This window comes from Capricornis sumatraensis, chromosome 9 (genome assembly GCF_032405125.1).
Source record: "Capricornis sumatraensis isolate serow.1 chromosome 9, serow.2, whole genome shotgun sequence".
Classification (NCBI taxonomy): domain Eukaryota; kingdom Metazoa; phylum Chordata; class Mammalia; order Artiodactyla; family Bovidae; genus Capricornis; species Capricornis sumatraensis.
Genome location: NC_091077.1, coordinates 87601504 through 87745682, shown reverse-complemented (window position 1 = coordinate 87745682; position 144179 = coordinate 87601504). Strand labels below are relative to the sequence as shown.

General features: G+C 38.5%; 1 protein-coding gene across 5 annotated transcripts; it reads left to right on the top strand.

The window, feature by feature from the left end:
• The first annotated feature begins 37131 nt into the window (after nt 1-37131).
• Nucleotides 37132-140826, top strand: MEF2C (myocyte enhancer factor 2C). 5 transcript variants are annotated; one of them, XM_068980801.1, is made up of 11 exons: nt 37132-37254; nt 39020-39212; nt 59414-59617; nt 95824-95883; nt 96027-96164; nt 106015-106201; nt 108307-108354; nt 126149-126321; nt 128741-128870; nt 129722-129857; nt 136180-140826. In XM_068980801.1, exons 2-11 carry the CDS (start codon nt 39159-39161, stop codon nt 136499-136501), a joined length of 1452 nt encoding a protein of 483 aa, XP_068836902.1. In that variant the 5' UTR covers nt 37132-37254; nt 39020-39158; the 3' UTR covers nt 136502-140826. The 5 variants fall into 5 exon arrangements, with proteins under 5 accessions (XP_068836902.1, XP_068836906.1, XP_068836904.1 ...); XM_068980805.1 differs by lacking the exon at nt 95824-95883 and having other exon boundaries at nt 136276-140826; XM_068980803.1 differs by lacking the exon at nt 95824-95883.
• The last annotated feature ends 3353 nt before the right edge of the window (nt 140827-144179 follow it).

The following is a 144179-nucleotide window of genomic DNA, read 5'->3' as shown; positions in this document are numbered from 1 at the left end:
AAAAGATAGGCTCTTTTAGGGACTTCCCTGGCAGTCCAGCAATTAAGCCTTCTTCACCTTGTCATGCAGGGGGAGTGGGCCAGGGAGCAGAGATCCCACATGCCTCCTGGCCAAAAATAAAGAGTTTAGAAATGGTTCACATTAAAAAAAAAAAAAAAAAGATAAGCTCTTTTATCTAATAATTCCTTACACAGAAACAATTAAAATTTTTCCCCAATTTTATTTTTAACAATTAAGGGAAGAATCATTTTGAAGCTTGAAATTCTCCTGGTTCTCTAGAATATAAACTATGGGACCAGTTTATCTCAAAAATACTTTTGGATTTTGCCAATTGCCTCAATTTCCGACATGAGTACCACCCTGCCTTGTGGTTGGGAGGTAATTCTTTCTTTGCATTTGCTTAGTCATAGGTCTTTTTGGAGCAAAGAAAGATTATTTTTGTAAAGCTGTCCCCAAAATATGTATTATTCATAGACAAGAAACCCATCAAAGAGTCTCACTGCACGGGTAATGATAGGTTGGACTGCAGTGACCAGAAGGGCTCTCCACCAGCTTTCTTTGGGGAATTTAAAGACAGTTGTAGCTTTTTTCCATCTGCATCAACATATGTTGACCAGTTGGTTTTCAGTTCTTGCTGGCTTGGTGGCTGGAAGTAAGACCGATCTTCTATAAATATAATTGATACTTTCAACTATGAGTTAGGAATTCCACTCTTAAGTACTTTTATTCAGCATCACTACTCAAGATGTCTCTAATAATTCCCAGTAACTTTTATGACATGTGTCAAAAGCATGTATTATTCATTTGAAAGTATTATTAATTACAGCTATTCCCACAGCTAACTTTCTTGAAGAGCTTACTGTATATTTGGGCACTGGTTTAAGAGCTTGAGCATTAACAAGCACTAACTCATTTTTTCCTCAAAATCAAACGATACAGGCACTGTTATTATCCCCATTTTATAGATGAAAAAACTGAGGTAGAAATAATGTAAACAACTTGCCTAACAGGGATCTACTTTGTTAATGGCAGAGCTAGGGCTTCAAACCGACAGTCTCGAGTCCACTCTCTTCCCCACTAAGTCAAAGTCTCACATACATTCTCTTAGCAATGAGATGAGAAAATGGAAATGACTCAATTATAGAAACTTAATTTTGTGTGGCATCATGGGGAAAAGTGTTCAGTAACCCCAGAATGACATGTTATACCCATGTTTGTGTGATATGTTGGTGTGGTGATATTTCTCTTTTTAAAGACAAATGAATTAATTCTTGGTCTATGATACAGTTCTATATTGTTACCCTGGAAAGGAAAATATATATATTAACTATTTGATAGAGTTTCTTTTCACAAGCAGCAACTTATTACTACCTGTGAAAATGGATTTTTCCAGTTAGAGTATTACCTTTAACTGAAATGTGACCAACTGGTTTTATGTCATCTCCATCTAGTGATGTACAGTTTGCCTCTCACTTTTTAAACTGCTTTAATTTTTAACCTTTTTTTAACCCTTAGTGGGTAAGGAATTGTAGGAATTTACAAAATTTTAATATGAGTGGAAGCTGTGTAACAGTTTATACATGGATATTAAATGTGTTTCGGTAGTTAATTTATCTCGTACAGGTGCATATTGTAGAGAATTTTTAATTCAGGCACACCTTGTAATATTCTCTTTGTAGTTAAAAAAGAGAAACAACAAAACATTAAAACCGGAAAGATTTGAAATACTGACAAGTTAGAACAATTTGCATTATATTTGAGAACTAGAAAATGTTACATCATTTATTCACCAAATGCATGGCTTTGTTTTTAATTGAATAGTTCTATATTCATTAAAAGGCCTTTTGAAAAAGAAAAGGATCACTTTTAGAATTTTACTATGAAAAATATAAAATTTCTTTCTTCTAATAAACAACTTTTCTTGTTTTTTCATAAAAGCATTACCACACTCTTGAAGTTGAAGAGAGAGACAGGTCAGAGGTCAGACAGGATTCAGATACTTCTGAATTACCAAATGTATACACTCTGGACTTCAAAATTAGTAACTGCCGTTATCTTTACGTCATGGATTCCTTGACAAATTTCCACAGTGAATTTTAGTAACAGCATTTGGTTCGCTTTATTTTGCTGTTAAAGAGAATCAAATGCGTATTTGGATTACCATGCAAACTCCAAAATAGTCTTTGTTCTCTGTATTTAACAATGTTTTATTAGAAATATGACTTGAAGATTTGGGAATTAGGTATGTAATTTGGAATTAATTGGCCACAGTGATAAATGGCCTCCATGTCACTTTGAGGTGCCCACTGGCAGGGGCAGTTTTGTGTGCTTTACACAATAGTAAGCGTACTGGTAACGCTATATGCATTCTTATCTTTCAAACAAAACAACTAGTCAGTATCCTTCCTAATGTGATTTTGACTGTAGTTGTTTGAATTCCCTTCTTGGAGCTTTCCAATTGTAGAGCACACTCTACGACTCCATAAAACACCAGATTTATATTGAATGTCCATACACAAGAACAACTATTCTAAATGCAGAGGAAGTAAGAATTCACTAAGCAGGCCTGGATTACTCAGACTGGGGAGGAATCATAGCTATTGGCTAATTCTATAAATGATAAATGATTACCAGTAATATTTCTGGAAGAGGATTATGATGTAGTTAATATTGCCTTTTGAAAGCCTTTTTTTAAAAGCTGTGATCATTGAAGGACTAAAATCAACTAACTGTTTCACACAGACTCCATACAAATTTGTGAGCTGTAATTGATCTTGGGTATATGTTAAGTGACAAGGTCAGAGGTATGAAACTTTGGTTGTCCTGCATACAGTTAGTTTAGAGCAGTAGTTCTCAATCGTGACTGTATGAGGGCTTTAAAAAACTGCTCATGCCCATCCACTTCCAGATTTGGATGAAATCAGCCTGCTCTTTTGGCATTGCTGTTTCTCAAAGCTGCCTGGGTGATTTTAATGTGAAGTCTGGGTGAGAACCACTATTTAGAAGAAACATGAGAATTTTGAACTTAGTCATACAACTCCATGCATTCTGAAATTTAAATGAACAAGCTTATAATTTGAAAACTGTCTTTGGTTCTGCCCGTAAAATGTCTACTGCTATTCCCTAACACTTCCTCTTGGACATCAACTCAGAATTTATTAATCAGTCAGCTCATTCACTAAGTGTTTAAAGGGAAATGGCTTGCAAGGTGTTAAGGATGAAAAAATGAAAGATGGAGTCTTCTCTGTCCCCGAGGAATTCAGTCTGGCAAGGGAGATGAACTTGCAGGTGCAATTGTGAATGTAATATGATCACCAGTGTCCTGCGGGTATGTTGAAGGTAAAATGGTTAATGTTCAACTTTTGCGGGAGATGACTGGTCAGGTCAGTCTTCAGTAGAAGAAAGGACACCTCAAGTGAGTGGTAAATGATGAGTCAAATCCTGGCAGTATTCTGGAAAAGGCAGTTCATCACCAAAAATGTCACAGACTTTTAGAAGTTTTCTTTTTTTTTTTTAATGGCCTGCCATGTTCTCAACCTTGCCGCCCTTCGGGAGAGGTTGCCCAGGCCTTGCCCAAGACTTTAGTCTCTTCTGAAATTGATAACATCTAATAAAGCTTCCCTGGTGGCTCAGAGGGTAAAGCATCTGTCTGCAATGCGGAAGACCCAGGTTCGATCCCTAGGTCTGGAAGATACCCTGGAGAAGGAAATGGCAACCCACTCCGGTACTCTTGCCTGGAAATTCCCATGGAAGGAGGAGCCTGGCAGGCTACAGTCCGAGGGGTCGCAAAGAGTTGGACATGACTAAGCGACTTCACTTTCACTTTCTTTCAGTGAAGCTGCGAGAATGGTGCTGGAAGTGGGAAGAGTCTAGCTAATCCCCAAGCCCCTTTCCATTCTCTGGTATGACAGAAAACCTCCCTGTTACAGACCTCGAGGTGACTTGGGGGTTCGCTCTTCCTCTCTTCCCACTCAGGCCCTGTTTCCTAGACACAGCTGAAAGGAAGGACAGCCTGATCCAAGTCCTCCTCTGCAATTCACTGTTTGGACAGGGATGTAGAACAGGGTATGAATGAGGGAGAAGAATACCAACAGTGAGATGCTACCAGGAATACTTCATATTGGAGACGCAGTTTTTATCTCCTACAAAAAATAATTTTAGAAAAAAACTTCACATGGTCTTTCTCTCTTTTTTTTCCCTTGTTCTAAAAAAAAACTTTTTTAAATAGATAAATAAAAGGACTTTAGGGATGTCATAACCTTATTTAAAAACATGATGTACTTTGGTGGTGGTGGTGGTGGTTTAGTCACTAAGTCATGTTCGACTCTTGCGACTCCCACAGACTGTAGCCTGCCAGGCTCCACGGTCCATGGGATTCTCCAGGCAAGAACACTGGAGTGGGTTGCCCTTTCCTTCTCCAGGGGATCTTCGTGACCCAGAGACAGAACCCAAGTCTCCTGCATTGCAGGCAGATTCTTAACCAACTGAGCCACCAGGGAAACCTATTGTATACTTTAAAATTACTGTATTAAGGGTCCTCTGAAAGAAGAGAATACACTTGTAAGACATTGCAAGCCATGACTTTATAAGATACATAGAATTCAAGAAACTGGACATGTTCTTTCTATATTGCCAAACAAACATACAACACACACACTCAGCTTCAGCAGACAGAAAAGGCAAGACATGCAGAGGAAATAAATGTATTGGTTCCACAAGTTCCATAGGAAAATGTTGTGTTTTTTCATAGAAAGCTTTACTGTAAAATGAGCCACATCCAATTTTATATAAGGGAGTTAGATGGTGGTCTTAATTATATAATGGAATAAACTTCCAAGTCTGTAAACAAACTTTTCATTTCAGCTCCTAGACCATGTTATTTCCACAAACCAGATCCTCTGTAAGTCCAGCTTCATATTGTGAGGAAAGAGGGGAAACTGAAATGCAGTATTTCATTAATCATATCCCAGTGACTAGAGAATTAAATTAGTTATGAAAGACCAGGTACTTTGATCTAATGGATTGATTTTTCTGGAAGTCATAAAATGAACTGAATTTGGTCTTAGATGGATAATGCATTAATACCACACATACAGTTAGAAAATTATCACTTTGAGTAAATTAAATACACAGCATTGAATTCAATTAGCATATTATTAGAGATTTACAAGTCAGTAAATATCATAAGGTGAGTTTATTTTTTTAGTGCAACTGGAAACTCTCCAAAAAATCAGTATGATCCAAATGAAAACAAGCGACTTTTAAGTCCTCGAAGCTCTTGATGCTGGTTTTCCAGAAGAGCGACATACTTATCAGTGCTGTTTTATCTCAGGAAGCCAGAGCTTTCTATGATTGCAACTTACAAATCTGTTGAGAGTCAGCGAGGTTATCCAGATGAGCTTTTTTTCTCACATCATTCAATAACTGAGAAGTGTTTTCATGGCAGTCAGCTCATAAATAGGCTAGTAAATTTTAGGAACATATATACCCAAACTAAATAATGCTACAACATACCTGTAATGAGATGCTATATTTCTAAGAGATTTTAATGGAATAGACTTCAGATCTGACTTTACATTCGAATTCTTGGAGAGCTTTTAAAAAATAACAGTGCTGTGGAATCAGCTCCAACAGTTCCAGTTTCATTGGTCTGGGATGGGTCTAGAGATCAGTCATTTTTGAAAGTATCTCAAGAAATTCAGATGTGCAGACAGGGTTAAGAACTACTGTCAACATTCAAAATCTTTAGAACTTTGATTCATCTGTAAACACTACGGTGAGCTAAGTAATAGGAATATTAGCATTACCTTCCTTCTAGCTATAAAATTGAGAAGAAAATAAATTGATTTCTGAAGTTATACAAAGGGAAATTATCCCTTCCGTAGAATCTTCCTTTTACCAGTTTGTAAGACCAGCTGCATCATTCCAGTTTGTAAATTATTGGCATTTCTAAAGATGAAGTAACAGGGGAAGTGATGAACTTTATAAATAGACTGCGTGAAATATTTGGCACGAGGGGTCAAGATGTAGGCGAAGCTGGAAAAAGACTTTAGTTCTCGTGTTAGCCAGAGGCCAACAGTTGTTAAATTCCCTAAATTTCCTTAAGAAAAGGAAGAGTAAGAATCCCTTTAAGAACATTTTTTTTTTTCTCTCTCCAATGTGTAGTCAGTAAAACCCAGAGGGGAGAAAAATGTACCTTTCGAGCCAAAATTAGGTCATGCCAACCACAGCGTATTGGAAGCTCTCCTTAAAATGTAGTCTTGCAGGATTGCTGTGGATCATCTTAATGTCACGCACGTGGTGGGGCTGATGCTTCCAGATCATGGCTGCGGGGCTCTGCCGGGCAGGGCAGCCCTGCAGACAGCGTCTGAGCGAACCCAGTGGCTGCTTTTGGCACACAGACATGACCTAAGATTATGTCTGAAAGGTAGGCTCTGGAATACGGCATTTGTTAAGGTGAAAAAATTTACAGTTTCAAAAAAAACCAACAAAGCAACAAAACTCAGTTCATTTTGTTTTATGATTCTAGAAGGGGAAAATGTTAAAGGCAACAGGGAATGGACAAACCCAACATTGTGGCCTGCAGGCACAGCTTCCTGGTAATTAGGAATAGCGTGCCAAAGAACTACCTTGCCATTAAAAAACAAAGAAAGAAACCTACAAAGTAATAGTTTCATTCATGTATTCACCTGTTCACAGAAGTGGCAGGATTGTTCTTTTTCCAGCCTTGAGGGACGTGGAAGAAAATTAGAAGGCACTTCATTCATTTCATTGGCACTTATCATTATTAGAATGTTGAATCTGCTGTAAAATGCAATATATTTCCATTATGTAAAAGAAACTGCTGCTTTTTTCCTACCTGCAGAACATAGCACTTCATGGGTGTTTCTATTCATTATTTGACTGTTGAACTGGCCATAAAAATATAGCTTATTTCCATTACATAAAGGAAATTTATACTCTTTCTTACTCAGAGCAAGTATTTAATAAAGTGATAAGGCCTTTAAGATTTAAAATTTTTTATTGTGGAATGCACTAGAGAACTTTATTGAGTTGTATAAGGAACATGTGAATGTCTGTTATAGTATCCCATGTGTCTGTTATGTTTTCAAAGAAAAAAACTAAGGTCTGCCTTTTGTTGAACACTAATGAATTCATCCCACTGCCCCCCCCCCCAAAAAAAAAAAACCTCAGGAGTTTTGGACTTGTTCCTAAATGAACAAGTATATTAGCAGCTGCGGTCTTTGCTGCCATTAGTTTTACATGTAAGTCATACCTACGAAAAAAAGTTTTTCTTTTCCAGAATAACTTCTCAATGTGTACAATTAGTTGTATCAGTCTAGTTCCCAAATTATTGACATCTCCTAGGATGAGCTAGCAGTGAATATTTAATATTCTATTATGAACTGGTTAATTGGTGGCACAGTGGTAAAGAATCCACCGGCCAATGCAGGAGACACAAGAGATGCGGGTTCAGGAAGATCTGGGCTCTCTGGGCTGGGAAGATCTTCTTGGAGGAGGGCATGGCCACCAACTCCGGTATTCTTGCCTGGAAAATTCCATGGACAGAGGAGGCTGGCAGTCCATGGAGCAGCAAAGAGACAGACACAACTGAGCATGCACGTGGATGTGCGCGCACGCACACACACACAGAGTTACAAACTGGGATGTTATCCAGGAGATTGAAAAAGGAAATATTCCTCTAATCTAGAATTCTTGCATTCTTGAATTAATGTAGGAACTTTCATGTGTGAAACTACATTCCCTTTGATTTTTCTGGCCTGCTGGTTCTACTGTCTGATAACGCAGGGAATAAAAGGCCCAATGGGTATTGTATGAGGAAGCTAGAAATATTTCACAGAGGAGAAAACTCTTGAATTTGATCTTAAAGGAAGATCTTGAAAGCATCTTGTCACTGTATGCTTGCCTTTTGAGTGTAGACTCTAGTGTGCTACTATGCACCCAATGATACAGTCAAATCTCCCCCACTTATGAATACTTTAGTCCCCCAATATTTTTTATAATTGGAAACAGATAATTTATTTTTCCTAGAAACAGTCTTTACATGGTTAACTTCTCACACGAGCCCACAGAAACCCATTGTATACTTACAGAAAATTTTTTAAACGCCGTACAGGTGTTGTAATACAAATAGCTGAATTGGACTGTGCAAACTTTCCTTCACCAGTAATGCTTAGCCAAAGCAGTCTCTGATGTTGTTGTTTAGTCACTCAGTCATGTCTGACTCCTTGTGACCCCATGGACTGCAGCTCACCAAGCTTCCCTGTCTTCCACTATCTCGCGGAGTTTGCTCAAATTCATGTGCATTGAGTCGGTGAGGCTGTCTAACAATCTCATCCTCTGCCACTCTGTTCTTTTGCCTTCAGTCTTTCCCTGATGAGGCAGATGGAATTTTTGTGAAAATAATGAAAATAATTTCTACGTTTCACAATGCAGTCTAGTACATACAGACCTCAGAATCGTATACAATGTTCCTTTAAAGTGCAGAATTCCCACCACCACCCTCCTCGGGAGACCTTTACAAGTATTCGTAGTATATAATAGCTTTTTAGAATAGCTTTTTCTGTTCAGATATGTAATAAGCATCACTCTCAAATGTTTATTAGTTATCTTTAGCTAACAATGTGGAATATACAAGTAAGAGAATTTCCCAAGAGGTAGCTGAACAAGAGGAAGACTGAAGGCAAGTAGCAAGCATATGCACCTGGACGAGCGTGTCAAGAAGGATTTGACTAGCCTAACATTAGGACATTGGCGTTTAGGCTCCAGTGTGTGAAAAGCGAACATTGCTCAGTTGTGTCTGACTCTTTGCGACCCCATGGACTATAGCCCACCAGGCTTGCCTGTCCATGGGATTCTCCAGGCAAGAATACTGGAGTGGGTTGCCATTCTCTTCTTCAGGGAATCTTCTCAACACAGGGATCAAACCCAGGTCTGTTGCATTGCAGGCAGATTCCTTACCCTCTGAGCTACCAGCGACTCTGTACCTTATCAGCTGTACTCTGCTGCCTTCCATAATCCCTGATAAACTTACTGGATTGCTTCCTCCAGGAATGTCCAAGGCCAGATTTGAGTTTTATTGCCCATGTGCCCCAAATCTAGACCCTGCCAAGCATCTGGTTAATAAATACTTATTAAATGAGCAAATGAATTCTTCCACTCACTTCCTTCTGAATAATAATGTTTGTGGAGTCTTGTTCATTTGGGCTCCCCTGATATGACTGAGAAGGTTCCGCAAACATATTGTAGATGGGTAGTCTGCGTGAATTGACTTAAATTGAGGAAAAATTTGGTGGGACTTGAATTTAGACTCTCTTCTAAGTCCTGGTCATGAGGTGATTTGCACCTGCAGCAAAGTGGAGATTATGCATTTGGTTAATTTGAATTAGACATTTTGCAGAATGGATTTCATGATCAGAAAATGCCTAAATTTGTTAACTCAATAGAGAGTACCTTGCTGCATAATTTTATGAGTCTAAAAACAGTACTCCATATATTTAACTCAAAAGTTTTTGTTAGTGGTGTTTATTAACTTCATGGCTTTTAAAATCCTTTCAGATTTTTCTCTGAACCGTCTAGAGTTGGACCATAATTTGTGCATAATTCAAATTGCAGGAATATGAAGGAAGAGAAAATTCTTGCAACACGAAGTACATTATTTTATTCACTACCTTTTAAATTACTCTGCTTATCAATTCAACTAGATATTTTATTCTTCTGAACTGGGAAAAAAACTGTGAAAAATAAAGGAAGAGTATCCACAATTATTAAAAAGAAAAGTATCATCCTATTACTTTATGTAGTACTGTCCTGAAAAATTCAATGATTCTTTTCTAAAAAGTAAAGTAGTTTGGGGAGATAAAAATATTTTCAGATTATTTAAGAAAATAAGCTTGAATGTGAGAGATATTTTTAAAAGTTTCTTGACATATTCTCTGTAGCATTTATCAAGACTCTTTCAGTCTCAGAGAGTCTCAAAAGTTAATAATGGTGATTAAAAAATATATAATACTGAGAAAGAATTCCAAAGCTCTTTTATAAATTTGTGTCAGTTCTTCAGGTTTGTTGCCTCCCTGGTGGCTCAGACTGTAGAGAATCTGCCTGCAGTGCAGGAGATGTGAGTTCAGAGCCTGGGTCAGGAAGATCCCCTGGAGGAAGGAATAGCTACCCACTCCAGTGTTCTTGCCTGGAGAATTGCGTGGACAGAGGAGCCTGATGGGCTGCAGTCCATGGGGTTGCAAAGAGTCGGACAGGACTGCGTGACTAACAACAGACTTTCAGGCTTGTTAGCAAGGATAGCACTGGGGCTGACACCCTTCCAGCTTGCCTCCCAGTCTGCTGCTTATCTTCCTTCCTGGAGCCACTTAGAGAGTAAACCACGCTACAGTGGGTCACTCCACTCACATAGCTGGTTCTCTTTGGAGTTTACGTTTTATCCAATTGATTCATGTAAGTTGGAATTTTTTTGTTTTGTGATATACATCTGCCTAGGTTGATCTCTTATTCCATAAATATATGAAGAGCCAAGTACTTTGGAAAGGGTTTTGTATTTTTTGTAAACGCATTAAGTCAACACTTAATAAAAGCTGATTCAAACATTTTACTTATTTCACTGTTAGTTACTTAGCATCACTATATGAAGGGAATAAAAACAAAATGATTGTCGAATCACGAAGTTTTACTCTTCTTCAGCAATCTCATGATACATTTGTTTCAGTGATTTTTTATCCAGAAGTGATATTTTGCATGGTTTTCATCTATTCAGACAATTTCTAATTGCCTGTATTCATTTAAGTATAGAGACTAACCATTGTTTTAAGTTTATTGAATGTCTAAGCATTGTGTGGCTACAGAACATTTCTTCTCAGTTGTCCTAATGGAAGGTATTTGGCTAACAGGTGTACACAGCTGTTTGATAAGTGACTTTTGTTCAAGAGTGTACAAGTCCAGTCTAGACATCATTATCCATTAGGTACCCACCCTAGCTAGAGCCACATTTTAACACTGCGTTCTTAAGAGCTGCATATGTATCATTTTCATGATCACTTGGAAAATAGAATAATTATGATAAAAACCCTTATTAAAATCATCTTCTTATTGTATAGTCACTTATTTCAAATGATGGTTAATACAGCCAGAAAGCCATGTTTACATAAGTTGAACATTGTCTTAAATGTTCTTTTATAGAAATTGACTTCAGAGTATGATTCTGACTCTTCTGATTCTTCTCTCATTGTGTTTGTTTCATGTACTATCTTCATCCCAACTTGCATCTCTACCACTGGTACTTTAAGATATATATTTTTCCTGATATTTGTCAGTAGAACTAGCTTTAAAATTAATGTTTTAGTTGTATAAAATTGGTACAAGATGTATAGTAAAAGGATGTAATTTTTTAAAATATAAAGTTTGATTCTATTGGTAATAAATATTGAATATATACTTCAATATATAGTTCTAAAATTCTTTAATCATACTATAATATCTAAGTAGATACTAATAACCTTTTATTAGCAACTATACTGCTAAGGAATATAAAGGACTCTGCATAAATTATTTCTTTTAGTCATTTAAATTTCCTTTTGTCATTTTGGAGATGTTGCAACCTAAAATATAATACAGTTTGATAGTTTTCATTCTAGATATATAAAGCCCCTACAGATTGAGTCTGATTGTATTGGTTGCATTATAAATCTTCAAGTAATAGTTGGCTTGCCAGGTGGCTCAGTGATGAAGAATCCTCCTGCCTGAGCAGTGATGCTGGAGATGTGATTTCGATCCCTGGGTCGGGAAGATCCCCCGGAGTAGGAAATGACAACCCATTTGTGTTCTTGCCTGAAAAATTCCATGGATGAAGGAGCCTGGCAGATCCCAGTCCTTGGTGTCGCTGAGAGTCGTACAAGACTGAGCACACACAGACATACGTGTGCAAATAATAATTATCCCAGTGCATTTTAGTACAGTTAGAATCCTTTAATCTTTTTGAGATGCTGAAAATAGATTTCATAGTTTCAGATACCTAGGATAAATAATTATAGTCTATTCACACAACTATATAAATGAATGTTATTTTAATTTAAAAATATGAGAAGTATATATCACAAAATATTGACTTTTTGCACCTTAAGTTAGCTAGCTGATCAGACAGAATGTGAAATTTACATTGATAGTTTATAGATATTAGCATGTAGAAGCTTAATGTTAGTAGAAAAAAATCTGTCAAATTTTAGCAGATAGGTGTTCATTGAGTAAATTCATTAAATCTATATCCAGTACTTGTAAGACAGGTTGATTGATATCAAAATGTGTGGATATTTACAGGAAGATAAAGCAAAGACTTAGCATTATTCTAATAATTAAGCAGAGCAAGGTTTAAATTGAAAAGATACATTCTTCATTTAAAAATTCATTATGTATAAATTCTTAATGATATATGTTATACAGAAACACACACATATGTACATATCTATGTAGGAATGTTGTCAAAGGAATTGCCAAAGTCAAAGTCAGTACGTGAGACTAGAGGTTTCTCCCGGCTCCGTTTTAAAATGAAGGGCGTTCTGAACGTCATGACAGTGCTGGAGAGCAATGGCCTGCAGGCATCTACTCCAGCTCTAAATTCTTCCGTTCTCTTGTCTTCTTTGGCAGTTACCATCCATGTGCTCTCAAAGCAATCAAAGTAAGACACCAAATTTTATTAAAGTATTGAGTTCTTTGTAGCATGACATAAAGGGTGGATGCTGGAGTCATATTGTGTATGGGGCTCCAACCCCAGACCCGCCGCTCACCTTGTGCAAGAGAAGTCTGCTTTGTCCAGGTTTCCTCGTGTGTGAAGTCGATGCGATAATGCATTCCTGTATGATTGTTTTGAGGATTACATGAATTAATACATGTAAGTAGAACAATTCAGGACTCAAGGGTCAATGATCATTATCCTTTTTAAATTTTTATATTCAAGAAATTTTTCATTGAAAGATTTTTAGGTTTTGCTTTTTGAGGAAGCTGGTCTAGGACATAGATTTTGTAATTACCTACATCATCCTACAAATCAAAGTCATTAAAGGCAGATTTACTGCTTGATTTACTTTTACAAAGTTTTAATTCTTGTAGTGAAATGTTAATAGTTTCAATTCATATTATTAAATTTGAAATAGACCTGGGGAATACCAGGTTTACCAATTCCTGGAAGTTTATGAGTTTTGAAATATTGATTAACAACCGATAATTTCCCGAAGGAATTTTCAGATTCGTTTCCCTGAAACATCAGAGAAAATTGAACTTTAATAGGGTCACCATTAATCCCTTTGAGATGAAGTTGAATGTTTAGACACAAATCGAATGGATAAATATATTGAAATCTTTATTGTAGATATTAAATTAAATCTTGGATGACATTTTGTATTAGCCACATATCACGTTTTCAGTTTATTTTATTATGTCTGTGTGACTTTTTTTTTTTTTTAATAAACTGGTTTCTCAATACTTGTAAACAAGAAAGATTTACCATAGCATTCACTAGAATAACCAAAATTATGTGGGGCTGGCATTGAGATATGTGATTTCTTAAGATTTAGACAGTTGAAGCTTGTGAATTTATGAATGTCATTTATTTTCAAATTAACTAGAAACAAGTAAATTAAAAATACTTTAAAGTGCTTAGCACCACCATATTCTTTTCAGAAATACTGAAGAATTTTTGTTTCCGTCTGAGAAACCAAAATAGTGCCACACAGGCCCAGTGTAACTCTAAATAATCAGTCCATGGACAGGGGGAATCTTTTAACCAATTCTTTCACAGAGAACAGTGTCATTAATAAAGAGAATTTTATCCTCAAGTGTGTCAATTTTTGACCAAAATCTAAACTGTATTCTTTTTCATCAGTGCACCCCATTCATCACTGGGGATAAATTCATGACTTTTTTTTTTTTAATGCTTACCAAAGTTGAAAACAGCTAGTTAACATTGTGCAGTGCCAAGTTCTACTACTTAAAGTTTTTGAAATGTGTCTCAGTTTATTACCTTAGTGTGTCTAAAATAATTACAGAAGAATTAAATATTACATATAAAACACTTACCATATTGTTACCTGTTACCAGTTGCTCAGTCGTGTCCAACTCTTTGTGACCCCATGGACTGTAGCCTACCAGGCTCCTCCCTCCATGGGATTTTCCAGGCAAAAGTACTGGAGTGGATTGCCATTTCCTTCTCCAGGGGATCTTCCCAACCCAGGGATCGAACCCTAGTCTCCCTCATTCCAGGCAGATGCTTTAATCTCTGAGCCACCAGGGAAGCCTGCTATTATTTCTGTGTAGAAAGACATCAGTGTGTGAAAATGTGAATTTTTATCTTAAAGGAGATGATCTTTATCCATCTAAGGTTTACCAGTACTCTACAAAGTTAGAGATGTTGTATAACTAGAGAGTTGAACGCATTCAGACAAACTGCTGGAAGTAGGTTTGTTATTTTCTACTAAACAGTTTTCAGCCTCTATAGCTTTGGACTTTCAGATACAGATTATTACTAGGTTATTAAATCATGCAGATTCTGTCTACTGCCTCCTCTGCAATGTGCCTTTGGGGAATTTTTTTTAATAGGAAATTATTCTGCATCATCTTTGTAAAAGTTATTGTGTCAGATTATAAATTTCAGCTAAAATATTGTGTATGAATTTTAGTTACACTACCCTGTGCCCAATTACTAGTTATAATTGTAAGTTTGCAGAATGGAATTTATTTGTACTCTATATATTGCCAGTTTTTACTCAGGTACTTTATAAAAGCTATAGATTTAAATCCAATTTTTATAACTTAAATAATAGTTGTTTGTATTCAGCTTCAATTTTGAGAAACTTCTTTGTAACACATTTGTGACCCAAGTCATTACCAAAAATTGTGCAAATATAAATGAGATAAACAAATTGGAAATAGTAATCTTATATGAAAGCTTATAGATTGGTGTCTTATCTAGTCTTGTAACTAATTATCTATCTTATCAGACTATTAAAATTCTTTCCAGAGGTCCTGAAATTATTCTCTCTTTTTTTAAAGTCATTGTTTTATAGATGAGCTACTAAATGAAAAAAAGAAAAGTGGTAATAGAGGAAGTTGGCATGGAGAATTCTTGCTGTACTCAGCTCTTTTTATCTTTTTCTAAATATAGTTTTAAAATATTGTTCAGGTCAGCTGATGTAAGCAGGGGAGTGCTTCTTCATGACTTCTTTCTTTCCCAATCATTTCAATAATGTTTTGATGAATTAAAGTATGTAAGTGAAACAAAGAAATCAGTGCCAAGTTCTCATATTAAATTGAGAATTGAAATTGCTAATTCCCCAGATATTTTTAATATATTGCTAACCTCAAGACCAGGACTAAATTGGTATTCCAGGACTGAAGTGGTAAATTTTTAATAGAGATGTCTCTTACAAGCAGGTCTTATTATAACATACTAGAATATCATTTATTCTTTGAGGGTGTGATTTATTCTGTAAGCCCTGTAAAGGAGATGTGTTCATCTATTTTTACTCTAAGTACATAAATATGTCTGCTGCTGCACTCTAGTCAGTAGATGTATTCAGAAGCCACTATGCCTACACTCTCACATTTCTTCTGTAAATGATGAATAATATTGATAAATGAAAATTACAAATCTGCAATAGAGCTTAACTATTGAACACTAAATCATTCTGTTACTAACTCTGTGTTCCAGTGACATTTTTTAGATTTAAAAAAATGTCATTCCTACACTTGAAAAATATTGTATGCTTTTGGTGCGATGTAAGCAAATGTGCATTTGAAAGAAAATTCACCTTGCAACCACAAATAATTCCCTCTAAGACTCAGAGTGCCATTTTCAAAAATGGTTCAATTTTCACAATAGAATATTTAAAACCTCTTTCCTGCCAGACTACACTTCACATGTTTGGTACAATTAAAAAAGGAGAGTTGGAGGAATGGAACTCTTCCATCTATATTTTGGAAAAACATATTCACTCACCTCAATTTGTCAGTGTGCATTAAGAGGGAGGTCATTATGCAGGAGGAAAAGAAGAAGAAGGCAGCTCTAACTCATGTGACTGACGTGTACTGAACATGGCCATTAATACAACTTGGCAGTGACCTTGGCAGAATTACAGGTAATCTCCTTGCAGGGATAAACTATTTGAATGATATTTCTACCATGTTAAGCACAAAGAGAAGACCCTTTGGAATTTTACGCTTTAGTTTTCTTTTATCCTAACAAATACATTTTTTAAGTGATCTCTTAATGATTTTCTTTATCCCTTTGCTCTCTGAAATGACAGTTTATCTAAAACATTGTTGCTGTCATTTTTCCATCGTTATAGGAAACTATTATATATCAGTAGCACTTTTTTTTTTAATTTTTATTTTTACTTTATTTTGCTCTACAATACTGTATTTGTTTTGCCATACATTGACATGAATCCTCCATGGGTGTATATGAGTTTTTATTATAAGTGTAAATCTATAGTCAAATTTTATTATACCACTCATAACCAAAGTTCTAAAAAGCAGAAAACCCATAGAGAAGATACAGGTTGAAAATTCACTGTTGACAAATTTCTGTGTATTTTATTTTATTTTATTTTTTATTTTTATATAGAAATTCTTTTATTTGTTCAGTTGTAATTTTTTTAATTTTAATTTTTACTTTATTTTACTTTACAATACTGTATTGGTTTTGCCATACATTAACATGAATCCACCATGGGTGTACATGTGTTCTCAAACATGAACCCCCCTCCCACCTCCCTTCCCATAACATCTCTGTGTATTTTATAAAAAGACTCAGCACCATTGTTATTATCGTTACCTTGCAGCCACAAATATTGGAAATATTTGAATTGTGTAATATAAAGCATGTATTTTTATCATAACTTCTTAGATTTTGCAAAAGAAATTCCGAGTACATCACTACTTATTTCTTCCTACTTCAGGGTAGGTGGTCACATAAGAAGGGAACTGTGGTACATAAAAGATTCAGGTAAATTAATGGAAAATGTCACAGCAAATACTAAAGTTGTAATCTTATTAAAACATCCTGCTGCCACTGTAATCTCATATTTAGTAATTGTCTGTACTAAAATGCCTATAACATATAAGGAGCTTCACAAAATGGAGTTTGGGCTTGGTAAAAAGCCTCGAAGCAGGTTATAGTATCTTACATTTACTCCTACGTCACATTTCAGTGCAGGAAATGAGCAGTGACTGTAAAGGAAGAGCATTTTTTTCCACAAATGTGGATCCATTAACGAACGATTCCTTCCTGCATTGTGTCTGGGGTCTTCTGGCCATTTGAACCAGCTGTTGACAACAGCATTGAAAGGGGCCATTGACAGTGGAGGATCTGGCAGTTTCTGTTTGGTGTTCATTATTCATAATTTTGATTCTAGTTTAACTTTTGAAAGGAAATTAGTTAATTTCTGGAATTAAAGCAAATTCATTGGTCATTTTATTTTTGAGTTTCACATACATGTACAGCATTAGAAAGCTGTTTTCAATCAATGAGGCATTTATAGTGCAAAAGGTAAATTATTTTCAAACAGAGAACCGTTAAGAATCATTTGATAAGAAGGACTTGGAAATTTATTAGGTAAGGCATGTTCAATAGATTACAGTATCCTGCATTTCTCATCAGTATACCTGTAAATTTAACCTTTAGCACCTATTTCCAATTTCCTGTCAAGTTGATCTATATAATCAGAATTCCTTATTATGTTTATGTTACCCAGGAATCCACCAAATGGAAAATTAGAGGTATCTTATCTCTGGCTATAATTTATAAGTAAACGGTTGCTGGCATTATAACATTATTTAAAATCTTAACCATGGGGGAAAAGAGTTGTTCTTGAAATATTGCATAGAAGTACATTAAGTTCAAAGAAAAAAGAAGCATCATTTCAAGCAGTAAAAAAGTTAAAGTTACTTAGTATTTTTGGTGTATTATATTTAAGGTACAAGTATGTTAATCTAGTTTCAAAGGATGACGTGGCAAAGTCGAAGAGAAAATGAAACACCCTTGTCTATTCTGGGGGAATCAAATTTTGAGGTTCATTTTTAGATAAAAGCTCAGATCATGAATATACTGGATTTTATTTATTTTACTGTCAACTGATTTTGGCCCTTCATATATTAAATTTTAAAACTAGATGATTAAGATATTTCATTAGAGTTTTGTAAGGCCACCTAACACATGAGGCATATGGTAGAGGAATACAAGCTTGGAATCTCGAGTTAGGCTCTCTTACCTTAACCCAGTTTTGCTACTTACTTATGGGGTAAAGTTGGGCAGGTTTTATATTTTTTCAGTGCCTTGATTTTTTTTCTGAATCAGAAATGTAATATGAAGCATAGTCATGATAGTATACACTTATCCAATATAAGGTTCAGTTGAAATAATAGAAATAATATTCCTGGAACATGTTCATTCAATGAACTGTCACTATTATTAGCATGATTAAAAATTGTTTCACAGAAATAAACTATCAAACCCTACTTAAAATTCTATTGCCGAAGCTTCGAATTTTACTGTTTAGATCTTTATTTTCCTTCCATGTTTCCAATCTGAAATAGAATCTCCTAACATGATAATGTTCTGGATTAAAGAAAGCCATAGATACTAGTTTCAATAGATCATAAAATCTTTCATTAAAAATGAAAGAGACGTGTGTATCATCCAGACAGTGCCTCTCACTTTCTTGTAGAGAAACTTTATATTAGGAAAAATGGAATGAAATACAAAAATTGAATTTCAGAAATACTAAAAACTTAATTTAAATGTGATTGTGTAGCATACATTGTCTACTTAGTAATTGGTCTGTCTGACTTTTGCACAATGTCTCAATAGATATTTTAGAGATAGATTTGGGGTTTTTTAAAACTTAATTCCCACAATTTATTGTTTTACCATTGATTTTTAAAAATAAAACTTAAATAGCACATACACACACAAAATATTTGAAAATATTTTAAGTGATGGAACGTGTCTGTGTTTGGGTAATTTAAGCATAGAATACAGTTAAAGTTTTCAGTTCAGTTCAGTCACTGAGTCATGTCCGACTCTTTGTGACCCCATGATCTACAGAACACCAAGCCTCGCTGTCCATCACCAGGAGTTTACTCAAACTCATGTCCATTGAGTTGGCGTGTTAAAGTTTTAGGGTAAGGCAAATGGCTAATGGATAAACAGACCTAAATAGAAATGCTTTTTATGACGTGATTTAAAAAAAAGAAACAAAACACAAAAGAAATCTAAAGAGACATTTTGCAAAGGCCTTGCATTTGAAAAAAGTGAATTAGGGGACGTGTTACGAGAGACAAGGCAACACCACGCCAGGTATTAGGATCTTTCAGAGTAACTCAGTCTGTTTATCTCCCAGCTGTCTGTCAATCAGTGATGTGCCCGTCTCTGTATCGTACTCCACACTCTCCTCCTTCTAGAACAGAATTGGAGGAGAGGCAGAAGTTTCTGTGGGTAGATGGCTGTGATGAGCATCAGGTACCCTCTCCAGTTCAGAGTGGGGAGGCTACCCTATGGAGTGTTTGCATTAACACTGTTTGTTTAACTTAAGAAAAAAATATATAGGATGGTGTCCATCCTGATTTCAAGGCTTCTAGCAAAGAAGAGTTGCTTTCCTTCAAAAGCCTTTGAAAACCGAATATAGATTAACATCTTTCAAAAACTGTTATTATTTAGGCTCATAAATATGTGAAAATTTTACCTATGAAGCTGGCATACATCTAGCCACACAGAAGAGATATGTGCTCCCTTATCTGACTGTTTTCCTGAGAATCTTTTCAACATACTTAATGAAAACTAAAATTTTGACAAAGAATCTTCATAGGATCTCCCACTTCTTTATTTACTGTTATTTTGATTGCTGATACTGTATCATAGAAGAAAAGTTATGACCCACCTAGACAGCATATTGAAAAGCAGAGACATTACTTTGCCCACAAAGGTCCATCTAGTTAAAGCTTTGGTTTTTTCAGTAATCATGTATGGATGTGAGAGGTAGACCATAATGAAAGCTGAGCACGGAAGAATTGATGCTTTTAAACTGTGGTGTTGGAGAAGACTCTTGAGAGTCCCTTGGGCAACAAGGAGATCCAACCAGTCCATTCTGAAGGAAATCAATCCTGAATATTCTTTGGAAGGACTAATGCTGAAGCTCCAATACTTTGGCCACCTGAAGCGAAGAACCGACTCACTGGAAAAGATCCTGATGCTGGGATGATTGAAGGCGGGAGGAGAAGGGTATGACAGAGGATGAGATGTTTGGATGGCATCACCAACTTGATGGGCATGAGTTTGAGTAAGCTCCGGGAGTTGGTGACGGACAAGGAAGCCTGGTGTACTGCTCACTAAGAGTTGGATACGACTAAGTGACTGAACTGAACTGAACTGTATCCATGAACTCTCAGGGAAGAATTTTTCTTACTGTGTATCTTTTATTTTTTCCATACAGTAGATGCCTGTAGTTGTACTACAGTACTAATCTACTGTCTTTCATTATACAGTAGGGAGTCACTTATCATCCTAGTACGATTTGTTGTTGAGTCGCTTAGTCATGTTCGACTCTGCAACCCCATGGACTGCAGCATGCCAGTGAGGATCTTCCCTGTCCTTTACCATCTCTTGGAGTTGGCTCAAACTCGGTTACGCCATCCAACCATCTCATATTCTGTCGTCCCCTTCTCCTGCCTTCAGTCTTTTCAGCATCAGGGTCTTTTCCAATGAGTCAGCCCTTCGTATCCAATGGCCAAAGTATTGGAGCTTCAGCATCCGTTGTTCCAATGAAATCAGGGTTGATTTCCTTTAGAATTGACTGGTTTGATCTTTCAGTCCAAGAGACTCTCCTAGTATAATAGAAATATCTAAATATTCCAGTCAAACCTTAACCAGATGTATAATCAGGAAATATGAAAATTAGTTGGCTTTCTTAATGTTTTAGAATTTATTTCTCTTTCAGTAAAGCAAAGACAATATTATTCATTAACTTGGCTGATTGACCAAAGATTCATACTAATTTAAAGTCTAGTCATAAGCAGGAATTAAAGAGCTAAAGAAATTAACAATAAAGATGAATTTAATGAAACAGATCTTCAGAGGACATGGAACTGTTTAAAAGGTATTTTTAGAAAATTTAGTATATAGGATAGAGGATTGCCGAAGTAGTCAAAGACTACTTCATCTTGTATCACAAACATTTAAAAAGGGAGAAGAATGTCTGGTTGGCTAAAGAAAAACCTTATGAGGAATGGGAATAAAGAAGTATTATGAGAAAAAAATTTTTTGATACTATGAAAGTGAAAGTTCTAAGAAATAGTGAAAGCTTAAACTTTAGTAAGGGGAATCAAAATTAAGATATGATATTTACAAATTTATTTGCTTTAACCAAAAACAACAACAAAGGATAAAAAGGCCATATTTCGTGTGGAGGGGAAAGTAAATATAGATAATATCAGGAATATTTTAAGTTCCATGAAGGCATGAATTTTTCTCCGTTTTGCCCCTTGATAGATCTCTTAGAATAGTGCTTAGAACATAGTAGTTACTGCAGAAAAAAAAAAGTTGAATGAAGGAATGAAGTAAATGTTTCTTTGCTATATTTTTTCCTTTATTAAGCAGTAAAATGACTTCATGCTTTTAGCCACATATGTGAAATGTAACATGTACTTAGGACCTAAGCAATCAAGTGATATAAAATAACAAAGCAAATTTCATGGAACTACTGGGCAAGTCTCACTAAAGCCTAAAATAATCTCAGTAGCAGGAATTCTTGTAACATAATGCCATTGCAGGGCCACAAACTACTATTCTTAAGGATTTTTAAATAAAGACTAGAAGATAACCATTACAGTGATGACATTAAAAAAAAAAACAGATGAACCAGAGAACCATCTTTTCTCTCTTTGCAGACTTAAAAATATACAAGGAAAAACATTGCAATGATTTGTTACACATTTGTTATATATCTTGTAACACCCTGGGTGTCAGTATTAAAACTGGTCATGTCAGTATAGTTTAACTGTCTGAGTCTGAAGAAGGATAGGTATAATCTCAACTCTCCAAGGCTTTTGATTTTGTTCTGTATGACATCCTTGTCCTTAAATTGAGAAAATATTCTCAAAACCACACAGATTTGAATGGTAGCTAAAGGAATAGTGAAATAAATAAATTGTTCCTTTAATTTATAGAGTCTTGTGTAAAGAGACTTTTTGAGGTCTGATTCTTGAAAGATGAGATCAGAACGCAGCATGACCTTGGTAAAACTGGAGAAGTGGTCAGAAATCATGAATACCAGGAGAAAGAAAATAAATTCTTTAAATGTAAAATGTGGAAGAGTTGGCTGGAAGCAAATCTGGCAAGGGAAAAAAATGCAAAATTGGAGTAAATGAGAAGGTAAACATTTACTTTAAAACTCATGCAGTGTGTGGATAATTAAAAATATGTATCTGATAGGAGTATACAAGAGCCTTTTTTTAGTACTCTGTGTATTTTTGGACTCCAGAACTAAGGTATGACTTGAAATGAAGAGCCACAAGGCTGGGTGAAAAAGAACAGCAGAAATAGGTGTAATTCAGTCCACAGGCTTAAAGCCCATGACACAAAGACGTGACCATCCAGTGCTGTTCTCTGTACAGAGGTGGAAGAGGCTTGGACATAAAGTATTCCGTGAGGGATTAGCTATAAGTAAGAATTTCCTGAGAGTGAGAGTTGTGAGGTATCAAAATAGGTTACTGAGGAAGGTTATGTTGCTCCTTTTTCCGGAAGGCCTTAAAAATAGGAGAGGTGGAATCTTTATGAAATAATTTGGGTATAGTATTATCTGAAGGAGGGAAAAGTGATATGACCTTGCATGGCCCCTGCCGCTATTAATATCCGGCATTTCTGCTCTTACCTTGGCTGAATGGAAATGTAGATATGTGTTTATACCCCCCCCCCAAAAAAAGACATTTTTTGCTCTTTTGTAATGTAGCAAAATTTATCTGTCTCATAAAGAGGCATTTTAAGGCAAGTGAAATGTCCAGGCCCATCCTGAAATTCTCCATATTACATTTAGAGAAGCAGTTAATTAAATATTTATCTTAACTATATTTTGTCAAAGGAACTGGGGAGAGACTGTGCCATTTGTCTTTGTTTTCCAGTTCATTAAGCTATAACAGATGGACACTTATCTATAACTTTGAATGTTGGAATCCTGAGGAATGTGCCCAGATATTGACTTGGTCTGTTCATTACTTTCTTGATGACCAATTTGCTCCCCGACCACTTCTCAAATCTCTTAGTGTTGGATCCACCCACAGGCATGAGTGACACCAGCGTAAAACTTGTTCCAGAGGTGTCTTCACTGTGAAAGGCAGTATTTGCCAACAGGTCCTTTCTTGCTAAGTTAGAAATCTCAGAGGTTTCCTGTTTACCACAAGCTCTCTCAAAGCGCCTGGGATACATGGGTAGCCATTTTGAGCTTTCACTTTACAGTCACCTGCCCAGCATCTTAAATTGAATTCAGACTTGGATATAACGCTTGAGGAGTTTTGGAGTGGCTCTGACCCACGGTACTCGTCAGCTGGCACAGTAAACGTGTGTAAGTACATAAATGAAGACCTACGTGCCTTTATCTATACCACAGATTTCTACCTATGAAAGTAGGAGAAAAGGCTGATACCTGCCCAAAATATACAAACTTACTACGTCGGCATGTGCTGTCATGCACTGTAGCTCTGATAGAACAAGCTATGTGATACTTCGAGGGGAAAAACGATGTGAACTTGTGTAACACACTGGTGTGTGATTTTTCTTCCAGCTCTCTTAAATAGATTGCCAATACTGTCAACTGTTTTTGTGCAGTTAATTTGTGTATTATATTAGGTGTGTGTCTTATAAACTTGATAGCCATAAAATTACTTCTAAAAAGAATATATCCCAAGAGTTTGCATTGCAGTTATATCCAGAGGTCTCCAACACAAAGAATTCTAAATCAGTAGGTGAATGTATAAAATCCTAAAGTGGAGACTCTTCTGCCTATAGAGGGAGATTGTAGTAGACCATAATTGGAGGAGACAAAGGAGAAGAAGGAAGAGAAAGAGGAGGAATAGAAAGAGGGTGGGGAAAAGATAATGACAGGGTTTTGCCAGGCTTAGTTAGATCCGGGTTAGAAACCTACTCGAGATACTTTGAAGGACTGCAAGATGAGTACCCCAAGCCTGGCGATAAGATGTCTGTAATACTTCTCCGCAATTCTCATCTTACCATAAATGAGGTTGATCCCCTGACCCATCTTCAGGAAGACACCTGTTTTGATGGTTTTTACCGGGAGTCAAGATGAATATATGCTGATTCACACACACTCACCTGCTTTCTCTTATGAGCCACCACATTCATTTGTGGAAAGGAAGGGGGAGAAAACCGTTGGTGCTGATCACCCAGTAAATACTGACATTTTAATGGAAAGTATCTAGCTCAAGTTTCACTCTGTTCCCCTGGGAGCACAGTGAAGTAAACTCTCTCTTTGCCATCAAGGGTAAGAAAATGTTAGATACGTTAAAGAACACTGAGTTTAAAAGTATTTCTTAGATTCCACTAAATCCCTCTAAACATCTTGTTTTCTGTGTATAGTTTTAAATTTAAGGTTCTCTTTTTGAATATTACCTTGCATCATCGAGGAGTAGCGGAGGGTGTGGTTCAATTACTAAGTCTAGGACTAGGTTTGCAGGCATTCAAATAATAGCTCTAACACCAGCTCTGTGACCCTGGGCAAGTAATTTAACTTGTCTGTCCTCCAGTCTTCTTCTTTTTTTTTTTTTTTTCCTGTCAAAGGGAAATGGTAATAGTTTCTGCCTCATAGGCTGCTGTGAGGGTTAGAGTCAATAGATGCAATGTTTTTAGTGCCATGATATTTTATAGCTTACATTTAGTAAATTTCTAAATATAGTTAGCAGTCCAAAGTACATAATGTAACCTTGATCTTAACTGCTTATTTTGCCTGAGACTGAGGTGAACCAACTTTTCAAGGCAAAAAAAAAAAAAAAATTTGAAAAAGCGATTATATTTACCAGGCAACTAAACATTTTTGTCAGCTTAATTGTTTCTCTAAAGCATTCTGACTTCATTTTGTCTTACAACTTTATTGAATTTATACCGTTTAACTGCCCAGGGGGCTTTAGAAACTGAACCCACCTCCCTTTATATATCTAAGGAAAACGAGACTCAACAGAGTTGACCAACCCAAAGACCTGCAACTCGTGGGTAACAGAACCCACATTAGAGTCCAATTCCAAATAGAGCTTTCTTCACAATGCACTTTGTAGAAGGCGATGGCATCCCACTCCAGTACTCTTGCCTGGAAAATCCCATGGATGGAAAAGCCTGGTAGGCTACAGTCCATGGGGTCGCAGAGTCGGACACGACTGAGCGACCTCACTTTCACTTTTCATTTTCATGTATTGGAGAAGGAAATGGCAACCCACTCCAATGTTCTTGCCTGGGGAATCCCAGGGACGGCAGAGCCTGGTGGGCTGTCGTCTATGGGGTCGCACAGAGTTGGACACGACTGAAGCGACTTAGCAGCAGCAGCAGCAGCACAATGCACTTTACTGCCTTTCAGTGCTTTGGCCTTTGGACACAAGTTACACTAATTACCAAATATTTTATTAATATTTTTACTTTAAAAAAGTTTTCTGGACCTGATGTTACGTTTGTGTTCCTTTGTCGAGCTAAAAGAATAGTTTGTTCCTATCAGCTGTTATTCAGCAGTACTGTTAGGTTTTTCTTTGAGCCAGTCACCAAGCTAAGTGTTGTTTTAGAGCATTTGTGTTCAGCAGTCACAGGAAAGAAGCCTGTTCCTTTCTTTAAAGCTAGTTATTTCCCAAGGGATATTCCTGATAAATTTGAGAATACTCCAGATTCTGATGTCACACACATTAAAGAATATGAAAAGTTCTGTAGCAGAGAAATCTATTTTCCTGATTTTTTTCATCTCCTAACTTACTGTGGCAGGGGGGTGCGCTGTAGGGTGGGGAATCACTTGTTGGCATCCTCAGAAACCAGTGATCTTTGGAATCCACTTTGAGATTACTAAGGAGAGTCATGAGCTTGCTTCCACCCTTGGGTGCTTTTCGTAACAGACCCTAAGGTTTAGAGAATCGGGATGAAAAGCTGCCTGTGTCAGTAACTTCTCATGTGTCATAGCATGGTCTGTTACAGGGGAAGTACTGTAATACTTTCCATGTAGTATTATCTGCCAAGGATGACATGGGCTTTCCTTGAGAAGAGCCTGGGACGGAATGTGTAGACGTGCTGAGATAAGGAGCCACCCGCCAGGCCTTGGGCCTGGGACCCAACTCCGCTCTCCCTGGCCGGCGGCCCCCCGCCCTGTGCAGCTTGCTTGCCTGTCCTGCCTGCATCTTAGGAAGGAAACATTCTGTTCGTCTGAAAACACCTCTATTCCTGGCTCTTTAACAGTTTCACTTTCCATATCCCCTCAGTTCTAAGCATGCAGAAAGAGAGATAAAGAAAGGCGATGAAATGAAAAATCAAGTGGGGCACACAGAGGGCAGAAATTCGTATTTATGTGCCTGCTTTGTGTGCAGTTATGACTCGAGTTTTGAAGGGAGAGAAGCATCCTCCACAGATCACTGGACAAGATGGGGAGGGACGTGAGTGTGCAATGTGAAGTATTGGTTGGCACCGGGCATAAAAGAAGACGCTGTGCTAGTTTTTATTAAAAAAAAAAAAAAAGTGTCTATACTGTGATTCATTTAGGAAAGAAAAAAAGCAGCTTGACTTAAAAATAAACTTCCAGATTTTCAGGGTATTTGATCAGTATGAAAACAGATGAGTGTTCATTTAGGCTTCTTGGTAAATTATACAACTTTAACATAAATTATGTTCACCAAGCAGGACATAAGAGCAAAATGATGGAATAAAGGATCAAATTTATACCACTCCCCCCCCCAAAAAAAAATGACAGAGGAGAAAGAACTTAAAATGTATGTCCACTTTTCCTTAAATAAAGTTTCCTTGAATAGGAAATTTTGACCCTTCCCCTTACTTAAAATTCTATACTCTTTTGATGGACATTTATATTTTACAACTTTTAAAATCAAAGTGTCTATTGTCCTTCACTCTAATTTCCTATTTATTAAAATTTGCAATCCTTTAATTTTGTATTTTTCCTCTTAAAAATGCTTTAAAAAGTTTTAGATGGTTCAGTTTGTCTATTCCTTCTAAGTAGGAAATTAATCTCTTTGGCTTGAGGCTACCTAGTTTACTCTCATTGGATGCTTGTGTCCAAAGATGTGTGAATATTTCCCATACAGTGAGACACTGGCATTATCTCAGATCTCAATCAAAACTGTGCTGATTGCTTAGGAGTTGGGCCCTATGAGAGAGGAAATAAGTCAACCTAAAACAGCGATTCAGTTACATTAGTAATGTTGTAAAATTGTTTATTTCTAAAAGAGTTTTAAAAATACAGTTTAAAAAATATAATTCTTATTTTATATTTGCAGAAATTTAGTGTTGTATTTGTCAGACTGCCCATGGTATTATCTATGTTTAGCAATGCAAAGTGAACTTATATCCCCAAGACTTATTGATATTTCAACCAATGGGCATTCATTACTTAAATGAAACAGCCACATCTCAAGGGAAGATACACTGTTAGATTCAACTAATATAAACTTAGAAATGTTTTGCATTATACTGTATTCTCCCTGTTTCAAAGTATTTATAATTTCCATAAAATTAAATCATGTTAAAGTGAAGAAAACAAGTTTACACAGAGTAGTCAAGAAACTGAATTGCATCTAACTGAATTTTTGCAAATGAATGTGGATCTATTATTTTCCCTGAGCCTCATAACCTCCTTATAGAATATATGCGTTATTATTCCCATTCTCTAGCTGAGGCAGCTGAGGTTTATGAAACTGTGAACTGGCCAAATTTGTACCACCAGTGATGGGTGGGGTGCCGGAATGTTCACCCCCCAAATACTGCCTTGCTCCATCCGTTGTTTACAGCTCGCCTCGGATGTCATCTTTTCAAATAACCCTTCCCTGACAGCACTAACCACCTGGGCCCCTTTCCTATGTCATCACCCCTTGCCTAGCCTGCTCTGCTGTGGTGGTTTCTCTGTATCATTTTTCTATCTGCAATCATTATTACAAGTCCCCTGTCTCCCTTAAAGTCTCAGTTTCGTGATGACCGGAACCTTTGTTTTGTTCACCCTGGCGTCTCTGGCACCAAATATAATGCTTGACATATTTATATCTCCGTGACTGTTGATCAGACTTTTTTCATTGATATGTGTAATATTAAACAGCATGATTTTGGCTCACGGCCTCCAGTGACATTAGCTTAGCCAGGATTTGATTGGCCGTGTGGTCCAAGCTAGAGTTTAGTTTAAATTCTATGGTGAGCACACACCACATATAATTTCATATAGTCCATCTGCTCCAAAGCTGGTTCAGATCGCCTGCCTCGTGTCCCGTAAAAGGGTCTGCACTGCCTTCGTGCACCTTAATCTCATTTCTGACATTTAACTGTCACCCTTCCTGACCACCAGCCCTGACAAAAGTTCCGAAGTATTAAAACTTGTGTGTTACACAGCCCTGGTGTGTTTTGTAGTCAGCAGGGCAGTCATGTAGAGTCCTCTTGTCCTGGAGTTTTACACAGATAAAGGGAGGATATAGTTTTGAGAGGAATGCTCCAACTACAAAGTGCATCCTGAAGGCCATTTAGCTCACAATGAAGGTCTGTGTTTAAAATAGCACTATAACAAAGTAACTACAGAGTTTTGGCAAGAGCTTCAACTATTTATAGAACTAAGTAAGGCATAGTAAATAGGGCTGCAGTACCCAGTTCTCCCTTGCCATAACCCCAAACTTAGGAGAAGCACTGTAATTATATTTTTCCACTTAAAAAAAAAAATCATAGTAGCCATTATCAGTTTAACCATACGGAAGCTCAGGCTGGGATTTCTTTTTTAAATGCATACTTTTGATTTTCAACAGCTGCACTGGGGCTTTAATCATATATTATCTTTATGAAGCCTTTTTCTAACATATGTTAATTGGCTGTTTTCTGTGACAAATTATGAGCTCTTACTTTGATGAGGTTCAATTGCAATCATGTTGGAGTCGAGTATGTAGAGTTTCCACCCCTGCTAGCTCCTCAAACCACTACAAACATCCGCACGTCACTGCAGTGCTGAGTAATGGCAGGATTTGGGCTGGCTGATTTTGCTACAGATTTTTTTTTCCACAGGATATTTTCAGCTTCTTTGTACTAAATCTGTTGCAGGGTTTGCCCTTTTTAGCAGAAGCATGCTCTAAAATTAACATCAAATCTTATTGGAGATTACTATAATACAGTGAGAAATATTTCATAATACAGCACCCAGCGTCTGTTTTGCTTTACTAACATTTTAATACATTTGTTAGACATTTTGTAGAAGAGTCAGTCAGTTGTGAGGCTGGTAAGTGTTTTCTAATTCGTCAGCGTTTTGTAATGTGTATTTTGAATTTTGCTCTTTTGAGGAAAAGAACAGTGACTTATTGAGTAGCTGACCAAGTGTATATTTAACTATCATAAAGAAAATGCACACACTTTTTTGTTTCTTTCTAGGTGTTGCCAAACATCAGTATGCTAAAGATTCCATTGTATTTTCCTTTTTCTTTGTAGTCACATCTGTTAGTCAGTGATAAAAAGAATTACATGTTCCATCAAGGTTAATGTCCTATGAGATGCATAACATCCATTCCAGTCGTCTGTCCTAATGTCAGTTTTTATATATGATTAGGATGAGCAGATATGTTCTAATCCATCTACTCTGAGAACTGTGACAGCCTGCATCAGAAACCAGCAGATGATCACTGATAGCTATTGTTAGACTAGATATAAAAATATAGTGCATTTGTTTATATTCAGAGGAAAGTAGTCAGATCAATGACTAAGGCCTTCAGAAACTGTGTCAAACACCAGTCATACTGGGATTAATTTCTCTATGTTTCTGCCTTGCCACCTAAGGTAAAGGGTCTGTAAACTGAGGTTCTCCAAAGCCAAAGCTTGGGGTCAAATTTCCACATAGGTATTAGAGTTTAGAATAAGATGAGCCAGATGTGAATAGGAGCTACTCCTCAAGAGGCTGTTTTTAATCAGCCGTTTCCCAGGAGTAGCACACAGTCAATGAGCTCTAAATCCTGAGGCTACCTGCACACGTAGGAAGGCCTGGGAACATCATTACAGAACTTGGATTTGAGCATATGTGGAAAAATTAGAGCAGAAATTAAGGGTAAGAAAGGTTAACTTCAGAAGTCTTACTTTGGTACTGCTGTTTTAGAAGGTCTTAAAGAGATCATTTCAATTTTTTTTTAAAGGAATATTAAACTTAACTAAATGCAGGTACTACTCTATTAAAACAGCCTTGTAAATAAGCCAAATGAAAAATTACTATTGATTTAGTAATCTGATTTCACCAGAACCATTTAAACATGCGCATTACCTTGAGAAGGTACACATGCATCAATTTCATCCTGAGTAAATAAATATAAAGTTTTTTTTTTCATTAATAGCACTACGGCTAGAGAGAAAGTCTTCAGGAGTCACACGTGATGTTGGAGTCACGCGTGATGTTTCAGTGTGACTCTGGAGTCAAGAGGTGCCCTGTCTTGAGCTAGTGGACATAGGAAATTTATTGTAGTTCCACTTGATAAGACACATATAGTTAATTGGCTTTAAGAAAATAAACCAAGGTAAAGAATGATGTGTAAATGAAACAGGGAACTTGACACTTGACTGTATGGAAGCCCGTGAGCCATGTGGCTTAATTGGGGCCAGTTGGGATCATTTAATGATTGCTGTCAGAAGATCAGATTTAATTCTCCTTATAAGAAGACCACAGTGGGACAGAGTTAAACAAATTGTCATCAGAGGTTTCAGATGAACAAAGCCTTAATTAGGTTGATTAGGATGCTGTAAAGGAGATGAAAAGAAATCGAAAAATTGATGAATCACAGGCTTCCATGTTGAGCCATATATAATAGTAATATCAAATATCTGTATTTTGACTTGAGATATGATTATGGTATTTTGAATATTATGTAAATCATCATAGAAGGTTTCTGTGTAAACACTTTACATTTCTAAAGTTTAGCTAGAGACAAAAGTAAATGACATTCAGTGAATGTAAATAGCAGATGATTTATCAAGCATATTCTTCTTAATGTAGAACAAAAACATTGGCAGGAAGACAGTAGTATTTCTTCTCATTCCGAGATCATTTTTAAATAATTGGTCATTTTTAAATAATTTAAACATTTTAATAAATTGGTAAAGTAAATAACAACAGAGGCAAATCATTTTCAAGCACGTAAGTTTCAATCATGTAATGTAACATTTGAATACAGATTATTATTTTATTACTTAGCCTTTACTTAGAATATCCTCTTAACCATTTATATCACAATCCTAATAGTATTATGATCATTTATTTGTGATAATACTCAGGACTATGCAGGTGTCTTAAAATGCACTCTTGTTGTTTACACACATATTATGAAAAACTAAAATGTGTTTTTTCTATTTGTTGCAATTTTGTGGGAAAATATTCCCTCTGCACAAACACACACACACATGCAAATGGATTAGTAAGGGTGAAAATCTGCCGAATACACATAGGCTTTTGAGGAAAAAAATTGTTGAATATTTACATTTTAATAATGAAATTTGATGTATTAAAGATTAAAAAAATTGAATAAGATGTTTTCAAAAGGAATTCAGATTTTTATCATAACAAGATGAAAATTTATAATAGCACATCCCCCATTTCAAGCCTAGTGTGCTTTGAAGGCTGACACTTTTGTTTTGCTGATATTGGTGTCATACAGTGCTTAACTTGCTGTGTTCAATAACAGCAACAGGACATCCAGATGCATGTGCTTTTGGAGCGGTTACAGCTGGGGAACAGAACACACTCTGTGATGCTTGGTAGCTCTTGCTTTGTGATGAGGACAGGGCTGGATCTGCGTTGGTGGTGAGCCCTGCCCCATCACTAAATGGCCTTTAGAAGAAAGCAAGGTGGACATGCTGTTGTGAAAAATCAGAAAACCAAAGACTTGATGGAACCCTGACTTAATTACTCAGTATGATGCGGAAAGACTAAAAACTGTGGTATGGTTGGATAGCACAAGGCTTTTGACATCTTTAGACCATTCGGAGTTTATTTTAGCATGGGATTGGAGAATACTGTTTAAGCTCCACTGTGAAAAATATGTCCAAGGCAAAATATAGCATGGATGATCATGACAGGGAAGCTGTGCTTCCCTTGTGTTATTAAATTGTTTATAATGAAATACAGTTGTTTAAAGATTTCTGTCTCTTAAATTCTAGTTTTGTGTAAATAAAATGATTTATATCAGTGATAATGGCAGGTTAGGCCCACTTACTAAATTAATTGCAGGGGTTTTCAAAATGAGTTCTTTTTTAGCCTTATTATATTTCTGACATACATTTCATCTCCTTTTGTCCTTGGGGAAAGATATTAAAGTAGGACTAGAAACATTAATGTAGAGTTTTCAGCAGCCGTGGTCATTGGGAAAATTGATATATTTCCCTAGTTATTTCCACTTTTGCAGCCTGAAGCTCTTCCATGACTGATACTTATGAGAAACTTCTTAATTTTTATAACACTGTAAATTTTTCTTCATATAATGATTATTGCTAATGGGTAAATGAGGTATTACCTTCAGAAGTTGCCCATCATCATCTCTGCAAAGTGAGGTCTTCATGGTATAAGTAAAGACTACATGGTTCGCTTGATAACCTTATTGTACATAACTCTCAATTTGCCTCAAAACTGAAGCAGTCTTAGAAGTAGTAAGCCACGTTCTCAGTCCTACTTTGGACCTAGCCCTCACCTACAGTACTACATTTAATGATTACACTATCCTAAAGATGAAGAAGTCTTTCCCAACTGTTTTGTAAGGCAGGGGGAACAAACAGTGGATCCAAGTGATTAAATTATTAGTCTGTAATCAGCCTCCACTTCTCAGAATCTCTTATCCCATATATGAGATGCCATATAAATACAATGAAAGATTAAGTGTGATTATCAGTCTTCTTCATGTATAAATGAAAAATGTTCTTAGTAGTCATTAAAAATAGTGATAAAGACCTGAGAGATAAAAATCTTAATGAATGAATTCATTAATCAACCAATAGTTATTAGCTCCCACTGTACGCTTGGCACAGGGGTAGAAACTGAGGATGCAAAAGTCAGGCAAGCCAGACTTGGCCCACAGATGTTGTGGAAGTCAGCAGACAGAATTTCTATTATGACATGCCGCAAAGGAAGGCACGGTGCTCTGAGTCCTCATAGGAGCATTTGGTGTGATCAGGAGTGTGGAGTGCTTTCTGGGAGGTTAAATGGGCACTGAGTCAGAGAGGAAGGGAAGAAGTTAAGGAGGCACAGAGGAGAGGGAGGAACATTCCAGGCAGAAGGAATTGCATATGCAAAGGCCCGGTGGTAGGAAGGAGCATGGCGGGTGTGAGGAACTGAAAGACAGTTGACATTATTTATTATCTGTATGTGTGACATTATGTTACTGTTTTGAAAATGACTCAAAATTAATCATATTAACTTGGAATAAATCAAAAAAGTAACTTTAGTTTGGCATGATGGTACTTAGCTGGTGGAGAAGAATGGGTAAATTTATTATCCTTAAGGGGATGCCTTTGTTATGTGTCTTCAGAATGAGCTTAGCTTTCATTCATACCTAGGGTAATATAGCATTCTATATAATACATGCTAAACTTAGAAATGGAATAATTTTCAAGACCAAGGGAATATCCCTTAACTCATAAGATATCACACAGTTGACTAACAATAAGATTAATAATTATTATAATATCTTTGGAAGCTCCTCGATCTGGAAGATCCCCTGGAGGAGGAAATGTCTACCCACTCCAGTATTCTTGCCTGGAGAATTCCATGGGCAGAGGAGCCTGCCAGGCTACAGTCCGTGGAGTTGCAGGGAGTTGAATGCAACCGAGTGACTAACGCTTTTGAAGTTCAGAATACTTCTTAAGAGAAAAAAGTGAAAGTTCTACTTGTTCCTTTTAACCAGAATATAATTAAAGGCCTCATATGTCTTTCAAATACATCATAAAGCAGAAAGTTAAATGTATCTAGATGCAGCATAATGAGCAAAGTTTTCCACTTAAAATAATAATGCATCATTTAATTGTTTGAATTAGTAATATGAGGCTTGAAGCAACTGGGCTTATGTTCATTTTTGTCCTTTGCTAAGTAACCAGCCTGTATTTATTTAACCGTATAATTTCTTGTATGATGTAGCATGCTCGGTTTTCAGCCTTGAGTTATTACAAAACGTTTTATGAAGATGCTTATGTCAGTTAAAATGTGCGTCAGTGAAAAAGTTACTTGCTAATGTGAGTAAAAGAAAAACAGAATTCTTCATTGCAAACTGACATCACATTTTTAAATGTTTTATCATTATTCATAGGCTGTTTTTATTTAAGTGATTGCACTGTGCTTATTGTAGCAAAATACATGTTTTGCAAAGATAAGTTTAGCAGCAGAGAATTAATTTCTTCCCACATCTTTTAATGTGGCATGGCAGTCTCACTCTGAGATCAAAACATAAAACTGAAGGTTATGTTTAATTTCTAAATCAAAGTGTTGTGGGAAGATGATTGAAATCTGAAGATGACTCAGATCCACTTGATATGTGGTTTTCTTCCTACAGAAATCTTATGGTAGACTGCCATTTCCATGTTAGAAAGAGCCTAATAGTGATGAGTTTAAAATAAATAGTTTCACTATATACTGAAAGTTTGTTAGTTACTTTGATTCTTAATCTGAATTCTTGTTAAGAAAATTGAAAATAACTTAGGTATCTCTTGGAAAACTTAAAATTGAAAAACTTAATTTGAAAATTTCAGTAACTTAGGTATCTCTTTCCTCTCCCCACCACCATCCAGTATATCTTTTTTTTTTTCTAAATGGAGGCAAAGAAGTAATCTGTGTATTTTCCAACAAACACTGATTTTTTTTCACAATTTTCATGATTCTGTTTTTTACCAAAAAAAAATAAATAAATAATGTATCCATTTGGCTCTTCACCTGTATAGAATTCTTCATGTGCCTCGAGGGAGTGAATTAAAGTTATATGGCTGCATGAGCTGTGTTAAGATGATTTTGGTGAGGCGTGGTAAATGGTTATTGCTGTGTATCTCCTACTTCACCAAAATGAACTTATTTGTCTTCTTATTTTTGTTTCTTCCAGCAGTCAGACAGAATACGAACCTAGAGCTGAAATGGATTTTTTTTTTCCTCAGGTGTCTTAAAAATAGGAGTCAGAAATGTCCCGTGTCTGGAGTTCTCTGCTTGGCCCTTATCTGAACCTCTCAAAGGCCTCCCTGTGTGGGGCGTGCAGCCCAGCACCCTCAGACAGTTCTGCTCAGAGAAGGAAGTGAAGAGTTTTGGTTCCCATTTTACACTTCTGGAACAGTTTAGGGAAGGAAGCACCTTTACACCTTTTATTGTTCGTGGTTGCTGACATCATATCCTTCCCTGACCAGCCTGTGCGTGTTTCCTGCCATTCTGTCAAGATTCTTCTGTGTTACTGGGAGGGATTTGTGGGAGGGAGGGAGAGAGGAAGAGAGCAAGAAAGAGGGGGGAAGGGGGGAGGAGGTGTGTGTCACTCAAGGGAACTGGTTTGTAAATGCGAGAGCCCCGGGTGGGAGAAGGAGCTTTAGCATCTGTCCACAAGAAATCCTTCTCTCCTTGAGTCTCAAACCACTTTGCCTTCATCTGTCTGCTTATGCCAAACTCAAAGTGAACAGAAGCCTGCCATAATGAAGTTCCCCTTTTTTTTAGTAAGCAGCCTGATTTTATTTTTCTTATATTTAGGTTGACAAAAAGAAAAAAAAAATGCAGAAGACTGTAGTATAGAGTGTAACTATGGTAGACTGTTGTTTTTTTTTAAATTACTGATTGTTTCTCTGTAGCTCTGTCATTTTCCAAGAATTCTTCTTTTATGTGGAAAGAAGTAGCGGCAAGGCTGCTGGAATTATTTTAAGCTTATGGTTGATTGTACATAATGAAAGTTCTCAGTGTAACTGGAATACTACTACATGTAGTTTAGCGGTTATATCCTTGTCTTCATATACATACAAAGCAATTTTTCAGATTAATGAGATTATGTAATCTCTTTTTCAGCCTCTCTAGGCCTTCTAGAAACTAATTCCTGAAACCAACTTTGCAGAATAATTTTTGTGTAAAAATCAGGTTGAAAAAATAGTTATGCTAGGAAAACAGCTACTGAGCTGTTATTGACCTTCCTAACTCTTTGAATTTTTACTGACAACTTTGAAACATGGTGACCCATAATCAAATAGTCTTTAAGCCGAATAGTCCAAAGCACATTTTACTTCATGAAAACAATCTCATCATCACCACATCTGCTCCTGCATATGTACTTAATCATATCAAATTTTGCATTTCAGAAATGTTCAAAAAGCAGCACCCTTCAAGACATATTCATCTTTATGGGAAGTAAGATATTTGAATGCTATTAAAATTTAACCTTAGATTCTCTCTACCTTGTATATTTCACAAAGGAAAGTATATTTAATGTCATTTTTAATCAGCTATTTTATATATTTATACATATTGATATAAACCATTTCTTTCTGGCAGAATATGTCCTATTATGTTTAAGAATTAAAAAAAAAAAAAATTCCTTGCTCTGCTCTTTTTAAGAAATGTCCCTTGTTTCAAAGTTGTGAAATATGGGGTGGTGAGATGGAAGAACTCTCCTAAGTTTGATTCATCAGGAGCTCTGTCCTTTGAGGAGACTCTTCTCCAGGGATGTTTCTCTACTCGTTTGGTTATTTGTATTTTGAAATCAGAATCTGCAGAGGTTCTCATCTTCCCCACCTCGTTCCACTCTCTAATCTGTTCACCCTGACCTTCCACCTTAAAGTGAATAAGCGCTTAGGCAGGCATAGTCCTGTAAGCCGATAGTGCCACCGGCCTCAGCTCAATGAAAGAAAGGAAATTGTCCCATATGCATTTGCTGTGGATTCATGGGTTGGCTTTTCTGTGACCGAGGAAGCCTGCTTGTCTCTTTGGGGTCTTGCACATGCATGGGAAATACCATTCTAACGTGCTGCTTGCTTCTAAGGTAAGACTGTAGGAAACACAGGAAAATTGTCCAGTTGAGTGATATTTTAGACTGACTCTAAAAATAGATGGACAGTGTTTGGCAATAGTGAATATGCAGTTGTTCTTTGTGGATTTTTCATATTTTAATGTAATTTTTAATGTATCTTGTAGCTAATTTTTTCCTGTCTGTCCAAATGTGTGTTATTTATATAACTCTAAAACTTTGAACTACTTCCAACATTCAAAATTACTGCTGGAGTAATCATTTTGATGAGCTCTGTGTGGTCGTGAAATTACTCAACATATATATATATATATTCTCAGAGGCAGAACTGAGCTGTAGTTTCATAGAAGGCATTGGGAAAAAGAGAATGGATAGTCTTAGTATTTAAGCAGCACTTAATCCACCAGAACTAATTATATCATAATAGCTTCTGCAATTAGATAATCACAGAAAACTTAAAAAAAATTTATTCAAGGTGATAAAGAATTTAGAAATTAAATTAAAGAAATCAAAAGACAGCTAATGTGATCAGACCAAGTGTGCAACAGTTCCAATTCCTATTCCAATAACTTTGAATTGGAGCCAAATAATCTATTAAATAGCCAGGACATGGGCTTAATGTTACATAATACATGTGGGAATTTATCAGGTCGGTTGTCAGACACCAACTAAAATAAACAGGGAAACTCTGAGCAACATGTTAAGTATTTGCATTCTTTGAGGGAAGAAGGGATAAAATGATTAAAGCTGTTGCTTGCAAATTAAGAAGCCATTTGTGGAATGCCTGTTTTTTTAACTTCCACATTTCACAGCAATTCACTTTCACTCAAATATTTTCAGATATAATTTAAACAAAGAAGAATACTTGCAATACCCTGGATTCTCTGGATTTATCTTACATTATCAATGATCACTTCTCTCATTTTATTTCATGGCCTAAGATATCCAGTATATAATTTTGTATCTTACTACCCAAAAAGATATCATATGTCTTCTTAAAATATTTAAAAATAGGGAACTGACAGCTTATAGTCATAAATGGAATAATACTCTAATTTTTGCACCATTTCTTTCTTTTCTGTGAAAGATTATCTTTTTTGATTCTTGTATTCAAGATATAGCTTAAGGGCTTTCAAAAGGAAAAGATCTCACAGCTGATAGCTGCTTGTTATGTAAGATTAAATATCCCACATTATTTTTACAGTGTTCCCATTACAGTGACTTTTTAAAAGTAAGATTAAAAGATTTAGATTTAAATTAGTTGACATTTACATATATCAAATAGCGCTTTCATAATAGTCCATCCTATTTGCATAACGAGGGACGTTATCACCTCTGCTGTCAAAACATGAGATTGTTTTCCCTTCAGAAATGAATTAGCTGCCCTACTTAGCATACACAGGTACATAAAGGTTCATTAACTCTCTGATTTAGGTAATTTTTCATAACAGAAGGGTAAAAATAGTCACCTAATTTCATTAAAAAAATACTAAGAAACTCTTTGCAAAAGATATATTTCAAGTGTTGGGCTTTAAAGAATAGTTTTCATCATTTAAATGACGTTAAATTACTTACAAGAGTCTTTTAATTATAAAAACAAACCATTTCTACTTGATATGCTCCTGCGTGTGATATATCATGTACTTTTAATAAATACTTATTTTCTGTTCATTTGATTTGTTTAGTTCCACAGAATTAAAAAAAAAAATAGAATGTGACAGTTCTTATGGAAGTGGCTTGCTATTAAAGTAGTGCTTGATCTCTGTCTTTTGTTCAGCAGGAACGAACGCAGGAATTTGGGAACTGAGCAGCGCAAGTGCTGAAGAAGGAGATTTGTTTGGAGGAAACAGGAAAGAGAAAGAAAAGGAAGGAAAAAATACATAATTTCAGGGACGAGAGAGAGAAGAAAGACGGGGACTATGGGGAGAAAAAAGATTCAGATTACGAGGATTATGGATGAACGTAACAGACAGGTGAGTGGGGTAAACTTTTTTGGTATTATTATTTACATGGACTGTTTATTACATTTTTCCTCCCAGATACATTAAGGGTATTGAAAGCATTTTGAGCTTACCCATTAAGAAAAGATTTAGTGAGTTAAATGTGGTCTGTTTAAGTGCTAATATTCTCTTATATGTACAGGGTAAAAATCATCCTGTGGGTAAAAAATATACTTTACACATTCATGATTATTCACCTTCTACTTCAACATTAATTTTAAATAAGAGCTGCATTTGTGTAACATAAATAGCTTAATAATTGAGTTAATAAGCATAATATTGCTCTACTGCACGCATCACCAAATAAAGATATTCTTAGATTCGTGGGAATGAGGCCTTTTGTGGTCCTCCACCTAAAGGTTTATAATATGGGCTAAATATCCTGTATAAAAATAGTTTTTATTCTGTTCACAGTGAAAGAGACTTTGAAATACATTCAAAATATTTAACATTGTGCTAACAACAACAAAGAAGATGCCCCCACAAAATATTAGCACCTTCAAACATACAGGCAAGAACCATCAGTTAATCCATACCATTTCCTTTAAACCCTTGAGTTTTATAAGCCTAGAGGCACCTGATGTTATAATTTGCTTTTAGAACTCCAGTGATACCTTTATGATACAATTAATCTATGGTAAAGACTTTATGCATCCAAGTGCTCTATTCAGCAAAGACTTGTATATTATGAATATTTGTGATTTGACTCTATTTTTCTTCACGCTTGGGGAGAGCACATTTAGTTAGGCGAAGTAAGACTAGCTGCATGACCAAGATGGAGCTGCATTTAAACAGCTTTTACTAAAGTGACCCTTATTTTCCATTGGTTTCCCATGTATCTCCTAATCACTTCCCCATGATTTATCATCCCTTGAAGCTCCAACCATCTTTCCTTTGTTAAAAAGAGTATATAAGCTCCAATGTCTAACTGCTTCTTTGAGTTTCATTTCTTTTCTGTGAGCCCCTGTGATTAGTGTCAATGTATTCGTCATTCGCTCAGTCATGTCTGACTCTTTGTGACCCCGTGGACTACAGCCCGCCAGGCTCCTCTGTCCATGGAATTCAGACAAGAACACTGGAGTGGGTAGCCATTCCGTTCTCCAGGGGATCTTCCTGACCCAGGGATAGAACCTGGGTCTCCTGCATTGCAGGCAGATTCTTTACTGTTTGTGCCACCAGGGAAGCCCCCTTTTAATACAGAAATATTAATAAATTTGTTATTTTTCTTCAAAAAAAGAATAGTTGGGTGCTTTGTTAATGTTAAATTAACATTAGGATGGATGCAACCAATAACAGATACCAGTTCTAAGAGACAGTACTGCCAGATTCCAACCACTGCAGTGGATAATGGAACCTACAGAACAGACGTTCCTCGACCCTGGGGGAGGAGAGTGTCTTGCCTGTTGCCCATTGAAAGCTAAGAGGACAGCCTTCGGGAAGCCCCGCCAGACTGTAATTTCCCCCAGATAAAAATGTTCTTTTTTCTCTGCTGTGCCTTTCTGTCTTCTTGGACCTTCAAGTGAGACTAGAACTTATTTGTGCTTTAAAACTATTTATTGCTTCTTGTGTAAATTATAATGAATGCAAGTTGTTATTTATACCGTCAAAGCCAGTATGCCATTAAGTGATAAAGAAACTTTTGAGATTTTCAGGTTTATACTCCTTTAAATTACTGTGTTTAAGGTACATATGACTTGAACTATTTTTGGTGAAAATTGAGCTAAAGGACAAATAATGCTAAGATTTATGATGGATTCCTTCAGTATTTTCCTAAACATTGTTTACTGCTATGGGTCAAGCCAAAAAGCAATAATTCTGTCAATATTAAAAAAAAAAAACCACAGTATTTTTAATTGATTTATAGCTTGAAATTGAAATTAAGACTGAAGTAATGACCATCATATACCACTAACTGTTTAGACCTTACTGTTTGGGCTAGCACCTATTTGGGGGACAGTCAAAAATATATATGAATTAGCATCTACACTTTATTAATAATACCAGGTAATATGGGGGTTCATGAAATTTATAGTATCTTCTTTCTGCTTACAAAGACAAAAGAAAGTTTTTGCAGGTTGAAGTCATGAGTTTTCATTATGCTTTATAAAGAAATACGAAGCTCACATAAGCATGCAAGAATGTTAAAACACTAACTGTTGAGCTACAAGTGACCGTTTCTTCATAATTTAAATATAGCTGCATCTACAATTGCTATCACTCTCACCAATATTAGAAGTCATGATAACTTTTAAGAGAATAGAATGTATTTAAATTCAGTTTAATTAGTCTTATCTTTTTTAATCCTGAAGACTAATTCCTTGCTTTTATTCTATAGAATGTAGGATCTAGGTGGTCTTTACTTAAGACCTTCCTAATGGCTCAGAAGGTCAGGAATCCATCTGCAATGCAAGGAGACATGGGTTTGATCCCTGGGTCGGGAAGATCCCCTGGAGAAGGAAATGGCAACCCACTCCTGTCTTCTTGCCTGGAAAATTCCATGGACAAGGAGCCTGGTAGACTGCAGTCCATGGGGTGGCAAAGAGCCAGACATCCAGACATGACTAAGCACACGAGCACATATATACACCGTCTTTTCTTCAGTCTTTAGGTTCAGTTGGCCTTGTGATTCAGTACTCTTAAATAGAATTAGTAATATTGAAAACTTCCGTGTTTCAGTATATTTCAGTGATTATTGTAAATGGCTATTGACAATCTTAAACAGCCATCTTACTTAAAAACAGTCATCTGCGTGCCTCTCGTCTACTGCGAGAGTGATCGTAAGAGCCGTTTGGGAGAGAGCCTAGAAGATGTAGGTCACTTCTAATAATCAGCACCAGCAAATCTGCAACAGCGTGTCGTCCAAAGTGAGGAGACACCCCTAACCTAGGCTCCCTTTAAAGTGCATGTTCAGATGTTGAAAAGAAAAGCATTCACTGCTTTGCCCTTTTGGAAGCTTCCCCCCACTGTAGACTCCTTAATAGAACTTCATACAATAGCTCACTGTCATCTTTTCTCAAAAGCAGTAAAAGCCTGCCCTGCCGTCACAGGTGTTTATTTGGCTATACAGAACAGGGTGTGTTTTTACAGAATAAGAAATACTGGCTTAAAGTGTGAAATGAAATATTACAGAGCTGATGTGATAAGTTGTATATCATTAAGAAATAAAACTGTGGGAAAACAGAGCGGCTGACTGTTTAAATTGAATTTTGCCCTTTGTTTTTCATTATGGCAGTAGGCAACAGCTAAAATTCAGGAACTCTGATTATGTACATAAAATAGTTTAGGGGAGGGAAAAAGTAACAGCTTGTTTTTTTTTTAATTTTCCAGAGTCTCCAAGTTTATGAAAAGCACTAATTTCTCAATCTCTAACCTAAACAAGGTGATTTCTTAAGCTACTATATAAAACTAAAATCATGAATTGTCAATTTGTCTCCCAGAAGTTTTCAAATACTTTGAAAGTAGCTACATGTACCAAGAACTACATATTCCATTTAATCCTCATTAATTCCATTTACAGCTGAATAATTCATTTATTTATTAAGTCAGCAAATATCATTTGTTTGCAACCTGCCTAACATAAAGTGCTCAGTGATAAGCCAATTGAATCTTATTCAGCTTATTGTCTGCTGTAGAAGTCAGCAGCCTGGTTCTGTAAAGGTCCAGAGAGCAAATATTTTTGACCTTGTGAACCACGCAATCTCTGTCTCGGATGCTCAGTTCTACCCTTGGAGTGAAAGCGGCAAAGGACAACACGTACATGAATTTTAATGTGTCTGTGTTTGAATAAAACTTTACTGGCAAAAACGGGAGGCAGACAGGATTGGCCTGTGGGCCTAGTCGGATGAACCAGACGTGAGATATGCAAATTTATAACAAAAATTTGGTTCACATGTGTTATGAATGAAACTACCCAAATGCTATGAAAGAAGAACAGGAGGTGCTTTATTTAGATTGGGGGTGGGAGAAAGGCTTCCCTGAGGAAACGCTGAAAGATGGGAGCAAAGAGGTGTTTCAGAGTTCGGCAGGAGACAGCATTCCAGAGAGAACAGTGTTTGCAAAGCTCCTTGAGAAAGGGAAGAGCTGGCTGAGGAGTTGAAGGAATGCCCCAAGGAACTTACTTGAGTCTCATCTCATCCTTTAGAGAGATGAGAGAAAAGGTTTAAATGCTAGGCAGGGCCCAGATCATGCAGAGCTTTGAAGTCAGAGAGTTAACACTGGGAGGTGGCCAGGATTTGAGCCCAAATCTTTCAGAGTCAAAAACAAAGTAAGCTGTTTTTCAGTTACGTCATGCTGTGTTCTGTATAAGATAATGGCTTAGAGCATAGGTTTATGTCATCACTTTCTCCCACTACATACATCATCCTGCGTCCAGCATATCATGGTAAAGAGCATAGTTTTTAGAGACACATAAACCTTGCTCTGGCCTGAGTTCTGCCTGCTACTAGCTGTGTGACCCTCCAGCAAGTAACTTGACCCCTCAGAGCCTTGCTTCCCTCATCAGCAGAGGGAAAGATAGAAAAATAGTACCTGCTTCATTGGGTCATTGAAATAATTAAACTGGGGGATAAATGTAAAGCACCTAGCGTGTGATGAGTGCCCGAGAAATTTACCTATTAGTTATCCCTGTTAAGACTCGAGGTCTTTGAACCATTAGTTATTATAGATAATGTGATTTCTGTCAAAACAACTCCTGTGCTGTGTAGCACCCTAAAGAATGGTACCTGAACCTTCAAGTGGATTGTTACCCACTTGAAAGGGTATCAGGGAGATGGAAGGAAAAGTGGAACACAGTAGAGCATGTATGCATGCTTACAACTCTTTGTGACCCCATGGCCCACCAAGCTCCTCTGTTCATGGGATTTTCCAGGCATTAATACTAGAGTGGGTTGGTCCTTTCCGACCTAGGGATCAAACCTGAGTCTCTTGCTTCTCCTGCACAGACAGGCAGATTCTTTTACCACTGTGCCAGCAGGGGAGCCCGAAACAGAGTAGAGTTGGGGCACAAAGGAGCCTTTGGAAGCTAACAAGGGGCAAGAGAATCATTTCTAAGCAAGAGCCAGGATGGCAGAGGATGGCTAGTGAGCAGGAAGAAAAATCACACAGAACATTTGTAGGGCAGGGCTCGTGCCAAGGATGGGGAAAAGTAATTTCCCAATTTCTTATGCTTGTGGGACTTACTTTCAAATGTATGTTCCTGACCAAATTATTCTGAACTACTTGTCACCATTTTTATCACGTCTAGCTTGCAGCTTATTCTCACACTACAATTTCAAGTCTCTCCACCTGCATTTTTTGTTCTTACCTGTGAGTTACCTTCATCAATTAGGCAATAATCTTAGCCTCCTTCATATGGTACCAGTTGTTACTGTGCTTCTGAAACAGCCAGATTTTTAAATGAGTTTTGTCCTCATGTGACTCTTTCTGCAAACAGAATATACTTAGAAATCTGTTATATGTTACATCAAGAAAAAGGATATATGAAAATCAGGCATGCTTAACCTAAACCTGTTTACTTAATGTGTTTGTATTTAAAAATTTCAGCTTTTCCACTTTGAGAGGATAGGAGAGACACACACCCAAATTTATTTGTATGACTTGTTCTAAAGAAGATATTTACATATTTGAGTAACTACCAGAGAGAAATATTTGCCAAAGAACCCAGTTACGACCTAATATAGTAAATTAAGGCATAAAGATTATTAAATGTCTTAAATTCTTTTCTTCCATCAGACCTGGCACAATAACAGTTTTTGCCAGCAAACAAAATTTCAGGTAATTATCAGTGCAATATCTGGAGCACAAATTAAAGACAATTAGCAACATTCTCCTGCTAATAGAATTCCAGGAGAATCCCCTTATGACTAAAGGGGATTAGTCATAGCTGTTACATTTTGTAACTTTTTCCCTTTTCTTATGTCCCTATCTTCATTTCCGTACATGACTTATGATTATTTTAAGTGGGCTCAGAAAAAGAAAAAACTAAAGAAATATGTTCAGTGTAGATGCAGTCTCTGACAATTTCTACGTACTGAGGTTTTTAAACTAAACCTGAAATTTTCTAAACTAAACTGAAAAAAAAAAAAAAAGAGGTGCATTGATTTTCTCAAATGACTCTTTTTTAAAAAACGAAGTTTTACTCCTTAATTTTCCTAGTTTTTCTCTATTTTAGGTTCTTAAAATTTTAACTAAAATTTTCAATGGAATTTTTACTGTAATGTTCTTTCAAGGTAATATCCAGAATATCAGGGAATAAAAAGGCTAATTATGGTACTAAACTTGAGAGTTGCAGCCTACTAACCTAATATAAAATTTATTGAAGTTGAGATAGATTCAATCTTTAAATGTGAGGAATTGGATAACATAGAAATACAAATAAATTGCTTCAAGAAAATTTTTTTTTGATAAATTCTAAGCCAAGAGTTAGAAGAGAGTCATCCAAGCACACTTTTCTTCTATCATCTTCACAAACAGAACTTCCAGACTTGTCAGTTGCTTGTATGCATGTCAAGCAAATACAAATTATTTGAGAGGAAACTATGCTTTAAATACAAAAGAAGCATTATCCATGTTAGACGGTGAATATCTGGAACCTTTTTTTCAAATTAAGTGATTAAAAAGTTCAATCAGTGCCAAAGTATTGTGTTTTTTTAAATCTCTAAATCCAGAATAAACCTGGAAATAACTCATGATGGTGATGATGATACCACTTTTCCCTCAATACCATTTAACAGGTCACTGCTAAATTCATATTAAATTTTTTCATTAAACTGATTTTATAAAATGAGTCAGTACATAAAAGTAGGATATATCATGGCAATGCATTAGGACCCAGCAGTGCACCTCAGAATTCGATTGCAAGGTATTTTGATGCAGCCTGTGCATGCCTGCTCAGGGGTTCCCCGTGCATATAAATTAAATCACTCTTTTGTTATTCATAAAATCACCAAGAGGAAGAGTTGAAATTTTATCAGAGAGTTGAAATTAACTGGTGAGAGATTGAAAAAGAAAGCCAGAAGGGAAAAGTGACAAACTACTTCTGCAAGATTCCAAATCAAAGCAAGTGTAACCAAAGAGCTCAGATGTATGTTTAACAGCTGTGACATCAAGCCATTCCTTTCTGTTCTGTTCCTGTCAGTTTGAAAACAATTCACAAATGATCGCCCAGCTCTGTGGACGAATCACAGAGATAGTACACAGCACATTTTCTGTACATTCCATGTGGTGTGGGACATTTTACACTTTTATAGCTAGATCTGTTTCTTTATTGCCAAAAAATATTATCTGAACTGCCATGTAACCACTCATTAGTTTTTACTTCAGTGAGAAGTCCAAGAGAGCCCAAAATGTTCATAAGGAAAAGGGTAACTGTCTACTCTTGAATTCTATCTCTGGATTTAAGAACTAAGCTCTGAACTTGAGGGCTTCAAGACTTTTGCTGTTTCAGTTCTAATTTGTGTATCTCATACAATTTCCATTTAAAACTATAAAAAAATTTCAGTGCTTATATTTATCGTGTCTCACTCACTCTGGGTAGCAAGTTGGCACTGAATGGCACCTTCCATCTCTGAGTGCATGCACACATCATTCTGTGTGCTGCAAATGCCCCTGTGCTCTGCAAATGCACAAACTTTCTATGACATTATATTACTGAGAAACCAGCACTAAAAATATTAACATTATAAATAGACCATATATACGTCATAAACAAAGAAGTTTCTTCCAAACTGTAGATTAAAGAACATGTTGCTAATTGTTTCAAAAGCCTTGTACTTTGCAGTCTAGACTTCCTTTAAGATTGTAATTTATTCATTTAAAATGAGCTCCTTCAAAAATTATTATAGTAAAAGTATTTTTAAAGCTTACATCCCAGATAGTCTTACTGAAGACAGGTGGAACCCCCGCCCCCACCAAGAATAATGACTTTGTTTGAAAGGGGGGAAAAAAATAACAAGATAGTTAAAGTAAATGAAATTCCATAATGTGGAATATGTATTTGTGTTTCTTTTGAAATATGTTGGACCACTAATAGGAATAAGAGAACCACTCTAAATGTTTAGATATTTGACTTTTAATTTTAAGTTGGAACAGCTTAGCTTAAGAAATCACTAACATTTAAATAACATTTCAACAAATGTAACTGTTTGGAAACTACAACGGAGACAGCCTCCTGCCTTCTGTCTTCCAAGGATTGATTTGGAAGGCCCTGAGGGAGAAAATATTGGAGTTGGGAGGTAAAACTGAAGCCATTGTGGAAGGGAAGAAGTTACACTCTTCCTGTTATGACAGGAAACATAGACAAATGTGCTTCCTGAGCATTCGCTCAGCGGGGAATGAAGTAGTCTTTGACCTTTACCTTAGGTACATTCTGGCTTTGTTAAACTAGTAAACATGTTTTTGACCCCAAAATATTAATCTGGTTTATTTGATTCTTTTCAGACTCAAATGATATATTTCATGTATACAAGATAAAGAGAAATAAGCATTTGTTTCATGACTGCATCTGCAGATTGAATTTAGAATGTAAATCAGCCTCTTGAGAAACGAAGCAGACCTCAAGAGCATGTATTAAAAAATGTAAAACATATTGCATTATATCTAGTCTCTTTTTAAAATCCAAAACATTCTGAAGCTTGAAAGTGGACCACAATGCAATCTTTTAAATCCCAAGTGTAATCATTATAGCTTATCGTCTTCCTTGTCCTCATGTATATAAACATATCAGAAATCAGCCATGACAAGTTTTAAAACTCAGACTCTGCATTTGCTAATAGATACTCAAGTTTAACCCATGCTTTTATTACACTTCCTCAAAATAGCGTGCAAGGCACAAGATTTAAAGGCCCATTCTGAGGGTTGGGGTGTTGACTTAGGGTGAGGGGGTCTGTAGAGTTCTAAATTCCATACGCTGAGCCCCCCTATTTTAATCCTTTTATAGCGTTCAGAATTTTAGGAAGGATTGCCTGCAACCCTTTGGAAATCCTACTGCATTGCAGCAAAACGGGGCTCAATTTGCTGGAGGCTAACGAGGACAATAGTCCCCTTTGCAGCAGAACACACTGCTGTCTCATCCTCGCAAGTTATGCTGGAGGGTTACAAGCACATGGTAGCACTCTGCTTAAAAGAGTCCCTCTCTGCTCTTTAAAGAGCCTTTCATTTATGGTGGCAGGCCCCGTCATTGTATAAAGGAGCGCTTGTCTGGAACACAAGTCTGCAGTGGCCCTACTTCCTCCCACCGAAAGTAATCATCAGGCCTAAAGCTCGCAAGCCTTTCTAATGACAGACTGAATTAAACAAAATAAAATTGAAGAGGAAGACTTTAGAACAGTCACACCATTACTTACTGTCAGGAACAAGCCAGGGGAAGAAAAAGAGCATTTAAGAGGGCATTTCCCTTTTTTTTTTTTTTCAATTAAAGATTGTCGTGGCAGACTCTTGACTCCATCGCTAACCCTTTAAACACAGAGAAAGACCTAGATGCTCTCTGGATTAGAGAGCGCATTGTATCCGCCAACTGCCCATCTCATTCCTCATTAGTCACTCCATTTCCTTAACTGGGAGGAAGCGGAGAGATTCTCTAGGCTGTGGGTGAGGAGGGGTGGATCTAAAATATTTTCGTAAGATGACAGTTGTATTCATCGTGACTCTCTTTGGGAAAAACAAAACAAAACCTGATAAAACCTCAAAACTTTGAAAATAAAAGTAGCTGGGTTTATTAGTCCCAAACTATGAAACTACTATTACTTTATGAGTTGAAATGAGTAAAAAGTCCTCCACTCATTGAGCAGTTCAATTAAGATCAGAATGAAAAATTCTGATTGGTGGGAAGAAACACTGGAGATCCATAGATAAAGTCACCCTTGCTCCCCTGAAGCCATCTGAAGTCATTTAGAGTTAGGTCTCCATTATTCTCATAAATGTGAATAGCTGCTTTTTCCGAAGGTCTTTTTCCTTTCATTTATTCTTGCCTATAAGGTGCAAGGACTCTCACCGTTAAAATGTGGCAGGAAAGTTCTCCTGAGGTGACTTTATGAATGGAGTCAGGATTGGGAGGGTGAACAGAGGCCTGCGTGTGGCGTGGAGACTCATTATTAAATGCCCTTTCTGTTACCCAGTCGTCTAATTTCCCTGCCCTGTAGGAAATGACACAGGACTTGTCCTCTGTTTTAGAACTTGTTATTTACATTGACTGTGAGTAAATCAGAGACCCACCTCTTTTATTCCGGCCGTAAACAGGCTTGTATTTGCTACCAACCAAAATGCTTCTCATTTTGTGAAATTTAAATAAACATCCATAAATATAGAACGAGTGTGTGCCCGCTAGTGCATACGTGTGGTTCTCACTGGCTTTGGCGGTCCTGTCTGGAGGTCTGAGGACAGAGGTGGCTGTGGAGTCCACACAAAAGGAGCTTTGGTTTATTGTCAGAACCTAGAAACCAACTTCTCAGTGTTAGTATTTTAGTTTAATTTTTTTTTTTACTTTCGCCTAGAGAGCTGTCCTTATACTAATTAATAAGTTGTGCCACTACTCTGCTGCTTCTACTCCTCAGAATTGCTGACAGTTCTTGCTGTACTTGTACAGTGCTTGATGAGTGGCTGTCGAGGTCCATGCTGTGCTGACTTTCAGCCCCTAAAATGCACTGTTATCTCAAAGAGGGAAGAAACGCCAACTAATGGGAAGAAAGATGGATGTTCTGTGAAGAGGTCTCTATTTCTGCTTCATCAAGGACTAGTTTTGTGACCCTGGAATAAGGCAATCCATGCCTTTCTTTGCAGTATCATCTGAGAAATGGGGATGATAAACTGTGCCAAATGATAACTTCAAAGAGATGCTGTCAGATGTAGCAAGATAGCTTATAAAGTCTTTGAACTTCTTAGAAAAAATTCACCAAAGTCAACACTCTTATCTAAAAACAGTTATAAAAAAATATATGCTCCAGTTTCACCAAAAAGCCCCCACATAAACTGGACCCAGTCCAGTTTTTCTCCTATCCATTTTTACCAAATGTATGTTTAAAAACATAACTTAGAGTAAACTGTAAGCCAATGTGACAAAAAGAAGGAAAAATAACTATGTGAAATTTTCTCCCTCAGTGGCAAACTTCCTATTAGCATAGTTTGGGCTTGCATAGAGATTCATTTTGAATTACAAAAAAAAAAAAAAAAAAGTAATTATTCCATCCATCTATCCATTCATTCATTCAACAAATATTGAGCAAAGCAATGTTCTGGGACTTCAGCTTACAAGAGCAGACAGGAGACGTTCCAGCCTCCAAGTGAAGCTTGAGGTTTAGTTGAGAGAGAAACTCTTAAGCATGATGATGGTGAAACAAGCTAGCAGATCTTAGGAGAGCAGTCTTTTACAGTTTATAACAAGAAGTGACTGAGCCTCACACTTCAGAAAAAAAAATATTATCTACCTTGTATCATGTCAGCACATCACTGACACTTGTGTGTTCTTTAGTTTAACTCTCATCATAAGTCTGTAGGATACCTGTTCAGTTCACTCGCTCAATCGTGTCCAACTTTGCGACCCCATGAATCGCAGCATGCCAGGCCTTCCTGTTCATCACCATCTCCCAGAGTTCACTCAGACTCACATCCATTGAGTCAGTGATACCATCCAGCCATCTCATCCTCTGTCGTCCCCTTCTCCTCCTGCCCCCAATCCCTCCCAGCATCAGAGTCTTTTCCAATGAGTCAACTCTTCACATGAGGTGGCCAAAGTACTGGAGTTTCAGCTTTAGCATCATTCCTTCCAAAGAAATCCCAGGGCTGATCTCTATCAGAATGGACTGGTTGGATCTCCTTGCAGTCCAAGGGACTCTCAAGAGTCTTCTCCAACACCACAGTTCAAAAGCATCAATTCTTCGGCGCTCAGCCTTCTTCACAGTCCAACTCTCACATCCATACATGACCACTGGAAAAGCCATAGCCTTGACTAGACGGACCTTTGTTGGCAAAGTAATGTCTCTGCTTTTCAATATGCTATCTAGGTTGGTCATAACTTTTCTTCCAAGGAGTAAGCGTCTTTTAATTTCATGGCTGCAGTTGCCATCTGCAGTGATTTTGGAGCCCAAAAAATTAAAGTCTGACAGTGTTTCCACTGTTTCCCTGTCTATTTCCCATGAAGTGATGGGACCAGATGCCATGATGTTCGTTTTCTGAATGTTGAGCTTTAAGCCAACTTTTTCGCTCTCCTCTTTCACTCTCATCAAGAGGCATTTTAGTTCCTCTTCACTTTCTGCCATAAGGGTGATGTCATCTGCATATCTGAAGTTATTGATATTTCTCCCAGCACTCTTGTTTCCAGCTTGTGTTTCTTCCAGCCCAGCGTTTCTCATGATGTACTCTGCATAGAAGTTAAATAAGTAGGGTGACAATATACGGCCTTTACGTACTCGTGTTATTACCTTCATTTTACAGATGAGGATACCGGGAGACTGATAAGTTAAACAATTTACCCAAGGTCAAGGACACATGGATCATACATGGCAGAGCTTAGACTTGATTTTCAGTTCCCATGTTTTTGCTTCCACACCACAGAGCCTCAGTAACAATGTATAGATACTGCTTCTTTCAAAATATTTTAACAATGTGAATTTGTTATTTTATCCATCTGGACAGTTGTTTTTCTGTGCTATATATAATTTAATACTGTCCACTCCAGTTCTTTAGAGTCTTTTTTATATCTCTTCTAACTGCAAAAAGAAAGTGATCTAGTTTTATTTCTTGGAATATGAAAATTAGAAGTGATTACGGTAATGTATCGGAGACGGCAACGGCACCCCACTCCAGTACTCTTGCCTGGAAAATCCCATGGATGGAGGAGCCTGGTAGGCTGCAGCCATGGGGTCACTAAGAGTTGGACACGACTTCACTTTCATTTTCACTTTTCACTTTCATGCATTGGAGAAGGAAATGGCAACCTACTCCAGTGTTCTTGCCTGGAGAATCCCAGGGACGGAGGAGCCTGGTGGGCTTCCGTCTATGGGGTCACACAGAGTTGGGCACTACTGAAGCGACTTAGCAGCAGCAGCAGCATGGTAATGTATTGATGAGATTGAGTGACCAAAATATAAAGCATTCTACAGAATGAAATTTCAGAAATAGATTCTTGTTGGAAATCATATTTCATTCACTCTAAACTTCCCCTTCACCCAAAGGTCTGTGCTACCTAGGCATAGAATCTGAACATCTAAAATCTGGAATAAATATTTTAAAGATCTCTAGCCCAGCTTCTTGTTTAATTCAGGAACGCCTTCTACACCTTTTGATACGCAGCCCTACTTGAACATATTCAGGAAAGAACTGCTTCTTAACTTCGTGAGGCTAGGTCCTCTGTTGGACAGTTCTCATCACTAGGTTTCCCTTTATGTTGAACCTCGAGGATTTTCAGCAGTGCTTGCTAACTCTGCTCTATAGAATAAGACAGAATAACTCATCTGCCTCTTCACATGGCCACGAAGTCTGCAGATCTTGGAAAGTGTTTGGCATTTCTGGCTTAAACATTCCAGATTCCCTCAATGATTTCTCCTGCAAAATTATTCTCAGACTCGTTTGCCATCCTATAGATGCTCTAATTTTGTCGGTATCGTTAATGTCGGATTAAAATTCTCAGAGCTGAATATAAAGATTGGTTAGTGCTGACTAACAAAGAGATCATTAGGATAATTAATTCCCACTGTGAAACACTATAACTTTAAAACCTTTTCCCATAATCAGCTATCACGTTAGTTTTCCTCCAACCTGAGATTACATTGTGACCCAGCTTTCCAGTGTATAGAGGGAGCTATATATGGATAGAGACTCTACCATCTATTGGGTTATCACCTGGGCTTGCCTTGTGTGCAGATTTGATAAACATGCCGGCTACATCTTCCTCTGCACCAATGATAAAAATGGTGCCTCAGGCAGGAAAGTTACTGATCTCCATAGGCCATTGCAAGAGACTGTCTTTAAACTTAACACTGGTTAATTAATTCATATTTAAATGCTACCATCTAATCTCAAATCAATAGTATTGTGATAAGGATTTCATCAAATACTTTCCCAAATGCATGTTCTTTAAAAATCTGAACTCATTAGAAAGTTGAATAAATTTTTGCTCAATTGAATGCAATCATTTGAACTCTCAGATCCTCCCCCTTCACTTTTGTTTCCTGTGATTATAAAATTTAGTTTTTACCTTCACATTTGTCTGTCTTTCATGGTGAGTCATGAGGGCAAGGAATAAAGTCCACTTTTTTCTGAACTTTTTGAATTATTTTTTTCTTACTTCAGGAAAAAATAATATATTAAAAACACAAGTTTTTAAAAGTATCTACTTTTAGTGGAAAATTTTATGGAGACATTCAGAGTTTAAAACACCATTCCAAAATCCATTCGTTCACTGAGTATCTATTGGTCAGTCTTTGTGAGGCCAGACATCGGGTCTTCAGCAGAGGCAAACTCAGACAACCAGTCAACTCTGCAATATTAGAATAAGTCTCATCATAAAGGTTTGTCAGAACTTCCATAATTAATGAATGTGCCTTTTCTCAATTTAAAATTCTAATTTCAAGCCCTGATTCATACCTAATAAGTTCTAGAGTGATTTTCAGCATGAGATGTGTGATCCCTGCCCTTACGCTAGGATTTAAAACCCGAGGCTAACATACAACTGAATACTGAAATGTCTTAATAAAACATTCATCATTATTACATTTGGGGCTTTGTTTCAAGAGGTAAAGAAAAAGAAACAAAATGCTCAATGTTTACAGAGTCGTCTTGCTTTCCATATGTATGTTACATGTGAAGTCTCTTTGATTTTGAAAACTGAATGTAAATTCAGTGCCCACTTAAACAGTATTGGTTTTATTCTCTTCTTGGTGCACCTTGATTGATGTCACGCTGGAAAAGAGCATATCTTTGCCTAACTACTGTAAAAACAGTTTTCCATGTCACCTAAGGTTCGAATATGTTATTGAAGTAGAAATGGACTTGTCCCCATTACAAACTATTCTCAAGTTATGAAAAATGTAATCACTACAATACATTATTATATTTAAGTGTAAAAGCTCTGAATTGCAATCTTTGTCATTGAGTGGCATATTTTAAATGATGAGTAATATCCCAGTTCTCTTAAGAAAGCTTAATGCTGAAAAACAATTTTATCTAACTATGAACAATGAGAAAAAGCATTATAAAATACATTTTGAGTATGCTATGAAGAATATGAACATAATACAGAATTAAATTTAGCACAATTAAGAGTAGATTTTGAAGATATTTTCTTAAATGCTTTAATGCAGTTATCATCATTTCAGACTGCAGTTTTAATGAAAAGAAGCTATATGCACTGACTTTTTTGACAGGTATTATTAAATAAATAGGCATTATCCAGCAGCCTATTTGGTTACACAAATGTTGAGGAGTACCTAAAAGTAAACACAAATAGTGGCTTTAATGATATTTCTGTGCCGAAATGTACTTTGATGGTGAATGTTGTAACGTGCTAAATTCTGAGGTTTGAGTATGACAGAAACCATACTGTATTGAGACATTCCACCTACAGTTTGTGGTCATGAAAGTCTGATTAAAAGTGGTTTTAGATATATGAAAGTATTTTGGGTCAGTGCCTTCTGCACTGAATGCCTCTGTAACCTATTTCACTAAACAAATACCAGTGTGCAAGTATGTCTGCATAACTAAACTGCATCTAAGAGAATTATTAAAAGATATTTTGTATAAATCTATATAATTAATAGTAATGATTTGTATCCATTCCAAAAGATAGTCTTCATTTAGCTCATCCCTAATCATGACTCATCTGAATGAACTAGAATAAAAAAAGCTTCTAAAGTAATATGATAACCAGATATGAAAACACTAGCTGTATTTTATTTGAAGTACTTTTTAGTAAGGCAATCAATAAACACAAAATAGAAGGTGAGACATTGGCAGATATTACAAAGAAAAATTATCCAAGTTGAAGCATAAATAACGTATATTAGTAGATTTTGACTAGCTGATGTCAGCTGCTAAATACCTAAATGCTGTATTTTCCAAAGAATGATCAGTGGAGATTCCATAGTTCCGTTTTAGCTTTCTATCTGGAAGACTGTAGTAAGATCTTCAGATAATCTTCATCAGTAGACTCTGAGCCACTAAGACAGGTATATTTTGTAAGTTCATTTCCTATAAGTCAACCAAGAAAGGGATAAAAACAGATTTATTGAGCTTCTACTTTAAATGCAAAGCTTAACTGAAGTGAATATTGTACATATGTTATTTTATATAATCCTCTCAGCAACCCCAAGAGTAGGTGCTATCACCATTTTATAAATGAAAAGTCAAACTCGGAGAAAAATCAGATTTGAAGAAGTTAATTTCTCATGACTAATAAATAGAAGATCTGCTTTAAAATCTAGGATGCCCTGAAGCCATACCCCATGTTCTCTTTCTGTCATGCTGCCTTCCATGCAGACGTGATATCAGAATATAATCATTTTTAAAGTATAGGTTTATCTTTTGAAAGTTCCAGTTATGAGTTGCTAAATGAAAATTTGGTAGGGAAAGCTATCACAGTATTTTTTTTCAAACTTTTTTCAAGATTTTTTTTTTTGATGTGGGCTGTTTTTAAAATCTTTACTGAATGTATTACAGTATTGCTTCTGTCTTATGTTTGGGTTTTTTGGCCCCATGACATGTGGGATCTTACCTCCCTGACCGGGGATCAAACCCACACCCCCTGCGTTGAATGGCAAAGTCTTAACCACTGGGCAGCCAGGGAGGTCTCCACAGTTTTATATAACATATATCATTTTGATATTTCTAAAAAACAGCAAAATAGTTTTTCCTATTTCCTTTGTAGACAATAGATCTTTACCCTGTGCCCATATGTCTGCTGTTCTAGGCACTGGGGATACAGTAGTGGGCAAAATAGAAATGGTACATGCTCTTGCAGAACGTGCAGCATAGTGGAAGACAGACATTAAGCCGGTGATCACCCAGAAAGTCATACGAGTTATAAAATGTCAGAACTGTAACAAAAAATAAAAGGTGATAGGTAAAACAAGTATTAACAAAAGGGGGAGGGGGCAGTGAGGAGACCAGGAAGTCAGATTTTCTGTCTGCTAGTCCACACTTCCTGTCAACACGTTTATTTAGGAGTGTGGGATGAGGGGTGTTCGCACTCCACTCGGTGGTCTCTCGTTTGGGTGACTGAGTTTACGATGAGATCGGGGACCCAGGAAGGAGAGCAGATTCGAGGTTGAAGATGAAATTTGGGCTTCAGGAGTATGACATTCCTAAGACTTGTAGATAGGCACAGGAGTGGAGGACATCCACTGGGTTTCTGGAGACAGATAAGGAGTAGGACTCTAGATTTTGGAATTACAAGCAAGTAGGTAAAGATGAGGCTGTGAAATTGCTGCACTCAATATGCCAGCAAATGTGGAAAATTCAGCAGTGGCCACAGGACTGGAAAAGGTCAGTTTTCATTCCAATCCCAAAGAAAGGGAATGCCAAAGAATGCTCAAACTACTGCACAATTGCACTCATCTCACACGCTAGTAAAGTCATGCTCAAAATTCTCCAAGCCAGGCTTTAGCAATACGTGAACCGTGAACTTCCAGGTGTTCAAGCTGGATTTAGAAAACACAGAGGAACCAGAGATCAAATTGCCAACATCCGCTGGATCATCAAAAAAGCAAGAGAGTTCCAGAAAAACATCTATTTCTGCTTTATTGACTGTGCCAAAGCCTTTGACTGTGTGGATCACAATAAACTGTGGAACATTCTGAAAGAGATGGGAATACCAGACCACCTGACCTGCCTCTTGAGAAACCTATATGCAGGTCAGGAAGCAATAGTTAGAACCGCACATGGAACAACAGACTGGTTCCAAATAGGAAAAGGAGTACATCAAGGATGTATATTGTCACCCTGCTTATCTAACTTCTATGCAGAGTACATCATGAGAAACCCTGGACTGGAAGAAACACAAGCTGGAATCAAGATTGTGGGGAGAAATATCAATAACCTCAGATATGCAGATGACACCACCCTTATGGCAGAAAGTGAAGAGGAACTAAAACGCCTCTTGATGAGAGTGAAAGAGGAGAGTGAAAAAGTTGACTTAAAGCTCAACATTCAGAAAACGAAGATCATGGCATCCGGTCCCATCACTTCATGGGAAATAGATGGGGAAACAGTGGAAACACTGTCAGACTTTATTTTTGGGGGATCCAAAATCACTGCAGGTGGTGATTGCAAGCATGAAATTAAAAGACGCTTATTCCTTGGAAGGAAAGTTTTGACCAACCTAGATAGCATATTGAAAAGCAGACACATGACTTTGCCAACAAAGGTCTGTCTAGTCAAGGCTGTGGTTTTTCCTGTGGTCATGTATGGGTGTGAGAGTTGGACTGTGAAGAAGGCTGAGCGCCGAAAAATTGATGCTTTTGAACTGCGGTGTTGGAGAAGACTCTTGAGAGTCCCTTGGACTGCAAGGAGATCCAACCAGTCCATTCTGAAGGAGATCAGCCCTGGGATTTCTTTGGAAGGACTGATGCTAAAGCTGAAACTCCAGTACTTTGGCCACCTCATGCGAAGAGTTGACTCATTGGAAAAGACTCTGATGCTGGGAGGGATTGGGGGCAGGAGGAGAAGGGGAACGACGGAGGATGAGATGGCTGGATGGCATCACTGACTCGATGGACGTGAGTCTGAGTGAACTCCGGGAGTTGGTGATGGACAGGGAGGCCTGGCGTGCTGCGATTCATGGGGTTGCAAAGAGTCGGACACGACTGAACGACTGAACTGAACTGAACTGAACTGAGGTAGTAGATAAAACTGAACTGACCTCTGCAAGATAAGTTGGATTTGAAGATGAAGGGGGAAATTTTGAGCCTCACCTTTGATAATAATAATTCAGTCAGTCAGTCAGGATTTCCCCGGCTAGATACTTTAGAAACCTTGTTCTGAAGAATGACAGCAAGTGCTCCTCAAAATAAATAAGCAAAGAAATAAACATTCTGTCAACAATAAGTTTGGAAAGCAGGTTGAAGTTTTTAAAAGTCGCTCAGCCTTTAATATACCACTGTGCCTCATTTCCTACACTTATTGAACTGTGGTCTTAAGGAGAATTTTATAGAAATACTGTTCTACAAAAACCTGCCGGGAAACACTGGACCACAAAGTATACAGGCTTATACTTAAGAAAGTTCATGGTTTTGGGGGGGCCAAGTGGAGTTTACTCAAGAGAAGACTGAAATTTGGAACAGGGACATGCACGTTTATAGTTGGTAGCATTGGCAGGTGGAAGTGTTTGAAGCCAGAGGAGCTCCTGTAGCCGACTCATCAGAAAGGAAAGGCAGTGACAAGAGTGAGGTTTTGAAGATTAGGATGAAATGAGGAGGGAATGGTTTCAGACAGGAAGATTGCCTAGGACAGGAAGCTGATAAAGACGGGAATGATAAAGAAACCTGGGAAATAGACGAGGAAGAGGGAACCTGAGAAACATTTTGAGGAAAGAAATTACGGGATTTGGTAATAGATTGGAGTAAAAGAAGAGAAAGGCAAAGATAACAATAGAATTTCTGGCTTGGGAGAGCAAGTAGGGGACACAGAAGAATGAAACCAAGACCTAACAGTATTATGGCTAAAGCTCTTCCCAACTCCCTGCTGGATTTCTAGAAAACAGAATATTACTCTGTCTGAAAGAGTACAGTAGGATCCCTTCAAGTGTTTTCAGTTAAACGGCATGAGACTAAACAATTTTGAGACGTTTTGAACACAGATCTAAAATACTATGTCCATAATGTCATGTCTAGTCTTCGAGTAGCCAAAATACAAGCTCCAGATTTATAATTAAGAAGTATGCTAACACTGCTGAAATTGACTTTTTTAAAAAATCTTGAATTGCTCAACAAAACAGGTCCCAGGTCACCATCATTATAACACCCTACACTAAATCTGGCATTTACAGTTTCTGCATTCAGCAGCAAGCTAGAAATCGCAATTCTAAGCAGAAATTGGTTTTAGATCTCTTTGCTTTCTTTCCAGACGCGTTAGTGCCAAGGGCTCTGATCACGACACACTTGGTGTTACAAAGGGGGAAAAGTGCTGTTTTGTTTTTCAAGGCGTGTTTTTTCTCTCTCTTTTAAAAAACCCGCCTGCTTGCTTTCTTCCAGGTGACGTTTACGAAGAGGAAATTTGGGTTGATGAAGAAGGCATACGAGCTGAGCGTGCTGTGTGACTGTGAGATCGCGCTAATCATTTTCAACAGCACCAACAAGCTGTTCCAGTACGCCAGCACGGACATGGACAAGGTGCTGCTCAAGTACACGGAGTACAACGAGCCGCACGAGAGCCGGACGAACTCGGACATCGTGGAGGTGAGCGTGCAGGCGTGCCTGGTGAACCCCAAACTCAGGTGGCGCCGCTTGCGGGCAGACCTTCCCTCCTCTCCTCCCTGCCTCCACACAAGCACGAATTCCTTTTCCTAAAATGTTTATATGCCCGCAGGTGTACCCAGAGTGATTGCCCCAATTCTTACTCCACCCTCTCTCTCTATCTCAAAATGCAAAGTGAGACTGGCATGATAGTAGGGACTCTGTGAATCTGCTCCTTGCTAGGAATCAGGCATCTTGTCAAATTATTAATCTCGTCCTTCTTGAGTCGTCCTTGTCCACCCCAGGGTCAGGCCACCAGAAATGGGAAGTGTGGCTATGGGGACAGCTCACCCACATCTTAGGTGACTTCTCATGATTGCTTTGAAGTATATACCAAAGTATATACTTCTCATGGTTTCTTTTAAGTATATGCTTTGGCAGCATAGTCAAAGAAAAAAATTAAAGTGAGCTCACTGTAACTTTTCATTTGTTTTTCGCTTTATGTCTCTTCTTTCTAATTCATTCTTCCTAATGTATTCTTGCTGAAAGAGTAAAGACAGTTATTCTCCCAGAAGCGTTTTTTCCCCCAAATCATATAATTTAATATAGCGCTATTGATACACGTGGAATCAGAAATCTGATGAAAATGAATTTCTAAATGTCACTTGGTGTTTTATCAAAGTTAGGTTTAAAACATGGTTCCATTGTGCCAAAAATAAATAAGCACCATGTTGAAACTCAGAAATATTTCTTATCTTTTACCATAAATAACATTGCCATACAATTTTAAATGTTTCCCACATGTATGCTATTTAAATGTTATTGCCTTATAGTACCCTTCATAAGCAATGAATAATAAACCAAAAGGGAATAGGTATAATGAAGTATATATCCCCATTATTCAGACATAAGGTGTCCCCATCTATTTTATCCTCCTGTCTTTCTCCTCATGGATTCCTTGATTATGACTGCTTTTCCAGAATTAAGAGAAAATAAATGTTTCAGAAGTGTGTATTCAGAATCAGTCTACCAGAATACAAGTTATTCTTGCCATTGCTTTAAGTGGTTCATATTATGAAAAAATGTAGTTCTAATCCTGATCAAATTAATCTGCCTCTTACATCCATCTTCTCTTTACCTGTTATAATTGTCTAAGGTTAATTCTCATGTCTTTACTTTTACTTGAAAGTTTTTAAATTTTTTTTTAAATTTTTTGCCTAATAAGACCAAGCAAATAATTTCAGAGAAACAAAAGTAGATGATAAGTAGAGAGTGAGAGTGGTATGACAGTAGGGACTCTGAATCTGCTCCTTGCTAGGAATCAGGCATCTTGTCAAACTATTAATCTCATCCTTCTTGAGTCATCCTTGTCTAATATGTGTATTTTAAAATACTTTCAGATTTGCATTACTACACATTTAGTGTTTCACTGACCGATGATTTTAATTGCGGGCTTGCCTTGATCTTGAAATTTAAGATCATTTATAAAATTACCTAGTATGTATTTCAGATAGCATTTTATTCATGCACAGATATAAGTGTGAAAATACATAAATATTAACAGTTGTCAAACCTCATAAGTGTTTTCACATGTGAAAGTGCTTTCACATGCATGCTTGTATACATTGACACACAGTTAACGTGAGTTCTGAAGACGGAACTCTATCCTCAAAACTCCACTTCATTACCAAAATCATTACAATAAACATTGCAGAGCAACAGCAAAAAATTGAATTGGAATTTGTCATCAAACTTGAACTGCTCCTGTCCTTCATATGGTGGGAAAGGCAGTTGAACTGTATTAATCTAGGTGAAAATTTGACTTTTTAGATTTGTTTTCTTAGGAGTTTAAAAATCTATAATACCCGTGGTGGATTCATATCAATGTATGGCAAAACCAATACAGTATTGTAAAGTAAAATAAAGTAAAAATTAAAATTTAAAAAAAAAATCTATAAAATTATCTTCTGTGGGCTTTGCTCAGAAATATACTCAGTGGTTTAAAGGAGAGTTAAAACTTCACATACTCTAGAGATTTTCATATTCTGGGACAGATGCGTGCCTCAACCAGACTTCTTCATGGTCATGAGAAGAACACTGAGTTGAAAGTCAAAGGGCTTGCACTTGAGGCCTTGCCTTGCACAGTCTTACTGGATGACAAACTGGCTACTTCTCAGGTCTGAAGTTTTCTCATCTCAAAAAGGAGGACAGTGAATTTGAAAGTTTTGTACAATGTAATTCTTTAAAAAAAGCAAAAATAGAGTAGAGTAGCAATTCCATCATTATGTTGCCCTTAACATCAATAGATTAAAACTCTGAATCTCTCAAAAAGACATTCTGAGGCTCCTAGATCGAAACTAGAAATGCTTTGATTCTCTGAAAATCACATATAAGTCTATCATGATTCGGGACTGGCCTGCTCCACTACCTGAATCACAACAGTCTTCACCATTTGGCTTTCCCACACTGTAGTAATAACTGAGATGATGGAGAAAGCAGTCAAGTGGGATCCCTACACTTGACAAAGGGTGTACCAGAAAAATACAGAGAGTACTTTTCAAAGTGCATTTCACTGAAGTCAGTGTGCCTGAGATCCTTGGTGAAAAAGAAGGGATCTCGGTGGGAAGCTGCATTTGTAGTAAGTTTCCCAAAGTAATTCTTACACACACGAAGTTTGAAGACCTCTGCATGTTGCAGGCTAAGAACCTGTGATGCATCAGGGACTTGAGAACTCTATTCTTAGAATAGATCTAACACAACGTTGAAAGTTAGGATAGTTTACTACTCCTGGGTAAAATTTTAAATCCTATTTATTTTAATTTAATGGAATACACTTAACTGAGAAAGTTTAATGAGGAGCATAATATGTTTCATGAAGGGTCATTAGTTTTATATTTCCCATTTGGACCATTACCCCTCTCCCTTAACCCTCTGAAAACAGTTTACTCACAAGAAAAAAAAAAGATTGGCGAAGAGAGAGGAATAACACGATTCCCAGTATTCAGCCTGAAATACAAATTTCTGGGCCATACCAGAGTAGTGTTACAGGGTCATAGGAAATTGTGCAGCGCGTGGGTGTTGAAAGAGATTCCTTCTTTTAGCAAAAAAGCTCTTTGTAATTATCATGTCTTTGCTTGATAATTAGCACTACTGTTACAATGGCACAAAGACTTACAAAGACTTAATAGACTGGGATCAGGGTTTTTTTTATTATTATATTATAATGCAGCTTGAATATCTGTTTAGATACAATATATAAATATGCCAGATTTTGTAAATGTGTTAAGTTTTTAATCTACTGGGTAGGAAAAAAAAAAACAATTATTGTATTAAAAACACTTCCTTTGAAGAAAGTCCATCTTATTTAACTCTATGACAAGTATACTAGGTATTTACCCAAAATGGTAGCTTGTGAGGCTGTGGAAATTCAGTGGAGGCTCTGATGGTATTCAGAAACTGCTTCCTTCATCCCCTTGCGCCTGTCTAGCGCACTCTTGGTTCTCTTGGCTGCCTGCCGACTCCCACAGTTGATGCTGGGGAAGGAGACGTGGGGTTGAGCGCTTCAGGATGAACTGAAGATCTCAGGTCCCAGGGGACATGCTGTAAGCCTGTAGAGCCATTTCTTCACTCAGCAAGGATTTAGCAGGCACCGGCTTACGTTCAGCACCGCTCAAGGACTTCTGAACCAGGAGACAGGCATTTGTGTTAAGGATATGAAACAGACAAAAATTAGCTTGGGAACAGTCAGAGGGCAAAGGAGCAATAATCTCATTAAAGTAATACAAACTGCTGAAAGGAAGGCTTCAGCTAAACAGTTCAACAAAACTTCAAACAGGTTGTTGATCACCAGATCATTCTAGGTGATCCTTGGAGAGACAGAAGTCCCAGACAGGCTACCTCATATCCAGCGCATGTTTTCTAACCACAAAACCCACTTGGGAGCATCACTTAGCACCTGGCCAGGAGGGAACCCCTCACCTCTCAGTGACTCAGTAATTCTGTTTGAGCTGCTCATCTAGTCTGGGCTAGTGACTAAGTGACTCTGTGTGGCCATGGGATAAAACATAAGAACCCGTGCCGCTCCCTGGGAAATCAAAAAGATGGATGTAACCCCTGCAGAAAGGACCTCTGATTCACAGCTCTCTCGGGAGATTACTGGCTTTTCTTTTTGAGGTGCAAGGATGAGAAGAAGAGAGACTGTGTGTGGGTGAGAGAGGGAGCATGCGAGTGAGGTGGGCAAAAAGAAAGGGGAGAATGAGAGATGATATTTACATGAAATTTTATTTTCTGTTACCTGATTCCTGTTTTTGGATTTAAAGACAGTTCTAGCAAAATATCTCCTTGCACAGTAATAATTAAGGCCTGAATTGGGTCTGCAAAGGCCTTAAAATAGCTAATACACTTTAGTATTCCACAGTGCTCCTGGAGGTTATCAATAAGTTAACTACCTTTACATAGTTGATAAAAATTAAGAACAATTTTTGTTGAAAAGCAAATTCAGCCAATAGTAGAATTGGACTTTACAAACTCTGTATTACAAAAGTCAGGAGTAGATATAAAATATCAAAATATGTCTCTTTTTACATGAGCTTTCCTTATATAACCCAATTAAATAGGTTTCAATTTTATTCTTATAAAAATATAGATACATGGAAAATATATATGCTTTATAGGTATATGTGACACATACTTTTTCTAAAAGAAAAATAACATTCACTTATATGTTTGATCATTTGTTGAATTTTCATTCTTTCATGCATTCACTGAACAAAGATTGGCTGAATTCCTGCCATGTGCTATGTGCCGTGGAATGCATGGAGATATGAACGTAACCAAGGCCCCTCAAGGTCTCTTGGTCAAGATTGCCCACAAGGTCATGTGGGATCTAGCCTCTGTAATTCTCTTCTCTAGCCTCACCTTTTGTTATTTCCCTCAGCCACCCCCTCACCCAGTTCCCATCCTATACTCACGCCTTCTAAAGATGCTTACATCCTTCAGCTTCTCCAAGCCCTGTTTGTTTTGTCTTCAACATTCCTTACTCAGCCTTTGCTTGGCTTTTATTTATCCTTCCTTCAAGTCAGGCCCCAGTTTATACTTTTGGAAATATCCTGGAGATGCTCTGTAACTTATGCTTATTGTTTTTCCTATATTATAAAATAGGACTCTAATGTGTTCTGTTTTCTCTATCAAAGCACTGTTGAAGCTATTGTCCAATTGCTTGTTCCACACTAGATTTTTTAACTTCTGGAAGGCAGGGCACATTTTGTCTTCCATCACATCTCCAGGGCTTAATGTGAGGTTGAGAGAGTGTTAGGCCATCAGCATATATCTGTAGAAAAAATAAACAGGGGAAGACAGTTATAATAGGATATGGCCATGGGATTGCCGTATAGCATAATGTTACTCGTTTAAAGTATAAAAATGTTTTTATAGTTCCGATGAAACAGTTCACTAAAATTTTATAAATTTTGTCAAAGCACTGTCAAAAACTACAGAGATCTAGATCCGTACCATCTAATACAGTAGCCACTGGCCACGTGCGGCTAGTGACTGGCAAATGGGACAAGGGAAGTTGTAGAATACAGTGATATCGAGAAAGTTCTGTGGGACAGCACTGGTCTAGACTGAAATCTGAAAAAGGAGGCATTTAACTAATTGTGTTTTCAAATCGACACCAGGATTAATTGTTCAATGTGAAATTAGAACAGTGCATTTCAGAGGTGAAGAACTGTGTAGCCTTGAGATTTTAGAATCCAAAGCATAAATGTTCACTTTGAGAGACACCAGTCTGGAATTACACACTCATCGTAAAACTGAAAGCACATTTTGCCCCCACACCAGTAACCGCAGAGTCAATCAGTAAGCTTACCGTCTGGTTCGGAAGTTCTTTTGAGTTGTCCAGGCTGACAGGGAGCACTAGCCACGTGAACGAGGTAATGCGTGCTGTTTTTTTAAGTGTGAAGCTTGTGAACGGAAGGATGGTAGGTCTTCCTTGTTACTATTTTTAAACTTACTTGAAGCAGCATAGGCTAGTATTTAACTTTATAATTAGTAATTAATTTCTTCAGAAAAGCAGTTTTTTTCCAGAAACTTAGAGAAGTAATATTTTTGAGCTACATTAAAAATTCTTCTTAGATTACTGTGAATTATAATTAAAATAGTTCTTACTGCGAGTAGCTCAGTAATTCTGCCTTGTCCTCTGTTAAACTAAATATATAATTGCTTTTAGATAGATAGTATTGAAAATTGAAGGATTAGTATATTCCATAAAGATTTAAACCTTCAGTGTTGAGTATTCTAAGGAAAACAAGAAAAAAGTTATTTTGTTAAAAACAGTAAAAGAAAAGGTTTTGCATATTTTTCCTAAGTTGTAATGTTTGTTTTTGTTTATATATCTTTAAAAGACTTTTGTCTCTGTAAATCAAATTTATATTTGTTCCCCAAAGTCTAAAAGAAACAGGTCTAAAATGTATTCATATTTCTCATCAATCCACAATGAATTTCTGTATATCAAATTTGAAAATCCATTCCTTTTTAAAAATAATGCACTTGCTTAATTTGCATATATTTTATAAACATGAAAAGCTGCTTCACATGTCATTTATTAAGAAAATCACTGTTGAACAAATAAAGTGCATGTTAGATTACTCAAGTTATATGCACAAGGCAATAACACATTACCTCTCATCTCTCGTTACACAGCTCTAATGGCTTAGTACTAACAGAGTCAACAGAAAATTATTTAATAATAGTAGGAGCAGAAAAGACAATAGGTTTCAAAATACAGCCTTTTGTCAGTAGTGAAACTGCTTTATAATTATTAACCATCACCATTTTATCATTATTATTTGACATGAATCACCTTGAATTGGAACAAACCAGTCTTCATGGTTTTTTTCCCTCAATATCTGAAAGTGAAAGGGGGAAACATTTTTAGCCTGAATCATCATTATCAATATTTAATGACATTTACAGAGTTCATGACACCTACAACTTGGTGTTGGACTGCACATTTGAAGCAACTGTTGCATTCTAGCCATTGACAGTCCTTAGGTAAATGTAACATTATTTGGTTTTAAAACATATCAAATAAGATATCAAAGAGTAGAATATCCTTATTTCTTTAGGGTTGGTACTAAGTATATGGCTATGAGATACTCAAAAGTGAAGCTTTAGGAACAATTTCAGAGTCCTGCCTAGAATCAGAATAAAAGATGATGAGTCTTTAATCAAAGGATGTTTATTATTTCAACTGCCTCACTGCATTTTTAAGAACTATTATTATAAACCTACTTCCTTTCTCTGAAGGACATGATGATTATTTATAACTTCAACTGCCAGCTCAATGTATGCCATATTGTAGACATTTAATAAATATTATATATATGTACATATATATCAGGCTTTCCAGGTGGCTCAGTGGTAAAAAATCTGCCTGTCAGTACAGGAGATGCAGGAGACATGGGTTCAATCCCTAGGTCAGGAAGATCCCCTGGAAGGAAATGGCACATCACTCCAGTATTTTTGTCTGGAAAATTCCACTGACAGAGGAGTCTGGTGGGCTACAGTCCATAGGGTCACAAAGAGTTGGCCACAACTGAGCGACTGAGCGTGTGTGTATGGATATATGTATATGTATGCATATATTCAAATACATCTATACCTGTGTATATATACTTACGTATATATATAAAATATATATATATAAACAACTTACTGATGATCATTATGGTATAAATATTAAAAGTTACCAGATTTTCTTCATTGAAGTCAGATATGTTCTAATAATAATAAAAGGTGAAACTCTTTCAAGAGAACCAGAGATGGATAAAGGCTGTTGCTTCCCTCATCACTCAGTTGGTAAAGAATCCGTCTGCAATGCAGGAGACCCCAGTTCAATTCCTGGGTTGGGAAGATCCACTGGAGAAGGGATAGGCTACCCACTCCGGTATTCTTGGGCTTCCCTTGTGGCTCAGCTGGTAAAGAATCTGCCTGCAATGTGGGAGACCTGCGTTCGATCCCTGGGGTGGGACGATCCCCTGGAGAAGGGAACGGCTACCCACTGCAGTATTCTGGTCTGGAGAATTCCATGGACTGTGTAGTCTCTGGGGTCACAAAGAGTCAGACACGACTGAGCAACTTTCACTTTCATCACTTTATATAAGGGGGAAAAAAAAGGCATGTGGACAATGTAGAGATATTTCTTGTAGCCCTGGTGGAAAGTAAAAGACTTTCAGACCCATATATGTAGATTCCTGGGAAAAAGAGAAGCGATGGTGGTACTTCAGCCAGGATCTAACAAGAGAGATCAGAGGGTCTCAGACAAAATGCCTCCGGCCCAGTCTGAATCACTGGGGGCATCTTGCTTAAAGGCTGATTCTGATTCAGTGAGCACATGGCAGGGCCCAAGAGTCTGTATTTCCAACAAGCTCCCAGATGAAAACTGATGCTGCTAGTCTGTGAACCAGACTGAGTACCAAGGCACCAGAGCCTTTCCACATATCTATTTTCTCTAGTGTGGAGTTTGAAAGTACATTAGAGAACATTTTTCATACCATAAAAAAAATTTTTTTTAACTGATATATGGTTAAACTAACTCTTGGAAGCAAGCACGTTACACTTTTGGAAGCACAATATAAAAGGCCTGTTATTACACAGTGAAGTGAGCACTGCATCTCCTGGCCCCTCCCTGTGCATGCCCATCAGTTGCTAGTGGCTCCCAAGAGCAAGTGTCAAGGAAGATTCTGAGTTCAAGACCAGACTCGGCAGGCAAGTATGATGTCGGTGGTTAGCAGTGGGTACAGCAGTGGTACATTCCTCATTACCCTCATGATCAAAATAATTCATAGGACATTCTGGAAAAAGACTCCAGACTCCATCATTAAAAGCACTATAATTAGGCAAATGCTGCATATGGATGCAACAGATTGGGTGGGTAGATTATCTTATTGGGAATATATCTCATTTTACTAATAGCTGTTTGGCATGTTATCCAGTCACGTCTCAACGGCATTTAGTGTGTTCTGTGTTATCCCGAAGTTTAGCCACCTAATGGAAGTTTTCAATAAGGAAAAAAAAAAAAAAATCCCTGTCAATTATTTCTAAAGGTCATAGAGTTAATGACTAGCTGGGAGGTTAATTAGATTCTGAAAGCCTCTTCATATCAATTAAATCTCTTATCTTTATGTTTTAGTAAATAAACTCAGTAACTATTTAGAGCTACTGTTTTAGGATAAGAAACGCTGTAAACAGTAAATTCTAAAGTGGGTATTTGGTTTTTTCCCTCACATCTGATAAAATATTTTTACAAAAACCCTAATATACAAATGAAAAATAGTAACTCTTATTCAAGAATTTCTGAATTTAAAACTTTATTTTTTGATATATCACACAAATGCCTCTTTCAGTTCAGTTCAGTTGCTCAGTCGTGTCCAACTCTTTGCGACCCAATGAATCACAGCACGCCAGGCCTCCCTGTCCATCACCAACTCCCAGAGTTCACTCAGACTCACGTCCATCGAGTCAGTGATGCCATCCAGCCATCTCATCCTCCGTCGTCCCCTTCTCCTCCTGCCCCCAATCCGTCCCAGCATCAGAGTCTTTTCCAATGAGTCAGCTCTTCACATGAGGTGGCCAAAATACTAGAGTTTCAGCTTCAGCATCAGTCCTTGCAAAGAATACCCAGGACTGATCTCCTTCAGAATGGACTGGTTGGATCTCCTTGCAGTCCAAGGGACTCTCAAGAGTCTTCTCCAATACCACAATTCAAAAGCATCAATTCTTCAGCGCTCAGCTTTCTTCACAGTCCAACTCTCACATCCATACATGACCACTGGAAAAACCATAGCCTTGATTAGACGGACCTTTGTTGGAAAAGTAATGTCTCTGCTTTTGAATGTGCTATCTAGGTTGGTCATAACTTTCCTTCCAAGGAGTAAGCTTCTTTTAATACCTGTACACATTTGTAAATAAGTAACATATTTAGCGCCTGTGGCCTGACACAGTCAGTCATTTCTGTCATGTGAATTCTCTTTGGATAATACAGCCAGATTTCAGATGAAATGAAATGACTACAGGTCGCTATTAACATTTTAATTAATTGAAATTAATAAACTCAAAAGTTTAGTTCTTCAGTCTAACTGGCCACATTTCAAGTGCCCCATAGTGACATGTGACTAGTGGCTTCTGTTGGTCAAGATGGGTCCAGAAATGTTCGTCACCCCAGAAACCTTCTACTCAGCAGCCCTGGTGTAAGAATGAAACTGGCAAACCCAGCACTCTTGTTGATGAGGTAACTAGCGTGATGGTTGATGGATACAACATAATAAAGGACCTGTGAGCTGGAGAGGTTGCACCGGCCATTCCATCTTTCATTCCCACGGCAGGCATTGGTTGCTTCCCTACTGGGTGTTAGGGTCTGTGCCAGGGCAGGGAGAATCAATCAGGAAAGCTGCATCATACTCCCAGGAATGGCATATTTGTTAAAGTAAGTGGGATTCTGTGGATCAAGATGACAGGATGGAGGGAACACTGAAGTTGAAATTACCCTGAGGAAGAAAGAAAAACGGAGGAAGGGACAGGAAAGGACAGAAACAAACCAGGTCAAACGCTAAGCTCTAAGCTTTTCCACCAGAAAGGGAATGCGCATGCGTACCAGGCTCAGGTTTCCTAATTAGGTATGCGGGGAATTTTATCTTCTCCCCAGGCTTCTCGACTAGGTTCTCCTGAAAGGTGGTAGTTCTGAATTAATTTCACATGGGGAAAAAGAAAGCTGCAGAGCGATTTTCCTAAAGAATGTTATTGGAAGCATTATCGTGAGAGTTCTCCTTTAAATTTTACTTGTAGGAAGGAACTTTTAAAGCCCCACAGATTTGGAGAGAGATTAGTTCTGGTTATGGCAACACCACACATTATTAGTTCTATAACCTGGGCTGACTTGTTCAACGTTCTAAGTTGGTCCACCCTGACCCATCCTGGCTCACAGGGCTGATGGGATGATCATGGCTGTAAAAGATGTCAGAGCCCACTGTCAACTGTTAAGTTAGGTGGTGGTTTAGAAGCTAAGTGGTCTTCGACTCTTTGTGACCCTGCGGAGTATAGCCCGCCAGGCTCCTCTGTCCATGGGATTCTCCAGGCAAGAACACTGGAGTGGGTTACCATTTCCTTCTCCAGAGGATCTTCCTGACCCAGGGGTCGAACCCAGGTCTCCTGCATTGCAGGCAGATTCTTTACCCACTTAGCTACGAGGAAAGCCCTTAAGTTAGGTAAGATGTTTTTATTTTCAACATCAAGGGAAAAGTTCAGAAAATTTAAGCTGTTTTACCAAAGGACAGAGAAGCAGCAGTTTTTTATATTGAGAATAATTATATAGCATTTTCTATTAATAGTTGTGTGTGCTTAGTCACTCAGTTCTGACCCCTTAAACATGTAGCCCACCAGACTCCTCTGTCCATGGGTTTCCCAGGCAAGGATACTGGAGTGGATTGCCATTTCCTTATCCACGGGATTTTCCCAACCCAGGAATCAAAATTGCGTCTCCTGCATCGCAGGCAGATTCTTGACCCACTGAGCCATCGGAGAATGCCCTAATAAATATCACATTCTTACATAAATAATGATAGCACTTAAATAAATTAAAAATGAAAGTGAAGTCGCTCAGTTGTGTCCGACTCTTTGCGATCCCATGGACTGTAGTCTACCAGGCTTCTCTGCCCAGGGGATTTTCCAGGCAAGAGTACTGGAGTGGGTTGCCACTAATAAAGGCTAGTGAATTGATGTTTTTTCCACAAGCATTTGTGGAGTGTTCCCTACGTGCGAGGCATTGTGCTGAGCGCATAGGAAACGTGACTGTGATCATGAGGAGTCCACGGGCCTCCGGGTCGGTATGCCGTTGTGGACACAGCACGCGCAGTATTTGTTCCCTCATTCAGCAGATACACATGAACATGGAGATCAGGTGCTAAAGTTTGTGCTAGTTACTGGTGATGCGCCGGTGACTATCCTGTCCACCAGTCTGAACCTTGAAAAGACTTAGGGCACAGCAGGCTAACTGAAGGAAAAGAAAGTAATTTCAGTTGTGAGCCCATGAAAACATCCATCTCATGGTGGGTTAGAGGGGAAAACACAACTTTGAAAGATAAGTAGAGTAAGTTGATAGGCTGAGCCAGTCTGCAAGTCATTTTTTCCCCCATGTAAAGTAAAAGCAAGACTAATACAGGTCATGATTTAGAGATATACAAATGCATACACACACACACATCTATGTGTATATGAAGCAGGCTTTAATTTTGTTTCCCATTGGCACCGGAATTTTGTTTTTAGTATGTCGTTTCTCTGTAAACATGTGGTTATGATTTTTAGGGAAATTCTATAGAATACAAATGTTTGAAAAATGCAGTGAATATAATTACCTTTAAGTTTGACACAAGGGTCTCTGGTGTTGAGAATGGAAACTTTCATGTTGTATCGGACATCCGCATCTTAACTGTACAGATGAGGATCCCTCTACCCCCTCCCTAATTTCTAAAACACCCTCCATCTGGCTGAGAGGCTGGAAAATTGTTACATGCCTGTGTAACATTCGTATAACCTAATAGTTCTCCAACCTTTCCCGCAGTTCAATCATTGGAGAATGTTCTTTGTTTTTGTAGTCCGCTGTTTCACATAGTAACAGCTTGTTGTATTTTGGTCTGTTTGCCAGAGGGAAGGTTTATTTTTAAAACCCTGAACTCTGAATTTTTCTTTATTTTTCCAAGATTGAAAGCAGCTGAAATGCCTGGAGTTACAGGTTGAAGGCTGCTTTACAATATGTGAAGAGAAGCTTCTTTCCCTCCTCCCTTTGTGTGTGTGTGTGTGTGTGTGTGTGTGTGTGTGTGTGTTTAAATTTTTTCCGAACAAATGTCTTCTAACTGGTAGTTGTCTAAAAATAGAAAACTGCCTAACTAAAAATAGCCTGGCTCTAGTTCGTGCCAAGGAAAATGGAGAGGAATAGGCGTGGAATAGAAGGCTGAGTAATCCAGTTCTATTCATTCAGAGAAACCTTTGAGAATGCAGCGATGATAAAGTACCCTCCAAAAACCGCAGGCCTGAGTCTCCCTTCAGACTTCTAGGTGCCAATAAACATTTTAGCCCCAGGACACATTTTTTTTCTCATAGGTTGTAAACATTTTCTAAAAGACAAGGCTTTGTTTCACAGAAATCTGACCAACTGCCACAACTAACTTTCCTAAGGTCTTAAAAATCCATAATTATAACATGTATTTCAAAAACGCATCTTAAATGAAAGTATTGTAAAATAATGTATATCGTGTAATAATCAGGAGGAAACTGTTATAATAAAAACCGCTTACTGCTTGCAATTAAACTCGAAACTTTAAAGAGTTTCACAGAAAGAAAATTATTCCTGTGACTCATTGTAGCTAAAAAGAGCGGCTGACTTATTTTAGTTTAGCTCCCTTGGAGGTAGAATTCTCTTGTTACGTATGTAACCGCTTGATATACCAGTATTTAGTCTCTTTTCTTACAACTATACTTTGCATCCAAGTGTATTTTCACTTTTAATTTTATAAAGGGAGTAGAAACTACTTTGAGAAGGAACATTTTGAAGGTAGGATGGCTTTCAGTTTAGAGAAACGGAATTCTGAGTAAGCCTTAAAAAAAAAAAAATACATACACCAGTTTTGCAATTGTAACGCTTTTTCTCTCTCTCTTTTTGTTTTGCTTAAGTAATCTGAATAACCAGGTCAAACATAGCAACAGGGTGTGGAAATGTCAGCACAGTTCATGGGGTTATACGGGTCTGAGCATTGTTATGCCCAGTTCCTGTAGTGCTGCTGGTGATAAGACTCTTGAGACAAAGGACGATAATTGATGGAAAGAGGCTTAAATCATTGCTAGAAGAATCAAGGTCCTTGTATCTATGTACATCAACTCCTCTGGTCTCCTTCCGCCTTGTAAAGCATTTTGTCGTCTTGCCTGGTGGCCCCCTACTGCTCTTTGTAATGGATGCAGACCACAAGTGATTCCTTCATGCCTCATACAGGGTGTAATTGTGTCTGTGTGGTGTATTAGTAATTACCAAGCTGAATTCCCATATTGTATCTTTAGTGCAGGCATGGAAAAATAGGACATACAACCCTGCATAGCCATTTTCAACCTAGATAGTGAGCCACTTAGAGCTGCATTCCAGGGACAAAGCCTTTTATATGCACACTTCTTGAACAAAATTTTCATTGTTGAGTCATTTGTGCTATGCAGGATACATTCCGTGTTAGAAATAATTAACCTCTAATAATATATGTACTTCTGACTTTTCAGCAAAATCTTTGTAATATGGAAAATATTGCTATTTTAATTGCTAAAAAATCATTTTAATATTGCTCAATAATAGTGATATGAGCTATAATAGCCATGCTAGCGTATTGTATGAGAAGAACCGTGCATGAATTACTACATATAACAGATTGTATGACATTCATAAATATTAAATAATATAATTGTTTTATTAGCATTTTTACTTTAAATAATGTTGTTTTCATATATAATTTATCCATCTTGGCTGAAGCATTGTTAAACTTCAGAAAAAGCTAACTGAATTTTTGTTACAGTAAGCAGATATAAATTAATAATTAATCTCTGCTATAAAATTTGCATCCATTCTTTATGTATTACGTAGCCAATATTGATTTGACTACCTTCTACTGGTTAGAGATTTGAAATGTCTACAGTATTATTTATAATAGAAGGCCAAATAACACAAGCAGAATGGTTTAAACACGAGGTGTGTTTATTCTGTGCATCAAATGCTTATAAAGACAGCTGAAAGCTATTAAATGTAGCAAAGAAGTTAATATGGCCATTTTATTAGTGATAAGCAATGACATTAGATTTATGTTGTTATCAAATATGTGCAAGGTTTTAATTCCATTTTACCTCCAACTTTACAAGTGGGCTTCCAATATGTGTATTTTAGATGTTTACTTCCACTTTTATCTGTAGATATTTTTATTCTAGCAGTAATTATTGAATTTCTAGAATATATAGACCTTTATAGTGATGCCAGAAGAGATACAAGTTGGGAAGCTTCCATCTGTGACCTCACAAAACTTACAGTCTAGCTAAGGTAGAAAATACATATGTGAATCAACAGGACAAAATGGCCTAACAGGCATTATGAGATATTGGCGGAGGCAGCATAACAGTGTTTGGGAGCCCCAGTTCCCAAAGTGGAGCTGAACTACCCATTTGTGTCCCTCCCTACTGCTTACCAGTTGTATGTCCCTGGACAAATCACTTCAGTGTTCTTCCTCTTTATTTTTCCCCTTTCTAAATGGGGTTTAATAATAGTACCTAGTATATAGCTATTATGACAGTTAAATGATTGAATATTTTTTAAATACATAGAACAGGGTCTGGCACATAGTAAGGTTTATGATGATGATACCTTGTAATCAAGTAACAACTATAGAAAGAATATTTTAAAAGCTAGAAATGGTAGTCATGATTGGTGATGTCTTTTTAGCTCAAACAATTGAAATGCAGAGAGATGGTTGTGAATTGATGAAGCGGATGGAGACGAACCTTTCAAAAGGTTATGCAAAGATTCACAAGAAGAAAGGAGCAAGGGCCTGAAAAATACTAGTTTAAGAATTAGTTTTAAGAATTGAAAGTTCACAGAGAGAAGGAGCAGTAGGAAAAATGGCAAGGGCAATGAGGAAGAGGAGGAAACAGATAAGAGCTCTAAATGTTTGGTGCAGAATCAGGTATAATACGGAAGGTATAAGAACAATACTGTATGGTCTCAAGCAGAAGAATAACAAAATGACAACCAGATAGAAGTAATATAATTGTAAAATGTAGATGTGCCAAAACATTTTAATTTTTACAAGCAAAATGTATATGTGTACATCCTATAAAGCCTAAAACCTTTCATTATACTTATATATTTTAAGCCATTTATGCCATCCTGTGAACAGCTATGATTATAACATAAAAAGTTGTTTTTGAAATATGCATGTAATTTCAGTTTGCACTGATAATATGCACATGCATTTATTTCTCTGACTAAAGACGAAATGTCAGATGTAATATCTTAAAGAAACAAATTATAAAGACCTCAGCAAGCATATTTAAACTATATAAGCTTCTCTACATTAAATTGAAGAAATCAAAATCTGTAAATTTTGATGTTCTTAATGAAGTATGTGGACTTGCCCAATGACTCAGATGGTAAAGAATCTCCCTACAGTACAGGAGACCCAGGTTCAATCCCTGGGTCAGGAAGATCCCCTGGAGAAGGGAATGGCCACCCACTCCAGTACTCTTGCCTGGAGAATTCCATGGACAGAGGAGCCTGGCGGGCTACAGTCCAGGGAGTCACAAAGAGCTGGACACCACAGGACGACTAACAAACACGCACAATGCAGTGTGTGCACTTTGAATGACCACGTGAACAGGCCAGGATTCTGGATACAATACTGCCAAGTGCAAAAACTTTATCCTTAGACTTGCACGCCTATAATCTAAAAGCTCAGCCATTTTTTTTTGGATATTAATTGAAGTATAATTGACTTACAATGTCATGCTAATTTATGATGTATGGTATATGAGACATATAGACATTACTTATATATGTATATAATATATATATAGATTCTTTTCCATTATGGTTTGTTAGGCCGCAGATGGTGTGGGGGAAGGGGCAGAAGCAAGTTCTAGAGAGTCAGACAAATCTGGTTTCTTCCACTTTCATTAACTCCATGCTCTTGGGCAAGTGTCTTAATCTCTGCTGATACTTAACTTCATAAGCGGTAAAATTGGGATGGTAAGTCTCGCTTTTGGTCTTTTTGTGCACATTAGCTTGTACAAAGTACATATATAGCCATTAGCACATGTTGGGCACATGACGCCTCTAAACATATTATTTCCTTTCCTTCTGCTCCTTCCTCCTGTATGTGTAAACATAGACAATGTTTTCTAACTTTCTTCTCTCTCTCTCTGTTGCTCACACACATACACACACACACACATTCACACCTTGGACATTGAAATCTTCAGTATATCTTGCAATTACATTCAAACAAAATGTCATATTTATAAATTGGTACATATAATACATGTATAAGTATTTTCTTGGGTCATGAAGTCATGAAATTCTTCAGAGATAAAATATTTACTATACTGATTTTAAACTAAGGAAAAGGTAGAGAGAGGTTAAAAACTAGGAATCACAAATAACTCTATTAACGAAGGTCAAAACAGAAATTTAAAAACTAGGTTGAACCCTGTCCCATGGAGGAGCTGACCCCAGGTTTGTTGGTGAGCTCTGCCAAATAGAGTTAGGATAGAATTTGTCCCTTGGTGTTCCTTTTGCGGGCTTCCGTGGTGGCTGTCTTGGTGAAGAATCCACCTGCAGTGCAGGAGAGCCCGGTTTGATCCTGGGTTGGGAAGATCCCCTGGAGAAGGGAATGCTTACCCACTCCAGTATTTTGCCTGGAGAATTCCATGGACAAAGAAGATTGGCAGGCTGTGTAGTCCACGGGGGTCAAACTACCATGTATCCAGGGAAGAACACAGTGAAAAGAGAGAGGGTGGGGGAGGGAGGGAGAGTGGGAGAGAGCTTGATTAAGATTTTAAGGTAAGGAAAGTAATTAGCAAATCTAAGACAAGAAATTCCATACACTGCTGGTTTCTTTTCTGACGCAAAAACAAATAATTGATTTCATTAAAATACTAGCCAGCCAACAGTGTTTAATGTGATAGTACTGTTAACAATAAAATATATCTTTCTTACATCGCTTCTAGCTTTGTATCTTTGCCCTGACTCCCTCAGTATTTTGATGGCAGTAATGATACATGCTCTTGGAAGTGAGCCAAGCACGCTAACACATTACACATTTGGCTTAGTTCCAAGTGAACAGGTGTTTTAAATATTCCAGTCACATACCCACAATGTATATCGCTACTGGGGAAAGGATATTCGCTTCTGAACCACTGATGTTCCTTTGACACTCCTCTGAACCACACCTACTTTGCGCTCTGAAGACCTAGCAAAGATGAATTGTGATTTAAGGATAGACAACCATCAGAGCCCTAATATTTCCTATAGGAGGTGCAACAAATTTTATAGTTCTGGACTCTACACCTGACATCTAGTTATTGAGATCAAAGCACTTGCTGATCAATATTAGAAAAAAAGGAGAAATATTTCATTGCTTTCCATGATTGAGTTCCTACAAATATGGGAGATTTTATATTAGAGAAAAAATTAGTAAATTATATGACAGCAAACTATTTGCTATATTATGATTAGGGAAAGAAATTGGTTTTCCACTAGACACCATCATTCAGTTTGCAAATGCCCTAAAATAAAACAACCAAAAAAATTGTGGAACCTAAATTCTGAAAGTGAAGTATTTCCTTCTGGGGGCAAAAAGATGAAAACAGCTATGCAGAAATACATCTACCCAGAAGTAATTCTGAAGATCCTTTCGAAATCCTTAGCTTCATGGTATAGTATGCATGTGCACGTGCGTGCGCACACACACACACACACACACACAGATACATACACATGTACACTCAGTTCACGTGAAACTGACAATTTTTCCAGCAGGTAAACTTGGTTATATAACTTGCATCTTCTTGTGTCCTGTTTCCTGTGTCTGATCAACAGAATTTTCACTGATTTCTATCTGTCCCTCTGGCTGCAACAATAAAGTAGTATAAAAGGTTGAAGTGGGAGGGGGTTCTCACTTCTCCCAGCCACTCGCTTTGACTTCACACCCCATCTCGGTATAGACTGGAGTCCTCTGACCAGTAGTCAGTTGTGCACATGACCTCATGGAAACAGACGTGGACTCTGTTTTGCTTGCTCTTTTAATGATACTGTTTCCCCTCATCTTTTACAGTGGACTTTAAAAAGAAGTGGGAGTCTATTCAGAATGATGGTGATGGCTGTTCGAGGCATTTTTAAATGATTAGGTGGTTACTGTGTGGTTAATATTATTTATTCAACAGAAAATTGACTTTAAGCCCGTGTAAAAAGCCAAGTATCATAATTGTAAACTTCTTTTAAATGTTATACAACTTTGTTTAATTTCACTTTTCAAAAAGTCCAGTTTCCCATCCGAGAGACGTGTGTGGGTTGGCCGGGCTGGGGAACCCTCCAGAGAAAACAGGGCAGCTAAGCCACTGCGGAAGCAGTGTCGGTGACTGTGGGTGGCATTTCTCTGCTGAGTCAGGTCCGTGCCAGCCTTTCCCCAGGCTTTTACTAACACTGCGGATTTTCTGACAAGATGCAAAGCCCAAGTCTTGTGGTTCTTGAAACTCTCCTGTAGTTTTCCCCTTTTCCTTGGGACTTTGGGAAATTTTCACTTAAGAAGATCTCACTTCTTGCTCTGTCTTCCTAACTGCTGGGAAAAAAAATGGGAAGTTTTACCGTCATTCCTTTTACTTTTCCTCCCATCCGGCCTGTAAAGCGACAGTGTTATCAGTATCGTTTTGAAAACAAAGGCAAGGAAAGAGCTTATGTACCCATTTTAAAAGAAGAAGTTTTCTTAACGCATGAAAGATTTCCCCTTGATCCTATAGCTTTGCCCAGAGAAAAACAATAGTTGTCTCCATAAAGAGCATACATTTCTTTTCTTTTCCCTACCCTCCTCTCCTGAAACACAGCAAAAATGTCATCTTGTAGTTACCAGACTTGGCATCACTTATCTACTCAAGCAAATTAAAGTGAAGAGCTGAGCGGTTAGATTGTGAATCTAAGTAATATAATATAGGCACCAAAAATTATAAAGCAACCTTTTTTCCTTAAGAACAGAGACATAAATTTCTTGCAAAATATTGTTTGAATAATTGCAGCAAACCTACACTTTATTTTACCCAGGTAGATACAGTCAAAATGTTATTGCAAAGGACTTCCTTCCTCATCTTAAAAGTGTAGAGGTCAAAAAAATTAAACCACCTTTCTTTCCTTAGGTTTTCAATAATCTCCCCTTAATTTTAACTGTGTAGCTGCATCCAAAATAAAATATTGATATTATTGAGAGCTTCCCCTCTCTTCAGTGGATAGTACGACAGAACAACAGGGAAAGCACTTTACTTATCATTCATCAGAAAATGAATTCTATTGCAAATATATCCCTTTATGGAAAAATGAGATTTGTCACGCACTTAATTTCACCTGAGAGTAAGTGTTCAAGAAAAACATAGGCAGACATCCCCGGTGGTCCAGTAGTTAAGAATCTGCCCACCAGTGCAGGGGACACAGGTTCAATCCCTGGCCCGTGAAGACTCCACGTGCTGCTGGGCAACTGAGCCTGTGGGCCAAAGTTCCTGAGCCCACATGCTTCAACTCCTGAAGCCTGTGTCTAGAGCCTGTGTTTCACTACAAGAGAAGCCACTGCAATGAGAAACCCAAGTACCACAGTTAGAGAGAAGCCCCCCATTCATGGCAACTAGAGAAAACCCACATGCACCAAAGAAGACAGCCTAGGCAGAAAGAAAAAGAATAAAAAAAGAAAACATAGGCATAATTTAGGTAGCCTTTATCAAGGGGACAGGTTTGCAGAAGCAGCATCCTGAGATAGCTGCTGCTAAGTCGCTCAGTCGTGTCCGACTCTATGCGACTCCATAGACGGCAGCCCACCAGGGTCCCCCATCCCTGGGATTCTCCAGGCAAGAACACTGGAGTGGGTTGCCATTTCCTTCTCCAGTGCATGAAAGTGAAAAGTGAAAGTGAAGTCGCTCAGTTGTATCCGACTCTTAGCGACCCCATGGACTGCAGCCTACCAGGCTCCTCCATCCATGGGATTTTCCAGGCAAGAGTGCTGGAGTGGGGTGCCACTAAGAAAGCTAATTCTGGAGCTTATGCCTGACTGAGCTGGTTAACTTGGTTCTGCTACTAACTTGCTTGGTGGACTTCGGCAAGTTCTTGGACCACCTGGCCCTTCTCTTTTCTTCATCTGTAGAATGACAGTCGTGGAAGAGTGGCTGTGAGGATTAAAAAACAGATCCATGCCAAGCTACAGGCTCAGTCCCTGGCACACAGTATATGCTCAATAAATGGTAGGTTTTATTGGTGAGGAACAGATTCAACTAAGGGGAAGGTTAATATTTTGATAGTGTGGGAAGACTGGTTTAATTTCCTCTTCATGCCATAGAAGGGGAAATGTTGTTTTTATAATTACCTAATGAATAATATGGAAGAAACTATTACACAAATGAAAAATCGGAGTTCACCACTCAACCAGCAGAATCACTGAGAAATCATCAGTTACAGAAGTTGAAACACCAAACATAAAAATCAGGTTACAGTACATTTCCAGTGATAATGGCTGAAATTATTAAAACCATCCTGGCTGCAAAAACAGGCAGCTCCCCCCACGGGGGCCTGGAGCCCAAGGCCACACAGACTGGCCAGAGAAGGCCGTCTGGGGTCAGAGGATGGAGCCGTCTGCAGGGCTGGCAGCTGCCAGGTGGCTTCTCCAAATTAGACAACAGGTGCTGAGCCACTGCCAGTGTTGGGTATCAGGATGAGTCAAAGTGCTGATGGCCCATGATGGAGCTTTATGTTAGATCACGAAGTGCTGAGCCCACACACCGGGAGAGGCCAGCTCACATACCAAGGGATCACTTGATGTGCTCACTTGATTATTTTTTCCCTCTCTCTTTCACAACACCTTCAGCTTGTCTTCCACTTATTTTCATGCCCTTCCCTCCCTCTTCTCCCAGTATGTATCAATATTTTCTGTCACCTATTCATACTCGCTCATTCTTGTCATTACTTCCATTAAATACTTAACTCTCCCTGCCTTTCTGGTTTTCATTTCTCAATACTGTCTCTCCAGCTTTTGTAGCATCGTGTGAAATCCACGGTAACTGAATACAAAACCTAAGACTGTTACTTACCTGTGTCATATATGACATCATGGGAAATGTGATTTTTATGAACTACAGGTCGGTCCAAGGTTCTGGGGACACAGGTTCATATGTAGATAATATTCATAGCATAATAAAAGTGAGTTGAAATGAGTTTGATTTTCATTAATTTAATTTGGCCACATAAATTTACAGCAAGTTTAATTTGCACATAAAATGATAAGGTGGCATCCTATGTAGGCTTTTATCAGCCCTTGATAATAATGCTAGACTTTCTAAAACATTTCTCATGAATTGTATTTTATTTGTAAATGTTCAATCCAGAAAGAAAAGATCCCAGTTTGCCACAATGAATTGTATATTAGGTATTTTCAGAATCCATTTGTAGATGGCCTATGGCCTATTTATTTCTAATCATTACCTTCAATTCATAATAGTCTACACTAATGAGAAGGACCCTTCTTGTCAAAACCATTGACTAGCAGGAATTACAGTATGAGCCCAGGAGATAGCAACCCCCAGTAACAAATGAGCCAGGAAACTACAGGGCACATCCCTGCAGAAAGTTGGACAAAGGGTCCAATCTCTGAACTGCTACTGGCATTTTTGATGTCTGTTCTGTAGATACTCTGATTATTTTGCTGGCACCACCTGGAAATAATTATATTATTAGGAAAGCAAAATTTCTAGGTGCCAGGTACTCTGCTTGGTCCTAGGGATTCCCAGAAAACAGACACAGTCCTGCCCTCCCAGAATCCAGTCTTGTGTGGACGCTGAGGTGGGCTTGCAGTGGCCTGGCAGAAAGAACCGTGATGGGGCTACCAGGTGGGTGAGTTAAAGAGACTAGAATGGTGTCAGAGGGTTTGCCAGCAGCTCAGCAGTAAAGAATCTGCCTGCAGTGTAGGAGACACAGGAGACATGAGTTCGATCCCTGGATCTGAAAGATCCCTTGGAGGAGCGAATGGCAGCCCACTCCAGTATTCTTGCCTGGAGAACCCAATGGACAGAGGAGCATGGTGGGCTACAGTCCAGAGGGTCACAAAGAGTCAGACTGAGCACACCGAATGGTATTCGTGTAGCAACTGCCTGAGGATTTTGAAGTGCTTTTATTTTTAAGCACTTTTCATCTACCTGAAGCTCCTTAATTACTGAGAATAACAATTTTACCAAACTTTCTTCCATCAGACACCTACCCAGGGTAATTGAATGTAAAATCCACCACTTATCACCAATCCACGTATTCGGTTTGTGGTAATGACATAACAGCTGTAGAAGATGAATAGATTAGGCGCTTCCCTTCCCCACAAGTACTTTTTAATGTGGTGAGAGAGATAAGAGGTATAAACCAAAATAAACTCGTGCGGAAAAGAAAGGAAGGGGCTTGGAAAGTGTGCTGCTGTGCACTGGGAGGTTTGGTCTGCAGGATTTGCTTCATGCCTGCTGTGCGTGCGGGTGGAGATTTGTCCCCTGACCATTTGACAGCATCCTATAAACCTAACATTCAGTGAAACCAAGTCTGCTTGGAAACATATAAGGAGCCTTTAAACTTCCCGCGTCTTGACTGCCAGCCACCAGTGCCGGCCTGTCATTCACTTGGGAATACACCCTGCTTTCCCGGCCGCACATTGGGACTAACAAGTCCCATGGCGTTCTCCCACCGCTGGTTTAAGCAGCCCAGTCCCTGGCCAGTGACCATCCCATCCATTATATTTTGGGCACTCTCTGTTAAGCAGAAAGTATATCAACCCAGGAAAAGATTAATGCTGCGTTAACCAAGATCCAGCGGATTCTCCGTTGAAAAAGGCAAGTAATAAGAGTAAGGCTAGAGACCAAGGTTGCTAGCCTTGGACAGACCTCACACACATTACTACTGTTGAAAGGAGAGCGAGAAGGGTCAGTTTTAAAGGAAATGGAAGTGGAAAACTTGGATCCTCACTAGCTTTTGCTTAATCTTTCTGAAAGTGAAAGTGTTAGTCACTCAGTCAGGTCCAACTCTTTGCAACCCCATAGACTGTAACCCGGCAGACTCCTCTGTCCATGGAATTCTCAGGCAAGAATACTGGAGTGGGTAGCCATTCTCTTCTCCAGAATGAGACCCAGGGATGAACCAGGTCTCCTGCATTGCAGGCAGATTCTTTACCATCTGAGCCACCAGGGAAGCCCAGTCTTCCTGAACCTTCTTATTGTAAGTGACCAGGCTCTCCTTAGAGGTATTCTCATATATGACCCCTATCCAGAAGAGCTAATGAATTTCTTGAAACTTTGTGCTGTCTACCACACGAGTTGGTAGAGACACTTCCTGTCTATAAGAATCTTACAGTCTAGAAAATGAAATAAAACAAAAATAAAGACAAGAACATTATAAAATAAATATTAGTTACAGAGTTCTGAGGAAGCATAAAAGAGAGACATGTTAATTCCATTAACCCTGTAGTTCATGATTCTTCCCTTTTATAATTTAAATTCATGTATGGCATTAGAGAGAGTGGTTGGTAGGGATGAAAGCAGCTCACACCCTGAACACAGACCTCACAGCTGCTGCTTGTGTGTTTTCAGATCCCATTGTGATTCCATCTTAAATAAGAACCTCTGGCGCTGCAGCCTTGGATTCTGTTATTCTTTTAACGACAATATTTACTGGGTGTTATCCATGTGCTGGGCACATTCAAGTTGCTGTGGATACAGAGGTTAAAAAAAAAAGTTTCTGCTCTCATGGAGGTTTGTTCTAACACATTGAGACTCTCCCCTCGCCTGGCAGTCACAGTTGCTGGGCCTCATGTGTTACAGTCCCTGTAATGCTCTTCCTCATTTTGTCAAGTCAGACATGTCTTGAGCCACAAGTGCTAACACAGTAATTAATACTAGTCTCTCGGATGGCATACCACCGATCCAGGCAAAACTCTCAGAGTTAGCACTTAGATTCTTCTTCCCAGGGTATGCTAGCTGGGAAGGTGGAGTGTAAGAGACCCTTTCCTAGCATGGCTGTCCAAACTCTATAGAATAACCAAAATCAAAACTTTTCAATTGAGAGGTTTCAGTAGAGAATGGCTTACTGTCACTCACTGGAGATATTGGGAAGAGAGAGAAATTAATTAGGAAAGTAAGTTTGAATGTCAGGTATCATAGGAAGAAGGTAAGGATATCATCAATAAATAAAATCTGTATTCACAATCCAAAATTGGTCCTTGAAAATCTCTCTCCCCACAATTTAATAAATTGAGGAATAGAAGAAAAAATAACAAACTTAGTATTTTCAGTGATATCCCAGACTGAAAAGTCTGTTATTGGTGAGTGTTGGGCCAGCCTGTGACCGAAGACATGGCAACTGTTAATACAACAGTGAGATTGAATGGCAAAGAGAGGGTTTCCCCATCTGACCAAGGGCCAGCCCAACAGAGAGTGGGGCAGGGCCAAGCCCACTGGAGCACTTTTCTCTCTGCAGCCTGGCAGAGGCTCAGGGTGCAAGGGTGATGTGAGGGAAAGAAGCAACATCACCCTTCATCTGGGAGTGCCTGACTGTCTCAAAAGTGAGGTTTGGCTGCCTCAGGTACCATTCTTAGGTGTGATCAAAATTGTCAGAACTTGAGTCGATCAGATGTCAACCTCAAGTTGCTTTATCTTGTGTTATTTTGTGTTGCCTTTTATGTGTTCCAGAACTTTCTGCATTTCTGATAAGCTAGTGCTAAACTGTAGATCCCAACTGCCAACGATTCTTCAGCTTACTTCAAATGCAATGCCTTGTTTCTGAGGGGAAGCAGAGAAGGGAGTGCACAAAAGCACCTCTCGCAGTACTTTTGGTTCCCACTGCATTTGTGTCCCGTTGGTGGTGACTTAAAGCACCAACAGCCGGAAGACGCAAGAGTGTCTTTTGTGAAAAGGATCAGCCCGTGATGCTTCGGACTCAGCAGTTCTAACCACAAAAGAGCCTAAGCCCTTCGGGTCCCATTTACAATATTTTATGTTACTTCCACTGTTCCCTCTGCTTCCCACAGGATGTGCTGTGCTACAGTCGTGAAGTGATTACAGAGATTGCTTTAACTGACCAGAACTCGTGCACCTTGAATTTTGACTTACTTGATTTTATTAAATAAATAACACCGTCACCTTAGGAGACCACCCAACTCATTTCAATTAGTCTGTCACCATTAGAAAGCATGACCGTCAAGTTTGTTTGCTTATTCATTCATCCAATGAACAGTTGCTGAGAACATACATTGACCCCACATATATTAATCAGACCCTCTGTCAGGCATCAGAAATACTCAGCCCTAACAGACTCTCTATCAAGTAGTGAGGCCAATGTGGCAAAAGAGATTACAATCTGAAACACCACGTATTATAAGAAAATACAAAAAATTAAGGGTCTTAGGGGCTTTCTTGAAGTTTAGTCACTCAGTCCTGTCCGACTCTTCATGACCCCATGGACTGCAGAACACCAGCCTTCCCTGTCCTTCACTATCTCCTGGAGTTTGCTCAAATTCATGTCCATTGAGTCAGTGATGCCATCCAAGCATCTCATCCTCTGTCGTCCCCTTCTCCTGCCCTCATTCTTTCCCAGCATCAAGTCTTTTCCAATGAGTGAGCTCTTCGCATCAGGTGGCCAAAGTATTGGAGCTTCAGCATCAGTCCTTCCAATGAATATTCAGGGTTGATTTCCTTTAGGATTGACCCGTCTGATCCCCTTGCTGCCCAAGGGACTAGAGGTACAGAGATGGGAATCTCTAAGTGCCCGGGAGATTTAGGAAGAAGCCTCACAGAGCATGGGATGCCTTAGGCAGTAGATGTCCTGAGATGACTGTGGTTTGTGTAGCAGAGGGGAGGAGTGAACAAGGCTATTCCAGACAAGAATGAATGATGCATATCGAAACAGTATTATTAAGAGGCCTACCCAGCTTGGGAAATGGTGAAAAGTTCCCCCTTGGCAAAACCCGGAGGGCTGGGGGAGAAGAGAGGAGATAGTGCTGGAGAGGCAGGCGGAGGGTTTGCAGTGAAAACTCGTAGGTCAGGCTGGTGGGAACTGCCATGGTGTATGAGAACAGGTAGACTTGCCTGGTAATAAGACCTTGCCAAAAGAAGGAAAAATGATTGACCAGAAAGTGGGTCAGGCAACAAACAGTCTCAGGGTGGCGGACCAAGTAGGAAAAAAAAAAAAAAAAACGATAGTTGAGTCAAGAGATGGTGGAATCTAGGGTGATTTCAGGGTCTCCAGCTTGAACGTGGAGAAGGCAATGGCACCCCACTGCAGTACTCTTGCCTGGAAAATTCCATGGACTGAGGAGCCTGGTAGGCTGTAGTCCACGGGGTCACTAAGAGTCGGACACGACTGAGCAACTTCCCTTTCACTTTTCACTTTCATGCATTGGAGAAGGAAATGGCAACCCACTCCAGTGTTCTTGCCTGGAGAATCCCAGGGATGGGGGACCCTGGTGGGCTTCCGTCTATGGGGTCGCACAGAGTTGGACACGACTGAAGCGACTTAGCAGCAGCAACAGCAGCTTGAACATTATAGGAGCTGCCATGGTTTATAAGAACAGGTAGACTTGCCTTGTAATCAGACCTTGCCAAAAGAAGGAAAAATGATTGACCAGAAAGTGGGTCAGGGAACAAACAGACTCAGGATAGGAGACCAAATAGAAAAAAACGATAGCTGAGGCAAGAGATGGTGGAATCTAGGGTGATCTGGGTCTCCAGCTTGAACAACTAAGTGTGGTGTTTGCTAGGAAAGGAAAGTTGGGAGGGGAATGGATGAAAGGAGATGTTGGAAGCAAAAATGTAAGTGGAAAAATACATGATGTAGCGGAGAGCATGGGAACTCTACAGAAATGAGGAAGTATGATGACTAAGTACAATCCTGAGCTGACTGATAAATAAGGCAGTGAAGACTACTCCCATTTCAAATGACTAATCACGCCTTGGCCCAACTTGAACAAAAAGGCATTTACTAGATAAGAGCCTACAGAGAAACAAAAATAATGATTTGACCTTACTGTCGTTACTCAAGATAATATATACATCTTCTTTTGTTAAAATAAGTCATTAATGGTTTATAAATGATGCTTCAACATGTTATTTTTAAAGAATCAATGCCCCCAGTATCTGCTTTTATGCCCCTGTAACCTATTTGCAAGTAAAATGCCATAGTCCAAAAGGTTAGTAGATGAGTCGCATTCATATTTCATACTTTCGAAAATCCTGCTTCCTGATCTTTGTGCCTGTGCTCCTCTCTGCTTTCTCAACCTTTGTTTAATTCATAATTCTGCCGTCTCTTTTCCTTCCTTATTTAAGAAATCTCTAGCATCCTCCATTTCTCAAACTCACCTACAGCTTGATCCTTTGTATTTCAGCTTTTTTATTTTATATTCCAGCCTTTATTTTCTAAACTTGCTTTATAAGAGATTATTAGGATTAACTGCACACTTCAGCATGCATTTTAGTCACTGTATATTAAAATGTTCCCAGTTTCATATTTCACTTCAGATCGCTCCTGGATTCAGATGTCAGGAGACATTTCTCCTCGTCTCCATCGTGTCCTAGGCCAGCCTCCTGACCCATGCCTAGCCAAGTTCCAAAGGAGGTGTGGTGGGAGAGACGTTCATTAGAAACTTGAAACCACTGATCAATCCTGAGGAAGCCTGAATCATTTGGCCCTAGAATCACCCTGATTTTCCATGAATCCTCCAGGCTAAGATTGGCCCAGAGTAAGACCGATGTCAAAGCCGGCGAGGACATGGAACAGCGTCCAGGAATGGGGAAGAGATGAACTTGGCCCAAGAATTTTGAAACATGCTCACTTCAGATTTATAGTATCTGACTCACATTCCCAGAAGTTCACTGTTCTTTAAGCTTTCTGCTTTTCCTTTTCTAACCTTATACATGCTGCCTAAAATACAACTCCCTTGTTTCTTCTCGTGCGCTGAATTCTGTGCCCCTTTTTCCCTCCTATTCATTTCATCACTGAGATTACATACTTATGGCTTTTTGCCCTTAAAGATTTCACAAATGCTTCGTTTTTCTGACGTTCCATATGTAGACCAATACACCACACTATAAGTGTTTAATGATATAAATCTCCTCGTGACTTATAACCAGTTTCATTCCTAGTACAAATTATGCCTGTACTGCCTTGCTTTCTAAGTTAAAAGCAGACCATTTCAGAAAATAGTCACTTCATAACAGTTACTTGGAAAGACTGAAATAATAACTGAGTTTTAACAGTGTGAAATAATAATATAAAATGTGAAGAAAGAAACTGCAGCTGCAAAAATCCTGCACTGAGCATGTGAACACTTTTTCCTGTTCTGTCCATCCATCTATCCAGTCTGTCAATGCTGCAAACATTTATTAAGCTTCTACACGGCAGACCTTGTGCTAAGTCTTAGTGTTACAAGATGACTAGTAAATGATCCCTGACCTCCAGGAGTTCACTCTTGGGAAGAAAAACATGTAAATAAAACATATAAACAGGTTGTCTTAGTCTTATATTCAGAAAAAGCATCCTTGCGTCCAGAGGACCATAGACAACACCTGACATGGTGGCACTTGGTAATATGTGTCAGGAGGTCCAGATCCCCCTGCCGTCTTTACCTTCAACCAGCACAGTAGCCTCTGTCCAGCCATGAAACCTCTGCACACATTAACACTGAAGTAGAAATATGTGTTCTGTTCATTCTGTGAGCATTTATTGAGCACCTCCAGTGTATCAGACTCTGTTCTATATTGCCGCTTCCAAAGTAAATAAAGAAAGGTGCTATAATGACCGAGAAATTTAGCAATAGAGACAAACACATAAATAATAACTTGTGATAAAAGCACATAGGAAAAAAATGTATACAATAAATGAGTGCATGAATTAGGGAGAAATTAATTCAGCCCCAGTGATCAGAGAAGTCTACAGAGAGGAAAAGATTGTGTCAGCTCTGCCTTGGAGGAGGACTGTCGGCATCCAGGAAGCAAATACTCCTTGGGGACATTCCAGTTGGTGAGCCCAGCTGAGCCAAGACAAGAAATGTGAAAGGCCAGTGTTTATACAGCATTATCCTCCCTTCTAGAAGGCATGAGAAAGGGCCAGGGAGCCCTCGGTCAGCATTAGAGTATTAGTACGAGGAACTATCACCCTCGAAATATTTATATGAAATCATTTGTGGCCCCGAGGAGAAGTGGGTGGATGTTTCTTTATGTTCTGTACATTAAAAATCTTCATATCTTCAATTTTTACTTCCACTATTTAAAGATGGAAAAGTATTCTGTGAAAAAAATTTCCAGTCCGATGTTAAGATTATCTTTTGAGGGAAGGAATAAAAGCAAAAACAATGAAATACCCTATCTCTCCCCAGCCTTTCCCCAGTAGGCGTTAATATCTGGTTAGAATCAGCATTAATAACCTAGAGAAATGCACTGTTATTAAGGTTTATATTTTTGATTTTTCATGAAAATTTTTACCACAAATGGATAATTCGGGGTAAAATTTAATTTTTTCCTACTCTATACTAGCTATGATTTGCTCGTCTAATTAAAGTCTACCTACCGATTGTACTGAATTCACAGTATTTTAATGTGCCTTTTCATTTCTATATTAAGAACAAAGAAGAACTATGGAACAAGGAGCGAGAGTAGAGACAATGCTTACAGTTTTGATTATTAAAACCTGTGAAGGAATTTCTTGGCACTTGATCTTCCCCCAGCCTAAGTGATTTGTGCTGCTGCTGCTAAGTCGCTTCAGTCGTGTCCGACTCTGTGCGACCCCATAGACGGCAGCCCACCAGGGTCCCCCGTCCCTGGGATTCTCCAGGCAAGAACACTGGAGTGGGTTGCCATTTCCTTTTCCAATACATGAAAGTGAAAAGCGAAAGTGAAGTCGCTCAGTCGTGTCCGACTCTTAGCTACCCCATGGACTGCAGCCTACCAGGCTCCTCCGTCCATGGGATTTTCCAGGCAAGAGTACTGCAGTGGGGTGCCATTGCCTTCTCCAAGTGATTTGTGCTAGAAATCACCAAAAAACAGAGTATTATACGTTGAGTCAGAGCTTTTTGGTTTGAATTTGTATTGCCTACTTCTCTTAAAAAAAAACAAGTGCACAAAACAGTATCTGGCATATGGAAGGTTCTCAGGAATTATTCATTGAATGTTTTTTAAATGACGTGAGTCACAGAGCACAGTCCTTAGGGCAGCATCCACTCCACGGATACTGAAGGGCCTGGAAGTAGCAGGGTCATAAGCATCAGCACCAGAGTGGAAGGGTTATTCGTGAACCGCACTCAGAAACTTCATTGGTGGGCAGTCTCCGTTTCAACGGCACCTCCTGTGCCTGTGTGGACTCACTGCTTTCTAAAGATTTTTCAGCTTGTGAAGAGCAGACACTTGTCTTCATAAAACTGTGACAGACAAGCACAAAAATGATTTACTATCAGAGAAACGGAAGCTATTTTTCCGAAGTTGATGTGTTTTCTTTTTCCTTGACTATTGTGTGAACAAGACATTCACTGAACTAATGGTAACCGTTCCTGCGTGTGTTCTTGACACATCAACCCTTTGAAGGGTAAAGTTAGCTGTGCAAGCAAGGATGATTCTTTGAATTTCAGCAACAATTAATAATTTGGGAGGTTTGGGGTTTTTAACAAGGAGATGTGAAATTTCTGTTCTGAAATGGGGAGGCACAGAAAAAGAAAGATGATGGAAATTCTTGAGGACTAAGACTGCAGACATGGAAAGAAATTGAATGATTGGAAGCTTTTAATCTGTGATGGTGGGTCTCTGACAGAAGCTGAATTTTACTTAAATAGCATCAACATAAAATATACTGTTTGCATATAATCAAAAAAAGGCCAATAGTTTAGTTATTTCTTTTCTACTAACAAGAAATAATTAAGAAAGGGGAGCCAGTTTTAACCACTGTATACAAAGGAATATTTCTAGTTGATAATATAATGCCTAAGATAAGACATGAGAGCTCCATGTGGCATTCTTTTTCATTTATATTCCTTTCAGTAATGACATAGAATCTGGTCCCTACATATCTTTCATTAGAATTGTTGAAGCACCTGTCAGCTATCCCCATCAGCTTTATGTATTTCAGGTTTTCCCAGCGAACAAATGTAAGAATGCAGGGTCCATATGTCCACCTATCTGGGAGGGGAGAGTCCACGTGGTTTTGCATTACCTGTCTGCACATTGTTTGGAGTGTATCACCTTCTGTCAATCTGATTACTTCTCTTAAGAAAAGGCTTTTCTCAGCTCACTGCATGACAGTCGCTGCCTGGTGAAAACATCCCAGAAGCCTGTGCAGTCACTTGATCTACCCCACAGTGTCACCCTCACATGGAAGGCTGACTCCAGATTTACAGAGTTCTCTGAGGGAAGTTTCTTCAGATGTGTAGCCAGAGATACTGGTGGTTTCAGTAGATATCTTGCCTTCTCTTGACATATGGAATAAATCTTTTCAAAACATAGCCAAGAGACACTAACAATATATACTAATACATACAGGACTTCTAGCCCCTGTGAAAGAATAATGATATAAGCGCCTGCCTTACCTGACCAGTTGGGTTTATAAAAGATCAGAGATGCTTTCAAAGGCCAGCAACAGAAATTTTGATCTTCCTAGAAAAAGACAATAAAGAATAATGCTTATTTATCCATTTAGTAATCCCTTTAGTTAATAGCAACTATTTATTACTATGATAATAACAGATTTGGCTGAATCTAATAGCAGTTCTTTTGTGATCATTAAGCAGCTGTCGATTTTTGATATAATAAGGATAAGACTATTCTTAAGGTTTCACATTCAAACTATGGTAAAGTTTGTGCCATTCCTTCCATTTTAAGAGCTTTATAATTCCACTGTAATCATTTGTTCTTGGCAGAAATGTGTTTTACAAGCTCTCAGCCGAGAATAATATTTTTGAACAATTTTTTCAACGTTCTGGTTATGTGGTTATGGGAATTTGGAACTCAATATTAATATGCTCTTGGGTTTTGTGTTTGTATATCTCAAAATGCACTTTTTTTAAATAACACAATTTAACTTGAAATAAGACTGTAAGTGCTTTTAAATGGTAGAGACAAACCTGAAAATGAATATATATTTGTATATGTATAACTAAATCACTTTACTGTACACCTGAAACTAACATACCATTACAAATAAAATATAAAATTTTTAAAATAAAAAGTAAATGGTAGAGATATTTTGTTACTTTAATAGTGGTGATATTCATTGTAGGACGAGATAGTCAGATACAAGAAACATTTACAGGGAGCAAAGGAGCCACTGTTTCTGTCTTACTTCCATCACTTCCATTTCCTATGTGACTTCATGCCACTTGTTTTTTTAATTCTTCAGGTATAAAGGAGCTATTGATCTAATTCATTTTTTAATCTATAAACTGAGAAGTGTTTTGTTGAACAACAAGCATTCCTACTTGGTCTAAAATTTAACATCTAAGAAGTATCAATATTTTAGCCATATTTTTATACTTTAATATTTCCCACAGCCTAATTTTTAAAAATTCTACCTAGTATTTTCAGTGTCCAGTCCACTGCTGTAGCTCTGTGTGAGTGGGAGAGATCTATTCCACATCTCTCACTTTACACTTCACAAGTGTGGGAAAGCCTCAGTGAGGCATGGTGGCCCCTTGGCGCCCTGGCAGGAGGCTTTGGGGGGTCGTCATGCCGGGCTCTGCTGGCCTGAGACCTGGCATCAGGTTTCCTTAAAATCTTCACGGAAGATTTGTGAGAGATAATGAGTTAATGTTTGTGGAGATCTTTCAATAAAGTGTAATTGATGTTTGAATTTTCATAAACCAAACAGAATATCTACCCCGGAAAGCTTTGTAAGAATATTTAGCACACATGTACGTGCCAGATGGATTGTAATGACAGTTGATAGGCCTCTCCTAACCCTTGCGTTCTGTTGTCAAAAATCTGCACATCAAAACAACTATAGTTTTCACAAGAAGATTTGTTGGGTAAAAGATTTGGGTGCACATGGAAAATTCTACCATCTAGATAAGACTACAGATTAATGTTATAAAAGATAAGACTTCAGGGGTTTATATAAGAATATTCCTAACATGCCTTAGAGATATATCAGTAGATAAATTTTTTAAAAATCAGATAATATGTTACTTGATCTTACATATTTTTTCTGCATAAGAGAATTTTTATGAAAAATCCATGGAGTATGATGCAAGACACTCAGAAATTATTCTTAAAAGCTCAAGGGCATGTAAAGATCAAAGTGGAACCACATCATAATACAAATAGTCATCACAGGGAAGAATGTTTTTGCAATTGAGATAATGCCAATGAAAGTTTAAAATATAGGAAGTTAAGTTAGCAAATGAGGTTATTATTCTAATATATTGTGACATCCTCAATGGTATTATTGTAGGAACCCTCTGGAAGTACTTATTCTGGGTAAAAAATGATAGCTGTAGATCCATGATAGGGGGACAGGTGGCCCCACCAATTATAAATTCCCCAAGATTGTAAATGTACATTTTATCATCGTGTGTCAAAATATTCATTTTAATATTCAAACATTTTACCACATAATAAGCTGTAACCATATGTTTATTTGTTATATTATATCACTGTAACATTAATAAATATTTACAGAGCCACAGTGTATCATAGATGTATTCAAAATGGTAGCTCTCAGTTTGATTTTAAGTGAATATCTTTAGTGCCTCAAACTAATTTTTAAAGCACTACATTTGTATTACACATCAATAAGAGCCAAGGAGTTTAAATTTTGAAGACTTACACCCCCTTTTTAACTCACGTTGTTTTATTTATTTTCCCCAATTGCATGAATTAAAAATGGAGTGTTATCTCAGTTTTGAATTCCTTAGCTTGATGTCACAGCTCTTGCTTTATTTGTATGTGAATTTGATCTTTAATAAAGATGAGCTCTGCTGAACTTTCCATGAATGAGAGGCACTTAGGTACACAGCTGTTCAGAAACGATTTGGTAGTACTGGAAAAATTCAGAAAAGTTGCTAATCTGTTATAGTGTACATGGCAAGCTGTGTGATTGATTAATCAGAAGTTTTATAATCTCTAAAAACGTAACTCTCTCTGTAAATTCGGATTGTGTCCAATTAAGTTGACAACCATCAATTTTTAAAAAAGAAAAGTGAAAACTCAGGACTCCTGCCTCATACTTTTCCTGTTATAGCGTTATATGAGTATTTATCCTTCTGTGACAGCTGAGACTAGAGCAGACGTACATTCAGGAGGTTGAAGACGAGGCACTGAGTTTTCACTTTCGTGTGTCAGGAGGCAGTCGCAGGGTGATCCTCCTGAGCTGCAGCAGGAGGAGCTTGTGCTAGTTTGGTAGTTCTTGGCTTGGTTGCCTCTCCGCAGTGTTCTTTGACTTTCTTACTTAGCTCATGATAATGAAACCCTAGGGCTTCCCTGGTGGCTCAGATGGTAAAAAATCTGCCTGCAATGCAGGAGACCTGAGTTTGATCCCTGGGTCAGGAAGATCCTCTGCCACCCACTCCAGTATTCTTGCCTGGAAAATCCCACGGAGAGTGAAGCCTGGCGGGCTACGGTCCACGGGGTCGCAAAGAGTGGGACACGACTGAGTAACTAACACACACTTCTTCCTTCCTAATGAAGCTCTCTGCTCAACTGTGTTGACTTTTCTTTCAGCCTCTGTTCAGGCAGACAACTTCTCAGTATTATCCATTTTTAGTACAAATTTTCACATACAGAACTCTAACCGGAATAAACGAAGGGATTCTCCTTTTGATCACAGTGTCTAAACATTCTTAATGGGTTCTTCGGGAGAATGTTAGCTGAATTCTCTTACTGCCTTTCGCTGTCAAGTGCATATCCAAAGGTGGGGTGCAGGACGCTTTTAGTGCCAATCATTATGTTCAGCTCCAACCGGGGATCTCTTTCCACCATTTCTGCTTTTGTCAAGATCACATTTTCAGAAATCATTGTGTAATGCCCTAACTTCTAATTTTTCTGTGGGAAAATAGTGTTGCAATTTGCCCCCTTGTATTCTTCTGTGATTGTCTCTCACTAGATATTGGAAGCACGTATGCATTCCAAATCATGGAACTTCGACCCTCATCCCATCTTTTGTTCGTTGAATTTGGTTTCAGAAGGAATATTTCCCTTTTACTTTTTTTTTCTTGAGTAGTAATGAGTGCACTGTTGAAATGACTCACTTTTCTCTCTACAGTTTCTTTACCCTCATGTAATATAGCCCATGTAATAACCTAAAATACTGGCAAGCTTGAACGTCTATGACACCCCTGAATGTCTTTTACAGCCTTTGTCTAGGTTTGAACTTTCCAAATTATGTATTTCAGACGTTGAGAAAGAAGGGCCTTAATGGCTGTGACAGCCCAGATCCTGATGCAGACGATTCAGTAGGTCACAGCCCTGAGTCTGAGGACAAGTACAGGAAAATTAACGAAGATATTGATCTAATGATCAGCAGGCAAAGATTGTGTGTAAGTACTCAAAACACCCTTCATTTTTTTTACTCTTGATATTTCTCTGAACCTGGCAGGCCTTGAACAAGAAAGAGAACAAAGGCTGTGAAAGCCCCGACCCCGACTCCTCTTATGCACTCACCCCACGCACTGAAGAAAAATACAAAAAAATTAATGAAGAATTTGATAATATGATCAAGAGCCATAAAATTCCTGTAAGTACCAAAGGTAGATGGCTGGTCTGCTGATAACTGCTGCAGTAACATCCCTTAACCCTTTCAGTGAGGGCTTTCTCTCAGCAACCCTGCAAAGGCAAACCCAGAAAATAGCCATCTCATTCCAAGGGCCGTTCACTTGGAAAGCAAACCCTTAGGGTTGCTGAAGTTATGTCATCGAAACGATGTGCCATTCAGAAGTTCATTTGGAGGTAGCAAGTTCACTGGAGGAAGAGAAAGATCTTCGTGACCCACCCAGAATTTACACAATCTCTTAAACACACAGTCCACACAAATCACCAGGCATTCGCGAATATGAGAGTCTCCTTCTGAACGAGGATTGACTATAAAATAGATATATTTTAACTGAGATCAGATACACGGGTGAGACGGCCATTCTCTCGTGTAAACTGCCGCTCATCAGCTCATCACCCAAGTAAAAGCTTGTTCCTGAGTGAAGCTTCCACCCTCTCCCTAAACATGAAACTCAGCAGCAGCACTGAAGGGTTAAAGCTAATGCTCGCTGCAGGGAAGCAGAGTGCATGACAGCCTAACGGTAAGATTTCAACATGTTTGTGTGCTGGGGTGATGTTACAGCTTTATCAGAATATTCGCTTTGCCTACATCAACATTTTCCATGCTTTAACATTTGGCTAAATTTTGTCTTAACCAAGTCAAAAAATTCCTAACAATCAATCATATGCCTTGCCAGATATTTAAGAGAAATAACTCTGCATGTATTATTTTGTTTGCCCACATATTATAGAGGGGGAAAGTACATACCTTTTATTCTGTCATCAATCACGTGATGTTCATTTTGTGACATAAAGTGTTACAACTTGAGGTTCACATACTTTCTGAATAATGAATGTTCGTGTCTGAACCTTCACTGTATACAGGCTTCTCAGTAGGTAGTTAATTCCTTTCTCAAAAAAGTACACTTTCTCTAAGTTAGGGAAATATCTGAAACCTGAGGATTGAGAGAGACTGTAGTGAAAACAGGCCTCAGCAATTACAAGTGCAGATATCTGAGGACAAAAGCTCCAGGCCAAACCCACAATGACACAAGATAAATGAATGCTTTACACATAGTAGGTGCATGATCAGACTGTGTTGGATTATACTGAACCCTTAAAACTTCTTTATAAAATGTATGCTTGTTAAACTTCATGTCCTCATAAAGAGATATCTGCTGCTTTTGTTAAATGAAATAATGTCCACAGGAAATCTTTTGTTGAATCAGAATTATTAATTCTCTCTATCATGAAGGAAAGCTAACTGCTGTAAACTCTTCAAGGTTTCATAAGACCGAGTACCACATACAGCATTTCCACAGTGGGTGCTTGGTCAAATGAAACGTTTCCTATCAGAGGCAGCAATGCATACTTGCTGCAGCCGGAATTCTTAAGTGAAATCTCCTAGGATTTTATTGCCCAGCAGAAGGAAAGAAGGAGCTCCTTTGGGCCAAGTTTTAGTTCCTATGGCCGGAGTTTCTCTCACTATATAATACCCTAGTTGAGAGCTGCTGGGTGCGTTTGTGAATGTTAAGATTTTAAGGTGAAGCACGTTAGGTGTCTCAGGAGGAATGCCCGGCACGGTGAGGAAAGGGGCATGTGTGTAGAACTGGCAGTCACTCTCCGTGTGTGTGTGGAGCTTTAACCCCCAGAGATCTGGGAGGATGCCCATGTTTGCACATTGGATCATTTCCCCTGTGCTCTAGGGGGAAAGAGGTGTAATGCATACCTGGGTTCCCTCACCATATTTCATCCTGTCGTGCAAAGAGTTCAAAATCAGGATACATGATTTCTTAAGAGGTGCAGTGGCGTGCGGCAGGGGATGGAAAACCACATTAGAGCTCACAGGCAGAGCTGTGAGAAGGAGCCATACAGCTCCAGGCTGTGCCTCCAAGGCCCCGCTTCTTTAGTAAGTGCTTCAGTCTCCACGATGAAAAGCCCAGTTTTCGCACATCGCGTTTAGTTGCTGGAAGTAAATTTTGTTGAAAGTTTCCACAGCTGCTAAAACATTTACAGCAGGGCAAGGACACTCTGCCCTTTGTATGGAGAGAGTGTCTCTGCCTCTCTAAAAACATTACAAGGGTGTTTTTCTATTCCAGAGACCCAGGTTGAAGAGTTTTCCCTTCTCAAATCGAGAATTTAATATCGCAGTCACCTGTTGGTACCATCTCATTTTTGCCCATATTCCTCAATGACATGAAATCATTCATGGCTGATTTGGAATCCTGTCGACCAGCATTTCCTCGTGTGGGGTTTGCCACGGTTCATGCTGGGCTTCACAGCGAGGAAAAAAAACAGCTCCATTTGAGGAACCAGGAATTAGGAAATGGGCTGAAGGGAGGAGAGGGCAAGTGCAAGACTGGTTGAGAGGGACCAGGAAGGGAGGAAGTGGAAATGGGAGAGTGTGGATGTGTTTTCTTCAAATAATGAACTGTGAAGAGTGAGAAAGAAGACTGTAACTAGGATCGAGGAGGGGGTAGAAAAAGTACTTGAGGTGATTTATATGCCGAGAAAAAACACTTAAAGAAGGAAAAGATTGGCCGTGTAGATAAAATGGGGATAAAATGGTGAAGCTTCTCAAGGAGGGGGGATGGGCTGGGAGCCAGAAGGATTCGCAGATGTAGTCAGAGTAGCAGCCGGGAGAGGGAAGTTGAGAGGTTGGCCACCTGATGACCTCTGTTTTTATACTGAATTCAGCTTCCGTAGCTTTGAGGTGGGGAAGCAGGTGCTTGAGAGAGGACCATGGGAACGCCCACGGGTGCAGACATTGTGAGGAGCTGCAGGCAGAGGGGGTGGCGAGCACTGGCCACAGTCGTGGGGCAGCCTGGAAGGGGTTTGGATACCAGCAAGCGAGGTCACTGGGCTTCCCTGGTGGTTCAGTGGGTAAAGAATCCGCCTTCAATGGAGGAGACTGGGGTTCGATCCCTGGGTCAGGAAGACCCCCTGGAGGAGGGCGTGGCAACCCACTCCAGTATTCTTACCTGGAGAATCCCATGGACAGAGGATCCTGGCAGTCCATGGGGTACAGTCCAGGGGTTCACCAAGAGTCAGACACGACTGAAGCGACAGCACACACACCCGCCAAGTGTAGTCACTAGTCATCAGCATTGTGTGATTCCTTTCTCTGCTAGTTCTCAGCAGGCTGGTCCTGGTTGTTCATAAGTGAGAGTGTCAGCTGTGGCCCCAAAAAAGAATTCTGTTCAGTCATTCCCATTAAATGAAAAAGGGCCTATTAACTAAAAATATTTTATTTAAAATATTTTATTGGACTTTTCCTTGCGGTAAGTTTGGGAAATCATGGGTTTTGGATAAGAGTTCAGATACCTTTCTGACCGCAGTGACTCACTTTAGTAACCATAATCCATTTGTTCAGGGATAGAAACTAAAAACGTTTTAGCTCTCATGCCTGTATCCCTAAAGCCAGGGCCCGTAGCGTGGGTGTGTGACCTGTACAGTTGCACAGGTCCCTGCTCCCCTGGTCCACGCCTGCTTAAGTGCTGTGCTGTCCCCATCTTGAAATTCTTAGCAATTTTTTAAAGGGCCCCACATTTTCATTTTGCCCAGAGCCCTGCAAATTATACAGCCAGTCCTACTTATATCATCTTATTTAATCACCCAGAATTCTCTCTTCTTTCCTTTCTTAGGGGATTCTAAAATTTGGAGCCTGCCCCTGAAATCTTTGCAAGTTTGGAGTCTTTAATGACTTCTTGGCTCTCATTGTTTGACAAAAATTTTTTAAATTTAGATGCTGTTTGTTTGTTTTGGCTGTGCCGGCTCATCCTAGCGGCACACAGGATATTTAGTTATGGCGGGTGGGCTCTGCTTCACTGATCAGGGATCAGACCTGGGCCCCCTGCACTGGGAGTGTGGAGTCCTAGCCACCAGACCCCCAGGGAAGTACCTAGGTGCTTTCAATTTTCTTAATTTTGAAAAGTTGAAAAGAAAAAGAAAAAATGCCAATTTCTTATAAACATGGGTACATTGTTATAACCATTTGCTAAAGCATCTAGAGTTGATGGGTCTCTTTTCTGGATGCAGCTGCTTCAGATCCCACATAGGGTCAAGGGAGATTAAATGACTTGTGTGCTTAAGTTGCAGTTTATTACACTACTTGGAACTAAGATTTCTGATATAAAGGCTGATGTTCTTTCTGGTTCTCTGAGACAGCTTCTCATGGTGTTCAAATTTAAGCTTATAATGTGATTTCAGAATTATTTAGCCAGTTCCTGATGCAGATAAGGAAACAAAGCAAAAGCTGAACTGCAATGGATGTTACCATGTTTTATGAATTGTGAATTTTTGAAGTATGCTTGACTTCCTGAAAGATGACACTAGTGATAAAGAACCCACCTGCCAATGCAGGAATCATAAGAGATGCGGGTTCGATCCCTAGGTTTGGAATGATGCCCTGGAGGAAGCCATGGCAATCCACTCCAGTATTCTTGCCTGGAGAATCCCATGGACAGAGGAGCTTGGCGGGCTACAGTCCATGGAGTCACAAAGAGTTGGACACAACTGAATCAACTTAGCATTCATGCATGCTAATATCAGAATTATATCTGACTTCTGTCTAGCCAGTCACAAGAGAGTTTTATAATAACTCTTATCAAATTGTTTATAGCCCAGAATCCTAGAAACTGAATGATTTGGGGATGATGGTCAGAGGTAGAAAGGAGTAGAGAGACTTTTACCAAATCGGTTAGGAGAGTGGTTCAGAATTCATTAATTGATTATTAACCATCCACTCTATTTTGGATATGCAAATAATCACGGGGTGGGGGAAGGTATTGGCTTTGTTCTCTACTGAGACACAGTCAATATTCTGCAGAATATTCAGGGGAGAAGTAGTCTTATAGTGGGGTCCATAGGTATCCAGTTAAACATTTATAAGTAGTAATAGTGAATACAGAGTAAAACATTTTTAAGCAAAAGAGAGCTTTAAAATATGAAATCTGAGTAAATTTGAACAAGAGGACTCTTTAAGGTGTATTTTTTGCCAAGCCCTCATCCCACCCTGGCATCAGTAGGCATAAGCACACACCCTAAGATGGTGTTCAGCCATGTCCCATAAGAACCCGTTTAGTCTGTTATGTTCCTGGTTCATAAATAATAAGCTTCTCACATGCAGCCCATACTCACTTCACAGTATGATTTCTGACCAAAATATTTTATTTCTATCCAAAAATGTATACTGTGTTGCACAGTCATTTAGTAGCAAAACCAACAGGCTCAGTCACTTGTTACATGACCTTGGATCACTTACTTAATCTCACCAATTTGAAAAAGAAGGTTTATATCTGTAGCGAAGGGATGTTGGAAGCTTCAATCATGTTGTGTATATAATTTATGGTATAGTGCCTGCTCAATAAATAATACACAGTAAGTTGTTGTAACCTTACTTTTACATTCATATAGCATCTTCCTAAAAATTCTTTGAATGAAAATATTCAATTAATGCAACAAAAAGTGGGTTAGGCTATGTATTACCTCGTAGCAAAAGAGCTTTAGCATCTGATGAAAGGGGACATTAAGTGGCCATTGTCTTAATTGATCTTATAAAAGAAGAGAAAGCATCAGGAGATGGGTGGGAACAGGAACAGGATTAAATAGGGTGGTCAGGGTGGGCTTCCTTGAGAAGACTAGCTTTTTTTAAATTTTATTTTATTCAAGGGTAGTTAATTTACAATGTTGTGCTAACTTCTGCTGCACAGGAGAGTGACTCAGTTATATATCTATTCTTTTTCATATTCTTTTCCATTATGGTTTATCACAGGATGTTGAATGTAGCTGCCCATGCTATAGAGTGAACCTTGTTTATCCATCATATATATGATTTTTTTGCATCAGCTAATCCCAGACTCCCAATTCTTCCCTCCCCTATCCTCTCTCCCCCTTGGCAACCACAAGTCTGTTCTTGATGGAAGAGACCAGATTTGAGCAGAAATTTGAAGAAAGTGATGGAGTTAACCAGAGAAATAAGACAAGAATGAGGGAGGTGAGAAGAGGATGGCAGGAAATCAGTAATGGAGCCGGGAGAAAACTGAAATTAGGACCCTGTGGAACATTGGGAGATGTTGGGCTTTGCTCCAACTAGGATGAGAGTTCACACAAGGTTTGGAATAGAGAAGGGCCATCACTTGATTTATGCTTCTAAAGGATCTGTCTGATTGCAGGGTTGAATATAAAAGGGAGGGCAAGGATAGAAGCAGGTAGCTATGAGCAGGTGACTGCAGTGATCAAGGCAAGAGATGGTGGTGCTAGAATCAGCCACTGGAAGGTGAGAGGTGGTTGGAGGTTATATGTGGAAGTTAAGCCAATAGTGTTTCCGGGTAGACTGAAAGTGGAGTATGGGAGAAAGAGAAGATTCAGGGGTGACTCCAGAACTTTATTCTGTGCAAAGGAAAGCATTGAGCTGCCATCAGCTGAAGATGGGGAGAGCTAGACTGGGGCTAGTTTTGAGATGCTTATCAGACACTTAAATAGAAATATTGAGAGTGTAGCTGAATATGCAAGTTTGGAATCAGGAGAGAAATCCAAGCTAGAACTAGAAAAAGGACCATGGTACTCTTTCATGCGAGTTTCCCAGGTGATGCTAGCAATAGGGTTCTATCCCTGGGTCAGAAAGACCCCCTGGAGGAGGGCATGGTAACCACTCCAGTATTCTTGCCTGGAAAATCGCATGGACAGAAGAGCCTGGGAGACTATGGTCCATCAGGTCACGGAGACTCATACATGACTGAGCACGCACTCTTACATTCGCAGAGCAGGGAGGAGAGGATGAACCAGAAACCAAAGCTGAGAAGAAGCAGCTATCGAAATAGGAGGGAAAGTCCGGGGTTGTGGAAGCGGAGGAAGTTTATCAAGAAGCAGTGATCAACTGCGTCCCTGTTGAGAACTAAGAAGTTATCGTTGGATTTAGCAATCTGAAGGTTATTCATGACAATGACAAGAGCATTTTTAGTGAAGTGGTGAGGAGAACTTTTTTTAATGGAGTGAGTTGAGAGAAAGCAGTATGCCAGATTTCCAATCCAGGTCACAGGAGCAGAACTGTCACTGGTGACATGATTTTCCAAAGTTCCCTACCAAACAAAGTGGAACATTCCCTTGCCATACACAGTAATTGCATTTCTGGGAATTTCAGGGCATAAAAGAAAAAAAATCTGTGTTTCAGTGTATTAAAAATACCTTGTGTTTGCAGAACAAAGTTAGTTCTGACTCAGATGATTATTAAAAAGGTTTTTCATACGCATGAATGTCCAGTGGAGCATTTGAAGGTGGGATGGGATGAGAGACAATTCTTTGTTGTGTACAACTGCCCCACATATAATAGGATATACAGCATATCATATTGGGGTTTCCCTGGTAACTCAGTCAGTAAAGAATCTGCCTGCAGGGCAGGAGACCTGGGTTCAATCCCAGGGTCAGGAAGATCCCCTGGAGAAGGAAATGGCAACCCACTCCAGTATTCTTGCCTGGAAAATCCTGTGGACAGAGAAGCCTGGCGGGCTACAGTCCATGGGGTCGCAAGAGTCGGACACAACTGAGCAACTAAACCATCACCACGGCATATCTACCAACCAGGAAGATACCAGCTCAATCATTGACACCCACAAGTTTCCAGAATGCCCCCCAAGGAGACAGTCCAGCTGCAGAGTGTACCACAATTCTAGATCTAGAGTCGCTACTGTGGATCTAGTGGGAAACAGATGGCAAACTCAGAAGGGTAATGGAAGAGAGTTTAGTAAAGGGTCTGTTTACAGACGAGTAGAGATCAGGCATGCTGCAGTCCATGGGGTCGCAAGGAGTCGGACACGACTTGAGCGACTGAACCGAACTGAGCGATCAGGTAAATTCAAGAAACAGTGAAGTACATTAGGGCTTCCAACCTGGAAGCTATTACCATACGTAGGTCTGAACGAGCAAGAGGAGGGAGAATTTATCAGAGCACAGTAAGATCTATGTCACTGGAAAGAGGACCAAAAAGGGGGTGTGCTGTTCACTAGGGGAAGGCAGCCTCTGCCATCCCCTGGCCCAGCAAGGAGAAACATATCCAGACTTCTCTTCTCTGACTCTCTGTACTTCTGCTGGTGCCTTCATTGGCCCAGGTGAAGCCAGACGGCCAGGGGAATGTGCTGGGTGCAGTCTGGGACATCAGCCTCCTGGGCCCAGGGCAGTGGAGAGGGGGTCGGGGGTAAATGGAGACGTCCTGGAAGGTTACTTTGTTTTCTCAAGTATGCTAGAGTAATTCTTATTTGGCCTTTTAATAAGGGAATGCAGTATTTTATTAACTCTATAGACATTTATTTTACAGAATACACTAATATTTTTTTGTTGTTTAAAGGCTTTGGGAGTCGGGAAACATAATCATTCTTTGATGTCTTATCAAACGTTCGTATTCAATCATATCATGGTGTTTATCCAAAATTATTTTTGTTACCCTGTTTATTACAGATAAAGCTTAATAAAATCTGTGTTAATATAACACTTTTAAACTTTTATTTCCCCAAAATCAATGAAGGATCAAAGACATGTAAATGAAAAGAGTTAGACACATTTGTTCTTATCTGTATTGCCATGTCCAGATCAGGGAAGAAAAGAAAAATAGGAAAAGTAAAGAATAAGAGAGCAGAAGCAGAGAAAGAGGACAGTGTTGTAATTATCACCAGGATAAACAGAGAACTGCTGCAGAGCACATGTGATGCAGGCCAGCCGATCAATGAGAAATAAAAAGAAAAGTGATGTTAGGATTACAGGAAAAAAATAGTAAAAAGAGAAAACTTTGAGCCACAGGCACATATGCATTTACATTTGTACAGTGGGTTATTAGAGACTCCCTGAGGGAATCTTCTATGTAAACCCTAATAATACATACCAGATCCACACATACACACATACACATATATATCCATTTTATATTAAGAATGCTTCATACTCTGACACCATGAGTCCTCTGGCAATATATTCAAACAGGATTTTCATTTATAATGTTAAAAATGGGAAAAAAAAGGAGGAGGAGAGGATATTTCAACCATGATTATCTAGCAAATGCAAGCAGAAAAATAAGCATGTGTGGGTTATATTGCCAACATAATACCAAAAAATCAATAATTGGGGCCTGAATTACTCTAATTAGATATCCACACAGGTCGCTAAATGTTTGCAACTCTCTCATTGGAGATACAGGTCTTGCCATTTGTCAATGTCAGTATATCCCAAAAGGTGAAGTATGATGTATATTCTGAACTATCATTTTAAAATATGAATTATTGAGTGATACATGCTCTGTTGAACCCTGTGTCTTAAAATGTCGATTATCTTTAGAGTTACTTTCAAAAGACAGACTTTTAAATATAATAATTAAAATATATATGCTATTCACATGCCCGGAGATGATTTTATATCATTAAACTTCTGCATAAATATGCTTCAATAAGCAATTAAACCAAAGGCTCAGTGTGCATTTTAATCCCTTTTCTCTGTAAAGTCATCACAGTCATGTACCTTTGATCTTGCAGTCATTTCTGGCACCAGATTCAGATATCAGAAATGAACAATTACCACTTAATAGAATGGAATTCAAAGACAATGGAGTCTAATGAAATGGGGCTTTGTTTTAAACAAAAGTGAAACATTTTCTAATAGTTGCAGAGAAACAGTTCTAAGCACATTAAAGAAATCAGTTTATGATCTGAACGTCTTGAGAGCTCTTCTTAATGATCTTCTAGACACCAAGCAGTTTGGAATTTGAAACTTTTCTTGGAAAAGTAAGGCTCTCTGTACTGGGCTGTGTTTCTCTTCGTTTCTCTTACCCGTGCTTGTTTTTCTTGCTTCTACAGGCTGTTCCACCTCCCAACTTTGAGATGCCAGTCTCCATCCCAGTGTCCAGCCACAACAGTTTGGTATACAGCAACCCCGTCAGCTCACTGGGAAACCCCAACCTTTTGCCACTGGCCCACCCTTCTCTGCAGAGGAATAGTATGTCTCCTGGTGTAACACATCGACCTCCAAGTGCAGGTAACACAGGTACGTCCTCATAATAACGCGACAGTGGCAAATCATTGGAAGGAGCTACCCTTGGCAAAGAAGGCTGTTTTACCTACAAGACATTGAGCGTTCCAGCTTTCCATTTGTTACATCCTTTCGTCGCTTAATACCCATCCCCATCTAGGTTTTCCGCATGATAAAAACCCAGCCCTGTTAGCCTGTCTTTCAAAATCTTACATAATCTGCAGTTTATATATTTAGCCTATCACCCATCTCCTCAGGTGGCTATATTTTAACCGCATACTTTCTCAAAGAGAACGCCAAAAATCCTATCTCCATGCTTTTGTTTCTCCTCTCCTCTTGCCTAAAATGCCATTTTCCCTCTTACTTCTAGCCAGATACCTTTTCCATGAGATTTTTTCCCCTGTGTCCCTTGATTGCTTTTATCTCCTTTAGTTATTTATTATTTTGGCCAATTTTTTACTTATCAATCCAGTAGCTTATAGCACAGAGAACTTAAGGCAGAGAAGAAATGTGATGATATAGCATAATTTATAAGAACTGAATTAAAAACAAAACTAAGTCAGAAATGAAGATAAGAGCATATCACAAGGACATACACAACTGCCATAAATTTGTGTCTATACTTCCAGGAGATTCTTATGGTTATACAATTCACAGTGTCTCAGAGAAAAGAAATCTTTGCTCAGGAAAAGTTTAGCCATTCTTAGAATTCAGATCAAGTGATACACAGTATGATTTACTGTATTGAGTATGTGTCCATTTCCCCTCTGGACTTACAGGACCTTGAAGGAAAGAATGTCCTCTTGCTTGTCAGGTTCATGGTAGGAACTCAGTAAATATGAGTTGAATATAACTGAATAAATCCTTCATATTTCTAAAATAAGCACCAAAATTGAATTTCTACATTGTGTACAGCCAATCATTGTACATTTATATTTTATTTCTTAAAAAGCATTTTAATAGGGAATTTTAATATGTCTCAGACATACTTTTTATTAAAAGTAATTTATCCACAGAAGAATTTTTCCTTCAGAAAACTTATATCTGCCTTAGAATTAAATGTATATTACTTTTTAGTACAGAAACTTCATGTAGAGGATACAATCAGCCATGTTAAAAAAATCTTGATAAATCTTAAATCTGAGAGATATGTATAAAGGACTTATGCTGTTATCCCTACTTCTGAATATGTTGAAATTTATCATAAGCATTTTCAATAACTATATGTATTCCTTTTAGATCATACTCAAATGCTGTTGAATTTCCTATTTGATGAACTCATGCTCATTTATTTTAAAAACATCTCATGGTTTATTTCCAAAATATTTATTTGGTTGGAAATAATAAACTCCTAAAATGTAATGAACATTTTCTTCTAATTCCAAACCCAGTACCAAATAATAATAATAGCAATTAGAAAATAATCTCACTGATATTCTGTTCTTTTAGCTGAATTTTGTTTCTTAAAAAGTAAAACTAATTATTATATTCAGTATCTTTTTGAAACATCCCAACTCCCATAAGTGCAGATTGCCGAATTTTAACCTGCTTTCTTAAGCTAGCAGTGAATAAACATATGTCTCTAAATTTGTGGCCAATAAAGCCTGTTTTATTGTATTAGTAAGATTCAGGTAGTAAAGGAAGTCATTCATTGTTAGAAGATTCATGAAACAACCAAAGTGCTAGGCAATTAGCATTGCACAGAATTAATTGTATAAAATATATTTACAAAAAATTAAACATCAGATATACGGTTATTTGAGTATATAATAAACTTTACTCTTCACTTTCTAGAAAATGCAATCTTAGGAAAACTAAATGTAAAAATACAGTAAACATTTAGAGACCATTCAAAGACTAGATTTTTTGACTAGATTTTTTTTAAAGGTAATCTTTCTTAGGAAAAAAGATGCTGCAAAATGTCAGTGATGGAATGTATTTTTAGTGTTTGAGCACAGCATGTCTCAGTAAAACAAATGTCAGCCATCTGACCTAGGTAACACTTGAGAAATTTAGGACTCTTGGGAGAACCCTAAGAATACTGCAGTTGCTAGAGGTGCAGCGCGCTGCCCCGTGGGCCGTTGGCTGTGCTGCTTGTGATGGTCCTCTCTCGCCCACAGGTGGTCTGATGGGTGGAGACCTCGCGTCCGGTGCAGGCACCAGTGCAGGTGAGTGGAGGCCCAGTGCCGGAGTGCGCGCCGTTGTTGAGCAGCCCTGTACTTTGTGATCTACAGAAGCGCATCTTTTCCACAGTTGAGAGATCAGGGAGACGCATGGGAAAATGGCCCCAAGAATTTCTAAAGCATTTTGATGAAGCAGGAGTGATTGGATAGTAACAGCGATGACTGTTTGTTAAGTAGACCTTTCCATAATAAAGCTTCAGCTAGTCAACATAAGCAGAATTGGGTGTTCTGATCAAATCAGTTTAATCCTAGGTACCATCTCTGGTGGCCGCCAGAGTACCTTTAGCAAACCTGACAAGTCACGTCCTTTGTAAATTATTTCACGTTAAATGCGAATCACTTTCTACACAAAGTACTGAACGCTTGTATACTTCTAAAGGAGAATATGTAAAGAAAAGGAAAGAGTGAGATTATAACCATTCAACAATAGTGTTAATAAAATAAAACCACATTTGGGATTAAAATGAGTTCTTAGAGAATATAAACACAGTGTACCTCTCAATAAAGCACATTAAATACAGTTCAGCTCTTTAAGAACCTCTTGCATTGTGGCCAATTGGTCTCATAGTCACATTTCTCCAGGGTCCCATGTTAATTCATATTATAGTGATTACTGAGATGCTGATGTCATTTCCAATGCAGAGGTAAGACAGCACAATACTTTCTAATGCTAACTGCAGTTCACTATTGGCATAACAAGTAACCATGGTAATTCCTGCAGTAAAACATACTATACATTTAAAATAGCAGGAGGCAGGCATGATAACACAAGTTATGTTTGAAATATCAAAAAAATTCAAGCTTATTGAACTGTCTGTGGACAGCCAAATTAAAATATTTTGCCAGGTTCAACTATAATAGGCTGTTAATTATAAGAAAGAAGATTAAAAATTGGCATATAGAAACCTGTTTATAAATATGTCCATTTGGGAGTCATGTTTCTTATTTCTGGTATTGGCTCTTCATTAATTCAGTAAGTAATGAATAAAAAGTGTAAGAACTAGTGGGTTAACAGACAGAATCAATGGTCCTGACTTCCTGTTTTATCTAGCTTTTCAGGATTAAGTAGAGTCAGATTAATGATTAGACTGAATATACTGTTTTGCTGGATATTGAAACAAAGGGCTCTTTTTTTTCCCTCAAAAAAAAAAACATCAGGATTTGTAGCCTGAAAATTATAGACCAAAGGATTCAAGTCTCTGCCAGACACTATGGCTAGAGGGGGTGGTGGGGCTGAAAACTAGTTGTCTCAAAGTCCAATAAAGAGGTAAATAAGAGTAGTGTAGATATTATGATATTTTATTCAGTATCTTGATGCATCAGTTTGCTTGCTTGTATGAGAACAGCCAATAACAGTAATGAAAGTTTATAGAAAAAACATGTGGAGTTGGGGAATGGGTACTCATCTTTGATGATGTGGCCTCTTGTTACTGCCTAATAGCTAAAATGCTTTAGAATTCTATATTGAAAATAAGCATTGTTCAATTATACTGTCATTGTCAATTCCCTGACAGTCCACTGAGTTAAATGGCCCTCTGGGGAGAAAGAAGACACTCAATCTTGTAAACATAAAAGTTAGCCACATACAGGCTATCACGTCATTGAACTAAAAAAAAATCTTGTAGGCTTAGCAAATTCATTCCCCAACTTCAGGACTGCCGCCATAACTCAGGAATCTTCTACGTCAAAAATGGAAGGAAGTTACAAAAACAACACTCAGTTGGTCCACTTTGATGATGATAAATACTGTATATTGATGATTGTATCTTTTAGTGAGCATATAACAGTCAGTTTCTGTATAGTTATGAAAGAGTTACTTCCCCACTTTTTAAAAATAGAGGAAGAAGCCCTTTCTAACTCTGGTTCCACAGAACACCTGTTGCAGATGCCACTGAGTGTTAAGCTTAGCTGCTATGTCCTGCCCACAGACCCAGCCGTCTGCCCCTTCTTGCTCACACCAGCCTGTATCAAATGTCAGAGTGAATATATTGGTGGTGATGTCAGAGAATCACATAACACCGAAGGAAACAAGGCCAGTCAGAATGTCTCTGCATTTTCAGAAAAGAAAACTAAAGCAAAACGGCCAAAAGATACCTTCCAAATTTTGAATATTGTCGTTGAAATTCAAGGTCTCAGATAAAGTTAGAAACTCTGAGGTCAAGTGGCAGGACTCTCCAGTTAAGTTAAATTATTTTTCAGTCTGTGCGTGCTCAGTTGCTTCAGTCGTGTCCAACTCTGCGACCTTATGGGCTGTGGCCGGTCAGGCTCCTCTGTCCGTGGGGATTCTCCAGGCAAGAATACTGGAGTGGGTTGCTGTGTCTTCTTCCAGGGATTGAACCCGCATCTTGTTTGTCTCCTGCATTGGCAGATGGGTTCTTTACCACTAGCCTCCACCTGGGAAACCCTTTTCAGTCCAATTTTCTTCAGTATCTACTCATCTCAACTTGCAAAAAGAGTATAGTCTCACGAGGAAAGGAAGTAAATTCAGTATTTATTGTGTTTCTTTAAAACCAAGGGACCAAAGAAGTAAGCATCCTTCCCTCTCAGCTCAGTCATAAAGTATAGCATCTTTTGCATCCACTCACTCCCTGCACTATACCTGTCCCTCATCCCACCATCCAGTGAGTCATCAGGTCTTAACAACTTACCAAATGTCTCCAAGGTGTTTCCTAAATCTACCTCCTTTCTCTCCATTCCTATCTCACTGCCCTGGTTCAGGCTTATAGCAACACTCCAGAACTATTTACAAAGATCCCTAATTCATTTCCCGACCTCACATTGCATCCCACTCCAGACTCCCCATTGCTGCTGCTGCTGCTGCTGCTAAGTCACTTCAGTCGTGTCCAACTCTGTGCGACACCAGAGACGGTAGCCCACCAGCCAGCCTTCCCCGTCCCTGGGATTCTCCAGGCAAGAACACTGGAGTGGGTTGCCATTTTCTTCTCCAACGCATGAAAGTGAAAAGTGAAAGTGAAGTCGCTAAGTCATGTCCAACTCCTAGCAACCCTGTGGACTGCAGCCCACCAGGCTCCTCCATCCATGGGATTTGCCGGGCAAGAGTACTGGAGTGGCTTGCCATTGCCTTCTCCGAGACTCCCCATTAGTCTTTATCAAAGCCTTAAACTCATTGTAGGTCATCATTCAGATGCTTAAACTCCAGCAGTGATTTCCCAGCTCTTTCAGAATTAACCATGAGCCTCTTATCTCTGTGGGCTTTCCTGGTGGCTCTGTGGTAAAGAATCTGCCTGCAATGCAGGAGACATAAAAGGTTGGGGGTTCGATCCCTGGGTCGGGAAGATCCCCTGAAGGAGGGCATGGCAACCCACTCCAGTATTCTTGCCTGGAGAATCCCATGGACAGTGGGGCCTGGTAGCTACAGTCCATAGGGTCACAAAGAGTCAGGCACTACTGAAGCAACAGCATGCTCACACGCTCTTATCTCTGGCCCATCCCTACCCTCTGGTCTTCAACCTTCTTATTTTCTGCCACTGCCATCAAGAACCCCGCACTCAAGCTCTAATGATAGCAAACATCTAAATTGCTCTTACTATGTGATTTACACACCAAAAAAACTTTTATTTACATAGCAGCCCTTTCATGTAGATATCCATATTATGCCCTTTCTATGGTCAGGGGACCGAAGGCACAGAGAGATTAAGTAATGGCCCAGGATAGAACCTGGGCAGTCTGTCTCCAGAGTGCGCGTTCTTAACCGCATTATGCTTCCACTTTCTAAACAGCGTCACAGCTTCTTGCCTTTGTGTGTGCTTTCTTAGCATTCTCCTACTTCATGCTCCTGAGCACTGCCTGTCATCCTGCAGAATTCAGTCCAACCATTCAGGAAATCCTTTCCTGACTCTTCCAGAAGGAATTAGGCACCTCTCTTGCCTACATTGTTTATCTCCTTGCATTGTAATTGCATTACCTGGTCGTGCATCTCTCTCCTGGACACTTCCCTCTGGGAGCAAACTGTCTTCTTCAGTTAGTATTCCCAGCTCAAGATACAAGAGCGAGGACATGGCAGATATTCAGTAAATCCATGTTAGCCGAATAAAGGAAAATTTGGTCTTCTAGACATAAATTTTTTATACTGTTTATGTGGAAAAAAGAAAAAATACTTGAAAGAAATAATTAATTTTAAATATAAAAAGATATACCCTTGATCTGTAATTCACAGAAATAACATAATCTTCTGATACTGTAGATAAGGAATAATGAATTCATTATTTGATTAAATGGCTGAGCACTATTAACCAGTAAAGTTTTAAACAAACTTTAACTTACCTAATGGAAAACCTGAAGGGCTGATATATATCAGAAAATAAAACATAGGCGAGTACCTCTGACCATCACAGGTTTCTTCTTGAAATAATGAACATCTTATTGCTTAAGTTGAAGTCCTTTCATACATGAAGGTGAGAGGTGATAAAGAAGAAACAGGATGGGGTTGTACTCTTGATGTAAGAGAAATATGCACCAAGTCATTATGATACGTTAGTAATAGTGACATTTGTAGGTTTCAGTTGACAGTTATTCATCCACTATTTAATCCTTTACTTTCAAGAGCCAAAATTGAAAGTCATTGCTTTTAAAATTACATTTTGTCATATCTCTGTACATTAAAGCTTTTAACATGCTACTCTTAGTGCTTACAGATGAGTGTAAGATCAAGTTCAGTTGAGTTTCTGTATTCATTAGGTTTAATCGTTAGCACAGCAGTGCGTTGTGTTGGATTATTCATTTTCTTATTGATGCCCTTTGTTTTCATGACCTAATTGCTTTTTTATTGAGTTGAAAGTACCAGTATGCTCAAGGATGTACTGTTTCCTGATTGAGATTTTTTTTAAAAAAGGGGGGGTGGTCGAGGAGCAGAAAGAAAATCCTTTAGGCATCTCTTTGAAAAGTCAGGAGAATTGTACAGTCTACATAGCTATTTGACAATAAGGCAAAGGATATTTATGTATATTGGTTAATAATTTTAATTGTCATTATTGTAAATTAGAGATAATTTTATATAAAAAGAAACTAACAGCTGTTTCCTTATTTTGATTGTTAATTGTTTACTATTTTATGCATTTGGTTGTCAAGCATTGTCACTTCTGGAATGCTTAATTTGTATCAGCTAAATACATGGAGACTTGGTAGTGGCAGTGTGCTGCTGTGGATAAACCACTGAGCAGTGGCTGAGGAAGGAGACCTGGCTTCCAGACTCTGAAAAGACTCCCCTCGGCAATACTTTGGGCTTCTGAATGTAGTACTCACATTAGGGATAAGACACAAAAGTCTTTAGGGTCCATATACATGTAATGTCTAATGATCATATAATCATAAAAATTCACCAACATGACATTTTTGTAATTCATTTAGCATTGGAAAAGAAAAATTTAGCATATCATAAAATAGAACTAAATGAGAAGAGGAAAAGTTCATAACAATGTTTAATTATTCTATACCAATACCATTGCTTTACAACTATCTGTTTTTGAAAATACTTATCGAAATTTTCTTGGCTGACTTTCTTATCTACCAAGTAGACTACTCTGCAGTTCTTACTCAATGATTTAAAATATCGATGAGAAGTGGTTAAAAATTCAGTTTAAGAGAATTGGCTTTGACAAGTTTACCTTTGTTTTGCCTAACAAAACACAACTTCAGAATCAATATTCAAGAAAAGGAGATTACCATTTAGTTACTCTCAAACAAAACTTTTTTGTTAGTATAAAAATGTAATTTTATATTACTTTTTAAAAATTTGTTAAGCAGCCTGTGAATAAAAGCTAAGTTGGATTCTTTTGCAGTGTTATGTTAGTTTCAGTTGTTCTGAATAAAAATTCTGAGCGCATTTTCAATTTTACCTTGGGAGTTCACCCAAAACATAAATAACATCCAACAGCATTGCTTTATTACTATCTATGCAATTCAGTGACAGTGATATTTTTAACCCAAACCAAGGTTATCTAGATTTATTAAAAGAAAAAAAAATACTGTCCTTTAGTTGGATAACCTACAGCACACGATAATCAGCCACTGCCAAGAAAACCAGTGTCCACTTCCCAAATACAAGACCCGGCAGATTGTAGATAAAGTGGTACCTTGACACCATTCTGTAGAGGCCATGTTGAAATGAGAGAGGCAGATGGAAGAGAAGACAAGTGGATGTTATAGGCTAAGTCAGGACACCATCTACTTTCAGCCCCTTTGAAAGAAGGGGTTTGAATTAATTCTTAAGGAGTTTGATTTCCAGAAGGAAAAACAAAATTTCAAATTGTAGCTTCCCCGGAGAGTGTTTCAGCAGATTTTAGAGCCTTTTGTTTGTCAATGATCTCTGACCTCGCAAATTGGATCCTGTTTATCCCCTTTCTATTATATTCAGTAAAGCAACGTGAAAATTGGTCTCTTCACTCATGTCCCACTGATGTAACCTAAGAGTGTGATTGATAATACAATTTTGGTCTTTTTAATATTGATTCACGCAGTTAACATTTCCTCCCTAAATTATTAGTTTTAGTCAACATTTACCTTTTTTCTCTCAGCATTTTTTTTTTCCTCGCCCAGTGTTGGTTTCTCTCTTTCCCGCTTTTGGCATCACCATAAGATTTTATTTGGAGATAATACAGAAGCTCTTTTCAGAATCATTAGTGATATGAAACTGCATCAATAGACAGCAGATCCTGACGGAGGGATGTGGTTAAAAAAACCCCTCTTGGAAATCAATGTTTTACCTACTGGGGACTTTTTGGGGCTTCAAGGCTTTCGGGCAAGAGTATAATGTGCTGTTTTTAGACAAACCTTTGCCAGTCTTAAATTTTAGTTAGGCTTATATAGTATGTTTCACTTGAATTTCAGTTTTAAGTGTACAGTCATGAAAGTCTCATATTTGAAAGATCAAATATATTCCTTTAGTTTATGTGAAAGGAAAGTCAGGGGCTTCCCTTGTGGCTCAGACGTAAAGAATCTGCCTGAGATGCAGGGGACCCAGGTTCGATCCCTGGATCGGGAGGATCCCCTGAAGAAGGGAATGGCTACCCACTCCAGTATTCTTTCCTGGAGAATCCCATGGACAGAGGAGCCTGGCGGGCTATCGTCCACAGAGTTGCCAAGAGTTGTACCTGACTGAAGCAACTGAGCATCACACAAAGGAAACTGTATTGTACCAAAACCTTGTATAAACAGGTTCAATTTGTCGTTTACAGATGTGTCCATTAAGGATTCACTCAGCTCGTTCATTATTGCTCCATTTCAGCTATAGTAACTGAACATAATATCTACTTGGTAACTGTCTTAATAAACACTGTGCCTTCCTTTCACAATTTTTTGGCCTTAGACTCCACTTACAATCTCTAGTTATGACACAGAACTGAGTTGTTGTATTTGTACTGTAAGAGGGGAAAAAAAATCCCTGCTATATTAGGTTATGATGATATAATAATATTATATTATCAGTCACATCCTACTCTTTGTGATCCCATGGACTGTAGCCCACCAGGCTTCTCTGTCTGTGGGATTTTCCAGGCAAGAATACTGGAGTGGGTTGCCATTTCCTCCTCCAGGGGAATCTTCCTGACCCAGGGATCAATTGAACCCAAGTCTCCTGGGTCTCATGAATTGGCAGGCGAATTCTTTAACACTGAGCCACCTGGGCAGCCCATGGTGGTAATAGCAAATCTAAATCTGTGGTCAATTTCCCTATTCAAACATGATAACATTAATTTACATAACAATCATGTAAAGAAAACCTTTGGTATTAAGCAGCTCGGAGAAAACTAAAATCCTGGAGCAAAAGCTTTGCTCATGCAGTAATTTGGGAAAAATACTTTAGAGGAAGATATTCAGAATAATAAAATAACCAAGAAAAATACGTGATGTTCAAGTTACTTTAGGGAAGATGTTGTCCTTGGAAAGTCGGTGAATCCCCACGTTGCAGGATTGTGGTGAAAATTAAATGAGATCATTGATACACGGCAGCATTGAGCACACTTTCTGGCCTAGAGTAAGTGCTTGTTAAAAGATGTTGGCTCTTGTTAGTATTACAGTTATCTATATTCTTGACTTCCTAAGCAAAAAATAAAGCTTGGTTTAATCTAGTCCCAGTAATATTTATGAAATGTGCAGGGTGTGAGTAGTGCTCTACTAGGCTTCACCAAGACAGATGCCTGCCACGGCCCCTACCCTAGACGGTGGGAGTAGAGAGGAGATATTAATAAATCCCAGACAGAAAGGGAGCGCAGTGCAGTGCAACACGTTTCATTCGAACATTATCATCTTTTGATGTGTTTGCAGCAGTTGTGTAAATGTTAAAACCACAAGTAATTATTCTTTCTCTTCTGTCACGTTCTCTCTAATTTGAACTGTCTCAATATTTTTGTTTAGAAAAATGACTGAAAGAATGAGCAATTGTGTCAATAATGAAGACACCCCCTCATTTTTTAGCAAAGAGACAGCCCCCAAATCGCAAGAAGTGAACAATTAAGTGAGTCATAAATCTATCTATCATTCATTGTTAAGTGGAACTTTTTTTTTTAAGATAGCAAGGTTCCATCTCATTTTTATGGTGCAATGAAAAACTATCCCTTCAGTAAGACAGTCCTCAGGACAGAACGATATTTTGTGTGTCTTTGTGCCCTGGAAACATCAGATTGTCAACTTTTTTCTTATTTGCAAATGGAGCCTTTATTCTGAGAGAAGGGAAGATTCATGGATGCATTCTAAATCTGAAACATCTGGCTTTCATAATAATGTAGTGGAAGCAGCTTGTGCTTTGGATTCAAATCAAAGCTCTTCCACTTACTGACAAGCCTTAGAAACTCCCGGAACCTCAGTTTCCTCATCTGTCAAAAATCGGGACGAGAATGCCTGACCCACGTGACTCTCAGGAAAGAAATGAGAGTGGTCTGCCAACACAAACCTGCTTTATGACAGACTCCAGTCTTTGGAAGAATAACTTAGTACCCAGTAAAATTTCTTTACTTCTGCCTCACAATCCAGAGGCTACTGTATGTGCTGAATGTTTAAAGTTCTAGTTGGCAGATAGACTGTTAATTTCTCAAAAGATTCTAAACAGAACCAAGAAACATCAAGGACAAGTAGCGTCAATAGGAAATTCATGAAGTTCTGGTTCATCATCAGAGTGACCTAGTGAAGCTGAAGAGACTAGTCTCTTTTTAGAATGTCTGCTGCCCTCCAACTGGTACAACCAAGAATAGTCTTGGCTTGGGTGTATTCTTGGGGTATTTTTCTAAGAATACACCACAAAAGACACTGAGGTTTCACAGGAGTTTCTTCTCAGTCTGACATTACGCATTATTATATTGTTTCCCTAAGAAACCCCCAGATAGAGTGGAGACTTGATTTTTACTTTTAAGAATCTGTAATCAGGAGTCTTTAGCTGGATAAGAATCAGAAATCTGATTTGCCCCCATTCTGCAGTAGGCATATTGAAATTTTCATTATTCCCAGATTTCTGACCTCTAAATGTTTTGTGGTTGCCTTTTCCCTTAGAGCCATCTCATGAAAAAGATCTCCTTACCCCTCAAAAAAAAAAAAAAACAACCTGATTGTGATTTACAACAGCTGGATAACATAGTTGCTGTTGCTTTTAACAGCATTTCAAGCATTCAGGGCAAAGTGAATGTAAGACTGAAGACTAGAAGGGCACAATTTTTTCCACTAAAAACTATTTTAGGTGTGTTGCTTACAGTAGAGCAGTGGGTTATATGAGCCAGTTTACTGTTTACAATTAAAATAGATGAAAAGACGTAGGTTTATTTGTGACACAAAACAATGTCTTGACATTGGAAACTAACTTAAAACTTTTTAAAGGTCAAATGTAAAATTACTTGATAGTAGTGAACATTATTGGGCTTCCCTAATAGCCCAGTTGGTAAAGAATCCGCCTGCAATGCAGGAGACCCCAGTTTGATTCCTAGGTCAGGAAGATCTGCTGGAGAAGGGATAGGCTACCCACTCCAGTATTCTTGGGCTTCCCTTGTGACTCAGTTGGTAAACAATTCACCTGCAATGCGGGAGACCTGGATTCGATCCTTGGGTTAAGAAGATCCCCTGAAGAAGGGAAAGGCTACCCACTGCAGTATTCTGGCCTGGAGAATTCCATGGACTGTATAGTCCATGGGGTCACAAAGAGTTGAACACGACTGAGCAACCTTCACTTCACTTCAGTGAACATTATTATATATATAACATCTTTAGTTTAACAAGATTGTATGCCGTAAATGTTTTCAGAATTGTTCTGTTGAAAGAAAAAAAAAGGAAACCTAAGTGGGAAAAACATTTGGCTGAAGTAAAAACAGAAATCAATACATCAGAGGTTTAGCTCTATGCTCAACTTAATGTTTTCCTGTGGCAGTTTGCTCCAAATTCCCAAAAATAAAATGCCATTAACAAAGTCCTAAACAAAGTAATTTCTATAACCTATATATTAGAAATTCTTTTTCAGATACCTAATAGTGGATACTATAAGATACTGGGCATTTTCCTATCATGTTGAGTGGTTTTGATGATGAAGCTGGTCTCTTAAATAGATGGTCAGTAGGTAAACGTCTTTACCCTCTATTACAGGGGAGAAGATTATTGACTAAAATATTTCAGAATCTACCTTTAAAAGCATAGTTAATCATCCGCTCAAAATAGCACACTGAAAGTTAAACAGCTTCTCTGGCACTTAGTGTAGCTAAACCCAATATTTCCTATTTGTAAATATTTATTTATCCAGAAGGAGACTAGAAATATGGTTTGGAACGTTGCCCCTTATGTAAGTCCAGTGTCTTTTTAACCAGAATTGCTATTTTTGACGCCCAAGTTGACTATGTTCCACATCACCTCTGACTTAGGAGGCCCCTTTTTAAAAAATACTTGTTTTATTTGGACTCTGCTGGGTCTTCATTGTGGCCCGCGGGATCTTTGTTTCGGCAGGCAAACTCTTGGTTCCAGCATGTGGGATCGAGTTCTCCAACCAGGGATCGGACCTGGGCCCCCTGCGTTGGGAACATGGCGTGTTAACCTCTGGACCAGCAGGGAAGACCCTTCGGGGTCCCTTTGAGTCTCATGTCCCTGGTCTCCCACTTTATTTCCTCTCTTCCTTTGTGTTCCTGGAATTTTAGGGTGAGATTGGATAGAGAAGGGTTTTCAGAGTCTCAGAGTACACCCCCGTTCCAAGGAGCAGGTCTGGGTTGTGCTTCAGAGCGTAGGCTCTGGACACACTGCTGGGTTCAAACCATGGCTTAACCAGTTGATAGCTGTTTGCCGTTGGGCAAGTTACGGGATCTTTCTTTTCTTCAGCTTTATATTTATGTAACCCAAGGATACTCTTAGCACCTCACAGGGTTGTTGTTGTGAGGATGAAAGGTGCTTTATATCCGTGTGTAATAGCCAACACTCTGCATAGGCACGTGTACTGTTCTGGGTAGGTATTGTGGATACGTACATGATGCTTACGTGCATGATGTTGTTAATGCGCTTGGTCATTCATACCATCTAAAATGCTTGCCGTTGTTAATATTGCGTGGTTGTGTTGGTGATGGCTGCCTCGGGAGAGTATGTGGGAGTCTCTGATTCAGATGACTTTTATGCCTCTCTCACACTAATGAAATCATTGCTTAGCGTGTGAAAAACCAAGGCGCGGTATAGTTGAAGAAACTCTAATGGAGACCTCATGACGAGGAACTGCATTTATCTGCTTAATCTGCCTTTGTCCTCATCGCCCATCTGCCTTGTAAATCTTGCAAGGCTGCTGCTTCCCTCAGACCTCATTCCTCATGTGCTCCCTGGCAGATGCGTCCTAACTAAGCTCTCTCACAACGGTCTCACCCTTTAATGCCTCCTTTCTGCTGCCACTCTTGCTTTTTTCTCGACACACAGCTAATGATGCCACTTCCTACTCATAAACAACTTTGGCTGTTCTTTATCTATGGTATAAAGTTTAGTAAAAGTTTAGTATCAAGTCTCCGGTATTAAAGTTAGCATGACCCAAGAGACTTGTGTTAGCCAAGCCTACTTTCCCAGCTTCCGAAAACTGCATCCCCTGAAATGACCTATATTTTGCCTTCACAGGAATCCTCATCCTTCTCAAACACAGTCATGACTCTGAGATCTATCATGAATTCCCTCTCTCCAGGAAGCCTGTCTCTGAACCATCTAGTAAAATCCAGTGCATTCTTAATTGCCACCCTTCTACCATTCTTTTTCCTAGGAAAGCATGCAACCCATCTTTTGGTAGAAAGTTCTGTGTGAGTAAATTGTTACTGAAATTCTTCTTGACATAGAGGCAACCCGTGGCAGTAGACACTTGTCAGTGTGGAAGAAAAGATCCAGGGTCTCCGAGTTTTCTTCTTCATTAGGGGGAAGTTCTACTTTTTTTGATTCTGCTGCTTACATTTAACTAAGGTAATGTGCTAGGAAATGATTAACAGGTGCAGCAGATTAAAAAAGCTTCAATTAGCTCTCTATTAACAAATTTAGTAGGTGGGCACTTGCATGATTTTCTGATTTTTATATTATGTGGTTGATAAGCAGTTTCTCTCAGCGGTGTACTTGGACATCACCTTGATGTTTGAAATTACCGCGTTACACGTTACATTTTCAGTTCTTATCCCATGTTCCCTCATAATTTGACTTGTAGTGCCATTTCTGAATAATTTTAATTTTTCCAGCATAATCTGTCTATGTGTTTTGTGAGGATTTGAAACACAAATAGATGAGTGTTCTGTGTACTATTAGCCTCTAATTGCACAGAGTTTGGGAGGAGAGTGAGTTCAAGGTGGACTGAGGTTGTCTGAAAGGTATCATGAGAGCCCTGGGCCTTAGCTGATCCTTAAAAATGAATTTTGAGTTAAACAGGAAGTCAAACACTGCCAGTTACTGACCTGCTAGAGCAAAGACTCAGATGTATTCAGAGGATGGTAAGCTTGGCCGTGGCCGTTGGAAGTTAGGTTAGATACACAGGGCAGGTCAAACTGTGTCCCCCTCTGAGAGCCAAGCCAGGGCACTGACCCACTAGAGTTAAGTGTGATCTGAAAAAGGAGCCTGAGAGAAGCGGCACTGGAGAAAGATTTTTTTATATAGAACATCTTGGGAGTGTTTATTAGCTTTATTATCACACATATGCACGGAAGTTTGCACACAGCTTCAAGGAGCAATCTTCCTGCAGCCCATCATTGTAAGGCCTGGTGAAAAACCCTTCAACTAGAGACCAGGAACCCCAAACAGCAGGTTATGGAAAGACCTAGTCAGATGGCAGTGAAAGCTTAATGTAGAATGGTGGCAGTGAAAATGGAAAGAGGCCTTTTTGAAGAAACATTGACAAGATTTGGTAACTAATTGGATATGGAGTTGAAAGAGGCGGGGGGAATAGTCAAAGATGATGACTTGAGTGACTACAGAAAAGATAGTGCCGATGAAAAAGATTAACCTTGGTCCATGAGAACTAGTTTCTGTTTTGTGCTGATTAGTTTTATATGCTTGTATTTATAATTTAAAGTCTAGGAGGAAAAAAATGAAGTGAAAAGACTCATAATGTCTAAACATCCAAATAGGAGAAAGTTTCCAAACTTCAGGCTCAAAGAGAGTTCCACATTCAGTTGAGCTCTGTGAAACAAGGCAAAGTGTCCTCCTCACAACATCATAAGCCAGAAATATGTTCTTTGGATTTACAACTTCTTAAAATAGGAGTAAATTAAAAGAAAAAAAAAGTAGAGCAAGTGTTTTCAAGTTAACTGGAGAGAAAAAAATTTTTTTCTGCTAACACCACATTTGAAGTTCTATATATTTACACTAGTTTTAATATGAGTGTTTAGAAATTTGTAACCCAGCGAGGTGGATTCTATTATCCTTGATACAGATTGTATTGTGAATGCTCAAATTGTTTTATGTGAAACAATATTTTTCATCAAATGAAACTATAAAACAGGCAAACTCTAAAGTTGGTCTGCTCTTCATTTCTTATAATCTGTAATCAGGAAATCCATTCACTCGTGCTTTATAATTTTTGTGCTTTTAAGTGGTCAGGGGAATGTGACATCTGCATGCAGCCCCATCCAAATTGATCATCGTCCCAGGCAGAGGGTAATTTTCAAACGTAGCATGAAGAGAGGTGGAATCTATATCTCAGAAGTTTATTGAAGGGTAGCATTTCCCACCTCCCGACCCTGACTTTGAAAGAGACCGTTCTGTTGGGTGAATTTATCTTAAGGTAAGACAGCAGCCTCAACAGAAGGCCACAGCACCCGGAGTGAGGAGGAGGCCACAGTTTCCGAGCCGGTTTAAATGCAGGCTCTTCTTAGCAGTAAACCACACGAGTGTATTCATCATTGATTTTCAAATGATAGGTTTCTATATCACTGGTTTAGGATCCACAGCCTCACATTCCTGAATCTATATTATGCCAAAAGAATAACAACTTGGTGGCTGGAAACAGAAATGGTTATTATATGGCTCCAAAATGCTAGCTGGCACAATATGCTAAAAACAGCAGAAATTCACCGGTAAAAGGCAGAATTTATTTGTTCTCAAAAATAACTTTTATGCTCTAAAAATATGAATTTAAGAAGTGTCATCGTGGTTCAAAATATTTTACCTTCAGTATGTAAACACCTTAAAATATGTGACTAATCTTCTAAAATGGCATAATTTCCGAACAAGAGGAAATATTCCAAGAGGAAAAATAGAATGCTTTTCAAATCTTTTTTTTTAAGTTTTAAGTCATTTATTAGGTGAAAACCTAAAATATATGTTTGCTTTTTATCTCCACTCCCCGCCCCCCACCTACTGCTGCCCCAAATCATTGTTTAAAATGTGGGCAAAAGGCTTTGTTGGAATTTCTCAGAATTCACTCTAGAAAAAAAATTTTTTTCTTAATAAAAAAAAAAGCTTTTCTCAGAGGCTTCGTGCAGCATTTCCATTTTCGCACACTGGCCCAGTGCTCGTCATATCACAGGACAACACATTTCATAAAGCGGTTTTACTTCCTTTTAGCAAAATAACTCCTCCATGCAAACCAGTATCGGCATCTACCAAGCCCGGGTTTTACTTTCTTCTGATCTGTTCAAGCTTCATTGCACTGCTTAACTGACTTTTTTTTCCCCCTTTCTTTTGAAATTACCCAGCTAATTTTCCATTTGATTGTTTATTTAAACCAGATCTCACACAGGCTTAATAGGTAAGTGACATAGGCATTCAGCGTATCCGTCAGTCTGAGCTTCGGCTGACAGGAAAGAAGAGTGCAAACTTTGTCTCGGTTTTCTCACTCCGTTTTTATCCCATGGAATCTATTAATTAAAACCAAAGCCCTAGCGTAGTCACAATAATGATTTAGTAAGACACATTAAATATAAAAGTCCTCTGAGCATTCTGTTTTATCAAATGTCTTTCTATGTGAACATACCCTTTGTATTTCTCCTAGCCAAAAAAGGTAAATGTGTTTGTTTCTTGTAATCACTTTTGCCACAGAAAACTGTCCAAATTAATTGTGCAAATGTCTTCTTGGCTTTTGGCCTTGTTAGTTGGCTTTAGAGAATATAGCTAATTTTCTTGAAGTTTTATTACAGAAGAGCAGCTTATATACAAATTCAACCAACATTTCTTAAGCAGCTACTTTATACTTGATACGTTTTGCCAGGAGGGGGTTGTTTGTTTTATTTTGTGGGGTTTTTCGTCTAGTAAGGTGGAGAATGTTATGCATAATCCAATTGACAGATTTAATCTTGTAGTTATTTGTTATACATTCAGCCTGTTTATTCATGCATAAAATAAGGCAAGTAAAATGAAAGGGATATGAAGAACCAGTTTGCTCTAAACATTATTAAAGTTGTGTGTGCATGCTCAGTCATGTCCGACTCTTTGCAACCCCATGTACTGTAGCCTGCCAGGCTCCTCTGTCCATGGGATTTCACAAGCAAGAATACTGGAGTGGGGTGCCATGCCCTCCTCCAGGGGATCTTCCTGACCCAGGGATCGAAACCTCTCCTGCATCTCCTGCATTGGTGGGCAGATTCTTTACCACTGAGCTACTTGGAAAGCCAAAACAGTGTACCTCAAATAGATTCTAATTCAAAGGATGTGCCCAGAAATATCTCCTGAAATATACTAGAGCTTTGCCTCCCTAATTCCTCCCCGTAGCTCGGGTCGTCACAGAAATTTCCAGACTGGATCACACTATCAGGCCTTCCTAAAATATCCCAATGCTAGTAGACCTCTCTGTCCCCTTAAGGGCCTGTGTTCCCTCTGCTCTGCAGCCTTCAGGGGTCTGCATTTCCACCATTTAAAACCAAGACACGTAGCCTGGAATTCACAGGCTAACCTCCAGTGGGCTCCACAGCCCAGCCCTCCATATTCCTTCAGAATCTCTGCTCCTTCTCTCATGGGTTCCCTTCTCACCAGGATCCTCACAGAGCCTCTGGCCGTCCTCTGTAAATCGCCACCGTGGCCCTCTCCTAGTGCCCGGTCACAAGGCCAGAGATCTTTTTGTCTCCTCTGTTTTTTCAGGACCCACGTCAGTTCTTGCCTCTCCCGTGAATCTTGTTCGGATAATCTCTTCCCTGCTGGGAACCCAGTAGCCCTTCATCTGGATTCCTCCGTGGCACCTCACCCCAGGCTGCCCCGTCTTGGTGTGTGCGTCTTGTACACATCCATATCGGATTGCCACAGAGGACTGCAAGGGCCTTGGAGGACCGGGGCCTTGTCTCTGCTGCCCCACAGCGTAGCAGTTATCATTCGTCCTGGGGTCATAGGGGCTGGGGTTTTGCCATAATGATAATGACGACAGCAACAACGGGGTTTGACTGTCTCCTTTAGGGAGCTCCAGAAAACAGCTGTCTGGGTTTCCAGCAAGGGCTGTTGAATTGGCCTGGGTGGTTTCTCCGATCCTCCAGTCAGAGACGGTGGAGGAAACGGGCTTCCGGTTCAGCTCAGGTTGCATCGGCGGCCCCTGCACCTCTGCCGGTCACGGGCCAGTGTATTTTGAGTTCTGAGAAATGGACACCTCCAGATAGCCGTTTGTCTGCTAGTGGGAGGGGGAGAACTAAGCATCAGAGACCCAAGAAAACCCTTTCAGGACAGTTCCCACTTGCTGGCTACTCCTGTGCCCTGGGCATCGGCCCTTTAGTGGAGGCCTCACCCCCTCCTTTCAGCTCCTGAGAAAGAGTCCTGCTTTCTGAAGTTCTCCGTGAGCAAGAGAGCAGGGCTTCAGGTTCCTCCACTGAGCCTCGCGAGCCATCGGGAGAAATCGCTCAGAGAAAAGGGGAACTGAAGAGCGAAGCGTGTGAGAGGCTGCTACGCCTCCCACATGTCCTAGAAACTATAGCCTCGCTGGTGTGTCCTTTCCTCGCTTAAGGACACACAGACACACAAAATAAAACCCAAATCGTTGAACCGAAAGAGTGAGTCATGCCAGCCAGGCCTCCACTGAGCTAGTCAATTAAAGTTCAGGACCAATTCAGTGCTTTTCTTAGGCCCTGAAAGACTGTCTGACTTTCATCCCAACTTTTTTCTAAGAGAAAAAAATAGACAAATAAAAGTATATGCTGGCTTCCGGACAAGTTGATGTCTCTTAGGTTTCTTCTCATTAGGAGTTTTTCATCTTCCTTCAGCGGCATATTAAAGAACTGATTGGGTTGCTCCTGAGGAGGTTGTCAGTCATGCTGTGAACTTTCCATGTACATTACTGTTTCATCCTGTCAATGCTTTCTTCATCGTATCATGTAGTGTATGCTCTAGAAACATTTTGTGAGTCCGGATTTTTTTTTCCTGAGTGCTCTCATTGTTTTAACAGGGAACGGGTATGGCAATCCCCGAAACTCACCAGGTCTGCTGGTCTCACCTGGTAACTTGAACAAGAATATGCAAGCGAAATCTCCTCCCCCCATGAATTTAGGGATGAATAACCGTAAACCAGACCTCCGAGTTCTTATTCCGCCAGGCAGCAAGAATACGATGCCATCAGTGGTAATGTGGAATTCCATGTTAAATAAATGTTGATAATGTTTTGTATACGTTTTGCTGTTTTTGTATTTGTCTGATTTGATGGGTTACTTGCATGTTCCCAGAAAATCAACATGTCAGTGCTGTTGCTGCAGCCCTGTTTGGATTTAGCTATTATTTCTGGTAACTGGTTTGCTTTTCCCTTTTCCATGGAAAAAAAAAAAAGAACCAACATCTAATAAACTCCATTATCGGGCTGCTGTTCTGGGGCAAAGAAAACATTCCCTTTTAAGGCCCCCAATTTATAATTAGAAAAAAAATCATTACCTAGTACTCTGCTTATGAGATGTATGATTTGACCGTTGGTAGAACCAAACTCACAGAGTGAGGTATTTCATAAGATTTTTACAGGATTGAACTAAATAAGTATGCTCTTAAGGTGCTGACAGTGAAAAATCTTTTTCATAATTTCTAAATGAACTCTCTCCCATTAATTGGCATTTCTTCTCTTAGGTATATTGCAGTGATAATGTTTAATACATCACATGCCTGTGCAGTGCCTCAGTTCTCCTTTCCAAATATGTGTTTAATGCCAGTAATTACCTCTCAAAAACAAATTGCCTTAAAATTCTAGGCAATTGAGAACAAAGGTTATATTTACCATCAAAAAAAAGCTGTGGCACTTATAAGAATAAATATGAAATATAAATAATATCCCTGGAAGCTATCATTTTTCCTTCTCCTGGGTCTGAAGGACTAAGGTGAAGATAATCCTGTGGGCCCAAATTCAACAACAAAGAGACTTACATTCATGTTCGCCAAATTAGCTTTGCTTAAGAGCGAGAGAACATTTAAAACCAAGATTCAGTAGACAAATTTAGATCATTCTGCAAACACGTTTTTTTTTTTTCTTTCTCTGCTCTGTGGCAAGCTTCAGGGTAAAACGGTCCTGCAAGCTGATTAGTTTATTATGGCACAGTGCAGATTAATTTTGAATATCAACCCCCCAAAATTCACATAATATGCAACATTCCCTTTGGAAAAGGCTGGGTCTAATAAATAAAACCTCCCACAGGCCATCACCAAGCAGTTTGGGCCACGCATGGCAGGCTGTCTCTATCAGCAGATTGATTCCAAGTGCCTTAAAACTGATGCTTTCCCAGGGATTCCATGAGCTGTGGGTCAGGTCTCTGTCAGTGCTAGCCAGGTACAGTTGCCCCCTTCCTCCAGCAAGTGCACTTTCAAAGTACCATCTTTTTTTTTTTTTTCCTCAAAATGTGGTGGTAAAATAATAAAGGTTGAAACCCTGACCTGTGCTGAAAATTGGATAGATTGGCTTCACGTTGGAGACAAACAGCTCATTAAAGAAAACAAAGAATATCTTTGTAAGGAGTTGTCTTTAGAGTCTGAGTTTTAAAGCTGTTTAAACTGTCATGCCTGTCAGAAGATGCTTTTCCTTTTGTTGAAAAGATTTTGCCCAAGTACAAATATTTACAGACACTAATTAATAAAACTCCTTCCCCATGCTCTCAGTCTGAGGATGTCGACCTGCTCTTGGTAAGTGGTGAGGGCGCATCCCTTCAGTGCTACGTGCAAGGAAAAACCCAAAGCAACTGTTAGGTTGGAGAGGTGGCAGCAGTAACATGGAGAGATTTGGAGAGTCAGTGTGTGTCAACATTGATTATTTAGAAATAATTTCAAGTATCACTTACAGGTGAAATACCAGATTATCTATTTTTCTGTTTTACCCTCTGTAAGTGAAGGGCCATGTTTTCAGTGTATTTTTGGATTTAACTTACAGTACAATTGTAACAAACAAATGTCCTCAGTTATTTAAAGCCACAAAAATACTTATTTTTCTAAGAATTAAATTCTCATGATATTTAAGTGTATATGAATATTTAATCTCCTTGCTCTAAGGAATTAAATATACACGTTAGCTGTTTTGCCTTCTAGTTGAGGGAAGTTTTAGAAGAATCTGGAAAAAAAGTGGTCAGAGCACCACCTGCTGGTCAAAACATGGCATGAACCCTCTACCCATCTGCTCTGCTATATATACAACTGAACATAAAAACCACCGTGGTTGATTTTAATTTTTTTTTCAATTTGCATTTGAATAAAAACTGAAACAATGGAAGTACAGTATACATATTTCATCAGTTTTCAACATAGTCTGTTTTTACCCATAATAAAGCTATGGTACTTGTTACTAGTTCAGTTGCCTAGGAGATACTGATGTAATGGGTTACTATGGCAACAGCTGGTCTCTTGAAGGATTGTAAATGATAGGGTTGGCAGAGTTCATAGAGACACATGTTAAATGATTAATTTCATGAGATTTGTACCAACTTATCGCTTTATGTGCAAAACTAATACTGAAATCTAGTGTTTTTAAGTTTTAAAAAAAATCTATTCCATAATATCTTTTTATTTACTTTAAAAGAATCAAAGGATAAATAACTCCCAGTCTGCTCAGTCATTGGCTACCCCAGTGGTTTCCGTAGCAACTCCTACTTTACCAGGACAAGGGATGGGAGGATATCCATCAGCCATTTCAACAACATATGGTACCGGTGAGTAGTTTTGCCATGTTCAAATAATACATTAAATACTTTCTATTAAAAAGCAAAATGAAAATGATATTACCTATTAGTCTGTTAGGAAGCTTTATTTAATACCTGTGGTGTTCAGATCATTCTACCATTACCTATTCATTACTAAGACAAAGTGAATATCCACATGATTCTTTCTTAGTGACCAAAAGTTTTGTTAACCCAACCTGAATTCAACATAGAAGAACAATTTCAAGGAAAATGAGCTGTTATTATTATTATTTTTTTTTTTATGTAATACTGAAGCTGAAGCTCCAATACTTTGGCCAGAGCTAACTCATTGGAAAAGACCCTGATGCTGGGAAAGATGGGAGGGCTGGAGGAGAAACCGGGGACAGAGGATGAGATGATTGGATGGCATCACCAATTCAATGGACATGAGTTTGAGCAAACTCTAGTAGACAGTGAAGGACAGGGAAGCCTGGCATGTTGCAATCCATGGGATCACAGAGTCGGACACAACTTAGTGACTGAACAATAGAAAGCTCACTTTCTCAGGATTATTTAAAAAATGTTTCTAGATCATCAAATACTAGATACCTGCCTGTGATGCCAGATCGTAGTTCTAATAAACTGAAATTGCTTTCTGTACTATGTTGAAGTTTTCATGGAATACTTAATTTTTGGTGCATAGTATATATCTCTTTTGAATTAAAATTGTCCCTAATGTTTTATCTCCCTCCCTGCCCAAATTTTTTTTAAGTGTATCATTCAATCATAGAATATTTTAAAGATTGAAAATGATCATCCTGTTCTCCATTTGGTAACTTCCAAATTAATTCTTTTGCCTTCTTCTCTCTTCTTTGCTCTAGAGTACTCTCTGAGTAGTGCAGACCTGTCATCTCTCTCTGGCTTTAACACCGCCAGCGCTCTTCATCTTGGGTCAGTAACTGGCTGGCAACAACAGCACCTACACAACATGCCACCGTCCGCCCTCAGCCAGCTGGGGTAAGCAATATTACTTCTTATGTAACACACTTTCATAAATGCGTTTTTAAAGTGACAAATGGCAACCTCTAAGTTTGTGCTCTAATGTCCCTTTAGAGGATGTGAGTTTCTGTTCGATCAAAATCTGAAAGTAATTATCAGGTTCATATCTTTCACATGGCTTAAATATCACTTTCTTTCTTCTTTATGAGGAGGGGGAGCTCTGTGATAATAGGGCATTTTATTTTCCTGTTGTTTTAGGCTGTCTTTGTTTCCACTGCTCTCAGTGGTAAAGTTCTCTTCAGTTAAGCTTTCACATAGTTAACATGGGACAGAAGAAAACATTTACAGTTATTAGTTCTTTGAATTTTTGCACTATTTGAGAGTCTTTTTTGCTTCGCATAAACCACATAGCTCTTAATGTGATTAGCATAGCCTGTTACTCAGAGGGTCACCTATTCCACTGATATACAGACTTCATATATTCATAATATACTCATCATGTAGTTGTGTATTCGTAGATATTGTATGAATATACATATATGTATATGTACACACACACACTAATTATTTAAATTGGGGTATAAAAATAGTTTCGGTTGTTTTCTGAAGTCAGACGGTGTCTGTTTTCTGCCCCCTTGTGGTACTTTTGAGATATGTCTATATTGTAGAAGTAACTCCTGTCATTTATCAATGGAAAGGTTCAAATCTTTAAAAGCCCTAAATTCACAAATAATACTGCTTATAAAACCATTAATTTTATCTTTAAGTTTAAAATATGAACCAAAGACTTGACTTTCAGTTTAAGAACTCCAAAACTACAGTTAATCTTCAAAAGAAAATACAAGGAGGATATAAAATATTTAAAGATAACCCATTTCTATATGTTAGAAAAATGCAATTTGTTTACCCCACTTTCACCCTTCTGCTGAGTCATTTGGTTAAAATAGTTAGCTAGTTCTATGTTCATATTCTAAGGAGACAATGAGAATAAAATCCTGATTAGAATAAAAATTACTGATTGATATCAGAGCTTCTCTTACCCCTCTCCAGCCCCACTAGCTTTCACATGCTTATGTGCATTTTCCTCACTAATCACTATTGTTGAAACTCTAACCTAAAAATAAAATAAATTCTCTTGACACTGTTGCTCTGCTTCCTTGAAAGATTAACTTTGAAGATATATCACATATTGATCAAGAACACAATATCTCTTTTTAGGATAACATTTAAGTTTTGCTAGAAATGTTTAACTATCCAAATAGACATGTATTGCAATAACTTTTTCAGGTAATTGCCACTAAGTACATCGTACCAACAGGCATTCTTAAAATCATACACACGGCACTGTATTTCTATGGTTCAGCAGTAAATCCACCATTTATTGCTTTTTGTCAAAAGTAAAGGTCCCCGTTCCTATTTTTCACAAAATTCATCCATTATAGGACTAGCTCTCCTTAGAGATTATGTGTCAAAAGTCATATTATTTTCTCTGATATGGCTTTCTTTTGTTTTCAGTAACACCTGACAATTTGCATTTTTACATAGAAAATACATGGATTTATGTATTTTAACTACCCTACAATTTTTTAATTCACTTCTGGGAAGAGAATTTTATTCTATTTTATTCTACATGGGAAGAATCTGATTCTCTGCTGCCCTTAATAGCAGCTTCAGTAAATGAGAAAGAAGGGACAGCCTTGGACTAGTGAGGAACTGAATTACAGCAGTCAAGGATGGGGCATTTTGTTTAGTTCCGGTTGCTTTCAACACCAATTCTCATGGTGCACGAGTTGACTCTGAATTTAGTCTATGTGTTTTTATTGCGCTTAATCACTTCCCTTATCCCTCAAATAGATACCCCTTCCAGGCCTTCTAATTTTGGCCTGCCTGCCTTTCTTCTCTCCTCCCTTCTTCCTTCCTTCCTTCCTTCCTCAAACCCCCCCACCAACACACTCATACACACACACAGAGTAGTTTTCAAACGGAGATTCCTTCAGATGGATTAGCCTATGCTCACACAATTAAATCTTAAACTCGAAAAAAATCCCAAGTTACAATATTTATGTAAAATAAATTATATGAGCTACCTTTATTCCTTACAATGTCAGTCACTTTTTGAAAAATTGACATTTTCCCAAGCCAAACTAGTCTCAAATACTTGTGTGGTGAATTCACATTCTTTACAGTAGATACAGTGTTCAAAGCAGAGTAAAATATCTTTCAGCCCACCAAAGCAGATATTCCCCACAGCCCAAGAGGGTCACCACGATTCTTTCTCAGACTTAAACTGTGAAAGAGATCTTCATATTTTGCTCATTGAAATACCTTTAAATCCTTAAAACTATACTGTTAGCACTCTCTAGTATCTGATTTTATCTAAGCAAGTTGGAAATCAGCATAAACTGACCAGATACAGGGGATAGAGCAGACTAGAAGGAACTTGCCATCAAGGGTTAGCAAAAGTCATCCTCATACTAATATTTGAGAAAATGACCCTCAAATGTTTTGGTGTTTTTCTCCTACCACCTAACAAAAAGACAACCTATCTTCTAGAAGCATGTCCATCATCATGCTTTATCATTGTGGGTATTCAGTACACACTGAGAGATGACTTTAAGACGATTTTTAAAGGGTTAGGTTAAATACAGTTGGATAGTCTAATTTCCAGGCGGGGGCAGTAAGAAATTTGAACAAAGCTCTCCAGTCATGTTTCATTTCTGAACACCATGGGGAGGGTAGGTGTTTTCCCAGCTGGAAGGAAGGCCTCTCCAGTAGCTGGAATCCTACAGCAGGGCTGGATGTGGGAACTTGCGTATCTGGCTTCTGTCTCCCACGCACCTCCTCATCACCCACACATAGGAAGTATCTCACAGTTATCTGTATCTGTATCAAAACTGTGTTCTCAAGAACAAGTAGACCAACATGCTTATCTCTGAGTCTAGTATAGCTAAGTGATGTTCAATTCAGTTCAGTCACTCAGTCGTGTCCGACTCTTGGTGACCCCATGGACTGTAGCACACCAGGCTTCCCTGTCCATCACCAACTCTTGGAGGCTACCCAGACTCATGTCCATCGAGTCAGTGATGCCATCCAACCATCTAATCCTCTGTCATCTCCTTCTCTTCCCGCCTTCAATCTTTCCCAGCATCAGGGTTTTTCCCAGTGAGTCATGGCCAAAGTATTGGAGTTTCAACTTCAGCATCAATCCTTCCAATGAATATTCAGGACTGATTTCCTTTAGGATGGACTGGTTGGATCTCCTTGCAGACCAAGGGACTCTCAAGAGTCTTCTCCAACCCCATAGTCTAAAAACATCAATTCTTTGGTGTTCAGCTTCTTTATAGTCCAACTCTCACATCCATACATGACTACTGGAAAAGCCATAGCTTTGACTAGACGGACTTTTGTTGACAAAGTAATGTCTCTGCTTTTTAATATGCTGTCTAGCTTGGTCATAGCTTTTCTTACAAGGAACAAGCGTCTTTTAATTTCATGGCTGCAGTCACCATCTGCAGTGATTTTGGAGCCCAAAAAAATAAAGTCTCTCACTGTTTCCATTATTTCCCCATCTATTTGCCATGAAGTGATGGGACCACGTGCCATGATCTTAGTTTTCTGAATGTTGAGTTTTAAGCCAACTTTTTCACTCTCCTCTTTTACCTTTATTAAGAGGCTCTTTAGTTCTTCTTTACTTTCTGCTATAAGGGTGGTGTCATCTGCATATCTGAGGTTATTGATATTTCTCCCAGCAGTCTTGATTCCAGCTTGTGCTTCATCCAGCCTGGCATTTCACATGATGTACTCTGCATAGAAGTTAGATAAGCAGGGTGACAATATACAGCCTTGATGTACTCATTAAGTGATGTTAATGTTCCTTTTTCTTTTCAAGAACATACTTCTTTGATAATGGAGACTAGGCAATTAAACATCATTCTGTTCTGAATCCCATTGCACAGTATAATGAAGCTGAACCTAAGATATCATTTATAATTCATTACTGTGAATTCAGTGTCCCCAGAACTGCTCAGAATGCTTCATAAATGCTTTCAGTGTCAAATGAAATGCCACCAACTAAGTTTATCTTATCTTGGGGACTAGCCTGTTTGTTTGAAGAAAAGGATAAACAATAAGTATTGTATCTTTTTTGAGGAAGAGATATAGCAAAATCTCTACAAGCCAGGTGACTTTGGGAGAACAGTGAATTAGTAGAAAAAGCAGCTTCCAAAAGCTGTGTTAAAGAACTATCATTTCAATTATGTTTTGCTCAGTCTGTTGAGATTAACTGCTTATACTGGTTCAACTTACCAAATATTGTTTTCTAATTTTTCATGTCACCCTGCCTGTGAAGACACAATCTAAATGTCAGAGGGCAGACAAAAGTATTTATTGATATGCCACTTTATTTTCAGACACTTAATTGACATTCATCATTAAACAGTTGTGTGACTCATAGTAGAAGCATTTAATTAAATTTTAGTGAAATAGTCTTTCTCATCCAGAGCCAGGAAAATTCTTTCTTCCAGAAATCAAAAGATGATTTCCTCTCACATCAAAATGAATCATTAAGTAACTCTGAACCAAGATAAAATAGTTCATCACTATGGATCCTTTTGAAATACAGGCTCTCTCCCCTCATTTCAATATCTTCTTTATTTAAAGATTATTTAATTAAAACCCTTAGAGAATTAGTATACTAACAGACTGTAAAATAAAAGCAAGAAATAAATAAAAGTATAAACAGGTGATTGAAAATGACACTCCATGTGGTATCTTGATACAAATGCTGAGACTGCTTTGATTCTGTAAGATTATAAAAGCAAAGGAAAGCAAGCCTTATTAAGGAAACAAACAATTCTCCTTTATGTTATTCTCAACATTAGCTCATCTGTTAATAAGAGTAGGAAAGTAATTCTTTGCCAGTAGGTGGTGCTTTTGTATAAAACATCACTCAAAGATAAGCTCATTTCTAATTTTGTATCTCTTTATAACTTGAACCTGAATTGCATCTCCGAAAAACCAAGCCCCAAGTTATTGCTCTTTTTCCTCTGAAATATATACCCATTTTCTCACTGCTTACAATGACAGTTTTAGTACTGAATACCATCTGATTCTCTTCATTGGAAAGTGACATAGTTACGTGCATGCATAGGTGGGTTTGCTCTCCTTTGTTTTAAATAGGTGTGTCTCTATGGACTATTCTTTACCTCAGCTCTTCTCTGAAAAAGAGATGTCTGCTCCATGTTGACAATATGGGCTACTAACACTGACTCTAGCCGTGAATGTCAGTCCACTTAGAACATAAGAACAATACAAGCATCTTAAAATTGATGTCAGCAGTATTACTATAGTTTATACTGATCAAAGTCATTGTGATTGCTAGTCTATACCTAAAGCCTTAATGCTTTTCCCTTCACAACCTCAAGTATCAAATTCTCCCACATTTTGGAAGAAGGGCAAGTTATGCTGTCCTGAAATTAAGGGGGATTAAGGGTTATAAACACCATAAAACCACAGTAAATCCTTCTTTACAACATGCATCAACTAATGACAATAATAAATTAGAGGAGTGGTCTCCTTAGTATCTTTAGCAGGGAGAGCCTAGCAGTAGTTTTATTCAGGTAGTTGTGTGTAGTGTTTTCATCCCATGTAACTGAGAAAACATGAAGAAAGTCAGATTCTCTTAACAGTTTTAGTGGGGTAGGAAGTCTGAGTGTTTTTAAGCCAGTACTGAAAATTTCCTTCCCCATTTTTCCCCCTCCCAAGCTTTTCATCAGAAATGGTTATGGGTAGCATTTTATGGATTCTATTTATTTGAAATTTGAATTCTCTTCACTTTTTCTGAAGACTAGGCAACTTAATGTGTGTATTAAAATGAGGGAAACATTTGTATCCCTAGTAAGCAATTTACAGTAATTTTCAAACACAGGTATTACTAAATCAAAGAAGTCTTAATTCAGAACCTAAACCCTGTATCGTTAACTCTTGGATGATATTTTGGAACTAGCCTGGGGAGAAATTCTAGAGACATAGAAAATGCTTTTTCCAGGGTGTCTTGTTAAGAGCTTCCTGAAGCTGTAACCTGTACATTTAGGGAGACTAGAGGTATCATTCAGAGGCCTGGACCAGTTAAACGCGGTCATTATTACCAGGCAAATCAACAAAAGCATCCCAATCGCTCGAAGAAGGCGATGCCCCCAAGTGCTTTCAAGCACCTGGCTCTCCTCCCCTGGGCATGCTCTGATGTCGCTGCAAATCTTTAAGCTGATGTTTTATGTAATTGTGAGTTCCTGGGGGCTCCAGGCCTCCTCAATCTGTAACTGGGTTTCCTTTCCTCCTACAGAGCTTGCACTAGCACTCATTTATCTCAGAGTTCAAATCTCTCCCTGCCTTCTACTCAAAGCCTCAACATCAAGTCAGAACCTGTTTCTCCTCCTAGAGACCGTACCACCACCCCTTCGAGATACCCACAACACACGCGCCACGAGGCGGGGAGATCTCCTGTTGACAGCTTGAGCAGCTGTAGCAGTTCCTACGACGGCAGCGACCGAGAGGATCACCGGAACGAATTCCACTCCCCCATTGGACTCACCAGACCTTCGCCGGACGAAAGGGAAAGTCCCTCAGTCAAGCGCATGCGACTCTCTGAAGGATGGGCAACATGATCAGATTATTACTTAATAGTTTTTTTTTTTTTTTTCTTGCAGTGTGTGTGTGTGCTATACCTTAATGGGGAAGGGGGGTCGATATGCATTATATGTGCTGTGTGTGGAAAAAAAAAAAAAGTCAGGTACTCTGTTTTGTAAAAGTACTTTTAAATTGCCTCAGTGATACAGTATAAAGATAAACAGAAATGCTGAGATAAGCTTAGCACTTGAGTTGTACAACAGAACACTTGTACAAAATAGATTTTAAGGCTAACTTCTTTTCACTGTTGTGCTCCTTTGCAAAATGTATGTTACAATAGATAGTGTCATGTTGCAGGTTCAACGTTATTTACATGTAAATAGACAAAAGGAAACATTTGCCAAAAGCGGCAGATCTTTACTGAAAGAGAGAGCAGCTGTTATGCAACATATAGAAAAGTGTATAGATGTTTTTGGACAGACCCGGCAAAGGGTGGCCACGGTTAAACGTTAGGAACACACCAGGTCACCTAATACCCACCCCGAGAACGCTCACAAACCTGCAGGCACATCCTTGACGTATGGCACTCATGAAACAAGGACCGATGACCATTAAAAGAGGACCATACCTATTTTTAAAAAACGTGGAGTTTGAGGGCTAACGTATTTAATTAAATAAATAAATAAATCTGGGTCTGCATCTCTTATTAAATAAAAATATAAAAATATGTACATTACATTTTGCTTATTTTCATATAAAAGGTAAGACAGAGTTTGCAAAGCATTTGTGGCTTTTTGTAGTTTACTTAAGCCAAAATGTGTTTTTTTCCCCCTTGATAGCTTCGCTAATATTTTAAAACAGTCCTGTAAAAAAACCAAAAAGGACTTTTTGTATAGAAAGCACTACCCTACCCAAGCCATGAGGAACTCCATGCTTTGCTAACCAAGATAACTGTTTTCTCTTTGTAGAAGTTTTGTTTTTGAAATGTGTATTTCTAATTATATAAAATATTAAGAATCTTTTAAAAAATCTGTGAAATTAACATGCTTGTGTATAGCTTTCTAATATATATAATATTATGGTAATAGCAGAAGTTTTGTTATCTTAATAGTGGGAGGGGGGTATATTTGTGCAGTTGCACATTTGAGTAACTATTTTCTTTCTGTTTTCTTTGACTCTGCATACATTTTATAAGTTCAAGGTCAGCTGTCAAAAGGATAACCTGTGGGATTAGAACATATCACATTGCAACACCCTAAATTGTTTTTAATCCATTAGCAATCTATTGGGTCAACTGACTTCCATTGTATATACTAATTAGTTTCTTTCATGCTATTTTTTGTTTTTGTTTTTGCATTTTTATCAAATGCAGGGCCCCTTTCTGATCTCACCATTTCACCAAGCATCTTGGAATTCAGTAAGTGAATAAATACCCTAAACTTGCCCATATCCTAAATTTTCTGGTTGGTTTTCAGCCTAGAATTTGATAATGCTTTTAAGAAATATGCCCAGAATAGAGAGCTGTGTCGGGGCACGTGTCCTGCCAATATAGCCCTAGAAACAAGTGATACGGAGTTTGCTTGATGCATGAGTTATAAATTCCCACAGAAGAAAAATGTGAAAGACTGGGTGCTAGATAAGAAGGAAGCAGGAAAAGGGATAGTTGCTTCGTCATCCGTTTTTAATTATTTTAACTGACCCTCCACAATCTTGTCAGCAATATAGGACTGTTGAACAATCCCGATGTGTCAGGACCCCCAAATGTCACTTCTGCATAAAGCATGTATGTCATCTATTTTTTCTTCAATAAAGAGATTTAATAGCCATTTCAAGAAATCCCATTAAAGAACCTCTCTATGTCCCTTTTTTTTAAATAATGATGACTCTTGTCTAATATTCGTCTATAAGGGATTAATTTTCAGACCCTTTAAAAAGTGAGTGCCATAAAAAAAAAGTTGATATATATTGTTTAAAAGAGATTTCAGTCTAGGAATGATTTTTCCTTCTCTTGGAATGTGAAGATCTGTCGATTCATCTCCAATCGTACACACTGACATGCACAGCAAAGAAGATGAGACAGTAAGACTGACACTCTATACCAGGTGTAGGGCATTTCTGATCCATTGTTTTCTTTTTCTTGCGTAGTTGCTATGTGTTTCTCCTTGTAAAAGGCTGCCACTGGGTGGCAAAAGCCAAGAGACCTTACTAACGAGGCCATATTTTTCTTAACTTGATCTGAAATCCACAATTAGACCACAATGCACCTTTGGTTGTATCCATAGAGGATGCTAGCCTGCCTTGTACTAACGTTTTTATATACTAAATCAAACAAGAAAAACTCTATCAACCATTTCATCTATCCCACTCCTCAAGGTATCCATGAAACACAAAAGAAAAACATTTATGCAGAGGAAAAACAGAAAGTCATCCCTAAAAACACACACATTCACACGCAGGGGGAAAAACTAAGGAAAATCATTCTCCTCACCATAGACTTGGTCCCATTCTTAACAATCCATCCTTACAACTTGATGTGTATAAAATATGCAAACGTCACAAATGTTGTTTGTCATTTCAGAACACTTTATCAATAACTTACCACTGGGTGGGAAAGGGTCCCTATGTGAAAATATGAAAAAATAGCCATATTAATTTTTTTTACCTGCAATTTGCCTCAGCAACAAAGAAAAAGTGATTTTCTAAATGCTGAAGATAAAGTAAGCTAAAGTGCCAGCAGAAGCCTTGGCTATTCATAGCAGGTCTGACAATAGTTTTATAAGAACATGGAAAGAACAGAATCACTTGAGAATGGATGCCAGTCATCTCTTGTTCCCACCACTGAATTCATAGAAAGTGGTGGCAAGACAGCAAAGGGATAATCTGAGAATATTTTAAAGATGATTTAATGAGAAGAAGCACAATTTTGATTGTGATGAGTCACTTTCTGTAAACATCGCTATCTTTGCCCTTATCTGTAATTTACCATTTGTTGTATCTGCAAAGCTAGTATGGTTTTGGGTTTTTATCATGGTAAATCCTTTGTATTCAGGAGTTTAGGGCAGAGCCCTGAGGGAGTATTATTTTACATAACCCATCCTAGAGCAACATTTTAGGCAACATTCTTCATTGCAAGTAAAAGAACCGTAAGTGGCATTTTACACAGCTTACAAGTATTGTCATATCTAGTCCTATTTTAGAAGATTTTTTGGTAATATTAAGCTTAAATACTGATAACACTGATGCAATATCTGCGAGCTGCACAACCTGTATGCATTGGTGCATGGAGGGCTGTTCATTTCAACCTTTTTTAAAATTGTGTTTTTTAGTAAAATGGCTTATTTTTTCCCAAAGGTGGAATTTAGCATTTTATAATGATGAATATAAAAATACCTGTCATCCTCAGATCATTTTAAAGTTAACTAAAGATTTTTTAAAATTCCAATACACTTTTTAAAAGAATGTCTGCCCTCTCACACTTTTATGTATTTGTTTTTCCTATATACCCATCTTTTAATTTAGAGATAGCATTTTTTTCACCCCCTTTATCCTTGTGTTTGTTTTTCCAGAGAGTAAATGCTTTGTATTTCTTTCTTTCAAAAAAAAAAAAGTGTTTTTTTTTTTTAAAGAAGCAGCCACTTGAACCCTCAATAAAGGCTGTTGCCTAAGCATGGCATACTTCATCTGTTCCCGTTCGTGCCATCTGCTGTGATGTCGTCACATATATGGCGTTAATTTCCTGCCACTCCAGATCTTTTGAAGATTGATGGAATACTGGTGTCTGTTAGAATGCTTCAGACTACAAGATGTAATTAAAGGCTTTCCTTAATATGTTTTAACCAAAGATGTGGAGCAATCCAGGCCACATATCTTCTACATTAAATTTGTCCATTTTGGTTATTTCCACAATCGAGTATTGCATTTTGCCTTCCCTGTTCATACCTCAAATTGATCCATACCTCAGTTTAATTCAGAGAGGTCAGCTAAGAGACGGATCCCGTTGTGGTTTGAATGCAGAACCAGTGTTCTCTTTGAACGAAGCCGCCCTGGGTCACTGTAGGCATAGGACTTGGATTGCTTCAGATGGTTTGCTGTATCATTTTTCTTCTTTTTCGTTTTCTGGGGACTTGTTTCCATTAAATGACAGTGATTAAAATAGCTTGTAAATGAGGGCATACAAGCATTTGCAACAAATATTCAAATAGAGGCTCACAGCGGCATAAGCTGGACTTTGTCGCCACTAGATGACAAGATGTTATAACTAAGTTAAACTACATCTGTGTATCTCAAGGGACTTAATTCAGCTGTCTGTAGTGAATAAAAGTGGGGAATTTTCAAAAGTTTCTCCTGCTGGAAATAAGGTATAATTTGTATTTTGCAGACAATTCAGTAAAGTTACTGGCTTTCTTAGTGATGCAGTGTCTGTGGTGCATTTTTTTTAATGTTTTGCTGTTGAAATGTATTCCACTTTCCCTTGTTTTCTTAAAGCAGCTTTTCCCACAAGCACAAGTGAGCTTTCTAGTCTTCAACTCAAAATACTCAAAAGCCAGGGCATTTGTATTTCGCAGGGACGGAGAATGTGAATTGGATCTCTGCTCTTGGGGTTATGTAGGTATACACCTAGTGTGGGAAGTTCGGGTTTCTCATCAAGTGATTCAACTCGTTATCAAATCAGTCCCATGATGATGTCTGATAAATTACTTCAATACATACGCAGACTTTTCCAAAAGTCATTGTGCAAGGCAACCCCATGTTTAATGCACTTCCAGACTTGTTTTTCTTCATCAGAAAAGTGTTTTTAACCCAAAGCGGTTGAAACATAGGCGTCTATCTCAGTATTTGAGAGAATTAGTGGATCCATCCATTTTTAGAAACCATAAAGTATCTCCATTGGTGAAACTTAATTATAATTTCTACAGGAAATGTCCTTAGATCAACATAGAGATTAATTTAGGAACTGAAAAGGAAGTCAGGGAGGCACTGGCCAGCCAACTCGAGAACTGTTCTCTTCATCCATTGTCAGCAAACGTTTATTAAGCAACTATTAATATGTAATCTGGGGCTTCCCAGGGGGCTCACCTGGGTAAAGAACCTGCTTGTAGCGCAGGAGATACAAGAGACCATAGGTTCAATTCCTGAGTTGGGACGATCCGCTGGAGAAGGGCATGGCAACCCACCCTGGTATTCTTGCCTGGGAAATTAAGTGGACAGAGGAGCCTGGCAGGCTACAGTCCATTGGATTGCATAAAGTCAGGCACAACTGAACAACTCAGCACAGCACAGCACACGCGTAACTCATGTGGCAGATTCCAGGATGAATGAAGATTAGCTCTTGCTCTTAATAAACTTAGAACCTAACAGGAGATTAAAAGACAAAAAATGGGTAGGGTGGGAGGAAGGCCCGGATGGAGAAGGACAGGGTGGCTTTGTGGGCCCAAGACCTCTGCAGTCCCACGTGGCCCTCCACTTTGCTTCTGTGGCCACCATCTGGATAATCTTTCAGTTTTGTAAGTGAAGTCATTTAGGACGATAGAGCATGGGTGTGAGCAGAGGCGATTCGAAGAGACAAACGTGGAAAGTTTGAATTGTAGTAGCTGGAGAGGCACTTGGTCCTTGCTCTTTAAGAAAGGACATTTTCACTTTGCAGTGAGCCCTGGGAATTACTGGATGAGAGCGACCTACAAGGAGGAAATAGCAGGGACCATGGCACAGGGATGGGAGAGCAGGAGATAAGTTTGCAGGAATGGTGGCCAACCCTGTTTATAGTATCTGTAGGTGTTGGAGGAGGTTGTGGAGAGGTCACAACAACTAGTTGATCAGAGAGGTGGACCCGGGCAGCTCCTCACCCCCTCCCCTGTCCCTGGAAGGTACATTCTGCCCACAGTGGGGGCCGTTTTCAAGAATCCAGCCTTGAGAGAGCAAGGTGGTGTTGAGATCATCTGGACAGTACATTGATGAACCCAGTTAAGGCCTCTATCTAAACTTTTAAGGGAATTCCCTAGTGATCTAATGGTTAGGACTCAGTGCTTTCACTGCCACGGTTCCAGTGTCATTCCCTGGTCAGGGAACTAAGATCACACAAGCCACATGGCCAAAAAAAAAAAAAAAAACCCTTTGAAGGTTCTGGTGGGCGGGTGCAGAGATTCACTTGTATTGCAGCCACCCAAGACAAGCCTGCTATGTAAGTTTCTTTACTTAGTAAACTTGCCACCCACCCGTCTGAAGTGTGGCCTGCCTCTTTCTTTGCTCTCTTCCTCCCCTCTGTGTACAGAGGCAACAGGCTCCCACAACACTGCAAGAGTTGATTGGGTGTCCAATTATACAATTGCAATTTTAAGAAGTCTGGGATTTTAGAAATGAAAGATTACAAGAGATGGAATTATTAAAGTAGAGCAAATGATCAGGTTTATGGTAGGAGTGATGATGGATAAGGAATTTATAGTTTCATGCTTAAATGCTGAGGAGCCCAGTAATGTTCAAATTGGATAAGGAGAAGTCATTGCTTTGCCAGGAAGGTAATTAATTCAAGTTTCCAGCCTGTGGAGTTTGAGTGATATCCAAGAAGAATATGAGAAATTTGTAGATATAGACTTGATCTCAGTTAATCTGAAAGTAAAGTTTCGGATGCTACTAACAGGGAGGTGATGGTGAAGGCTACGCCTTTGAATGAGTGTCAAGGGGAAGGGCAAGGAAGAGGGGAGAAGTAGGCTTGGAAGGGAATGTTGCAGAGGAGAGACCTACAGAGAAGGGACAAGGTCAAGAAATGTAGTTAGAAGGAAAACCCAAGAGTGCTCTCAAGGCAAGAAGAGGTTTCAAGAAAAGAAAAATCAGCCTTCGACAGTGTCCAGTGCTTTATTGGGGTCCCAGAGGAAGAAAATCAAGGAAGGGTGATATCTGAGAATAACTCAATAAAGTGGTTTGGGAGAGAGGAGAGACCACAAGAACTGGCCTAGCAGATGTGAGATTTTTGTTACCGAGTCCAAGCTTGCTCTGCTCGCCAAACAACAAGCCAGTGAGTCCGACAGACAAGGGGTTGAGGCAAGGAAGAGACTGTAATAGGCGAGCTGGCTGACCCAGAAGATGGCAGGCTAGCGCCTTGAAAAAACCATCTTCTGAGGGTCTGGATGCCAGGTTCTTTTATAGATCAGAGATGAGGGAGGTAAGGAAGCAAAGTAAAAAGGCCTTTAATTTTACAAGCATCTAGAATGGAAACCTCAGGCAGGGGCTGTGTTAATTTCTCCCTTCCTGCCATCTACAGGTGGAAAGGCTTCTGACAAAGGCAATTTAGTGCAACAGGCGGGCAGAGGGGCAGGATTCTCTGAGGCGAGCCATCCTGTATGATTGTAATAACAAAAGCAACGAAAAGCAAAGTCAAAGAAGCATGGAGTCAGAATTGGCTTCTCCTCTGCAACAATTTCTGGCAGCAAGTATAAACTAATCTATGATATTTGTGGTTAAGAGAGCGGACATGAAGGGCTAGCAGGGTAAGGATCAAGGGAAAGGCCAGGTGGAAATTGTCTGTGTCTGTAGACTGGAAGAGACCTAAGGGAGCAGAACACAAACATGAACCTCCCTAGCCAAAGCCTGGAGGATCATTCTTTGTGTCCCACGGGTCCAATTTGGATGTGGTCATTTTATTTCAATGATGTTTGGGAGTCTGGATTGAATAGAGTTACTGAATTTGATACATGAAATCGACCTAAAACAGAGCATCTGAGT

Coding starts and splice junctions, on each gene's coding strand:
- MEF2C (XM_068980801.1), top strand. CDS start 39,159: ATGGGGAGAAAAAAGATTCAGATTACGAGGATTATGGATGAACGTAAC. Junction 96,165..106,014: donor TCAAGAGCCATAAAATTCCT/GTAAGTACCAAA, acceptor TTGCTTCTACAG/GCTGTTCCACCTCCCAACTT. Junction 128,871..129,721: donor TTCAACAACATATGGTACCG/GTGAGTAGTTTT, acceptor TCTTTGCTCTAG/AGTACTCTCTGAGTAGTGCA.